Genomic DNA, 144,179 nt, shown 5'->3' on the forward strand with positions numbered 1-144,179 from the left:
TAGTGATCTGATGCAAAATCCAGACCTGCTCACTTGAATTCATTCCCTTTTGAATACATGTATGTGTCTGTCTAAAATCTTAAAAAGTGCTTGTCAGAACATGTTTTGTAAGAAAGACTTGATTGTACCTTCAGATGGCATTTTTGTTTGTTGTTATTTGTGACAAGTTTTAATAGTTATTAACCCGTGGGGGGGAAAAAGAAAGCTTGTAACAGAAACCTTGACAGACCCCTTAACTACTGCAGCATTGGTGGGCACCAGCCTAGTGTTTGTAAACCACCTCAGTAATTTTTAATCTAACTATAATCAGTAGGTATTGACTATTGTATTCAACATCAAGATTCATTTACCTGAGAGGTAAATATTGGTGAGAGCAAAGTTAGGGTCAATACATCCCTCAAGGGACTGTTAATCTTCTGTAGACTGAAAAGGAAGTCAATATTAGCATTATTTCATGATTCTAGTATAAAAGTTTGTTATATGTGCGCACACAAAGAGGAAAAAACTACTGAAAATAACTATTTCTCCAGGGGGGCCTCTATGTAGCGTTTAAGTCATGAAAGTGAATTATTTGTACAAAAAAAAAAAAAAAAAAAAAAAGATGCAGTCTAGGTTTGAGCGCACAGCCAAGGAAGGTCGTGAGATGTAGTAAAAGGAAATGGCAGTTCCCAAGGACTGTTTGTTCATGGTGGAAAATCCTGCTAAGTGCTCAACATCTTGTTTTTAATGCCTTAGAGCATGAGAGGCACTGTGCTTATCCATATCAGAATAACCAAGTGATTACTGCTTGGCAGGCTGATAGTCCACAGAGCTGAGAATGAGGCAGGACCCTGCTGTAAGTGTGGCTGGTGAACTGGTTATGCTGCGTCTCACTGTCTGCCTTCCTGGACAGTTACCTGAATTGGAGTTGAAATCTGAGTTTTGAACTGAATGTGTTCTTTGTATCAGCTTGCTCCCTGTTTGTCCCTCCAAAGGCCTCTGCTCAGTTCTTCTGCTCTTTTCCCATTGTGTCTGGTCTGGGTAGAAATCTTAGAAATGATCTTACTCTTGTGAGTATTTCCATCAAGATCTGCGAATGAAATGCTTTTTGAAAACCATAATGAACTTCCAGAGAATGTAATACGCCTATTTTGGATGTCCTCTTCTGATTTGCTATTTGCAGGGTAGAGCAGTAACAACATAGCGTTACAAGAAAGGTGAATACACAGTGATACCAAGTAACTGCTTAATGCATGTATGCAAAATATGAGGTCTTGCCATTGCCATATGGAGATGGTCTGAAAAGTTACTCTGGACTTGTGAAACAAGAGAACCATTTTGAGGGCCTTGCAATTTCTACTTTATTCCTTGGTGTTTCAGATGCATTTGAAATGGAGAGGTTTTTCACGCTGATGCTATAATACAGCATTGTTCTTGCTGTATGTGTCTTAAATGGCGTTTGCCTTTTGATGAAGCATACTGTAACCCTGTTGTTAGTAGTACTGTGGTTAGTGATTTTGGTCTCACTCCTTGATCTGCTTTTTGGGGAATATTGTCAAATTCTAAGCAGCTAAGCAAGGAGCAGGTTTCACTAGGAAACAAAATTGGCTTTCCCTGATTCATGATTTGTTATTCCTCTTGTATTGATACGGCAGCTTAAAGATTTGTTCATTCGCTCAGGGAGTAGAAATAATGTGTGACTTGGGAACCTGCTGAAACACATTGGATAATAGGTAGAGAACAGTAGAAGCAAACAAGCTTGCAGACAAACCCGTAGGGTAAATTTCCTTCGTATAAATTATTCAGTGAATAATTTGCAAACAAGGAGTACATTGGCAGAAAATGGGTTTGGTTTGTGAATGAATCACAAAGAGGAAATAGATTTGAAATCACCAGACCATTTTACTCACAACAAGTAATTGGACTGGCTCATATTCTCCCTTAGGATAATCTGTAACTTTAAAAATTCATGTATTTCACAGAGCTGTGTAATTTTTTTTTTTTTTTTTTTTTTTGCAAATAGAAGCATCTGTTTACCTACGTGCCAATCTACGTACTCTGTCATTGCTGTTGGCTGAAGAAATTTTAATTCAACCAATAAATTGGGAATTTAACATTTAAATGACAAGAATGTGGGTATATTTTACAGGAGATGATATTCAGAAATACACATGCGTAGAACACAAAATATTAAGAGATCACGGTCAGTTTTTACACTTCAGGCTTTACATTCTAGAAAGTAGTGCTTTGAAAAGTCAGGTCATCTTCAACTTTGAGTCTTATTTGGTATTATTTCAGGTTTATCATGATATATCAATAGAATTAGATCAGTATACGACTGGTTTAATATGGTGATGGTTGGATTTTAGTCATTTTAAATTTGAAGGGGAGAAAAAATGCCTAGTTCTGTGCTTCTAGATACCTGATTTTTAAGAGATACTTTTTAAATAGGAAAAACTTGGTTTTATTGGCTCTTTAAATGTCACATGAAAATTTCTTTTGCTATATCTTGTAAACACTCCACATTATATTCCAGAAAAAGTGAACTAGACCATCAAGAAGTAGTTTTCCTTGATTATTGGTAGTTTTGTCCACTTTAAAAAAATTTCCTTATTTGAAATTTTCATTGCCTTTTAGAGTGAAGTTGATTAGCCTCTCTTAAGGAACTGCAAAGTGCCACCTGTCAAATACTTCATTACAGCCATAGTGCTTCTGGAAAAGAAGAGCGTCCTGTTATATAATGGCTGTTTTAATCTTCTACATCTTACAATATGGGGATGTTCAGCTCCAGACTTGAAGCTAGTTTTTATCTGTGGAAGATTATCTTCAATTCAGCCTTCCTACCAGAACAAAAGAGAAGTGGTTTGGAGTTCAATCAGACAGTTCTACCTCCTTAATGCTGTCCCAACCTGGAGAGCTTCCTAGAATGAAATGTCGCATACAACATTGCAAAGTGCAAAGAGTGCTGCTATTTTTTTCTAGGTATATGTTAGAAATACCTACAGCTGATCAGAAAATAAACACCTTTCCCCCCCCTATCCAGAATAACTAATGCTGAAAAATAGAAATCTGCTAATTGTAACTAACTTTAGTCAACCTGGAGTTTCAACAAGTCAGTATTTTCCAGGATTTTTCCTCACTATTGCTGTAATACTTTCAAGATTTAAAATGGAAATATTTTGTGGAAATTCCAGTAAAATAATATTTCAGTGGAAATATTTTTACCTTGAGTGTTTTTGAGGGGAAGGAGCAGATTACTTGTTTTCATCTAGCTCTTTTGAGTAATTTCCTGACACTGGTCATGATTTTAGATTAGAAAAAAAATATAAAAAATAATCTGCATATGCATGATTGGTTATTGTGTCAAGGATGCTACAATCTGACCCTCCTATTAAACTGTAGTAACAGTAAGTTTTGTTACAATTTTACAGGATTGGAGCAATTCCTGTTTTCTAAGTTAATCACTTGTATTTTAGTGAGGAAAAGTTAGAGCACCATGGTGATCTACTGCAATCAATTCTATGTTAAGGAGATAGATGTTATGTTAGAGACAAGAAAATATTTAAAGAAGACTTTGTACAAAAGCTTCCTAGGCAGGAAATTTTACCCAAAGTGTTTATTGTTATGTATATATATATTTGCATATATCTTTCTATAAATTGAAAAATGTATGCCCTGTTAATCAGTCATGAGAGTATCAATTTGTCAAAAAATGATCAGCATTCCATTACAGATTCATGCATTTTCCTTTCACTGTGGAATGGTAGCACAGTTCTGTTTGAAGGATTATTGTACAATCTAGACTTCCTTCCTTTTAAATACAAATGAGACTGAGATACAAATAACCCAGTAAAAGGAAAGAAATGCTTTTTCTAAAAGCCTAATATTTCATTGCAAAGTGTTCATTTGTATCAGGAGTTACTAGCTAGAAATGTTGCAGTTAAGACTAAATGGATGTTGAATTTCTAGGCTCACAGCAGTGGATCCAAACAATGCTGCAACCAGTATGACCGTGGGAGCAAGCATGCAGCACTGGACTAACAATTTCTTGTGCTGAGCCCTATGTTAATCAGCTTCCACCCTGTGGATCTCTCAGATTTGTTTTTAAAGTGAGTTGTCTGTTTTGTCCAGAGCACAGATGTGCTTTTACAGAATATGGTGTATTCAGAAAAGTTCAGAAAACTTTAAGAGTAGACGTTGCCCATATTTTACTTTGGGTTTGCAGCATACTGGCAGCACACACAGCAACTCTCTCCACTTTTCAGTCTGTTACTCTGAAATATGCCCCTTTACTTTTGTACATTACAGGGAGCAAGCTCTACACAGCTCTACAGCTCCATTTTGCTTCCGTGTTGCTTCCATTTGTCAGACTCTCTTCATTTTTTACCTTCTCATGTTCTTCATGACACTTACTCAGGATATTTACATATCTCCCCTCCTGCCCATTGTTTTAACTTCTGAAAGTGCATAAGGTCTTCTCTAATCTTGTGTGAAAACCAGAAATACCTGCCCCGCTTTAAGATCTCTTGCAAGGAAGGACTTTCCTTACTGCCAAGCGAGCTGTAGAGAGCAAGAGCAGGTTAAGGGTAATGTCAGTCTCATCAGAGCCCTCTTGTGAATTCAGTTCTACTTTGGTAGAGCCGTCAGTACTGAAGCTGGTAAGATGCATTGCCAGAGTATTGGGCTTTGCTTGTATTGTTTATTAAATTTGAGTCTGGATCATTTGGCCTGAAATATCCTTCTGTTTGTCTATAGAAGCCACAGTCTCATGCTGAAATGCCATCCAAATCTTGGCTTTAGGACTTCTCAAGGGCTCAGAGCAGAGCTTGGCAGAGCAGTGTTAGGCTGAACAGAAGAGAAGCTGCATTGCAGCTACTTTTTGCTGTTCCCTAATTCTTCTCCTTTGTATGAAAAGCCCAAGGCTTCCCCTTCCCTTTCCCCCCTCCCTTCCCTTCTCCCTTGTCACGCCCAGCTCTAGTGCTGGCTTGGAATGGATGTAGGTGATAGAAGTAGTTGCAGCCTCTTAGGGCTGAGTATGCAGTAGGTGATTTCTGAGTGTGTTTTGAGCATTTTACCTGCTGGGAGCAAGGGGAACTGGTAAATGGGGGAAATCTGTGAGCTCTGAGCAGCCTGATAGAACATACATCACTGATAAAGCAGCCAGTAGCTGAGTTGGTTGTGTGTGGATGCTCTGTCCACGTGTCTTGAGAAGGAGACATCACACTCTGCTTTTTCATGAAAGACGAGAAAAGAGTATTTCTTATCCCTTTACTGTCATAGAAGTGTCTGATGTTTGTGCTGGAAGGAGCTTGCTTTCTTGCCTTGTTATGAGGTCTTTTCCTGTGCTTTCCTTAGAGATGTGGAGTTAGGAATGGAAAGCTTGTGAGCTACTTCGCTTTTATTTGCTTAGTGCTTTTGGGGGACCTAAGAGCATGCACTTGAAAATTACCAACCTCATTAATCATAATGCAGTGATCTTATGAAGCAAGCAGCATGCATTTGTAGGCCTTGAATGAACAGGGCCTTTGCTTGGTTTCAAAAATACTGGGTGCTACCTGCCTTTGCTTGGCAGGCTTTGGTTGTCAACTGAAAGTGGGGGAAGAGAGATGAGATTGCTCTGGCAGACTAACTTTTCCTTCTCTTGTTGGCAAAAGAAGGAATACTTGATTAGCATCAAGCTAAGATGATGTGACAAGGACATTCCCGTTGGAGTTGGGAAATGTCAGGTTCCCTATGTGGAAGTGAAATGTTTAAAAAATGAGGACAGTCTCCACATTTCCTCTAGACTCTTCATATAGCTTATATCAGCTCAGAGACTGATTAGGCTTCTGTCTCTGGTATGCTATCTTTGTGACTTCCTTCCATGCACCATCTGCCCTTGACGTTAAGAAAAGTAGCCTAGGTTTCTGTGCGTCTTAATAACATTTAACTGGGTACCCTTCCTTTTCCTGATCCAATATTTTGGAATAGGGTTTAAGAAGTCCTTATTGGGGCCTGGAGGTTGGAGAGAATTTTCATTGCAGAACTTTCTTATTCTTCAATAAGATAAAGTGGCCAGAAGTCAAAAGTTTAGTTAAACCTGAAAAGTCATTCTTATTTCTGTAGCATTTTAACTATGCCTTGTATCTGTTCTTCACAGATATCAAACATTCCAAATACTTTTGGCAAATGTCATTTTTAATGTCCTCTGACCAGGAAGCTCCTCAATAATGAGCCAGTGGCACTTGCACACACTGGGCAGAAAGATTATTTCCACAGGCTCACACTTAGGCAGCACTGAATGATGGAGTTAAATGGAAATCACTGGCTTCTGCAGGCAGCTCCTTCAGAAGGCTATGGACAGAGTTCCCAGAAGAGAGCAGAATCTGGCAGTGTCTGAAATCACCTTGCTGACTTGGGAAGTAGACCTGGCTGGGGTTAGCTTCTCTGCTTCTCTCCTACTTTGTTCTCATTTGCTTCCATGTATTAAGATGAGGGACCAGAGAATGCAAGCATCACGACTTCTTACTCTGTCTGTGTGACTACAGGAGGTACAGGTCAGACCCTCCAGAGAGCTGCTTCTGCAGTGTTTGCTCTTCACATTGCTATGTGCGCTTCTGTTCTCCTCTCTTGCAGGCAGCCAACTAGTTGGAACAGAGTGAAGAACAACTAGAGAAGGATCCAAGGAACAAGTAATTAAACTGCTATGCCTGGGGCTTTTACTCGTGGGAGATGGGAAAGGAAGGAGCGAGGGCAGAGACCCTTGGGTTCTAGTGCCTCCCCTTGAGTTTAGCGCATCATCTCTGAAACACTGGAAATGTTTGAAACATGCTTTTCTCTCCTGTCCATCACCCAGGTACTGCTATTACAGTGTGTTTCAGGTTTCTAATTTTTTTAAAATGCTCTTTTATCATAGGGTATTTTTGCCCGTCTCATCTTATAGATGTGTGGTGGGAACCAGCTAGTCTTTTGTTTGCTGCAGGCTAGTTTGGAATGTGACACCAATGTATTTTTCCTGGTTTGTTTCCAAATAACATTTCTGTCTTTCTGCATGCCTCTCGCACAGTGTTAGCAAAGTGGTGGGGTAATTTGCCTTGGTTCTTGAAATCTGCAGCAGGAGGCATCAGGGAGAAGTCTATAACTAAATGTTTGCAGTGGCACAGAGCTGAGAGAAAAGCTTCAAGGGTAATGTTCTGTTCTTAATCTAATGATGTTCCTTGTTCAGTATTAGTAGAAAATGACTTTCTGCATTTCTTCATATTGCTATATAATAAACAACAGCATAATACTCAAAATATGAAGTAATTTAATAAGTTTGGGCAGTGTTATAGATAATGGGTAACTATGCACAGGAGTATAGTAAATCTTGAATGTTAGTTTTATTTCATTACCAAGTTTGAATGCAATGTTCCGCAGCATTGCATTAGCGTAACAACTATCATGCTGTACGAGGGATGATTACTGTCAGATCTGACTAAGCAGTTTTACTTCTGTGGCCTCCAGTATCATCAGATTTAACGAACTATGCTTGGTCAACACCTGGATGGAAGACCTCCAGTGAAGATTTATGTACAGTAGGAAGCAGTCCTAGTATCTCAATTAAGCAGGCATTTCCCCACGCAGTCCAGACTAAACCAACGCCTCTGAGGTAGTGTTACGCCTGCTAAGGCTTGCAGATGGAGCTTCTGCTTTCAGATATAATGGACTACTGAGACACAGGCCAAATATTCAGTCTTCAAAATAGATTCTGTGGTTTCTTTTAATCTTTTTGCTAAAGCAAGCTTTTCAGTATGTATTATCACATTGTCCTGTGGCTGCCTTTTAATGACCAGTGAAATGTTCTCTAATGGATTATAAAGATGGTGAAGAACTCTGCTGTCTGACATATATTAATGATTAAAGGGAGTATAAGGAAATCAATTTTTATCAGCCACTGCAAGGCAGATGGAATTTGTTGCGTGTATTTCTTTTTTCTTCTGTGCCCATTTTCCCAGTCTGCCTCTACCCACCATGGTGCTTTTATAGTGCAAGTTAGAGCAAAACAGGAAGACATTTACTAGTTTTCCAGCTAAGCACTGACACTGCCCTTTAGTATTGCCCTGAGAAAAGTCGTGGCATTTTGCTCTTGCCTGACAGGAGACTGCCAAATGGTGTGGCATTTTGTGATATGCAGGAGCTGGGAGTAAGATTTGGTCCTTAGGCACTAAATCAGTTAACTCAGTTACATTTGTTTCATCCCCAATAAAGTTTGCTCCTCCTTTACTAAACTCTCAGAGTTTCATGTTTCTGCTTTGTTTTACTCCTTGCAGGCAACTCTGTGGGTGTGGAAGAAATTGCACTTCAGGCAGTTGGCAGTTTGAGGCAAATGTGGCGGTTGCCAATTTTAACAAAGATCATGCTGTGCTTTGTCACTGTGTTGGATTCGTGCATGTTTTACCAGTTTTCAATTTATGGAGGTTTCAGTAAACTGTTTTTCTGATTCCTGCATTTCCACGTGACTTTAACTGAGGAAGTAGAATACAGTTCTACGTTTTTGTAAGTTTTTTGTAAGAATTTTTTCCTTAGCTTGCATTTTAACAGAAGATCCCAGGAGAGGAGGAACAGGTGCTAATTCTCAATGAAAAGAAATTGCTGGACTGTATTAAGCTAGGGAGCTCGGAGAGCCAGAGAGCTAGCCACGTATTTCTCCTGTTGGGGGACTATGAGGGTGAAGAGCTTGCTCTTTACTAGTGATAGATTTAAGGCTACAAAACTCACTTGGATAGGCCTCTAAAACTACTGGTAAGTCACAAGACTGCAGGAAGTATTGCATCAGCACTAAGCCTTTCAAAGTGCTATAAATGATCAAAATAAGAGCTTCTCTATATTCTAGCCAGTGGTAATTTATTTTGACTTTCAAAAGAATTTTGATATACTCATTCATAAAAGGCTGCTGAGGGTTCTTGGGTAAATATTATGCCCTTTCAGAGAGGGAACAAAGGCTGAGAATAAATAGCTAATTCTCAGTGTGGAGGGAGGTTAATAGTGGGGCAGGCTAGGAAGGAACTTGAAAGAAGAGCCAGTAGGAGTGAGGGAGAATCAGAGATGCTATTTTAAAGAGTCCATCACCTACTCTTTAACAGCTTGTTCACCACTGAAACTAACTTAACAAACATCTAAGGGATTTTTTTCTGTCTCCCTAATTAAGACTGAAAGTCAAAAGCAGCTATAACTTGTGCAGCTAAACTGAGGTCAAGGTGATAACTACTGAAGGTCCTGTGAAGGAGTGTGGTGAGGATACTCTCGCTTTCTCCTCTTCTAACACTTGCAGAGAAGAATGCAAGTTTACTGGATTTGATTCTGTGCTGTATAGTCTTGGATAAGGCATTTTAAAGGGGAAAAATTGGCGAGACTTTTGTATTTCTCTTTGAAACACGTATTTCTGTACTTCCATTAGTGCTGATGATATCTCTGTTGACAGAGACCAGCAGAATTTCAAACAGCCACTGTTCCCCACCACTACTAGAACGTGTTCTACTAAGCTGATTTCTTTAGATTATCTCAGTACCTGGAGGAGGCAATGATTTATCTTGCAAATAGTTTCTTTGATTTCTTGTAGTGGCTACCCAGTAAATACTATTTTATATTAATAGATTGATCATAAGCCCAGTTCTGTTGGCATTTATGTGCTGCTTGAGCTGTGGAGATGGATTGTGAATAATTTTGTACAGATGCTTTGGCATTAAGAATTGTAAGGGGAACAGTTGTTTTTTGCTGAATGAACACCTTGGAAATTGTCTTTATTTTAAACATTGTCTCAGCATGACCTCATTGCCATGGAAAGTTAATGCAGAAGAGGCCCGTGTGGTCAAAGCAAATCTTGTGTATACCTTCAAGTGTAAAAAAATGTTTAGTATTCAGTCACATCTTCACTTGTCTGCCCTTTACTCAAGGGAGTTGCAGAAATGCTACCTCAATTAAAGCATGCTTTTAGAGATGGCGTATTACTAAAATGGCTAGAAATTGTATACAGACTGTAGCCAGTTAGTCTATGTGAGGGTTTTCCTGAGCGGTGATATCGGTTGCCTGGGGAGGAAGAGGGTGGAGTTCTGAGAGCTCTCTAGTGCACACATTTCATCACAGCTTTTAATCAACTCTTTCCCTTCACTCACTCCCAGCATCAAACCGGTTTTGGAAAGAGATGTTAAGCCAGCAAGACAGACCTATTTATTCTTGAGAGAATAGCAGTGAGCACAAACATCATAATCTTCTGTGCAAGTACGGGTAGATTTTTCTCCAACACAGCCAGATTTGTCTATACATAGTAATATGAAGAGGTAAGCCACGGCTAAATGCTGAACATTTCATTTCAAATAACTGAATTTTGCCCACTGAAATGAACAACACAGCTTTCCCAAAGGAGGCAGGATATGGCTGTTACTGATGGAATAGCTGCCATATTGTGCATGATGAGAATGTCAGAGGGTACCAGAGCTAAAAGAATTGATTTTTTTTTTGTTTTTATTTTTTCACAGGTAGAGCTAAAGAATTAAGCCTTGTGTCTAGGAGCTTGTAACAGATTTTCTTTTGTTTTTTTTATCTTGTCTATGTTGGGTGTGTAGGAGGGAAACGTGGTGTACACAGACTGTAGCTAGCATTCACACAGAAGGCAAAGATGGCAGGGTTTTATTAGTTCATGAAGCCCATTCTCATGCAAGTGGAAGAGAGAACTTACGAGATACTAAATCAGTGCTGAGTTTACTCTTAAGCAAAAGGTTGAGTTTTAAATTAATCTCCAAATTTCCTTAAGACTACAGCTTCAAGTCACAACTCTTCTGATATTTTCACTTGGATTTTTCTACTTCGATTGTATACTGATACAGTATTTTATATGATGGCTGAATCCTACAGTTCTTTAAGACAATCTGATGAGTATAGAGAGCTGAAATGCATCAGAATACTAAGTTGCATCTTCTTTTGGTGCCAGTAATCTACACAACCAAACGGCCTGTGACTGTATTAACTTGCCATGATTTTTGACAGAAGAGACCTTGTTTATGTAAATCCCTTGCATACTGATGGGAGCGTGATTACAGCTCTAACAAAAGGACAGGTTGAATAAAAATTTGGGAGGGCCAGAAAGTGTTTAGTATCTCTTATTGTTTTCATCAGAATTCTAAATCTTATTCATGCAGATGACTCTGATCTTTATATCAATGCACAAAAAGAAAAGAACAGAGAAGTAAAAAGACTATTCTCTTTTGACTGAAACGCTGATTTTGTTATCATATTACCAGTGAGGATCCATTTGGAGTATTATTCAAGCACAGAAATCAGTCCTGGCTTTTTGTAAGAGCTCTTAAATGTTTGGAATACATTTGCCCTTGAGGGAGATAATCTAATACAAAAAAAAAAAAAAAAAAAAAAAAAAAAAAAAAAAAAAAAAAAAAAAACCCTAGGAAGGTGGGATTGTGTTTAGCATACTGAAGCACTGAAGCTTGCTGGCAAAGCAGCTGCACCTTAAGCTTAATACTATCCACATTCTTTTATAATCTTCTATACTTAATAGCTGGATTCTCTTTTCCTGTGTCAGGTTTTGTTCATGAAACAAATTGGCAATTAGCCACTGGTGGAGGGAACAAAGGGTATTTATTCAAAGTAAATGCAGTGATCAGGATGCGTCTGATACTTGGTTTCTTCTGAGATCAAAAATACCAGCTGTGTGTTTTTGAACCAAATAAGTCAAATAGATGGCATACTATATTTAGCCTAGCCATACTTAGAATGCTTATTACACTTAGAATAGTTTTGTTTTGTTCTCTGTCACAATGACCAGTTGCATCTTCCATATTTTTGCTTGCTGCTTTGAGGGCTGCTTTGCTGCAAATGGACAGAGTTGCATTGGCTTCTGCGTGGACTTACATGGCAAGGGAAGAAATGATGAAGAGAGCCTCTCTGTCTTGTCTTGCGTGTAATTTTGGGACTGCCTTCCACTGGGAAGCACAGTTGCTCTTTCCTGATACCTTGGTCCATCTGCTTTTTGAAGGAAAGCGTGGGATTTGAGGCTCAAGCTAAAAGCCATCAAAGTTTCTTAAGACTGGCCGAGCTGCTGTGGGAGCATATGCAGCCCCATAGGATAGATGAAATGAAAACGTTAGCGTTTCGCCTGCAGAGCTTTGCTCTTTTGTTCGTGCAAAACGTAAGAGAAGGTGATCAGACTTTAAAATAGAAAACTTTTTCTGGGAATATGAGAGTCCAAGCTGGAGTAGGGCGATCCTTGCTCTGAGGGAATTTTGGACCCTCAGGCTCAAGCCTGCAATTAACTGGCCGCTACTTTAGTTCTACTCTGAACTTCTCAGATCTTTGTAATTGTGGATACCTGACTAATTCAGGATTGCTTTGATTTCAAGCTTATGCCAAAATGTGTCTCCTTTTAGACCTGAACATGAGTGACAGGCTGTTTGTTATGCTTTACTTTGGGACATGTGAAACCTGAGGTTTGGGTTAGGTTATACACACATATATGACAAGTTAAGTGATGACTCAGAAGGAGTATATTCTGCTCTTGCTGCTGAGTAACTGGAAGGCTAGCATCCTGTACAGCTTTGACCTTCTGGGCATCTCTGTTCCCACTGAAATTTGGAAGGGTTAGGAACTTCATTTTTAGACTTTTCTGAAAATCCCAACCTTAAACCTTGTCTTCCGACAGAATTTTCTGGTAGAACTGCATCAATGTAGTGTTACTATAGCTGTTCCTACTATTCCTGTGTAGATGCTGATGTTTGGGTTTTAGACTTCTGCTTCTAGTTCTCAGTGTTTCTCTTTAAAAGCACTTTTACAACCTTCAGCTCCCAGAAGCAGTCTGAATCTAGATTTACTCTCCATATAGGCAGTTTAATGGTGTACTAAATGGTATAGTTATACTGAGGTAGTTCTTTCCATAGGATTTCCACAGATGGACCAGGTCTCTTTTTTTCTTTTTCCCCATTTTCCACCCCCACCTTTCCAAGGCAGAATAGCCACCTTAAATCTGTGTGTTTCTTCTTCCAGAAATAGGACTAGAATAATTCAAATAACCTTTTTGAACATTAGCGTGTGTTATTACATAGCATTGTAGAGAAAATCCACTCCAAACTCTATTGTCAGTTTATGCTTCTATCCATACAAGCATAATAAGTTTATGCTTGTATATAATGCCTCAGAAGCAAGCACTTCAGGTCATCAGTTTTGACAATCCCAAAGAAACTGTGAATGTTCTTCATCAATAATTCAGAGTTTCTAGGAAAGCCTTTCAATTTTAGCAATGGCGTTTTTGGTGCTAAGTGGATGTGCCATCATAGGTAGCAGCAAAGGCAACTAATATACTGCAAAGGAAATTCAAATGTTATCTTACTTACTTAGTTCTTTCAGTGAACATGTTTCTGCTTTGTACCTTCATATTCTCTGGCATGATTATTCCAACCAGGGAATCGCAAGTACAGGAACAATTAATACTTATGAAGCCAATTTACAGTCTTACTACAAAGTGCGCTTACTTGTTATATAATCCAATGTTATTTTTGAGATAGCATTGGCAAAGATGGATCCTTTAGCAGAGCATCCGTAGGTGGAAACTGACATGCATGTGCCTACACAAATACAGACAGTGTAATAGATTGGAGAGAGAGAGAGAGAGAGTGTGTGTGTGTGTACTGCAATGACTGAAGGCCGTGTGAGTAGGTGAAGCTGAGAAGAAAAGCCATATATCTTGCCTTTCGTTAATACTCAGAATCCTGTGGCCTAAAATGTACTCTTATGACTCTGCAAGAAGTGGGGCTGTAGCGTTGTGCTGTGACTGCTTTTTGTAGTTTTAGGGTTTACAAGACTGTTACCTGTTAAGATCTGATACAAGAGCAATTGTTCTCACTGCTTGTCAGAGATGATAGATTGCTGTCTAAATATTTCATTGTACTTATTTGCCTAAATGTACTGCAAATGTTATGTGATCAATCAAATCTGAACAATTCTTGAAACATTTCTTTTGCTTCCTCTTTCCTTTGCAAACAGCCGGACATTCCTAACAAAAGTGTTGCTGATATTCTCAATTATATTAAAAATGAATAGTTAAAAAACACGGTAGATTAGGAATACTGAAGTAACTCGATCTCTTCTGCAGCTAGGTTAGTACTGTCTTTTGCCAGAGCGCTTTGGAATTAATAGGTGATGATGTTCCTAAATCATTTTCTGGCTTATCAGTTGGATTCCTTAGTGACACTGAAACCTAATGCCAGCTATTTGTAAGTTCCTAGTTGTGATTTTCTTGCTATACCACGATGCATGAAGAAAGCAGAAATACCTGGGGTTTATTCTTATTCACAATAGAGTGAATTTATTTTCTGACTTCTTATGTATTCAGAGCTGAGATTTTGTCTAGGGCACTCTAAGCAATAGATTAGGAACCATTTAGAAGAGACCCATGAGAACTTGCCATGCATCCTCTAACGCCATGTAGATCATCTTAAGTAATGTTCATTTGTTTACAAAGGGAATGCTCCTCCTCTTTATTACATGTTCTTTCTTTTCTTAAGCATTATAGCCATACATAGCACATCAAGCCTAGACCCTAGTACGATGAAAGAAATTAAGGCCCTTTCCACAGGCAGTGTCCAGTGCTCATCTCCCACCTTCTTCCATCTTTGGAGTTTGGTGATGTTGCACCTTTTGCACATTCAATTGATACCCTAATTTCAGAGGTACAGAGGTCTTGGAGCTCTTCCTGGCTCCTGAAATCAGCGTGTTGTGTTTGTGTTCTTGGTTTTTGCCCACGAGTAAAACAAATCACAAAATCAACATCAAAGCCTCTTCTGTCAAAAATATCAATTCCTCAGGATTTTTTAAAGTACTGGCTCTGCTTCTCGTGTGGTTGAAAGCCCTTGGTTTGAGGCTTGCCATTCCCCATGCATCTGGGGTTCCATTACTGATCCAGGTGCACCCCTTCTTCCCTGGCTTAATTAATTAAACCTTAAGTCTGCTGATGTCTAAGTAGTAAAGCTCTTGTTGACTTTAATAGAGGCATGCCTATATACACTCAAGGGCAGAATTTACCTCTTAATTAGCCTGCTCTGGCTTTTTCCATCCCTTTCCACAGCAGAACAAGTTCAGAGCAAATGAAGCATCTAGATACCCCAAAGCATTGCTCTCCATAGCCAAAAGTGATGAGCATCAGTATTTAGCTTTCTAAGGGAGACTGATATTGACTGTAGGCAGAATGTGATCAGTGATTAATCTATTTTTCTTCTGTAGAGAGTTTGGGACTGTCTGAACATATGGAAGCTAATCAGGGGAGATGTTCAAATCTGGGCTAGACAAAGAATAGCGTACAATCATCAGAGCTGCTTTGGGGAATGGAGAGGAGAAATGATGTGCTGGATTCTTCCAAATTCAAAATGGTTGATTATTATTATTAAGTTTAATGCATGAGAAGTGGAATGCCTCCTCCCCACCTACCTTGTAGCTAGATTTTAGTGGATTGTACTTTCTAATGGGGAATAAGCATGCAGCAGACATGCTACAACTTGAATTTGTCCAATTCTGCTTTGAAGTGTTGCCAGTTTCGGCCCTCGCTTGGTCAGGCATGAGGGCAGGTGCTTGTTTTTCGAGCATGTTGGAAGCAACAGACCTGAGGTAAGTGCTTCATGCTGAAGCTCAGTCATCGCATCCTGAGTGCCCAGCAGGGATGTGGATTGAAAATCAGCTGTGGGGTGAAAAATAATGTCCACATTTTTGTTTTTGCCTGCATGATTGTTAGTTGCTAGTACATTAATCTCGGAGACAGAACATTGCTCTTTTGTTTACTCCTTGTATTATGCGAGAGTTTGCACGGGGTCTCATCTTGCCAACCTGTTTCTTGCCAGAGCATTTACAGAGAGCCTCTGCGGATCTAAAGCCTGCATCTGGCTGAGAGCTCGCTAATGGAAAACTAGGCACAGGGACTGGTGTGGGAGCTGGGCCTGATGATTCAGGGCCTGAGAGCCTTGCTGAGATAGGGGCGAGCGCAGCAGTTAATACCAGTTTTTCTTCTTCATTGGGCTGGGATATTCCCATGAAAACAACACATTATCTGCATGTGTTTTGGCTTGCTCTGATCTTGCACTGGACTGTAATGAGGCTGGTAGGGATACTGGAATAGTCATGAAAATGTCATCTTTTTTCCTCAAGCATCTTTGCTGGAAAATAAGATCCAAAGGCCTTGGACAAGATGGCTTTAGTTTTCTGCATTTTGGAGTAGGGGGAAGAGGAAGGAAGCTATTTGTTACCCTAGACTGTATCGTTGGGGAAATGCGGCTTATAAATAGTGAAACATTAAGCACCCAAGTGAGGTGTTATATCAGTACCTTTTGCTGCTTAACATGCAGGCAAATACCATTGTGGATTTTTGTTCCCTTTTAACTCCTAAGGGAGTAGGATGGGAGAGGGGAAAGCTCTATCAGTGCAAATGCAGTAGTAGTAGCAGCCTTCACAGCTTGCAGCAGATAGTTAAAGCTGCAGGCATTTTAGATCGCATGAAGGCTGTGTCATTTCTTGCTGGCACATTTGCCTGCTTGGACAGGGCTGGCCTGTCATTCTCAGTAGCTGAGCTGCCTGTCCAGGCTGGAAGAAAGGTACCGTAATAGCAATAGTACTAGTAAAAAGCCCATTAGAGGAGTGGGATAGAGGTTCCTGTTGAGAATGTGTATTGACATATGGAAATGCACTTCAGCCCACTTAATGCTTTGTTTCCTTGAGTACATTTTGGTGATGATAAAGGATCGTCGTTTTTCCTGTGGGGTGGGCAGTTGCTTCTTGTTTTGTAGCTTTGTAATTATTAAGCAGGAATGGAATTTGGGGTTGTTTCTCACCTGGGATATTATGAATCCTCTGCTTGGTGCATCTGAGTGTGTGCGTGTTTTCAAAATGCCAGCAGCTACATTAGAAGAACATTAAAGCTGTGAAGTAAGTGTGGAGAGACGAAGATAAGGAGCGGACCTCTAGCCTTGTTGAGGTAGGGCTCCTGGGGAATGTCAGGTTAGGACACCCCGCTCTCTTCTGCTAGTCAGCAGAAGTTCAGTGTTTGGGTGTGCACTTCCATGCTTACTTCACTATTTTAATGGTCTCTTGCTTGTTCAGGTTACTTCAGGTCCTGTAGTCAACTGGTGCTGGCAAACTGATGCTTCTCTGGATATCCAGTATATTCCGATTGATTCACGGAAATAACTGAAAGCAATACCCTTATGAAGCGGCAAGCGTAGGCGAGCAGTGCCTTGTATGTGAGATCAACTATGTACTGTGTAAACATCTCCATATAGATTTCTACTTGACTGTTGTACATTTACATAGTGTAATTGTTGGTAACTACAATTGCAAGTTTACAGCTATTTTTACTACTGTAAGTCATTAAGAAATACACACACTTTATTGAGGATAATTTTGTTGATTTTTTTTTTCTAAATAATAAAGTGTATTGTTCAAGGAACTGACATACACAGGATTTGAATTTCAAAATATCTCAGCCATTTGAAACTAATGATTCCTGTACAAGGGATTTAACCTTAAAATAATAGTACCTTTCCAGCTAGAGCAAAAGTTAAAATTTTGGTATACAGAGTTGATGCTGTTTGTGGTACATGCAGTATTGTATTTGTGGCAGTAATGGCATTTGGAGATCCTATTTTTACTGATGTAGATTAAGTATCCACATTCTCTTGGGATGCTTCCAGTGTAAATCACTTTTTCTTCATATGCGAGTGTTTTAAACCTAGTTTTAGAGCTGGGCAAATGATACACCATCATAAATCGGCCATGTCTGCACAAATACTCTTAGCTTTGCAAAGCTAATTTTGAGGCTTAGAAGAGCTTTGTTTTGTTTGTGTTTTTAAGGTATTATTTTCTTGTAATTGTAGTTTGCCTGATTGGAAGCACAATTATTGCGTGAAGTTAATGGAGTTTAAACAGGAACAAATATAGGAAGTTTTTTTGTTTGTTTTTAAAATGCTTTTCCTAGATAAATGAAAGTGTACTGACGCTTAGAATACTTGTTCATAATGTATTAATTGGTATATTACAGAACACCAAACTACTTGGTATTCTATAATGAAGTAAAAAATTTTGCTAATTTTATTGGACTTCTTTATCCTTTCTTTATGTTGGCTTCTTAATTTTAAGCACTCTGAATTTGCTTTCCTTTCATATATGTGTCCTAACTCTTATTTCTTCTATGGAGCAGGAACTGTGTTACTTCCTCAACTGAAAGGTTCAATAGCTGGTGCTTGAAAAAAAAATGGAATTAGTGGGTGTTGGTGGTTCTACCAGATAATGTTTGCTAGATAATGCTCCCCATTTTGTTAAAGACCCTCAACTCTAATGTAAAGACCAATCAGTTTTGTAACCATTTATTCAACTGTTGAATTACGTGATAAATTTAAATTTAACTGTGGATTAAATGCTTTTTTAGTGCTTCTGGATTTTTGTCAGATTCTTAGGGCAAAACCAAAAACTGTAGAGAGGAGTTTCTGCTTAAACATTTCTGTTTTTTGAAGGAAAGCTGATCAAAACAAGACAGGGCATTTTTATAGTAGTATTTATTGCTAAACTCTGAGCTTTGCAGTAACTATTACAGTCTTGAAATCTAAAAAGGGTCCCACTGCTTTGTATTGTATTTTGCTGTCTCCCTTTTCCTTAATACCAACTCATTTTACTTATTTTTTTGGCCAGTGTGTTGTTCAGTCTCACCAAAATGCAGAGTTTTCCTAAGATCATATGTGCTGTTTTCTACCACTTTATCTTCTCGGCCACCCCCTGCTTCTCAGCTGTTCTTTCAATTGTCTGTTTCTCTGGTAATTTTACTAAAAACATATGACTAGGCATTGAGAGTCTGCAGTCAGTGTATATGTAACTACAAAAGTCCTGTGTTTTTGCAGATGAATGTTTGCATCATTATTATGCTGATTGGGACAGCTATTTTAGGAAATTATATTTCTTATTTAAAGACGACTATGAAAGATTATATATATGCGTATATGGACATTCGTTTTTGTATACATGCCATAAATGTCACACTAATAAATTCCCAAACAATACAGGAAACACAGATCGATGCTGCTTTTGACCGTTGCCCCAGGGCTCCGTTTGCCAAATCTCTAACAGCCCATCCTAAGAAACTTCTAATAGTTGCTCTTTAAAAACAACCTAATAGTTCTGAGGAAATATATATTTTTTTCCTCTTTGTTTTTTCACCTGCCTTCTACAGGTACTGTCTCCTCCAACAGCAGGCTTAACCAGAGCAGACAATATTCAGTTACTGACAAGTATGGTCTGGAATGATGGATCAAGGTTAGAAATAACATCATTTATAGCTTCCAAATCAACATGAGGTATCTCTCTAGAAAAGATGTTACTGCTCAAGCAGGAGTTATGGACCTGATACAGAAATAGCTGGGAAGGTTTTTTTGGCCTGTGTCCTACAAAAGGTCAGGCTAGAAGATTACAGAAGTCCCCTCTGGCCTTTAATACTGATTTTACGTTAGAAATAAGAAGATTTATGGAGTTCAGACTGAATCACATCCTAGAGATGGAATATACGAATGCTGTCTCTGATTGTGGCAGAGATACCAGTAATTGAATTTATGCTGTGAAGTATAAAGAATTTTGAATTTTGTTTATGATGTTAGTAAAAACTCATGGTGGTTATTTCCCCCCCCCCCACTGCCTCATCAGGCCTGGCTTTGATACTTTGTAGAGTTCTGAACAATATAAACTTTAATTTAAGAGAGTGGGTTTTTTCCTTTCTCCAGTGCCTTTGCTTCACCTGTGTTGACTCTCTTTCCTGGAGGCGTTTAGTGATTACTCTAGCAAAAAGATTTTTTGGCAGGAATGCTTGGCACGAACATAGCACTATGTCCCTTTTTAACTGGTTCATGTGAGGGCAATTGCATGTCTCCAGCACAAATGCCTAGCAGTTAGAAATGAGTGAGTGCTGGGGTGGGGAATTTATTTGAAGGCCAGTAACTGGTATAATTAATTGGTATGACAAGGGATTGCTGACATGTGACATGTTTATACCATTCTGTTATGAAATAATGACAAGTAAAGATATTTGTGATTATTAAACTATCTGGCTCAAGAAATCAAAACAGTCCAAGTTAAAAGTAGCTAATTCTTTCTTAAGCCAAACTTTTGAATAGCTGAAGAAATAAAACATCAATCACAATCTAAAAGCAGTGCATTTTACATATCTGCTTGCTGAGAACCTGTCAGCTTCTGTACTTTTGTCAATCAGTAGGGAGTTGTGCTCATAAATCTTGTATGCATCATTTGCAGGCTTTACATATCCAGATTGTGTGGTAAGCTGCTTTCAATCCAGGATTTTTGGGAGGCATGGGATAACAGCTGATACAAATGATACTAGGAAATCGGCTGTTAATTTCTTGGGTGCTGCTGGAAATGAGGTCCAGACCTGTGATTGACGGAAAGGAAGCTAATATCCTGTTCAGCTGCTGGTATCAGAGTTTCTCTGCAAGGAGAGCTTTGCACCCTTACTCTACTAGTAATCTTTGTGAGTACCATAGCCTCAGTGACTTGCTCAAAATAGATTTCCAGAAAAGAACTGATACAACAGAATTTGTTCTATAACAAATATTAACCTTTTAGTACAATACAAGGTAGAGTGCCAAGTGTCAGGGCTGTGAGGGCACTAATAGCCCCCCCTCACTTGAGGCCTCCATCCACCCCCCTGCCCATGGTTGTAGGAGCCTGTTTAAGCCCTAAGTCCTCAGTCCTTGGTTGAGCTGTGTGTCCCTGTTTCTGGTCTGTCTCCCAGATAGACCTCAGAACTCTGCTGTAGATATCTTGTCTACTAGATTGACCCCTTGGTCATGTGTTAGGGCTCAACTGTGGCCCTGTCTCCTGGATGGACTTTGGCCCGCTGTTGTAGGTTTGTCTCTGGTTCCCTCTCCAGGCATGTCTCCTTTTGCTCCTGACAGAAGTCCTGGGATGGCCCTGACTTGGGCTGATTGCTTGCCTTAGGAGGTGCTGTTCATGGGCCCCGTCGCCAGCACCCTGTTCTGCTTGCCCCGTTCAGACTCTGTGGGACAGTGCCCTGCTGGTGAGGGCAATGCCTGTGCCTAGGTCACCCTTGGCTGCCGATTAACCTTCCCTTGGGGAGCAGCTAGCCCTTGTTGCTCCCTGACACCAAGCTATTCAATATTAAAAACTATTGTGCATCTTTTGTCAGTGTTTTCCTGAGAAATCAGGACTTGAAAGAACAGCACTTGACTTACCTAGTTGTTTATCCAGGGGTCTAGTTCTACAGTGGAAATAATGTTAGTATTCATGGTAATTTGTGGTATAAAATTGCTCTTTGATATTTTCCTTTGCAGAGCATAATAGAGCAATGCCTTGATGGCGTAAGATATTTAGAGAGAAGATAAATGTGTTTTTCTGCTTGATGGGATCTGAAACCTAGGGTGCATCTGCCATTTTTTTAACAGATATGCAGAAAGTTTTTATGAGACAAGTCCTGCAAGACTGGCATTATGGAAAAAGCTGGGATTTCAATTACTGAACACTTTTTAACCTCAAGTATGCTGACAGTGCAGTAAGTTTTGCTATGACTCCTGATGAGATATGATGAATTTGGATGTCAGCAAGGCCAATCAGAAAGGCATCTAGAACAGTTCTAAATGTGAGAAACCCATGAAGCACATTAAATGCATGCCATTGCAATAGGATGAGAGATGGTGTTGTGAACAGTTGAACTCAAGAGGCAATAGAGCAGATAGTTTAGCTTGGATTATCATGTCATGAGAGTATTTCAGAGAACTGAAGAAAGGCTAGGGATGGCTGTTTTACGTTATGGCAGTTTTATGTTTGTGAAGGAATTGTAGGAATTAGTTTTCTTCATATTGCCCATATTAACCCAACATCTCAGACTTCACTGAAATCTGTATGCATCTCCTGAATGGAGAAGAGACATGCTTACATTAGATGTATTACTTAGGAAAGGAACACTCTGTTGATGGAAGTCAACTGGCATAAGCTTTTGTGTGTCAAGGAAAGCCAAATGGTGGCATACCGGCTATGGGAGTTTTGTGAACAATTCAACTCAATTTTTGGTTAGATATTCTTTAGACTCTGTGGATTTTGATTTTAGGGATTGGGAAGAGTTGAAAGAAGCTTATTGCAGAGGCAGTACAGGTAGTCAGCAGCAGCGAGGGCTACTGTCTTACATTTGAGCAGGTTAGCGTCTACCACCTCCTTTTAAGTTCTGTGTGAGACCCTCATAACTCCTTCGCTCCAGTTTCCATGGGATCATGCATTTTGCCACTGCAGAAGTTCATGCTTTTGGCTGAGGAGAGGGACCAAAAAGGCACCAAGAAGCAGAGGGGTGAGGATGTGGGGTGTTCAAAGGAAGGGGTGGAATAAGAGGACTTAAAATTGAGGTTTTAAGGGTATGGAACATCGCAGTAGTGACCTGGCTGGTCTTGGTTTGGTCAGGAGAGCAAGGGAGCTTGTGGTTATTGGTGTGTGAAAAACAAAGGAAGTCAGTCTGTCTGCCTTGGTTTACATATTTAAGTCAAATTGGCCACAGAGACGGGAACAGCAGTGAGAGTCACGCAAGTACAGTTGGGTGGCTGTGACAGAGGGTGACTAGCGAAAAAAGGGAAGATGATGCATGCATCAAGTGTGAAGGGCTATGTGTTGACCGTACATTGAAAAGGATTCTGAAAGTTGTCACTATGAGAAAGAAGAACACATTGATTTTACTTTGTTATATAAATTTAATGCAGATATTTGTTGGTAGATGTGTATTCTCTGACTTCCTTGACTTCCATTTATCAGCCAGACTACTTTGAGGTGCTTTTTCAAGTTGTTTGTAAAGTCTGTTTTTCCTAAGGGAAGTCTCAGGCTTCAAAACACGTGAACTGCGGATAGTGTTGAGAAGTAGTGATGCATATTTTGAGGAAAGAAATTGTGATGCTGTTAACTCCCTATATCCCATTTGCTTCCCACTACCCACTCTTCTAGGGTACTCGATTATGTTGCCAGTTCCCCTGCAACAGTGCTGCTTGTAAATATGAATTTCTTTGTCCCTCTTAAACTTGCTGGCAACCCTCCATCCTTCTGCCATGGTTTATGCAAGATGGGCATGTAGACATATCCAAGCTACTGTGTGCTTTCTACTCTAGTGCCTAAAAGGCCCTAGGCTAACAAGGAGAGAATTTTTGTCCCAGATAAACAGACTGAAGGTCAAAGATGGTGAAATATATTGTAAATATAAGGCACTTATTTCTAATAGAGCCACTGAATCATCTTCATCAACTAGTCACAGGAAGCAGTGACTATTAGGTATCCACTGACTGACTTGCAAGCAAAAAAAATACTGTTTTGACGAAGTCACATTTTGGGCATGCACAGTCTTTGTATATGTCTGTCCTTCTCTATTCAGCCCTGATGAGGCTATGTCTGGAGTGCTGTGTCCAAATCTAGGCTCTGTAGTAGGAGAGAGACATGGCCGCAGTGAAGAGCATCAGAGAAGATTAAGGAACTGGCACATCTCTCACATGAGAAGAGGCTGCGAGAGCTCGGCCTGTGCAGCCTGGAGAAGAGAAGGCTCAGGTGGATCTTACCAATGCCTGTAAATACCTGAAGGGAGGCTGTAGAGGAGATGGAGCCAGACTCCTCTCAGTGATATGCAGTGACAGAATAAGAGGCAAGGGGCACACTGAAAGGTAGGAAGTTCTGTCTGAATATAAGGAAAAATCTGTTTAACTGTGAGCGTGACTGAGTACTGGACTGGGTTGCCTGGAGATGCAACCACGCTTGGAGATATTATAAAGCCATCTAGTCATGGTCCTGGGCAGCCTGTTCTTGGTGACCCTGCTTGAGTGGAGGTGGTGAGGTAGTGGTTTGGACTAGGTGATCCCCAGAGGAGCTTGCCAACCCCAGCTATTTTGTGATTCTGTGGTGTATGGAGAATCTCGGGCATGTGATCCAAATTGAGAGGATTAGGCATCACTGCAGTGGAAATCTATGTATGCTGACGATCTTGACGCACTTTTTCTGTGTATGATGTGGCAGAACCCAACTCGAAGCTTCTGGCAGCTAAATATGTGGGTTTGCCAAGGAAATTGCAGCTGGGGTTTGAAAAACAAACAAATGGAGCCTCCATCCCTTATCTTTTAGCCAAATGGTACTTCCCAGCTGGTGGTGCAGCTGCCTACTGATCTTGGAGATCATGCTTACTGCTGGACTGTAGTCACAGTGCTGTTTAGTCAGTGTATTACTAGCACTCCATGCATTGAATCTTAGTACTGCAGCAGCATAGGTCACTACTGCGTGATGCCTGTTGCATTGGTTTGAAAAGCAAAGTACTTACTGGAAGGAGAAGTATACTTTATCATGCTAGAATTGGATGACAGAGCTGACTCGGTGCATTTGTGGTGGTGGTGGGGCATAGTAGCATACAACTATATATAGAGAAAGCCCAGATTAGAGGAAGATCTATTGTATTAATACTTAATCTGTTTCTGTGTATGTATGTATACCTCATCCCGCAGCTCCTTCTTAGGAGATGCTGTTCTTCTGTAATAGTATAAATGAAATAGAGTCACTTATTCTTATCATATGATTGGTCTTTTTCCTTATTTACTGGCCATGAAGGTGAATATCTTTTATTATCTGCACATTGTCAGTGTTGTATTTCGTTTCAGAACCTCTGTTCCAAGTCTGAGTACATCTGGCAATGGCATGCTGGAGGGATTTCTCAAGAGCTGATCTCCATGACTGTGGTAGAGTCCAGCCAGTTGCTAGATCAGTGTGTCAGAGAACACCTATTTCTGATGCTCATAAAACATTGCTGAAGTGAAATTTATATTTGCATTCAGAATGGGCTGGATTGTATCAAAAACCATTTTTTTTTCCTAAAAATTTCCCTGGGGTGGAAACCCCAAGATGCTCCTGCAAACTCTTTGAATTCAGTCCATTCCAAGTAGCACAGGCATAACCAGGCAGAGTACTTCTTAGCTTCTCAGTAGAATGAGGTCCCTGCCTGGTCACAATTACTTTATTTGCTTGGTTATATGTCTTTTAAGCAGATTGCTTGATTTTTGAGGGCCTGGCACAATGCCTGGGTGTTGCAATAGCGGGGAAGACTGTACTCTGTGTATGAGGTTAATTCTTTAATGGGACAACTTGCTGAGCTGCTTTCATGTTCCTTTGTGTCACATGAAGGTATCCTCAGACTAGCTCCCCAGGGCATCCCCTGTGGAGGTCTCTGAATAACACAATCCTAAATAACACTTAAGGCTTGCTCTATTAAAGCACGTGGTGTTATGCTGTGACTCAGTATAGATCCATGTTGGTGCCCAAGTCCAACAGAACAGTGCTCAAAGTTTGTGTTGCCACTTAAATCTTTGATGTGCTTAAATATTTACATTGGTGAAAACTTAGCCAGAGACTCAGGTAACATCAGCTGAAGTTGTTATTTATCATTGCTGATATTGCGTCTGCCTGTCATTTATTTTAAAACTTTGGTGAGTTGATAGTAAGTGCAATTAGTGTTGCTGTTGCTGGGTCAAACAGGAACAGACCTGCAGATTTGCTTCAGTGTCATTTTATGTTTTGAAATCTACACGGGTTGATATGCATTTTTCTTTGGGGCATGAGAAGACAATCTGGCCTAATCACTGCTCCTATAAATGTATTCGAGCTCCAATAGTTCTTAATAAAATAATAAATTTCCTATACTAAAGATGAGAAATGAGTTGACATGAAAGTATTATTTAAAGCTAGGTCTTTCTATATCATTAGTTGCATGTTCTTTCATATCCCTTCAACAAATATATTCAGCGTAGAAGAAGCTACCCACAAGGTCAGTTTTCCTTCTTGCAAGTAAGTTACGTTTCTTAAGTCAGTTTTGGATATTTATTCTAAAAGTCAGTTTTGTCCTTCTCTGGTTATGCATAGTTTCAAACATGAGAACCCTGAACTGAATCAGCACTGTAGGTTTCTTCTGAATTACTGCACTTAGGCAAGGTTCCATAATAATGTATGAACTATTATTGCTAGTTGAGAATCCTCTTCTGATACTAATTAATGTAAATTTTTGAGATAACAGTGATAAAACAATTTATGTATAAAAACAGCATGGGTATATGTAGAGATGAGAGAATATTGGGAGTTTCTACTTCCAAACGTTTTATGTACATACCCCGGTGTATTAGTCTCTGTTAGTATGATTATCGCAAGGTGACAGACGTCTTAAGTGTTGCAGATCCTTTCTGTGAAATACCTCTAAGCCTTTCCTAGCTATACAAGCAACTGAGACTGTTCTGGTCCTTTCTGTGTCTCGTTCCAGGGGCTGAAACGGCATCATTTTCTGAAGGCTTGCCAAATGCAGTCACGCTCTGCTTATGCACATCTGGGATGCTGCAAGCGTGGTCTAAGTGCCAGGCTGGGAGTAGAACATTACCTGTTCCTTCAGTGGCTGTACTGTAGCCTTTTGCATTTATTTTTGTTTGTTGTCTTTGCCAAAGTCCTTCACAGCCTTAGCTTTTCTAGCTTCCTTTCTCATTCCATACTGAGAATGTTGTCTTTTGCCTGTAACTAGTGATGTGTCCTGGTCAAATATTCAAACTGTATCTTTAACCTTTTGATTTCTCCCATGCTGACCTCCTACACCTGGAAAGAAATTCTGGCAAACATCTCTGAGGTTATTTCACTGTTTGCCCTCCCCCAACCCATTATTAAAACTCGCCTTTGCTCTAAGGCCTGTGCAAATCTTAGCTGAACTGCTCATGGTTTTAAGACATTTCTCTTGCCCTAATGCTGGTGTAGGCAGTCCTCTGTGTTCATGGAAAATTAATGGGGTTTAAAAATAACCCAGCAGAAAAAACTCCTTCACTCTATTGCTAAAAAAGGCACATGAGTGCAGGAGGGCTGGGAGCAAGGGGCTGGAGCTAGGGCAGGAGAAGAGTTGAAATCAGCTTTCCCCCCTTCCCTCAAAGAGAATAGTCCATAGAGCTGCAGCTAAAGACCACAACCACTCATTTTATCTAGAGGTATCTCATGGTTATAGTGGCTGTCCTGTCTGTAGCCTCATTCGTGTTTGCTTTCAGTATCCACGTTATAAAGTCTTTGGGGGAAATGCTCTCTTCTTTTTGTTTTTTTTGTGCAGTTACAAATGTAGTATTTACAGTAAGAGCAGTTTATAATAATTGATGGGTTTTATATATCGGGCTTTAGTTAAATTCTTTTAGCTGAAAGAAAATGTAAGTACAAAACAGAGAGAAAACTGGAAAGATTGGTGCCTATTTAAGAAAAATGATCTTAATATTTTTCATAAAACTTAGTCATGCATATTACTGCATATTTCTTTGATATATTATTTTTATCTTTGCTTGTATTGTCTGACACTAAACTAGATAGTAAACTCTTCAATACATGATTGTTTTCCCAGCTGTATTTATATGACTAGTAATATGCTTTGATCTAGAGAGAGAGAGAGAGAAGCTTCTGGCATATAATAATAAAAAGTAATAATAATTCCTCATTTTTGGAAGTCAAGTTGAAGCTGATTTGGACCACATGGAAAGTGTTGTTTTCTTACATGAAGTATAAAAACAGTAGGCTTTGTTTATGATCTATCTTACTGTGTGCTAGCATAAACTGGAAGGAAAGAATAGTTGCTGTAATTGATGGATATACTGTCTTAAAACAGACATGAGATGAAGATCTGACATGTTTGTTTGCAGAGATGATAATCACTAGTGATTAGTTTTACTGTATTTGAGTAAGAGTTTTCTTGTTGTTGTTGCATTCCCATTTTTTTTAATTATTGATAATATTGCCACCATGGGCTTATATCTATTTAGACATCAGAAGGGTGATTTTTTTTTAATCACTTATGTGACTCTCTTTCAGAGGTTTTACACAGGTTCTGTTGAGGAAAGAATAATATATTTTTATTTATAGAAGAGACTTCTTGCACAAGGCTAAAGTTTCATTTTAGAGGTTTTAGATGTTGGATGCATTTATAAAACACACAGTCTTTGATTTCCGTAGTTCTGGACTCTGATGGTATGAGCTCTCTAGCTGTTTCCAGTATTTCTTTAAATTTCATCATAGGTCCCTGGCTCTCCTGTGTTTCCTGGTTGCTCTTGAAACTGTCATTTGTATTTTATTCAAGAATAACATTGCTGAAGTTCTTACGGCTTCTGTTTTGTGGCCATTGTTGTTTTGCGTTCTCTTTTATCTCTTAATCTAATTTTAAATCTTTTTTTTTCTTTTGTATTTCGATTTAGCTGGAGTGTTCAGTGCAGTGCATTCCTTTTTACATTACTTAAATGTTTCTGTATCTTTTAGTGGCTTGATTTCAGAAAGATAGCTAATAGAGCCAGCTGGCTCAGATCGTTGAGAAATGAATTTCTCCATTTCACAGGAAAAATCTTATCTCAGAAATGTGATTTCTTTTTTCTTTTTATTTTTTCCCCTTCTCTGTCGCTTTCTATGGAATGCAGATTCTGAAATACCTGTTTCAGATGTATCGAGCTAAAACAATATCAGAAAAATTGAAACAGTTGGTGACATTTGAACATTTTATTTATGGTAATCTCATTGACCAAAATTTGAATGTTTCAGTTCCTTTTTAATCTCATTTTTGTTTCTGTTCAGTGTAGCGAAGGGAAAAGAATGGTTATCTCCAGATGTTGCAAAGTGCAGGAAACTCTTCAAACAAAATGTGAGAACTTGGAAAGAAAGAAATAAAAAATTTTTTGAGCGTGGCTTTACCAAAACTTTTGATGTTAACTTTCACTTTTGATTAATTCTTTTTACCATTTTCAATGTTTTGAAAATGCAACAAGAAACACTTAACTCAACCTGGCAATGTTTCTTTCAACAGGGAAATTTTAAAACAATCTTAGTGTTTCTTCCACATGAAGGAATAGCCTTTCAGTGACATAGAGAGTGTTTCAAACAACATGTAGTATAGTACTTCTGATATATTACTGAGTATATAACCTTTCTTGTGCACTTAGTGATAACATGCATAGTTTAACTCAGATTTTATAAGGTATATAATACTACTCTTCTCTTGTAGCATCCCGGCACCTCACAAATCACCAAGTTTACCTAAAAAGCCTTGTTTTGGAAGGAATTATATTGTCATACATCTGATATGAATACGAGGAGGAGTTTGAGGCTAGCCCTACGTCACGTAGGGCACGTCTGCTCTGTATTTGGAGGTGTGGAAGCAACTTGGGTAGATGTTCCTGTGCTAACTTTAACTAGACAGACTTAGTATTGCTGGTTGTGTAACCACAGCAAAGTGGCGTTCTGTGCGTGTTAACATGCAGAATATTTGCCTGATTCTTGATCAGGCCTTTCAGAATGCTTGGGGCGCCCGGCTGCTGTAGCTCTGCTCCCCAGAGCACCCAGGTAGGGTGGCACGCTTGGAGGCGTGCTGGACTTGGATCATACCTCGGCTGGCAAAACGGGCCTTCAGGCTAAGGTCGGCAGCGCAGCGTGGCTGGCAGGGGTCCTGGGGTGAGGCATGAGGGGGGAGTGTCCCACAGCAAGGTTTGTGGTGGTGCTCCCCGCTTTGCTTCCAGGCACCTGTGCTGTTCCTGTGGGCCCTAGTGACTGTGTGCGACCTGAGCTCTCCTTTCTGTCTCGTTCGCAGCAATGGAAGTACTGCCGGTGAATCCGCCTGCGGCTGGGACTTAAACTCCAGCTCTTCCAGTTCCTGGGTGTGTGTGGTATGTGTTTTATATATATGTGTGCATATATATGTATTTGTGGGTGTGTATACACACGCACATAAACGTAAAGCCCTTCCTTATGCCTCTTTCTCAGCTGCAACTGTATCACGGCTCCGCTGACTCGCTGATTTCCGATGTGGTTGTCCATCCCCGGGGGCTGTGAATTGCTGTGATCTGTTACCGCTACATTTAGCACTGTACCTTTTTAAATGAAGTGACTTCTGAGCAGCTATCTTGATTAAAGCACGTGTATGAATAAATAATGTAGTGGACTTAACAGTGAGGGAAGAAATAGATCAAGTGGAGATGTAATTCTTGAGAGGATACATTTTTCTCGCTCCTTGATTTTATAGATTATTTAGAAGAAGTGGCTCTAATCATAGTGGTTCATGTTTTCATTTAGTACAATAACATTTACTTTGATATGTAGCTGTGGCACTTAGCAGACAATCCTGATATTTAGCCTACAGTATTTTTCCATTATATACAGACTAATTAAGATTTGCAAGCATTCATTTCCTGCCCATTTCCTCCAGAAAATGAATGTGAAGTTCAGAACTTCAGCATTGTTGTAGTTCTTTTGATTTTCATTTTCTTCCATGCAAAACTAATGCAAAGATCTTTTTTATTGCTGTAACACCAGTACATTTTCATATTCAGTCTTGTGGTGTCGTTTTACAGATGCTCATAATGTAACAACAAAGAGAGATGACACAATCATTAGTATTTCTGAGCGTGGCAGTTCAAAGGGGGAAGTAGCAGTACTCATCCATGCACATGTCTGCTAAGGTCTGGGAATGAGGCCGTTCAGCTAATGATCAAGGAAAGACAGAAGCGAGCAACCACTTCTAGTTCTCTCACTACAGAACTTGCAGTAGGCTGCTTCTTTCAGTGTGTGGTGGTGGACTGTGCTATTAAAATACATGTTGAAACAATACCAAGAGCAAAGTGAGAAATAGGATTTATTGCAGCCAGTTCTCCTCCTGCCACTTGCATATGCAGTCCTGCGTATCTGGTGCTATTTTCCTACCTAAAAAGAGAAGGGAGCCCAGTATCATGCTCCCCTGGGACAAGCAAGTTAGAATATGTATGACTTCTGCAGAGATGTGGCAGAATGGATAAAAGAAAAGCAGTATGCAAGGAGCAGAATCCCCACTCCTATAAATCTTTTGCAAAAAAGTGGAGGTTTTAAAATGATAATCTACTTCTCAGTACAATGATAAATCCCTAAACTTAAGAAAAACCCTCCTACTTGTTCAGTGCCCTCCTCCCCACCACCTATAGCATTTCTTAATTCTGTTCCCTAAGAGGAAATAAATAACTCCTAAAGGCAAACAACACCTCTGAGTTTTGCCCAGATAAGTGGAATAGTTTGCTGTCTTGGCAGGAGGATAACTATTAAAAAGGAGAATAGGGAAAATTGTAGCTATTGCACCTAAATAAATGAGATAAAGGAACATCAGATAATTAGTACCAAATCAGCCCGACTCAGAGACAAGAGCAAAGTGCAAACAAATAAAATGAAAACACTACAAGACGAAACAAGTCAAGGTTAATACTAAATTTTGTACAATTCAGTGTTAATTGTAAATAAGATATGTAAAGGAACAAAAAGAAAAAAACGTGGATCTAGATATCAGATGAGAAGACTGTTTTATTCCAGTCTGTCTTCTGAAAAATGCAGTGTGTGCTTTCAGCTTGTGGGGTGGTGATACTGGGAGAAAGGAAGGAGGGAACAAGGCTAATTTGCTGTAGGAAGGACAGAGATACGTATGTGGCTCTTCCTTGGAGGCTGTAATAACAGAAGAAATCAAATGTGAACTTAACTGAAAAGATTTATTTTAAATAGAAAACTACAGTGATGTCACTCCAGCAATGCAGCATAGGACGAATTTTAGGCATTGATCTATTGCATATGCTAAGCTGGGTTGTTCTGTCTTGTTTGTCATAGCTGCTACATAGATGGTCTTTGTATAGTTAGTATGAGCTGGGGGGGGGGGCAAAAGCCGTTTTCACTGAACCAAGAGCAATTTTCTTTCTCTGACTTAATTGGTATAACAGAGCTGTCTCTGTGGGGAGATGTCCTAAATGGACATCTGGATACATGCTAAATGATGGGTAAATGCTCTAATGGTTATTGAGTGTGAAGGAGGGTGACTATGGGGTTGGTAGAGCAAAACAGAACAGGAGTTTGAAACACTTTGCTTCTGAGCTCTGACAAGAGCCAAGAAATGTCCATCTTGAGTGGCTCCGAATTCCTGATTTCTTTTTCCTCATGGAGCCATTAAATTGGTTACTCCCATAAGTATACATGGAGTCTGTTCTGGTGTGGGGCTCTGCTTGGTGAGGGCCCTGTGCAGAAAGGTGTTCTTGTGTCATGTGCTCACAGATGATCTGAAGACAAGTTAAATTGATGCACCCTTGGCAAATTATGATTTGGGAGCTCATTATCTCTTTGTAAAACTCATTTTCCAGCCTACTGCTTAAGCTTATAAAAGCACAGTTTTAATATACCTCCTGCTCTGTTTTTAATTCCCTAGTTGACAGTAAAGAAAATTCTAACCAACTCTCAGGACAATGCATATTATTCTTTTATCTTGATGGCATATTGATCCTGGTGAACATCCCTTCTGCAAAATAATGAACATGCATCTTAAATCCAGTATGTAGAGGTCATAGAGCGAGCTTTCTTCTTGCTTTCTTCTAGCCTGAGTACAACCTAAAAGGATCAGGTCAGGGCTCTTCTGCAAAAAATTCACTCATTTTTCTCTTTCTCAGTCTTGTCTTTCTCTCTCCTTGATTTAGAGTTTCCTGACGTCTAATGGTGTTTTTGTTTTGAAGATCTAATTTCACATTAAGTGATAGAAAATTGCCCTTGTAACCAAAACAGGGGCCATATTTACCTTGAAAAGGCCCCATGAAAGGTGATCTTAGAAATCTGTTTGTGACATGAAAAAACATGTGAGATTGCGTGTTGTAGTAGCTCTGCTCTTGCTTGCTCTCTTTGTTCTTGAATAAAAATAGCTCTAAAAAAAGAAAAAAGAAAAAAAAATGAAAAGAGACTTCTAGAGCAATGTAAACTAAGCTTTCAAGAAAAGTCCCCTTACACCAGAAAGTGGGCAATGTGTTTGGTTGGGGAGCTTTGCTGGTGTACTGAAATATGTTAAATTCACATCCTACCTTATGCTGAAATCGCGTTGCTCCTTAGAGAAGCCCAGGTGTGCGTGTTTGCACGCGCACTATCCACAGCAGCACTGACTGAGGCAGGCATCCCCACTTTTTTTCCGTTCAATTCGGGCTCTTACTGAGTATGAGCAGCAACTGGGACTATTTGCATGTAATTTTTCACCATTGTGAGCATGGTCTGAGTCTCTGAAAATTAAAATGAAGACTTCAGGATTTGTCCCTGAAATAATGGAAAATACAGGCATGTTTCTTTGCAATGCAAGCTAAACTACCCATACTTTTCAAATGAATAATTATTGCCTCACTCACCCTATACTCTGGAGGCTAACAGGCTCCCAATCATATGAATGAAGTTATCTTTCAGCAGCTTAACACTAAACTTGAGAACAGGTGAAATAAGGAAACCACTTAGAGGAAAATAACCTCTCTGTGATGGCCTTTTCTCAGAAATACAAGATACGCTGTTCAGCACCAGCAAGTGTGTAGGGAACCAGCTGAATGGGAGAATCTGTTCACTCCTCTAAGTACTTAATGGGACATGTATTTCCTTTTGCCAAAGAATGGCTGGTGATACCTGCCTTTAGTTGAAGAAGCTAATGGGAGACAAGGAAGGGCTCTGCTGTTAAGCAAGAGAACTAGATTAGTATTGCTTTCAGAATGAAAATCCCTTCTCTTTCTCATCTGATTGATCTCATTCTGCAGGCCTTGGTAGAAGAAAAATGCTCATATTAGTGAAAGATTACAAACTATGTCTTAAAGAAGAAGAACAGGGACTGTGGGTTAGAATAGCGGTTGTCAATGGGTTCAAAAAGGAGCCTGTTGCAGTTACAGGAGTTAAAAGACTAATGTTTAGAGTTAATCTAACTCTAATTAAAGTGTATGTATATTTGGAAGTGTTGTTGGAACCACCATGGTTTAAAAGCAAACTTTTTATAGTGTGTGTGTGTGTGTGTGTGGGGAGGGGGGCAATGTAATTTGCTGTATGTAAAGACGAGATGGCAAACATATGTTAAGAAAATCTTTTTTTTTTTTTTTTTTTTTTTGTTAGATTTGGAGAAGAAGGAAAATTCTGTGTAAGAATATCCCTAATTCAAGAAGAAGTTTAATTCCAGATTTGTTTTCACAGCTGACTGTCACAGCTGTTACGGTCAACATGAAAACCTTTTTTTCAAAACACCCTTCAGGTGAGCTTACGTGAAGCTGGATGTAGATTTTGTGGCTATGGGCCTGTAGGTCTAGAAACAAAAAGCAAACAATTTGTGAAATGAAGAGGAGTATTAATGTAGGAAACTTACTTTTTTAATGCTGTTCTAAAGCACCATGAGAACGTATTTGTTGCCTCTCACAGGCAAGTGTCCAGAGAAGCTGGGATTAGTATTGTGGGTTTTTTTGGTTTTATTTTAGTAGATATGATTCACAGTTTTTTACCACAACTGTTCCTGCTTTAAGTTTACTTCTGCTGATAATGAAACATGTTGGTCCTTTTATGTATGTTGGTGTTTGCTAGTATGACTAGCAGGGATTTATACACCCATGGTCTTTACTCAGATGAAACTGGGCAATGTCAGGATTATTTATAATCCATTCAGGTCATATTATTGCTTTTGGTAAAACTCTGCGTAAGTTGGATTTGGGTTTTCGGTGATACTGCAGTGTGAGTATAAGTTTGTGATAATTTTTCTCACATACTCTCCATGTTCTGCTAACAGTTTGCATTAGAGTGAGACTTAAATGACAGTTATTTTGGCAAGGTAAGTGGTGAACTGGTTGGCTCTGAGGTTGAATACTGTTCAGTTATTTAAAACTGATAGGCACTCTCTTGAGAAGTCAATAGTGTAAATATACGTTACAGTTTTAAGTCATACTTTTGTATGGCTATACCTGATCAGAGTAAGGTATTTCTCATGCAGTATGCTTATTTTTCTGCAGATACAGTATGCACCATTTGAATATAGAAAGAATAATGTAAGCTACTTGTCTGCATTTACTGGCGTCTGAATAAATCCGATAATTCAGAAAAGAAACCTGGGTAGTAGGACGAGTTGCTTGTACCGAAGGGCTTAATACTGAGAAATGAGTAGAAAAGCAAAAGTGTGTAGATTTTTAAGTGCAAACAAATACAAATACGAGAGACAAAAAGCAGCAAGAAATTTTTAGAGGCCTCCAAAATTTCATTATAAGGAGAACTGAAAGTGCAGGTTTAGGCCTAGCTGGAAAAGAAGCAGGTAGGAGGTGACATAATAGCTGTTTAATGATAATATCTAGAGAGGAAATCCATGAAACCACACCTGCTTAACATCTCTTCTAACATAAGAACTAATAGATAACAGAGAAAGTGGAATCTAAGTAGCCTTATGGGGACATTTTACTAATGATACTAAAATAATTTACTGTGATTTAAAGGAGATGGAATGACAATGTGTGAAGCTATTGCACTATGTAGTAAAAGGTGTAAGGTATATTGTTGTCCTCCAGTTCTAAATATAAGCCATTTTCTGTCAGTGTGTTTTGTGGGAAAGGTTTGTTAGTGCATTTTGTCAGGTGATGTAATTTCAGCATGCATTTTTCCTGAACGTTTTTTGACGCGTTTGGCATTGGGATATATTGTAGACGGGACACTGGACCAGATAAACTACTTGTCTAATCATGTATCAGAATTCCTCTGTTTCTAAACAATAGAAATATGTTTTGGTTGAATTGTTCACTTAAAAAGTTGTTTAAGTTCCAGAATTAATTTTGTGTAGCCTCTGGCAATCACTATGCACCTTCAGAACCCGTTCCCAACAAGGCAGAGCGCATCTTAAGAATGTTTCACTCTTAAACCAAGCAAGCAAGTTGTAGAATTAAAGAACATTTTGTTTTGAAATAGTCTTACTTCTCTTCTGTGCTTGGAAAGCTGACAGTCTAGCTGAGTTTTATGGAACTTCATATTTCATGGCAATGTTTTAATAGTGGCTTAAACCTAACACACTTCTTTTTGTCTTAAGAGAAATGTGGATGTGGCAAACTCTCAAACATCTTTGAAAGGTTGTGGAGAACTGGAGAGGTGCCTGAGGACTGGAGAAAGCTGGTGTCACCCTAGTCTTCAAAAAGGGCAAGAAGGAGAGTCCGGGCAACTACAGGCCAGTCAGCTTCACCTTCATCCCTGGAAAGGTGATGGAACAGCTCATTCTGGATGTCATCTCCAAGCATATGGAGGAAAAGAAGGTGATCAGGAGTAGCCAGCATGGCTTCACCAAGGGGAAATCCTGCTTAACCATGCCTTCTCTGATGGCATGACTGGCTGGGTAGATGGTGGGAGAGCAGTGGACATTGTGTACCTTGACTTCAGCAAGGCTTTTGATACTGTCTCCCATAACATCCTCCTAGATAAGCTCAGGAAGTCTGGGTTAGATGAGTGGACAGTGAGGTGGATTGAGAACTGGCTGAAAGGCAGAGCTCAGAGGATTGTGACCAGCAGCACAGAGTCTAGTTGGAGGCCTGTGGCTAGTGGTGTCCCTCAGGGCTCAGTCCTGGGTCCCATCCTGTTCAACTGTTTCATCAGTGACCTGGATGAAGGGACAGAGTGCCTCCTTAGCAAGTTGGCTGATGCTACCAAGCTGAGAGGAGAGGCTGATCCAGCTGAGGGCTGTGCTGCCATTCAGAGAGAGCTGGGCGGAGAGGAACCTGCTGAGGTTCAGCAAGGGCAAGTGAAGAGTCCTGCACCTAGGGAGGAATAACTCCATGTACCAGCACAAGCTGAGGGCTGACCTTCTGGAGAGCATCTCTGCAGAGAAGGAGCTGGGAGTGCTGGTGGATGACAAGCTGACCATGAGCCAGCAATGCGCCATTGTGGCCAAGAAAGCCGATGGTGTCCTGGGGTGCATTAGGAAGAGTGTTGCCAGCAGGTGGAAGGAGGTGATCCTGACACTCTGCTCAGCCCTGGTGACGCCTCATCTGGAGTACTGTGTCCAGTTCTGGACTCCCCAGGACAAGAGAGACATGGAGAGAGTCCAGTGTAGGGCTACGAGGATGATTAGCTGACTGGAGCATCTGCCCTCTGAGGAACGGCTGCGAGAGCTGGACCTGTTTAGCCTGTGGAAGAGAAGACTGAAGGGGGATCTTATCAATGTGTATAAGTACCTTAGGGGAGGGGGTGTCAAGTGGATGGGGCCAAACTCTTTTCAGTTGTCCCATGTGACAGGACAAGAGGCAATGGGCACCATCTGAAGCATAGGAGGTTCTGCCTGAATTTCTTCACCGTGAGAGTGACAGAGCACTGGCACAGGTTGCCCAGAGAGGTTGTGGAGTCTCCTTCTCTGGAAACCCACCTGGATGCAACCCTGTCTAACATGCTATAGGTGACCCTGTTCGGTCAGGGAGGTTGGACTAGATGATCTTCAGAGGTCCCTTCCAACCTCAACCATTCTGTGATTCTGTGAAACTGAAATTGTGTCATGGACAAATCATCATTAGAATTTAGCATGCATATGGATCACACAGAACTGGAATCACATAAAACTGGGAGGAGTGGCTGATAAACCATATGGTTGTGCTGCTGTTTAAAGGGACTTTGACAAACTGGAGAAAAGGGCAGAGAGAGAAAAGGTGGTGAAGTACACAAGTTTGTTTTACTCTTCCAGATTAATGAATACAAGGATTTCTTTTCATTTTAAATATTAAGAGTAGATACATAGCAGCTTATATAGCTATGGAATTACTGAATACCATTATTTATAGAGAACTTGAAACAGAAGCTTGGATTTTATGGTGCATGCAGCATGTTCTTTAGATCATTTATAGTAAAGTAGGATAGAGGTGAAGTGCCTGTTTCTGTGAAGTACAGCAGTTTGATTGCTTTGTGTAAGTAACGAGTGCGGTTAACTACTGTTGGAACATGTTGAGGCTGTTTTTCCCTTTTCTTATGAAATTTAATAGATTGAGGACTGAACTACTGCAGTTCCTAACTGTGTGGTCTGTTTGAGGATGGGAATACGCAGCTAATTGCACTTACCCTTTCTCAAAATATGCTTTTCCATAAATGTCAGCAGGAATTTTTGTAGGAGTGTATGATGGACTGTATAGCTGATAAGTCTTCACAGGGACATGGCCTTCCAAGATGAAGGCTGAGCTTGCTGGCTACAGAAGGCGGTGATGTAGCCATCTTAAGCTGCACTGATTGCCCAGCTAGCTTTTAACATGTTCTAAGTATGCAGATGCAAGTGTGTTCACCTAGCTAAGTTGCTCTCAAGCTGCTGCAGCCTGTAGCAAGAATTAGGCCTCTCAGAAGCATGAGGCCACCATTCCTCCATATATAGCTGCTGAGATGGCCAACTTCTTGGGTGCATCTCAGGCCAGGAGCACCTGGCCTGGAGCCTGGAGCATTGTCTCATTTCTTGAACAGCAGAGTTTGCAGCAAGAGAAGATGAGGTGATAGCTCTGAAACTGGGCTAGTATTTCATTGCCTTCACTCCCCTGTGAAGGGAAGCAGCCCAAATGTTTCAGAAGCTGGCCCTGCGGTCAGTGACAATGGAGAGAAGCTGCACACGGCATCTTAAGATGATTTGATGTTTTTTAATAATCTTGCCAAAAGGTAAAGGATGATTTTTTTTGATACTAAATGCATCTTAAATATGTTGGAAGGTTTGTGTTTTGGAAACCTATTCAAGGATAGACTGTACTTTAAATGCTCTTGTTTATGGAACTGAGGTACTTCATTGTGGATTTATGTGATGAGATATTAAATTTGCCTGAATACTTAATATGAAGTAAAAGCATGGAACCTTTCATAGCTACATTTCCCTTGGTTCATTTTTTTTTTGTTAGTCCAAGGCTGCCCTAGACAAGGCTGTATTGCATTATTCATATTGTAAGGTCAGATTTAGTTTTTGAGTCCTTACCCAGCCAAGGCAACGTTGACATTATAGAGTATGTGCCTGAATTAAGAAACTTGCAGAGAAAAAGAGCCCTTTGGTCCCTGACTTCTCTATGATATGTTCTTATGAACTGGATCTTCTCTGGAGCAAAACTCCTGCTGGAAACAACAAAAGCTCTGGCTGGCTGGCTAAGAGGACAGCATTGGGCTTTCCTGTGATTTGTCTGACTCTCAAATGCTCAGGTGTGACCTGGCATTCCCACAGCATGAAGTTTGTGAAGGGGCTATCCTCTTCAGGACTGGGAGGAAGATGGTAGAAATTGTTCTTACTCAGCTCCTCTGGAACTGCATAAAGTCCTACTGGGAGACAAGGCCACTGCTGTTCTGTGTGTTAGTGGGTGGAGGTGATGGGTGGGCAGGGGTGGAAGGAAGGGTATCTCAGGAAAGGGCATAGAAGCACTTTCACAGTGTCTAGAGAAACTGTGAGCAGGCAGAGGACATGCAGGCTTCCAAGTCTTTGAGGGTTCCTGTAGCACTTCTAAACCAAGACCAGTGCCTCTGTGGGACACATCAGTATTAAAGGGGAAATCTGATTTCTTGCTTCCATTAGTGCCGTGACATAGTAGGTTTATGAGAAGAGGATCAGTGATTTGTCACTGAACATTCTGTCATTGTTGCTCTTAAGGACTTGCCAGGGTTACCATGTATGTGCACGGTGCACTCAGTAGTGCTTTGATGTTTAAGAGGACCTAGCTTAAGTGCAAGCATGGCAGAAGCAGAGCTTTTCTATTCTAAAAAAAACCACTCTAAGCCCCAACAAATCTGGACACCTCAAAATTTTCTCTGTTGTGCCAAGGGCTATGAACTACCACTTCCCTGGCCAAAGCATAACTATTGCTTCCAGACATAGACAGCTGAAATAAAAACTGAAGGGAGGGGATGAGAGGAGGCAGAAAGAGGGGGGAAAAAAAACCTAATGCAACAAAAGGAAGTTAAACACCCCCCCTCTTTCCCTCTCCCCACCTCCCCCCCCCCCCAAATTCCAGAAATACAGGAGTAGATGTTATGAAGCAGGCTCAGTTTCTAGCAGCTTGATCTTTGCTTTTGTGTGCATTTGGCTTTGTGTGCACTGATGTCCTGTTAATAATTATCATTCTGTTGACACCTGTATTCATGATGACACCCCCATATCACATTTTCATCACAGCGTGAAATATTGCTCTCTTTGCTTTTGTTTTGTTTTGTGCTATGAATTTAACCCAGAACTGAAAAAGCTAGGCACTTCTCACAGCACACAACGGGACATTGATAACCTTGCAGACTAGTTACTGATCCTATCTCAGTGCATCTCTCTCTCTCTCTCTCTCTCTCTCTCTCTCCTTCCTCCTGCCCCTCTTTATAAGCAGACAAGGTTTTACCTCAACAAGCTGATGACAGAATAATTTCTCCAGGTTGATTGTTTGCCCCATGTGGACCTCTGGAGATCTTCATACAGTGGAAAGAAGGAGATCAAAAGACTGCAAGAAAAAAGAGGCAGAGGACTGAAAAAAGCCACCGCAAAGATCCTGCTCAGGTTTCAGTCTGGTGATGAACAGACTTGTAAAGTATTCTGAGACCTGTCAGATTTTCCCATCTAAAATCCAGACCTATTTTTAAAAGATTTTTCATAATGAGTCTCTCTTCTCCCGTCCTCAGGCTCAGAGTGTTTTCTGAAAAAGTTCTGCAAGGCAGAGAGGTTGAACACTTGATCACATGCAGGAGCACAGGATAGATGGAGTACAGCTGACTCAACAGCTACGGGGAATTTGGGTAAGTGTCCATCATGTCAGCCACCTAGAACTTACTAAAATAATGGCAAAAGTCAAATTATTCTTTATTTTTTTCCTCATCTTTTTATCACTTATCAGGCAAAGTTAAGCTTGCTGGGAAATCTCAAGGGAGTTGGTCAGGGAAGAAGTTTGCTGGGAACAGCTAATGAAAACAGCAAGGCAAATTAGCATCCAGCTGTGAAGAGAGGTGTTATTTCTTTCTCAACTTAGCTTTTATTTAAAACTACCCAGACCAGACCAGACCTGTGCTATTAATGTGAGGGGAGAATGGTTACAGACCCCTTGTAGTGCTGAGATTACCAGTGCATGTCAAACCCCCCTCACAGTGCTTTTAGGAGGGGAACAATTGCTTGAGGGAGACGATATTATCCAGCTTGTGGTGTCAGTCTGCCTGTTCTCACAATCATTGCATTGATGGAAAAAAATTTTGATAAGCGAGACTTCTTATCTGGCTCCCACTGCAATCGAATGACATAAGTTCGCTTATTGGAAATGACATTGTCTCTGGTCACAAAGGTGACTGGACATGATAATTGCTCCACCTTTGTGTATTTTTTTTAAGTAATAATAATGAATATATTCTTGAGTGAAGATACTGGGATTTGAAATCAAGTCTCTGTTTAAGCTGATGAACTGATACAGTCCAAATTGATGTAGTTACTGCAATTTGCTATGTGTACTGCAAAAGGAAATTTTATCGTGGTCTGTGAGCAGCAAAAGATGGGACTGCTGGCCCCCTTGTGTGCTCTTGATCGAAGAATACTTTATCAGTGCATGACATATTTTGTTTTCTTTCATCTAGGTCTTGAGCAGTATCCCTCAGGCTTGTTTTAGAGTTTGGCTTGAAAATTACTTCAAACTGTGTTTTGCCTCTTTGAGAGGGACTCAAAACATGGTGAAAGGAATATCCATAAATGAATTTTTTCTATTTCACAGTAGAAATTTTTGTCTTTTTAAATGTAACCTTGGAACTGTTGCGTGTATGCTCTGATTTTAAAGGTAAACTGTGGTATTAGATACTTTCTTAAAGTGAGAGATTAGCCCAAATTTGTTTAATTTTAAGGATTAGATAAAGCCAGACTGTACTGCAATAGTATTCTACAACTTCATTGCATAATTTCTATTCCTAAAGTAGGGAAATTGAAGTCATCCTGATGCCATAACTATTGCTACTTTTTGTCAGAGAAGTCTTTATTTTAATGGTAGCTTTCCAAGCTGCAAACAGATGGCTGCAGTATAATCTACTTGCTAGTGACATCAAGCATTATTTACTGAAGACTTATATCTGTATTGCTCTCTTTGAAAGCATAAAAAGAGTAATCAAGTAGAGTGATACTTATTTAGGTAGGTTTTTATCTGCCCATGTGACTGCAAGGCTCCTGGGACAGGCAATAGGATTAAGACTGTGTCATTACTACGTCAGTGGCTTTGAACCCAGACCATGGTTAAAGGCGACAGAAAGCCATTAGCATCTGATGACTCTTCAGTGGCCTCAATCTAATGATTTGATGGTCTCTGTAAATTTGCTAGCTAATAGGACCACCATAATGATCAGTGGCCTGAGCAGAAAATTGGTAGACTGACGTGCATACTTTGAGCATGTATTTTAGCTTAGAAGCAACCCGTTCACTCCACGATCTAGGGATGCTCTTGGTTTGCCCATACAGGGTTATTACTGCTTGTGCGTTTCAGTCTACAGATCCTGGATTTTAGTCTCCTACTGATTTTTAAATTGGAATGTCTGTGTTAAAACGGATAAAGCGACTGATAAAACAACAATGTAAAACAGGTGCAAGAGAGCAAAGTCAGCTCGCTTGTTTCTCTCAGTATGGGATTAATTAACCAAACTTTTAATTAACCAACTTTTAAAAACACTGTAGCCATCTTGTTCATTACAAGTGCTTCTGTATGTAATATGCAGTGTGTAGATGGGTGATGTATGATGGGTGGTTACAGGATGGTCCTTGTTTCATAGTTGGTTAACTTTAACTATTGACTATAGATTTTTTCCTTTCTTGTGTATGATATTCTGTGGTGACTGGAAAATCAAAACTGATTTTTAGTTTAGTTTAATGATGTATCAGTCAGGTATGCAGTAGCTTTAATGTGATATATGTTTAATTGCAGTAAGTTTATATTCTTGTCATTTCTTGTTGCATTGACCAAAGTTTTACTAATGAATCTACTCTTAACACACACAATTGGGGAGGGGGTCAGACCTAAGAACAGAAAGTCGATTCATGTGGGTTTTAGTGATTAAAAGAAAATGAGACTTTGCTTTGTCAAGAACCCTCAAGTGTGAACTGAAATGATATTTTCAGATCACTGCAACAATCTCCAAATGTTAAACTAAACTTTCTTTTTTCTTAAGTCTCCTGCTGATGCCCTTTTTTTTTTCTCCATGCAGTAGAGAATGTGGAGAGTGTGGAAGTGAGAGGAGATTTTTTTTTTCAGAGTTCTATAATTCAAGTCTAGTGCTTTGACTATAAATCATTTCCTTTAGCCCAGTTTTCCCTCTCAGATCTGCCCTCAGTGACAGTATTCTGCACTATCTGTGTGAATCTCCCCGGGGAAATAGTGGCTAATTCATGCAGGTTGGAAAACAGAATAGAATTCTGCCTTTCCAGTATAACTGAGGAAATTTGGATTTTTTTGTATTTTTTATCTCTGAAACTCTGAAATTGATCTATGTTTTTACATCTTGTTAAGGCAGCTATGAACCATAGAATGAGAAATATCTAGTTTCAAATGTAAATTTGAAATTTTTAGCTTATCTTTCAGATGCATAGTATCACTTAACCTACTTTTATTTTAGGATATGATTAATATGATTTGTAAAAGACTTGCATTTCCAGGGGCCTTAAGCTGTTTAAATGTCTGGGTGAGTTTTGGCAGTATTTCCTATGAAATGCAGAAAGAGAACCAAGTAAAGTATATTCAAGCAATCTTTGTGGGACAATAAAACAAGTATTCTGGCAGTATTTAAAGTAGAATTCAAGAAATAAAGTAGAATTGCTAAGCACAACTATAGTGGAATAATGGAATGGGATGAGGGAAAGGTAGTGGAAATGTCGTTTGAAGTGTATCAGTATTTCACTAATGGACATAAGAAATGGCTAGAATAATAACATAATATGGAGTAATAACATAATATGTTTAGCACACAGTAGCAGCCAAACAGTTTGTTTCTTCATTTCAAGCGTCTTAAATGCAGATGTAGTAAGTCAAAATGTCTGGCCTATTACACAAATAGTTGTGAGGTATTTTTATGCTTTAATTACTATATTTCACTACCAGCCTGATGTTAATGGCTTCTTAGAAAGTGTTGTACTACTTTGCGTAAATTTATTGGAAATATTTCATATCCTTCATCTGATCATTGTTTCTCTTCTTACTTTGTAAAAATGCAGTTATTTTATTTATTTATTTATTTTTCTTTCATGCCAGGCTAAAAAACCTCAGTGCCTCTAAAGATTTATGGTAGTAATGAACAGCGACACACATGCTGCTGAAGTATAATATCTGATTTTGTTTTGAACTGTGTGTGTATGTTGGCATCTGTTATCCACCCAACATGTAACTCCCATTGCCGTTAATAGACTTTACAAAAAGACCGTATCTTTTGGAACCAGATCTAGCTATTCAGCAAGGTTTAGAATGGATATTTCCTTTCAATTTGTGAAAAACTGTAAATTTCTTGCATATAAATCTGCTCATGGGCTTTTGAATTTCAGCCTCCCAGGGAGCACTCTGGTCAAGGTTTGAAGCCTTTCTAAACTGACCACATTTCAGATTAAAATCTAATAATTTTAGTGTGACTTTCATTTGCAGGGAGTTAAGTCTCTTTCTCTTCCCCTTACTTGTAAAGTAGCTGGAATGTAAACCAGATTTTTGTAAACTTTTTATAAACAAAAACTCTGTATATTATTTTAAGAAGTTATCCCAAAATTTGTTTCTCTATCTCCATAAGCACATGCTTCATTTAGAAAACCCTATTGGCATTTCAGATGTTAGTTATAATTTAGTCTCTGTTCAGGTAGAGCATCTATGTGGTTCTAGTGGAGGTTTGATTAAATAGGGGCGCCAAACTTTGACCCAAAGTTAGTTATAAACTGAAATAGTATAGAGCTAATACAGGACTGATCAAATCTCAAAAGTAGTGTAAAAACTGTTGTGTTTAAATAATATATCTCTTTACTACCTATTCAGCACCTAGCCAAAATCATTATGTGCTGAATAGGTAGTAAAGAGAGATTGGTTTACCTATTTAAAAAACCCTTAAAACGATGTATTTTCCCCTTTCTTTGGTGGTGGTGGTGGGGATGAAATGGAGAGTGGGAGAGGGAAACATCAGTCTGTTTGCAAGTTTAGCTGTGTTGCTGGTGAGATTTTGTAGCCTTCCATTCAGGAAAGTACTGATCTTCAGAATTTTTTTATATATGCATATTTATGTGTGTGTGTATGTATATGCACATACATATGCAATATATATAGTTAAATAAGCATGATATTTAATAGGTCGATACAACCATCGTATGTACAATACACCTATATATTATCTATATTAGATATAGGTATAGATATGTCTATATAATGCTATATAGAAATAGGTGGGGGTATGTGTGCGTTTTTCAAAGCCTTGGCCCCAAAGATGGCCCTCAAAGAGAGGGAAGTTTGTAGTTGAAACTCGCCCTAAAATTGTTTACATCTCAGGTGCAGGCATGCCCTTATTTCTGTAGTAATCCTTCTGAGAAGTGAAAGTATCACTGTTTGGTGATGGCGTTGTTCAAAGTGGGTACTGTAAATTTCCAAGTTCTGTTTTGTCAGAACCAGGAGAGCCCAAGGATGAACACAGGTAAAGGAATGGAAGACAGCAGTGAAAACACGGTTTGGATAATCGGTTATAATGGGATATACAAGTTACAGGCGGGAGTTAGCCTGTAATTAAAATGCGTCGCTGCTGAAGGACTTTGAGGTAGACAGTTACTCTTCTGTTTGTGTTCAGCAGTTATTTTAGATGATGGCAAATGATTCAGCACACGTCCAGAAGAGCAGCTGTTCCAGGAGACCTGACAAAGGTGCAGGTAGCATAGCTCCCACCTGAAGAGTGCGGGTGCAGGGACAAGTGGCCAAGTGTGGCAGCGAGACAGACAGAAACCAAAAAGACAAACTATTTCATCGTGAGATGCCTGTGAGAAACAGTACGCGCTGAACAATATAAATTATCATTTGACATATTTTTTATGAGTAACAGTAATATTTCTATTCCATTACTGTAGAGGCCTAATATATGCTGTTAGGGAGCATTTCGGCAGTTCCTAGATATGTATGAAAATGCTTATAAATGTTTCACCAAACTCGACCAGGAATTTATCACATCTACGACTTTCTTTCAGTAGGATTTTCATTATTCCTATTAACTATTCTCTTTTAGAAAGTCTTATCCAGTAAGGAGGCGTAAATATTACTGTTATTTGGTAGAACTGCTGTACTCTGTAAATGGAAGATGGAGCACAAGCCATAGGATTATAATTTTTTTCTCATAAAATACAGATGAATATGTGAAATAGATAATATTCAGAAATCAGACTGTCTCATAAATGAATTTCCATAAACATTTAGGGCTGAATCAGTAGTGAATGCTGCTCATAATGGAAAATTTTTGAAGATCCTTTTGGATCTTAATAAAGATAGAATGGGAGAAAAAGAGAATTGAATGTCAGGTGATATGAGAGGAGGAAGAGAGGGACTTCAGGCGGGTGAAAGCAACTGGTGTTCCAAAAAATTCAGTTACTAAATTGAATGCAAAATATGATTTTTAAAAAAATCATAAACATCTTTATTATGAAATTTTGGGCAGGTTTTTTTCACATGGCAAAATTTGTGAAAGCAGGAACAAAGCTTTGTAAAATTATAAAAATTAGATTGAGGGGAGTATGTTGTAACTGTTACCTCTTTATGCTGCACATCACTGAAGAGTACAGAAAAGTAAGACCTGCAGTATGACTCAGTGCTGAATATATAATAACTGATCAGTGGAGATTCATAGCTGGCTGTGTCAGCATTCTGAAAATTACAGTAATTTTATTGCAGTGCAACCTGAATATGTTGGACTGTTTTCTTTAATCAATTGTATTAGAAATCTAAATGAATCATGGTTCATGAAATTACTCAACCTGATTTGATTTACTCAACCTGATTTGATTGGTCTTTAAATTCCTGACTGTCTCTTTATCTGTACCCTGCCTTTAAAGATCTATTTTGTCATTAATGCTTGAATTAGTCATCAGGTGAACTTCTGTTGGTGTCAGTGGAAGTCCTACGCAAAATTCCTCACCTTCAGCTCCAAGTCTGTGGAAAAACAGTTCCCTTTCTAAATAGAAAATGCCAAACCTATTTTGGAAGAGATGATTTATGTGGGTGAGTGGATGTGGGAAACATCTGGAAGTAAAATGATTTAAGTGGCTATGAAAAGATACTGCACTGCAGTCAGTGTCACAAACAAATATGGTACATTATGAAAACATGAAAGGTCCTTGAAGATGCTTAGCATAGGAGAATGGGAGAAGAGGTCTGAAAAACACAAATGCGAGCGCTGTGTACATCAGTGCAAACTTGGAGTGGGTTTGTCTGTTAAGAGTTCCATAGCCTGAAAGGATCAAATTTCCCTTGCAGCGTTGTGTCAGCATCTTTAGAATCATGAAATTGTCTTTTTTGCTGTCTTTTTTTAACAGCCCCCCTCTCCCCCTCTCCCCCCTCTCCCCCCCTCTCCCCCCTCTCCCCCCTCTCCCCCCTCTCCCCCCTCTCCCCCCCTCTCCCCCCTCTCCCCCCTCTCCCCCCTCTCCCCCCTCTCCCCCCTCTCCCCCCTCTCCCCCCTCTCCCCCCTCTCCCCCCTCTCCCCCTCTCCCCCCCTCTCCCCCCCTCTCCCCCCCTCTCCCCCCTCTCCCCCCCTCTCCCCCCTCTCCCCCCTCTCCCCCCTCTCCCCCCTCTCCCCCCCTCTCCCCCCTCTCCCCCCTCTCCCCCCTCTCCCCCCTCTCCCCCCTCTCCCCCTCTCCCCCCTCTCCCCCCTCTCCCCCCTCTCCCCCCTCTCCCCCCCTCTCCCCCCTCTCCCCCCTCTCCCCCTCTCCCCCTCTCCCCCCTCTCCCCCTCTCCCCCCTCTCCCCCCTCTCCCCCCTCTCCCCCCTCTCCCCCCTCCTTTTTTTTCACTAAAAGGAACAGAAGTCATCCCAACTTGTGATGTGGATCTGCATATTGATCCATATGCAAGTGAATCAATAGCCAGAAAGCAAGCAGAACATTAATGGTTCTGTTAAAGTCTGACTCGCTCTGAGTATGGCTGGCGAACTAATGGTCTAAATACTTAATGTCTTAAGTCATTAATTCCTCAGCAGTGGTCTCTCTTTCCTCTGAAACCTTTGCTAATGTGTTAACTTTCAGTAGATTCTAAAATTTTAATTATTAAAGTTCTTTTTCATCTGGTTTTGAGAGTGTCATTAATTTTTTTTCAAAGTTTTTTTGGTAGTTAGAAAATACTGTGGTAGTTGGGAAACTGAAGATAGATTTATGTCTTGGTAAATTGCCCTTGATTTATTACCATTGTAGTGGACATCGGGGCTAGCCTGTATCCAACAGAACAACAATAGCTGCTTTATCCAAGTAACTGTTGTAAAGCAGAGGTGACGCTGTGGTACACTGGAGACATGTCAATTTTCCCAAGGAAAAGTATGTTTCTTTTGAAACAGAATACAAAACTTTATAATTAAAAAAAACCCAAACAAATAAACAAAAAGAACACCTGCAAAAATATACTTTTCTACCTGTGAGTAGTGGAAAGGGTTAGGAGATCACGAAAATGAAAAGGTTTCTTAGCAACTCACTTAGGAATTTTATTTTTTTGAACATGTTTCATAATTCTTTGTTAACACTACCCACAAACATTGTCAGTCTCCGCAGGAATATATTAGAAGAAAGAATAGAGGGTCAAAGGGGCTTTCATTTACTGCTCTGTATCCCTCTGGAAGTTCAGTGAGGTTGCATTATTGCCATGGATCACACTTTGATCTAGAAGTTGTGCAGATACTGCAAAGCAAAACTGCTTTTGGATAGGATAGCAGAACTATACCTGAGTGATGAATCCTTCATGCTTAGCAGGAGCCGGGTGTTTTTACTCCTTTTTTATTCCATGCACTTCCAAGCAGAATTACGTGGGAGTGAATGGCTGGACTTCCGCTGGTGACATCTGAACATCCTTTTGATGAGGATGTTCTACTACTTTAGTAGAGTCTGGCTCTGTGCTTTGTTCTAGCTGGGTTTTTTGCTGACAAGGAACATTTAGGAGAAATGTCCCATATGAGTCTCTCTCAACATAAGGCTTTAAATCTCAGGTTTGTGTTCTCTATGTTCCCAGCCTGAAATCTAGTGGAAGCCTTCCTATTAATTTCAATAAGCTTTAGCTCAGAGCCCTGGGTAGCCACAAACTATCCTGTTACAAGAGAGCAGGGTTAGCTCAAATACACTCTCCCAGTGCAGTTGCCAGTTCTTCTCGGCAATGATGAAAGCCACTTGCCATGCCAGGTATGACTGCCTTCAGGTGTTCTGTGTCTATGCAGTTTATGGGGAGTTTTGATCTCCACTTAGAGAGAGGTGATGGATCAACACCTCCGTATCTATAGCATTAGAGAAAGCAACCTCAGTTTCTGTCCAGGAAATCTGAAAGTTTTGCAGCTGCTGTATTTGGGTTTCAGGTCAGTAGAGAGGTTTTCTATGATTATAAAATACTCCAAATTAAAAAACAAAAAAAATCAATATACTTAAATTTGTGGACAAAACTCGTAATACTTTGGGCATGTTTGTGACAAATACATATGAATCAGACTTATTTTCAGTTGTACCAGGTACTACACCTTGGAAGTTTCTTCTCAGGAGGAGTAATTACTGAACACATTGACAACTCATTTGTTTTGATCTTCTAGTCTAGTTGCCAGATATGATTGAAGTAGATAAAAGTTTTTATGCTAGCTCTGTACATGAACTCAGTGCAATTGCTTGCATGCTTCAAAGACTTTTTTTTTTTTTTTTTTTTTTTTTTTTTTTTGCCATTAGACGTGGACTGATTTACTCTAGGTCCATGAGCCTGAGAATTAAACAACAAATGATTTATATAGTTTTAAAGGACCTGGATGAATTAACTGTTGTTCTGTCTAATTTAATGTTCTTTCTCAAGAGTTTTTTACACTAAAATGTCAAAAAAAGCTGTTGTAGAAATACTTAAATGCTTCCTTCCCTAACCTATCAATATATGTTAAGTTTTTTTATTATTTATTTTTATACCATCGTAGACTACCTCTTTTGCTGCAAGTTACAATTAAAAGTCATAGAAGTTAATAGAAATTACCAGTTACTCAGACGTAGAGACATGGGCCTTACTGCCTGTGGCCTCTTTCTCAAAAGTCTATGAGCTTTACTCCTAGCCCGTTTGGAGGCCATCACCTCCTGAGTGGTTAAATGTTTGCAGTAAGCATCTTTAATGCAGTGAACAGATGTATGTAATAACTGCCTAATGTTTTGCTAGGTTTTGCGATGGAACAGGTATGGTTACTGCTCCTGCTGACAGTTAAAGTGCTTTCAGTGACTGCTCAGTTCAATGGATACAACTGTGACGCTAACCTCCATAGCAGGTTCCCTGGTAAGTGTTTAATAGACTTCTTCATAATGGCCTCTTTATTGTCTTGGTTCAAAGTAGTGATTATTTTTAAATAGAGAGCTTTAAATTTATGTGGTGCCTAGGGGTAGGACTTCACATTAAATGAATGTTAACTGTCTCAGTGACAATGAAACTTTTCTGATGGTGCACTTTACATTTGTCTTAAGGCACAGTGGGCCAAATTCAGCTTAATATTAACAAATAGTTCTTCCTTGACACCAGCGGGGTTTGACCTGCTTTTGCCAGAGCTCTATTCTGTCCAAAAGATTCACCAGAAGTCACATTGCTGGAAATGTTCATTACGGACTTAAGAGTCTGACAGTTATAGCTGTTTTTTTTTTTTTCATGCTTTAACTGGATAAGGTAATAAAATCTCTATCCTTTTATTGAAATACATAAATACATAACTAATTTTGAGAAAGATGTAGTTGAAGGCGGAATTCAGTGACTCAGTTCATCATTAAGCCCATGGTTAGGGACAGGTGAAGCAGTGAAATGTGTGTTTATGTGATGGACACTCATACCTCTGAAAAAACAGGAGATAAGTTGTTCTGGGGACGTTAGATGCCAAGAGCTGTTCATACAGTGAGAATTGAAAATGAGCGATCTTAGCAATATGTATGTTGGAGTTTACTTGGCTCTGTTACATGGTTTATTCTTCTTCCTTCCTTTGTTTCTTGGACAGAATAATACCATGAATACTAGCTGGTTTTCATTTCCTATTTTTCTGAGGTAGCAGTTGAATCGAACGGTTTAGTGGTGACATTATTATGCTGTAATGCCTTTCACTGTTGTTTTCTGAATAATTGTAACTTTGATTTTTCAGGCAGGATCAGTTCTTTTGTTAAACCTAAGTCAGTCAAAAACCTACAGTTTGTATTGTTGCCTGTTTTTCCACCACACTGCTAGGTGCTTTGTGGAAGTAAAGACCAACAGTGGGTTTGATTATTCATACACTCAATTGGTGTGAATATGGAGAGTAGAGACATGCAAAAAAGGTCAAGTAGATTGTCTCCATCCCTGACAAAAATCACCGTTTAACTGATCTTTCACAAACGTGCCTGTAAGTTTCCCTCAGGTAAAGTTTTATGGGCTTGACTAGAAAAGAGAGTGAATTGTGCCCATCTGCGTCAGATCCATTTTTCATAGGTTTTCATGCAACTGTTTTCCTGTTTCAGGCTGCTTGAGAGCATTTCAGCAGCTGAAGGGAAGTTCAGATTCCTCTTTCTATGTTTTTTTTTTTTCATTTGCACTAATCATTTTTTGCAGTAGCTCTGTATCAAGGCTTAAAATCTGCTATGTGATACCTATGAATTGCAGACAGACATTATTGTGCGCAGTTAGGGGCTACTTGCAGTTGTTCTATTTAAAAAAAAAAGGGAGGGGGAGAAGTCTGATTCAATGTTAAACATTTCTGCCTTACTCTTTCCCGTTCCCATTCTTCTGCATAGGAGCTGAGAGTTGAGCCATGGTGTTTCTTGTACGTAATTCTCAAGCAGTAAAGATTCAAAGGCTGATATTTACCTAACTGTCCCAGTGCTGATTTTGTGAGCTAGGAAAGAGGAGTAATTGTCCTTAAGTTAGGCATGCAGTGTGAAGTTTAAAAAAAGACCCAACCAACCAATCAAACAAAAATCCCAGTAAACCTCTGTCCTGAAATTTAACAGCTGGTATTTTCAGTTTGCTGGAGGTATTGCTATGTAATACAGTGGGACTAGCAGAGCTTTGTGGGGTTCATGGAGCTTTATTTTATGGGTTCAAGATCCCCATCACCCAGAAGATGGGTGAGACAGCCTGTGCTGGATGACGAGGGCTATTTTTTCCACTATACTTTCATTATAACTAGCACTTAGTTCAAACCTTGAAGTCTGACTGCTTTCAGAGTTCAAAAATAACTGGAGTGGGGAATGAGAGGACAAAAAGGAGAATGCTTCAAGGAGGATCCTTGAGGTGTGAGGCTGCTCACAGAGCCTGACTATGCATATGACTCTCCTCCCCCCTATTCTTTATTTGTTCTGCTTAAGAAATCAATCATTTTAGTCAACATAAATTCCAAACATGGAGTTAGAGTGGACTTTTTAGCTGATGTCTGTGGTGGTGATAGCAGAGATGCTATTGCTTTTTAAAGTTGTTTTTTGTTGTTGTTGTTTTACTGTTTTTTTTTTTTCCTTCTTTAAATTAATTTCATGAAGAGCAGAAGATTAGGAAGCTTGTCTTCAGAAAGATTAGAAATTAAGCCTTCCTAAAGGAACCTTAGAGAAGGGACAAGGGCTTTATCCATTCTTAATTTGATTGTGTTTTTATCATTTATTGTTTGGTGACATCTTGCACAGGGATGGTACTGCATAAATAGGATGATAACTAATCAGGCAGGACTTTTGTCTCTGCTGTTTGCAGGTTTGTTTTAGAGTGTAGGTGTGAAATAGCTGGGCTGGAAAAAACCCATTATTTGTTAAATAGAAAATCCTGTGACTTTTTATACTACTAGCTAGGCGTTTTAGAGAGTACGCAGTAAGGTCAAATCTTGCCATCGTTTGGAGAGCTGTCTGGAGAAGAATGCGTTTGTTTCCTGACAACATTTGATGATTTGTAATTTAGCTTTAGCTCTGCGTTGCAGTAAAAGCATAACTCCTAGAATGCTTTCGACGAACAGAACCGTAGCAGCGTGAACATTTTCAGATGGGAAGGGAATTTTAGGGGGCTCTTGCTGTAAGTGTTGCAGCGTTTTCACGTATGCCACATTTTAATTTTCTACTAAAGCAGCGGTTGGATTAAAGAAGAGGCTTGCACAGAGCACAAAGCTGGTTTTGAGCTATAAATGACCAGATGATTTCACCAGAAGAGGTGAACTATGATCTGGCCAGCTATTGTATTGACTTCTCTTGTCTGTTCTGGAGCAGTTCTTGGCAAGGTGTGGAGGGGTGTCAGAGCAGAGGTGGGCAATGGACCTGTCTGTGTTTCGCTTACGTTTCTGTGAGTCCGTCCTTGATTCAGGATGGCTTCTGTCACCCCAGTGTCAAGGTACCTCATGAACTCTACTGTGTTTTGCATATGATGCCCCTGTGAGTACTGTAGCCCATGTGATTTGTTTCAGGAGGAGGCCAAGTGCTTTGTCCTTAAATAAAGTCTGTGACAAAGAGGCTGTTATATTCAAAGCTCTATGAGGTCTCACCTGGGTGACCTAACCATCAAACCATCTCTCCTCTCTGTTAAAGTGTTTACAGATGGAATCCAAGTGTTCTCATTTAAACTGCTGTAGGAGTAATTTTTAACAGTTCAAGAGAAATGAGCAAGACTTTCTTTTTTTAATATCTAAAGAGACATTGTATCTGTTTGCTTCTGGTTTCAGACACACTTCTGAACAAATGCCATGTATTTTTGAGCTGCAAAATTGGCAAATTTGACAACAGTACTCCTTGTAAAGTAGTGGAGGAAAAGGTACAATCTGGTACAGTGGCTTATCCTCCTGTATAGTGCAGAGGTCATTTTTACAGGGTGTGTGTGGACTCATTCCTCTTGGTGTCAAAGAAGAATTTTGCAAATAGTAATGGTATCTTAACAGTAAAGTAATATCCTGCTTTTTAAAGGGTTTGAAGTGAGTTATAAAATTAAGTGGGCTACTTTAATATATTACACTTGCTATTTGCAGTTTGTTACTATCTGTTTCTGCATTGATCCAAGTAAGAGTAAAGTCTCATTCCCTTACATCCCCACCTTAATACATCCATGAAGTTGTTACGACAGTCAATACCAAGGCATGTGGCTTCTTGACCTCTGTACATTACGTGAATGGCATTACATATGTGTACAAACCAGGAGAGTTTCATGCTGAATCACTTGAAGTCCTACTTTGCCTCCAGTACCTTTCTGCCCAAATTTATCTCCAAAGAGTAATGTTTAAAACAACATTAGCTCAGAACAGAGTTTAGCCAGTTATTTCCTGCCCTTGATTTGGCTATAAAGCCACTATTAAAGCTGTCTAAATTAAACTGCTTGTGTTCCTCTATTGGGGGGAAGAGCCAGTTCATTGTAATGGAGACCTCATTTCCTCTCTGTTGTGGCAATGCAGCAAAACAATTCATTTCAGCAGGCTTAATGGTGTGGTATTTGCCGAAGTTGTTCTGCCACTTTTAATAGCACTTAATCTTTTAAGCAGATGCAATAAATGAGTTGTTATATAAAGGAGTAATGCCTGTGTTTTACTTGATGAAATACGTCACTTCATAAAGCCCTAGGAAGAATGAAACTTAACAAAAAAAACCCACTCTCATCACCTAAAGGCAAAAAATAAGTTTGAAGTAAAGCTACTTTATCTTGTTCTGTAGTTAAACAAAGTATCAATTTGTTCATATATCCTAATATGATGCTTTCATTTTTCTATTCAAGTATGTAACAGTCTTCAAAATTTTCAAATAAAAGAACAACTTCTTCATCCAAGAAATGTTTACTGTTGTTCAAAAATCAACCAGTTGCAATAGTTGCTATTTTTTAGGACTTTTGTGCTATTGTAACGTACAGAATGAAAGATTGCAAGACACTTTGTAGTACTGATCATTGTCTTTCAAAAGCCAACTGATTTTTTGTCGAAGCTAAAGCTGATGGTTCTTGGAGGAAAAAAAGAAAGCGGCAACCTTTGAAGATGCCACAATAAAATGTTCTGATATGCTGTTGATTGTACTTCAAAGTCTCTATAGCCTGAGAGTGTAGTGGACTCTAGACAACCTCAGACAAGCATGCACACCTTCAATGCCAGGTGCTGGCGAGGGTATGCTGGAAGGCAGAGCTCAGCTTCCTGAGTTTCTCCAAGTCCCTGGGAATTAGTTTCAGAAGGGAGGCTATTCAGTCAGACCCCAAATATTTAATCCCTTGCTGTTTTCCACTCCCTTGCATTGCTTCAGCTTATGAATATACTGTTGAATGAGCTGGTGGGGAACTTTGGAGAAATAGTTTTGTTGCATGGTAGCTTGTTACCATATTTTAGTTCATTTTTTTTCTTTAGTGAAGTTGTTCAGTCAAATAAATCTGCTTTTCAGAATAATGTAGTTTTGACCTTTATGTTCAGATATTGCTCTCACTGGGATCTAAAAATTGATTTGATCACCAGTTACAAAAGCACTGCTACAGTAGTTCTGTGGTAATTAGATGACATACATCTTCTTACAATGTGTTCTCCTGTATTTTTCTTGCAGCTGAACGAGATATCAATGTTTTCTGTGGAGTGCAGACAATTACTATGAAGATAAATTTTTGCACAGTTCTTTTTTCTGGTTATTCTGAAACAGATTTGGCCCTGAATGGGAAACATGGGGATGCTCACTGCAGGGGGTTCATCAATAACAACACCTTTCCAGCAGTGGTCATTTTCATCATCAATCTGAGTACTTTGGAATCCTGCGGAAACACTTTAGTGGTAAGGCAAGATTCAAGCGAAATTGTAGCATTGCTATTAAGGCACTGGGTTGAGCGTATGCCCTGACAGCATTGTGTTTTAAAGATAAATAATGTTTACATGGTCTCCTTCAGTTAGCGATGTATTGCACATATCAAAGAAAAACAGGAAAAGTTGTTAATGTATAATCATGGATACTAATTAGAAGATATGGTAGGAGAAGAATTTGCCCTCTGATTAGAAAGTCTGTTTTCCATTGTAATAAATTTTTAGTAGAAAACAGAATTTCCCCCCAGAATCCAGACTTTTGCTGAACATGTTTTTAGATTCTGTCAGAATTTTTCAAATAACTATTTAGAAAATGAAAACAATATTTTTAAGAATGGTTTAGTTTAATTGGGTCAGAATTGTGGTCTGGCTACTTTCATGCTCTATGAGAGGACCTTGCCTGACAGATCTACATTCTATGGTAAGGCATTGATTTCAGGCTGAATGTCACAAGAGACATAGTCTGGCCAGATATCTAGCTCTACAGAGGAGAAGGCTAACAGCAGGCATCACCTATAGTGGTCCTGTAAGGTCACGCATCTACGTGAAGATCTCAGCTCAGTATGGCAGTATGGAACTGCTCATCAAAAAAAAAAAAAAAAAAAAAAAAAAAAAAAAAAAAAAAAAAAGAATCAAATTTTGAATATTGTTTGGCAAAAACATTAAGCATGATCTAAGCTATGCACTTGATTCATGACAAAAAGCTGAAGTTCAGATTTGTATATTCAGCTCTAATGCTTTACTCAGTGCACTGTCATCGTCTGTGTTGCGGTCTTTTGCCTGGTGGTATGACTTCAGTGTCTGCATTTATATTGCTACTTAGTGTGTGAGATCTCAACCCTTCTAAAATCAAGGGAGAAGGTTTGTACAATTTGTCTGCCTTGCACTGTACATACAGTTGGAGTACAAATGTACTCCATTTCTAGCTGGAGTTTGTAGTCATGCATAAAGATACTTGCCACTTTTCATAATAAACACCTTCTTTAAGGTTCCTTAAACTCTGAAATGTTCCATGTTCTTCTGTGACTTGTCTCAGACTGAATTTTATTTCAAAATTCCAATAAATACAGTTCAACAAAAAAGTTCAGGTAGTTCAGAAATTTTTTTCCAATTTATCTGAAAAGCTCTAGACCCTCCTATGACTTGGAATAGAAACATTTGACAAGTAGGAACTTTTTGCTGTCCTTTTGGAGCTGGCTGCATTGTAAACTCATGGAATTTCCCTTCCGATTATAATCATAAGAGATTGCTGTTAAAAAACAAAAACAAAAACAAAAAAACCCCTCTGATCAGTCCAAGTAATTGGAGTTCCCCATGGGATCCCCACAAGACTCCACAGCATACAAGGCAATGTAGCAACTGCTGAAAATGGAACTCCAGATTTCTCTCTCCTGCCTCAGTTTATGCATACTGTGCCATAAACGGAGAGGATGAAGTGTCAAGAATCCTCTCTTTGGTTTTGCCTGACTGGAGTAGTACAAACTCGTGCATTTTGGTTGTGTTTCATAGCAAAGACCGTTTACATTTCCTTTACTTTCACAGAAAGAGTTAGCATTTCGGAAAGAACTGAGGATAAAACCTAGATCTGTAATATGACAGACACAAGTTTTTTTTTTTTTTTTTTTTTTTTTTTTTTTTAAATGAGGGATGGAAAAGCTAAGTGGAGCTGTAGTCAGTTTTACTGTATGCTCTAGACTATATTCTCTAAACCAGGAAACAGATTCTCGGATTCTGTTTTTCATTGTCTTCCTGCCATTTTAGCCAATGGTTAAGTATAATATTGGAAAAGTGCATAAATGTATCAGTCTTCTACCAGGTGTTCCTGTAGCCAAAGAAATCAAAATACCTGTTATGCATCTCCTGCTATTTGGTTCCAAATGTTTTGACTCATTCACACCTCAGAGTGATTCTTCTGTGATAGAATATCTTCCAAATCTTAAGAAACCATATTTGAAAGCTATTAAAAATGCCATTTCTGCTTATACAGTTATACAAAAGAAATGTTAGAGTTGAAGTTCTGTGCCATCTCAATTTGGCCCTGTTGCATATGCACCTAATGAGAAAGTAATTTGTGACATGTTTATCTGCTGATTTCGCATGCCACCACGGTGCTGTTTTCAGAGCAGTAGCTGCAGATGGAGTGGGGCTGGAGGAAAGGGTGTTCTTCAGTTTTCTGCAAGCTCCAAAGATTCTGGTGAGCTGTGTCCTGTTACTGAATGACATAGAAAACCACAGGTATCCTGAGGTATACTTTTGAGTATACTACTGCTGAATTGAGCACAGGTGTCCTGAGGTACACTGAATACAGGTAACTGAATTAAGGTTTTGTTGACAACTTCAAATAAGGCATTATCTGGCTATATATTAAATGCTTGACTTTCAGCTCTTGAATTTCTGGCAGCATTTCTTTGCAAGTTATTTCTTAGACATGTATAAAATAGACACATGTACCTGAAGTTCAACTGTTTGCCTTGTGTCCGCTTATAAAATACAACGGTTTTAATGTGTCAAAACCAAAAATATCAAGAGTGGCCAAGTATTGTTTCTGTGAATAAAATTGTTAGTGTAACAACAATTAGTTAGTGCAGCAAATGTTAGTGCCATGGAAGCCTGTTTTAAGCTATTATCTTTTAACCCTAATAGAAGTGTTCGTTAAGATTTTTCTAGGAGGTCTTGGGAATTGATTGGGAATGCTCAGAAGAGAAGTACCTACCAAAAGAAAGAGTAGTTCCAGGGTTCATCGCAGCCCTTTTCAATGGCACTTAAGAGTCTTAGTGTTTAAAAACAGCAGCATCCACTGTGCGCTGTGTATTCCTGACCCTGGGGAGGGCAGAGGGAATTTGATGTTAACAGATTAATTTCCGAAGGATTTCCTAAACTTATCTCTGAGTGAATTATGAATTAAGCATCAGTGTTCTTAGCGATCTCTTATTCCATGTTAACCTTCTGGTAATACTTCTTTTCTCCCTCCCTCAATAGGTATCCTCAGCTCGAGGTGTCAATGCCTATGGGAATACCTCGGTGGTACAGATAGGTAATGTTTCAGGCTATATAGATACGCCAGACCCACCAACGATTATCAGCTATTTACCTGGGCTTCTGTACAAATTTAGCTGTAGCTATCCACTGGAGTACTTGGTTAACAATACCCAGCTCGCTTCGTAAGTGTGCTTTTCATTCCTATGTGTTTATTTCTCTTATGAACATAAGCCCATATACACATATACACCTAAATATATGGATGCCAATGCAGTACAATCAATATACTGATTCTTTAGCCTTGTAACAGTGGGAGGCGGGAAAGCACTGAACGAATCTGTTGCCAAAGTTAATGTAAAACTTGCCTTAAAATTCTAGTGTTTTGAGGACAGAATGGTAGCAGCAAACAGGTGGAAATTCTTCTTGAAATAGTTTGGAAACATATGAATATGGAGTGCAAAAGAGAATATTTTTAATGAGTAGTTGCTGTACCTCATGGAAAGTGGATTCCTTTTTGTCACTTTGCTTCTCTGCTAATTATTTTCCTGATTCATGTTTCCAGCAGTATACATTTCTTTCCCCATATTTAAGGTTCTGTCAGCGTTTCCACTATAAATTCCTATTTTTGGGTTTTATAACCCAAACACAAAAATTAACTGCTTGTGGTGTGGCTTGTGGAATTTTTATTGTTAAAACCCACTGTAGTTATGTAAACACAAAATACTTTTTAATCTTTACGGTAGCTTGTTTTCTAATTCTGTTTTAGGTCATCAGCTGCTATTTCCGTGAGAGAGAACAATGGCACGTTTATCAGCACTTTGAATTTGTTGCTTTACAATGTGAGTATAAAACGTAGTAGTATGGAAATGGGATTAGCATAACAGAATGTAGACTCTTCTCCATTATGTGCTAGTCCCTTCCACTCCTTCCATGAAGACCCAGGTCTTTCATCTCGGTAGCTCTCTGATGCCCTTTTTGCTTGCCTGTGCCTGTTGTCTTGTATTCTTATGGCTGGCCTTTGAGGACACGTGCACTGACTTTTTGTTCTGAATTGATACAGTTCCTCAGTTTAAAGCTCTGTTTTTTCAGGTTCCAGTGCCATGTAAATAATCAGTTGTAGTAATAATATTCAAGCTTCGGAGTTCACATTTGTGGTGTTTGTTTTTATTATATATGTGAGTGTGCCTTTGCTCACATTTCTGTATATGTATACAAGTACACTGTACTGATTTTGAGACTGCTCTCTGCAGAATTCTGTAAAAAAAAATTTCTAGATCTATTCTCTCAGCAATAAACTATAGCACTTTTGCTGATTTCATTCCAAAGCTATAGCACATTGTACATGCTACCTCATTGCATGATTTTTCAGTCTTAAAGGTCAAAAATTTTAATAATGGCTTTCAAACAACACTTCTTTCTTACCTTTCTAGATAATTTAACTTGAATATGCATTATTGTATAAACTTTTATTATATGAATATGGATGGTGACAGTAAAACATGAAAAATGCACGGACCTCTACTTAACAGCAACATTAATCCCTGAAATGATATTTTGATGTTGATTAAAATTTTTATTCATACATTTTAAAACCGTGATTTAAATATCAATTTTTCAATCTGTCAAGCAACATTTTTGTAAATTATGAATCTGATTTTTTGCATTATTATTCATGCCATCATGATGTCGAGTTATAATTCATGCAACTGATTTAAAAGTCAATGCTTTATACTTTGAATATAATGAGCTATAAATATTGTAACAGGACATTTTCCAAAGGTATGTTTTTTTAAAAAATCATGTTTGTTTGACAGAACAGAGCTGAATAACAAGCTATAATGTGATAAAATGAAGATTATATTTCTCTCATTCTTAAATAAACTTATAAGCAAAACGATGGGGTGGAGGAGGGGCTACAAAATTTCTCTGCAAATGTGAGAATTGCCCACTGCTTGCATGTTGGTACTCTTCAGGACCTAGTTCTGCAAACATTGGGCTAACAACGTTAATATTTTTACTGAAAAAGTGCATTTGTTTCTCCCATACCAGCTGAAAAGATAAGTTTTCACTCTATCCCAATGAATTTACAAGTTGACAATGATTAATGGTGTTTCATTCTTCTGATTTCAGTCATATTATCTACTCAAGTAGTAGGTATTTTCCTAGTAGAAATAATATTGCCAAGGCTGGCAGATTCAAGAGCTGGATGTGCTCTTTTAAAGAGATGACCTGCTCTGACAGGTCGCAGAGTTGGTCTGTGTGTGCAAATATGGCTCCCCAGGCCTCCAGGACTGAGGAGGCTGAATATGGGGCTAGCTGTAAATTTTGGCTTGATTCCCTCTGAAAAATCATGTCTTCTACATAACTTATTCTTTCTTTGTACTGTCTACTGCTCTACTTGGTTTTGCCTGTGGCACTGAACCGATTTTTATTGTGGCACTTTCAAAATCCCGCTTTGCAAATTTTTATCATGTCTTGAGTGCTTTGACCTCCTATAGGAGACCTTTCTCAACATGTGGATTCCCTATACTTCCTGGAATAGCAATCTATCTAAGTGACATTACCTGTAAGTGCATTTTGATATGCTGAATTACGTCTGTCGCTCCAGACTTGTTTCATGGCATCTGTTGGTCATTGCGAAGAGCGACATTAATGATTCAGCCTATTACTGAAAAACTGACATTCTGTGACAGAGCATAATAAAACAACAGAATTTATTTGTGTGGGGGAAATACCCAACTTCCTTTTTTTGTTGTGTGTAGTTTTCTTGGAACTGCCTTTTTGAAATGTTAGCATATAAATGAGAATGTTTTGTTACTTAAAACCTTCAACAAGCGAATTTTCATGAAAGCTACATTTCAGCTGTCAGAATATGGGTATTCTACAGGTTGAGATATATGAAACTGCAGAGGCATTGCAGTCTTCACTAAACCAAAGGACTATAACAGTCTTTTCTGGCAAAGGGCTCAATGTGTCAGCCCAGTCAAGCCACTCCTTTAGAAAATGCATCAGCTGCTGTGTTAGGCAGTGAGGGACATACTGAGGTACTACCTTGTAATGACCTCTTTGTGAAGGGTACTTTTTCTTAATCGGTGATGAAACCACTTCATGAAATCGTAAATAGACAGATTCTCCAAAGTAGTTGTGTAGGATAAGGCCAGTCAGATGATAATGATCTTTACAGACAAACTTGCAAGGAAATGCCCTCACTGTTCTTTGCTTCTTCGCATTAAAGAGGACAAATTAAGTGACAGTCCTATAAAGAAAAAATCAAAAAAAAAAAAAAAAAAAGGGGGGGGGGTTCAGTTTATAAATAAGGAACGGTACCTCTCAGTTGTCACAGTAGGATTTCTGGTACACTGAGGCAATGTTTGTTTTTCAGGATTCAACCTACAGCCAGCAGCTCCATATCCCAAGTACAGGTTTACCTTTGAAAACCAAAATATATGCAGCTGTGAGAGCAACCAACCTTGATGGCAGGTACCATAAAGGATGTTATTTCTTGCCTTGCCAGATTTTAAGCTCTTGAGATTGTAAATTTATTCTCCAATTTATAAGCAACTGTTTTTCCTCATAGCCTTTTGTAGATTAAAAGGGTGGTTTGCATTTTGATAATTGTTCCTCTTGGCCAAAGGAAATCTTGTACTTCAAGCTGAATGCATGACTTGCTGCTGTCCTCATATCCTCCACACGTTTTCCTGAACTGTGCTTTAAACCTCATATTCCTGTTCTTTAAGAGAGATTCTCCTTGAGATCAAATAAGAAACTCATGAGCTTTTCAAAGCAGGTTATTTCTGGTGCTATGCGGTCGTGACTTCTGTAAGGAGGTAGATAACAAATAGATTGGTAGGAAGTTCTGTATAATGTTTGGCTTGCATGAAACTAGATTACTTGATTTATATCATTCTGCTACTGTAGTATATGCTGCTTAGTTTTGTAAGTCAGAGATAAAAACAGATGATATAGTGGGAATGCAGGATGACTTGTTAAATATAATAACTTGGCTTCAGTGTAACAGACTGCATTATCAGTTTGTATACCTGCCTCTACTGTGTTTTAGTCTTTTCTCTCTGACTCTCTGTCCCTTCTCTTACAATTATCTGTTCCCTGATTATTTATCACTTTGCTTCTTGTGCAGGTGGAATGTTTTGATGGACTACTGTTACACCACACCATCTGGTAATCCTAGTGACGATCTTCGATACGATCTTTTTTTCAGGTAGATCTTGTGCAAACACACTTTAAAATCACAGTTGCGGATCTCTTTGTTGTTCTAAACTATTTGGAAATCTAAGCAATATTAATTGAGAGATTGTGCTTACAGATAACATGTCAGAACTTACCCTGTTTGTGAACATACACATCAGAAACAAGTGCACAGTCATGAGAATTATGAAAGTGGTGAAGCATACCTCTAAAATAGATCTAGTAGAGTCCCTAGGAACCTCCAAACTAAATGGCTAAATTTAACATTTATTTTGCTAAAGGCAGGTAGGTAGGTACCCTTGCAGTGAATGACAATGATATAAAACATCGTAGAACCCAATTCAGGAAAACATATAAGTAAATGTTTAAAGATAAATGTATGCTGTTGCTGCTACTTTCAGTAATAACATATTTCCTTGAATTGGAATTGAAAGCATAAATAGCATGTTGACGTTATCTCAGTTTAAATCTCATCAGTGACAATTGCTGCAGGTACCACTTCATTTGGGATTACCTCTCTATACCAGTTAGCATATTGATTACTTTTTGCTTCAGGTCTCAGATTACTTTAGTCACTGGAATTAAATGGTTCCTTGGTAATGTCTGTGATGTTGCAAAACAAAACTGGACTGTTCTGTTGCAATGCATTTCAGCAGGTATTGTACAACCTAAACCGTATGATCCATGACTGCCCGTATAGAGTGTTATGGCTCTCTGTTCTTTTTTGTGGGGCTAAGACGTTGAATTTACTGTGTAAGTTACCTTACTCTCAGCTACTGGCTTCAAAAAGTGACGATACAAGTGCTCATCCTAGTTTTAATCTTCTCTACAAAAATTAGCTGTGACAAGGACCCACAGACAACTATAATTGAAAATGGCAAGAGCCAAATGGGCCGGTTTTCCTTTGAGGTGTTCCGCTTTGTGAAGCACAAGAACCAGAAGATGTCTACAGTCTTCCTTCACTGTGTGACAAAGCTTTGCAGAGCAGATGACTGTCCCTTTCTTGTGCCAGTAAGTTGAGTGGTTGGAAGTTCCTGTTAGTTATCTGGATATGAAATAGACACACTTTGGAATTATTTTACAACCAAATGCAGAGGCTGCTTGGTTGAACAAAAGGAAGATGACTTTTGGAGTCTGAAGTAGGGATGTCTGTCTTGTGTCTGAAAGCATGTAAAACAACTGATGAAGATTATGGCAATGCATATTATTATCCACAGGTAGAATAATACCAGACCTGCAAAGCACAAGTCATTGAGCATGGGAGAAAAGATATTTTCACATTTTGGTCCTTAATTTGTTATTAAAAGTAATCACTCTGAGGTAGCTCAAGAGCTGATATTCTTAGCGTAGCATCTGAAAAACAAGGTATCCACAATCACTGCATTTGAATATAAATGTTAGAATAATGGAAATTACTAATTATGGAAAAAATAAAGGTGTCCTAAGTGTTATAATGCTGACAAGGAGAATTTGAAAATACTTCTGATAGTGAAGAAAATTTTTCATCAGCTTCCCTATAGTTCATTACAGTCTTCCTTATAGTTTAGAAATAGTTCTTTTGTTGAACTTAAAAGTTCACGAGGCTGTGTCAGTTCAAAGATTACTTCATTTTAGGAACATTGGGATCAACAAATATATTTGGGAAATCAAAACTTTTGAATAAATATGGAATAGTCAGAGTTGATGTCGTCAGAATGTAGTATCATTTCCTACTGAATGACTTTTCATTTAGAATTTTAAGATATTATCACTGTTATGCTTTTGGCATTTTGTATGTTATTTTATACTTTTATGTTTAAGTAATTGTTTCTATTGAACTTATGTTCTGAAGATTTTGAAATTAGATAAATGCTCTTATTTCAGTGTCCAAGATTAAGATAGATGAAAAAGTTAGAAATGTTAATTAAAGATGGGTTCAAGATGATACAGTGCTGGGGATCATTTTGATATGAGCCATTGCTTTGTTGCTATTTAGAACTTCCTGGAAAATATGTGAACTTTAACTTGAAAAGTTTATTAGAATAGGGATAATAGCATCTTCTCTATCCCTAGTCAAGCAAAAAACATTTACTGGGAAAACAGACTATAAACAAAGCTTTGGGAAATTAGCTGCTGAAAATTTAGTGTACTATAAGATGGATCTTGTACATGACAGCAGTGCAAATCTGTAAATGAAATGAGGCAAAATACAACTGGAAGCCAGACATTTACAAAATGCACTTCTAGGGAATGTTGCAGCTGTTTTTGTTGTAAAGTAATTTAATGCATACTAAGAAATAAAATCGAAGTTGTAGTATTGCTTATAAAAGAACTTACATTAAAACTAGAAGCACAGAAGGGCAATAATTCCATTCTACTCTGAAACTGTGATTGTTTTGATTCATTGCTCAGATTTGCAGTAATAGAGAAAGAAGAGATGCTGGCAGGAGAACAACTGGGAGCCCTCAGAGCACCTCTGGCAATGCTGTAATCTCTGCTGGCCCCATCATTACAAGGAGTGGTAGGAATAAGTGAACTTTTTCAATATACTGCAGGAATTTCAAAAACCTGAAAAAATGCTTGGCAGTTTAATGAGAATTTGCAGTGATTCAGAGGCTGGATTCTCCATGAGTTTGCTGGGTATTTTGCAGCTGGTGGAGGCTGTTTTAAGGGAGGAGGGTGGGGAGGGACTGGGTACTTTTTTAATACTATTGGAGTCTTTGGTAGAACTTCTTAGCTAGTATTTGTGTTTGGCCCTCACATAGTTCCTCCCTACTCCTAGTAGAATCACTGCGGGATACAGTTAAGCATGTAAGGCGGTTATAAAAATCTGAACTCAGTGAGCTGACATCCTTCTTGTCAGATTTCACTGAAGAATACGGAATTTAAGGTACCATGTACACATCTCAATTTAAATTCTGAGATCAGATTGGAGATGTGAAAAAAATAAATGATTTGGCAGGTAATGAATATTCACTGTCACTTTCTGTTTGCTGTCTCTTCCAGTGTCATTTTAGGGGTTTTCAGTGCTGCATAAAGCTAATACATACTATGGGTAGGCTTCAGCTATAGAGAAAGAAATAGGACAAATGCTCTCTATTTTTAAACAAAGCAGGTCAAAATCTGATTTCTTATAGATTTAGGGTGAAATCCATGGGTTTATATTTTTATTCCTAGAGATATAAGAAAAGAAATTCTGAAAGTAGCCTGCAGTCTCTGAAAAATAGTTGTGACCACTGTTGACAACATAATGAAGATAAAGCATAAAAAAAAGTTTACTTAAAGATAAGCGTATCTTTCAGCAGTTTCAGATTTAGAGAGACCAGAACTGAATCTCATGTAGGAAAAATAACTGAAACACCTTGAGAATAAAATCCTTCCTCTTTTACATGCAATGTGGTTGCCCCCACATATACAAAGACAAAAATGACCTGTCAGAGTAAGGAACCATCTAGTGGGAGACCATTTAAAAAACCTGAATACACTGAATAATAATCAGCATTTCTGCAATTGGAACATATTTTTTTTTTTTTTTTTTTTGCTTTATACATGGCCCCAATTGAGTGCTCTTGCTCTTGTCATCTGATTAGTCAGCAAAAAAGTAAAAAACTTCAAAGTTGCATGCGTGAGTACTTATGGGAAATGAATGACAAATTTGCCCAGGCAAACATTTATGTTAGAGAAATGCTGCCTTAGTCAAGGAATGGAAACAAGATAAAGCTTGTTATCTAAGCAGTCCCTATTAAGTAATACAACTTATGGTTCAAATGCTGTAAGTTCTATTTTTACAAATAAAAAAAAAAAGGTCAATAACCTTTTAACACTGCATAATTTCAAACAAACCAAGATCTGTCCAGGAATTTGTAGTGATCCCAAAGTAAGAGTAGACTATTTTGTACATAAATTTGTTGACAACTGTTGTGTGATTTTTACTGAAACATGAATAGGGCTGAAAAGGGAAGGTAATCATTTTTCAAGTGTCTCTTATTTGAGATATGTAGCTAATGTTTTTATAGACTTAGAGAGACTTCTAAATGGGATGTTTTTGGAGCATCTCACTCCTGCTAATAGAAGCATGACTTGACAGGCAGGGCTTCAAAAAGCTGAGATTCAATTCTGAACTCCACTGCAAGTTTCCTGAGTGGAATTGGGCAAGTCACTTAATCTGACTTGTATTTCACTTCTCTTTCTAGAGCAAAAAGAAGGAATTAGTATTTCCTCCCACTGTCCCGTCACATTTTGAAAACACATTCATTAATAGTGTGAAGTGCGTGTGTACTATTGTCAAGCATAGAAAAGGATGCAGATTATGAGAACTTCAGGTTGATTGGAGCTAACAGGTTTGTGGATGATGTATGCCGTGGATGATGTATGCCATGGATACAGTGCTGGCTTGCTCTGGGAGGACTCGCCATCTCTGGGGCAGTGCTGCGTGGAGGTAGTTATGCTATTTTCAAGGCCAACAGTGGTCCAGTTTTAGTACAGCTACATTTGTGCAGAGCTGATAAGGCCTGCTCCACCTGAGTGACCAAGTTATGTGGCTGCATTTGCATGAATGTGTGGTCCTTCACTTGCCACATTTAGATTGGTGTTGCATCACTCACAGGTCTGGTCCCATGCATTTCAATGCCTCTGCAGAGGCAACTTGAGTTAGGCAGCTTTGCCCGTTATTCTGGTCTCCAGTTGTTCTGGTAACAAAGCTGTTTATGTAATTACCTTGATAGGAACTGAGAAGTGCTCAGTGCACTACTACAGATGACACTGTCCTTCAACTGTGTATTTCTGAGCTCTGGTTTCTAACACTGAGTTCTTTTCAGAGAAATATTATTCTTGTTGCTTAATCTAAAATAAGTCATTGCAGGAGAAATACACAGAAGAAAATGTTCTAGTGTCTGGGTATGGAAACAAAGCAAGTACCTGCTTGTGAAGGTGAAATTGTGTAGCTTTTGATGGATATCTCACTTAAAAATATAAGACAGGTGCTCAAAATAAATGCATATGTGAGCTGTACTTAGGAGTTGAACACACACAAAAAGCAAAAACAATGACAAGAAGTATAGTTTTGAGATGGACAGTGGTAAGTAAGCAAAAACTGAGGATGAAATAAAAGTGTGTCCCTGAATATAATGTCACTGTATTACTGTCAAGGAAAAAGTATGCGTGGTGAGAGGGCATTTTTGTAAACATTTTTTTTTTTTGTCAGTAATGCATTTTTATTTGAAAAACTCAGGTTAAAATATTTTGTCTATACAGATTATCCTGTAATACAGTTATCGGGAACTTACTTTCCTTATAAAGGAACTTACATGTAATATCATACTTATGATTGTATTTTTATTAAAAGGGACAGAATAGAATTGGGAACCTTTTCAAGTAAGTGGTTCCTGTGCTAAGTGTGCGTGCGTGCGTGGTGGGGTGGGAGGGGAAGAGTTACCTCAGAATACTACATGGCTTTATATTGGTGTGCTCACATTAAAAATTAAGAAGCTTCTTGTAATTAATGTTGCTGTCCTGTTTCTGCCGGACATTTTAACAGCTACTGGTCAGTGTTGTAAATATAGCTGATGTGCTTTGAAAATAAAGCTAGGACTACTGACTTTAGAGTTCAAGGTGGGGAGGAGATAGGCACAGGTGTTTGTAAAATATAATTTACCCATTTTTGTGTTTTAAACAGATGAGACACCAACCAACAATTCACAGCTTGGTAAGTTAATCAGAATTCCAAGAAATACAAAAGAGAGGGTTTATGTGAGTGCAATAGAACTGGGTAGGTAAACCATTTAGGCTCAGTATGCACTGAGCTGGAATGCTTTTTCTTTTTGGCTTGTTTTAGTCATTTAAATGAGTACATGCTGACATGATATAAAGAAAGCAATTGGTGAATCTGGAATGCTCAATTTAGTTTGTGTACCTGGCCCAACCAACTTCTAATCCATACAATGGAATTGAAATGAAAATCCACTACTCTGACATATGAGTGTGAGGGAACGTTGCAGCTGCCAGGAGCAAAATCACAAGTATAAGCAGTAAAATCTGTTCATACAACAGAAGAGTTGAACAGCAAAATGGTAATTATGGTGCTGTCCAGCTTGATTCACAGCTCAAAGTGAAAAAAGCCTGCTTCAGCTGCTATTTTCTTGGCATTTAACCACATGAACAGTCTATGGAGGAGCTTGGATAGAAATCATTATCTCTGCTAGGGTGATGAAGAAGACAGCCTGCAAAGGGAATTAGGTCTCTGAAGTTTAGGGCGATTCTCCTTTGGTCACCTGGAGGAATTGTTTCAGTCCCTCTGTTACTGTTCTCTGCTATTAAAGATTAGTAGCTAATGGCTAGGAAAGGACGATCAAATTTAAGTAAGCAGGGGTGAGGTCCATTGGGCCATCTCACTTTCTTGCTCAAAGTGGGACCCACTGGCATAAGCAACCTACCCTGTCCTTGGAGTCAAGTAGCTATCTGTTCTGCTCAGTCAACTGTGCAGGCTCCATAGAAGCAGCTACCTCTCCTTTCTGCCAGGGACCTTCTGTGAAGGGGCCCAGAAAAGCCTAGAGTAGCTTAGATGTCTGATACTAGAAACACCTGCTAAGGATCTTTATATGCTTTAGACTGAATTGTGGCTAAGCAGGATATCAGGGGAGAAATTCTTCCATTAACTTGTAGGCTGCAAGTCCTTACATGTCTGCCTTAATATTTTTTGAACAGTAATAGTCTTGCCTTAAATAGCACGTGGCAAGGTCAGTCACCAAGTATGAGGGATTATGCCTTATTAGTACCTTTACTGTGTTTATCCCCAGCATGATGGGTATTGAAAGAACAAACAGCTATTCTCTATGCTTACTTATACTTAGATAATACTACAGATACTCATTTTGCAGTTCAGCTTTCGTTCCTACTTGTAATTATTCTGTATATAACATTCTGTAATGGGCAGACAGTAGTATTTGGCACTGCTGAAAGATTCTAACCAGACTTACCTGTGCATTTTTGTTCTTCATGCAGCTCATCCAAATGGACCTCCTTTCCAGCTGAATGCAGTCACCAGCACACTGATTTCAGGTGTGGTCATCCTAGGAATCACAAGCATTTTTTTTTTCATATGTTCCTTAACTCTTCTGCGCAGAAAATGGCCCAACACCTCAGTTTTGAGTGGCATCCGAAACCCAGTTTTCAACTGAAAGTGGTGATTTACTTGCACTTTTTCTCTGGGGTTGCCTTTCTTGTCTGTGAAATATACTTCCATTAAAAAATAACAACAAGGCAAGATTCTGGCTGTATCCAGCTTCTATTCCACATACTTTTTATTTGTAGACTTGCTAGACATAGTTGTATAGATAAGCAGCAATGATATTGGTAACAATTCTAGGATATTATGAAAATCTCAATTGTTTGTAATCAGACTATATGACATTATGCCCATGGGTGTGCTGACAATAAAACTTGCATCTCCAGCTACTCAGTAAGGTATTAAAGCTGAAGATGGTTAAGATGAGAACTTCTCGAAGTATGCCATTCTTAAGCAAAACCTGATGCATTTGGAAGCGTTTGTAAGTTCATACATGCTTAGTAAGATAAGGTGCACTTTTATTTTGTCACGATTTGCACCGCAAATCTGAAAAACAACTGTGGGCTCAGGAGGAACTTTTCTCCTTGATATTGACTAAAAAGAACCAGAGGGAGGCTTAGAATAATGAATGACTTTTGCTTATTACTTATTTGGAATTTTTTTCTTATGATATGTCTTCCACTGAATTTTGGTTATAGCCCATGAAGTAAGCCAGGGCAGAATTTGGCTGAGTATCCTTCTTGAATCAAGTGTTTTAGGATAAATTGCACTTGGTCCCAGGGAACCATGCTGCAGTTTTTATTGAGATGGAAAAACTTTTCTACTAAAATCATTGAGAATATGAGTGACGGCTTTAAACCTAACTAAGGTTCAGCAGAAAGTTAGTTCTGCACACAGTCAAAACTGCTGTATCTTCCAGTTAAATTCTACCCCTATGAATTGTTCCAAGTGGAAGAAAAGAGAGAGTGACCCATTTTTCTTCCCCTCCTTGAATAAATAAATCAAACAAATAATGCCAAAACCTTCCTCATTCAAAATTATTTTTGGAGCCCAATTTGGCAGTTATTTTGAGTAAAACTCTCTGACATTCTCATTTGTAAGGGACAATTTTCTGCATGAATTTCAAAGTTCTCAAATTAGGCTTTCCATTATTTACTTGAAGAGTTGTAGATGAACACTTCAGCAGATACTTCCCATTGGAATATCTCCATTGCATGGATGAGGGAAAGTGGGGCAACTAGAAGAGTAACAGGCTTACAAGCAGTACCAGTCTGTTGACTCTAGCTAATCAGAGAAACCTCAGACTTATCTGAATTGTGTATGAGTGATCATGTGAAGTTGCTTGGAATAGACAAAAAAAGGCTGGTACTAGGGAAGCCACAGTAGGCACAACATATAGTAAGCTGGACTGGATAGGCAGTTGGGATTTTGGTCACAAATTCTGCAGTTAATTCAGAATTCCATTTTCATGTACTGTACCTATTGGTCTAGAAACACCTCATTAATATTTATCATTACCCTGTGTTAATCATGTCTGTTTTTGTTCATGTGATACAACTGGCTAATGATCAGGGCACTTTGGCTTTCAAGACTAAAGATGAATACAAACTTGTTCTTAGTTTTCTCTGATCCTGAAAATGCTATATAAAGGCCTGTTGTTCGCAGAACATCCACTGTGCTATAGTCTGGTACCCCTAACAACCAATACTGTGCCTGTTTTTCTCCAGTCTTAATACCTCAGAAACATTTTTTGCACTTCAGGGTTTAGGTCTGATGACATGTAAAACCTGATTGTTTAATAAAAATTATTTGAAACACTTCAGAATGAATGTTTTGTCTGATTATTTTCCCTTTCAAACTGCTGCAGTTTTATATTTGCTTTCAGTGACCTCCTCCTGCGAAGATGAAAACTAGACATGCTTATTTAAATTACAATTTGGTAAGAGCTTTCAGCATCCAGGATAAATTAATGCAGGTGTGGCTTTACTGGTCTGGTCCTCAAAGGGTGATGAAAAACTCTAGAGACTTGCGTCAAGGTCTGGATATACATAAAGTCAGATAATCTCTAACTTACTCATAAAGACAACTCACAGAAATTCCATAAATGTAATTTCCACTTCATAACTAGTAGCATTAGTTGAAAGTTTCCAGTGATGGAGATGCCACTGCTATCCTTAGTAAGCTGTTCCAGCAGTTGATTACTGTCTTTAGTACTTTGCTAGTCTGTTTCTAACCCTGAAGATGCTTAGCTTTGTTTTGCAGTCATTAGAAACTGTTGTGTCTTTGTCTGTGAGACTAAAGAGACTCCTTTTCTAAAAGAAATCTCTGATTTGTTTCCACCTAAAGATGCTTAGACTGTGCTAATTCATGTGTTGTCCTCTGATAATCTAAGCAGTTCATCTTCTACAGAGCATGTTTTCTAATCTTCTAAACAGCCTTATATTTTGGTTAAGATCACAGGGAAAAAAAAATGAATGCTGCTGCTGCTGCAAAAAAAAAAGAAAAATAAAAGCTATCATATAGCATCATACTTGTCCTACTGCAAGCTCTACTTCAGCTTGATTTTCTGGAAAAAGAGTCTGTTGCCTTTGTATAGAAAGAAGTAGTTTCCAGTAATTAACAAAGACTTGCCTGTCAAATTTTTAAGTCTTGAATGGCCTGTTATTATTGGATAACAATTTTTTAAAGTAATATTCAAAATGTTTTTCCTGTGTTAGTTAAAATTTCAAAAGTGGTCTGTTGTGTTAAGAGCTAGAATGTTATCCTGTGTTGCTTGTGTAACTTTCCCTCAGGCAAAAATTGTGTTAGGTGCAAAAGGGTGGTCCCACAGCAGTTAAATTAGTGAACAAGGTTCCTACAGTCAGCTGTAGGAGCCATGACTGAGCTTGTTATGGATAGAATATCTTTGTCTTGATCATTCATTAAATGAGATAAATATTTGTTGTGGATTCACAGGTGCAAAGTGCTATGTAAAAACAGGCTTAATCATTCACAAATTTGGCATGGGGATGCTTTAGGAATGTTTTTTATGGGAAGTAGTTATATTTGTGGAAACATCTCTACCCTGGTTTGTTTGAAAGAAGTTTACAGGCATTAGGGAACTCATGGAGGCCACAGCTTGTGGCCTCACCACTGTGACCAGTTTCCAGAAATAGGTTAAGTTAGGTGTGGAGTGAAAGTGCATAAAGGCTGCATGCTACTTTTTGAAGGGCAGAACCTTAGGTCAGAAGGCAAGGGGGCATGACTTGAAACCATAAGCTACATACAGCAAGAAGAGACTCCTGGCACCCGAGATGCCAAATTTTTAACAGATTTGTGAAGAAACTCTAGTCAAGTATGTAATGGGAATCTGATAGATTTCAAGTGAAATTAAAGTACTAAAAGAATACTGGCTCTGCTAATAAAACCAATTGTATTGAGTTGGCCATTAGCTATGTTTAAAAGCTGTGTTTGTGTGGAGGTTAGATGTGCCAGGTGCTAGTAAGCACAGCGTGCTTAAAGGCTCTCAGGTCGGTGAACCAAAATGCAGAAAAAAAACCAAACCAGACTCTAAGCTTAGGTCTAAATCCAAAAGAACTTAAAAAATCTATAGAGAGATGAAAACACTTCCTTGTCTTTTGTCTGTGGAGGAAATAAATAGCATATCCAGTTGGAGCTACACACACCACTGTTTCGGATAAATTGAGCTGATGTTTGACAAATAGGCCTTGGCAAGGGGAGCTGAAAGTAAATCATGTTTCCCACTTCATTTGGCAGATGATGTTTCTTACTCTTAGTTTTTTGATATCTCTTAGGCTTCACAAATACTCAGTAAGAAGCAGCCTTGGCTAGTTAAGCTACTCTTCATCTGGAGGAGGGACAGACAGGAGTATCGTGATAAACTGGGAAGTGTTCCAACTGTGGCAGATAAATCCTTCCTCAGGTTACACCCAATCTTTATTTCAATGCTATTTGGACCTTTCAGATGCTTTTCAGGCAGAAACACATTTTTTTTTTTTCCTAGTAATGTGATGGATGAGGAAGGGAGAGCAGAGAACAGCTCTACAGATTCATTAGTGACTGGACTGGCCCATTTAACACACTGGTAGTTTCCGAGTTGTATCATCACTCTTTGCCACGGCGTCTGTTTTGAAAAGTTTGCATAACTCTTCCATTATTTACTAGTTAGTAAGTAACTCTTTTCTAGACATTAACTTGTTTGTACAGTTAGGAAGCATGTTCCTCAGACAGATGAACAACACTTCTCAATTACACTTTCCGTTTTTGCCAAGTGATTTACCTTGTGAGAGAGTAAACTAGTTACTGCTGGCAAACCGAAGAGAGCTGCCAGCCAGCGAGATTGGAAATGCTGATAGTATATTTGTAGCCCACACTTTTGGGCTTCATGGCATAGTGTGGAAAGTGCTCTGTGCTAAACCAGGGCCAACACCAGTCCTTTTGACCAGGGAATACCACTTAATAATAACTCCAATGTTTTGCAAGTTAACTTGCAGTCTCCTGATAAAAGAAGAAGTCTTGAGTGGTTGACAAGATTTTTGGTATTCTAGAAATACAGTATCCTAGCGTGAGCAGACATCAAACTCTGTATACATCCTGAACTGGCTTATTTATGTTTAAAACCTAGGTCTCTGAGGTGCATTTATCAAATATGCTTATTTTGCATAAACATGAAAAAGGTTTGCTTCAGCATGTTTTCAACCAATTTCCCTGGAATGGAGAATGAATCAGGAGAGGCTGTGTGTTCCTGACAGCAACGTACTAAATAATCTCCTGTCAACATGAAGAGGCTGAATGATGTCCATTGCAGCTACACTTCAGAATGGGTAAGGCAAAATCTGCTCGCTTTTGTGACTGTTTTCCCCTGAGCACTTTTATCCTCTGTCTCCTAATTCAAATTGAGGTCTGCCTCCATTTAGTCAGTTTTATTATTCCTAGCAGGTGGTAACATCTGTCTGCTCAGCAGCTGCTTTGAGGGACAGGCATAAATAGTTCTTTGCTTGTTTGTTTTTTTTAAGCTGTTCAGAAAACTAAGAATTTTTACATTAATCAGGGGAATTCAGTGAATTGTACTCAGTATTATCACACGTTACTTTATATAGCAGGTATACCTGATTTTTTTCCCCCCTCCAAATAGTAGTGAATAAAAATAATAATTCTGTTAATTAGAATGTTAATGGCAAATGAACAGAAAGGCAAAAATTCAGTGTGGGCTCTGGACTGGATGATGCGTTTGGAGCATCAGTGACCGTGACTTAGTTCAGACTTGGAATTAGAGCAGACGTGGAATTATATTGGGTATTACAGCAAAATGCATGTGCATACATTCACCATGTATGTATCGTATGTGGGCTTGTATTGTTTCTGGAGGGAGTGACTTGTCACAGCAGCTCATTCACGGAGTCAAGCCTTGCTTACGGATGTCAGGGGCTACACAGCTGAGTCAGTGTTGTGTGGTGGAGTAATGTCTACAGAGATTCATCTCCCCTCCAAACATGTACCAGTAGATTGCACATGGCCATTGCAACACTGTAACTAATAGGAGGTTTGGGTAGAAGTACAGCCAGAAGCACTAAATGGGCATTCCCTGTTTGGACATCTGCTTCCAATCAAACTCATTTTTGTTTCTTGGGGCCCTTCTAGGACCTTTCCTGAGCCCTCCTAGGCTGTGGGTCCCACTGTGGTAGCACTCTGTATGTGCTTTATAATTTGACAAAGCAAGAACATAGCCTGGATGATGCTTTTGCTGCTTATTTGTGTTCCTGCCTATTGGTATTGCTGAGCAGTTTATTCCAGTATGTGCAAACTCCATATAGACTTGCCCTAGTGGGAACGCTGATTAAATATATTAATGGAGTTGAATGAGTTGATAGGAGATCACCGAGTCATACCCTCTTTGGAGAATTTTCTGCTGCTTTCCATAAACAAAAGCAGATCAGCAAGAGGGGCAAGTGGCAGAGCTATGGACTTGGGCAGTGGGGAAGGCAGCCCCTGTAGAATGGACTGTCTCAGCAGCTGATAAAACCAGTGACTTGTCAGGTTGCAGGGAAGAGAAACTTTATTCCCTGCCTGCAGTCACCTAGCATCAAAGGCTAGTAGCCACGTTGTATAACAGGACTGGATAACATTTTAGGACATTTGGCCCGTAGCTGCATGTCTGTTCTTGGCTGAGTATACCTCTTAGGGCATTTTGTGTGTATGGTAAACTCCATAGGATAAACTAGGTAGGTCTATATAATCCTTCAGTAATCTACTTTGCTACTGAGCTTGCAATATTGGACAAAGTTAGTTTCCCCTTGTACAGATCACTTATTCACCAAGAACAGGATTTTTTTTGGCTTTGACTTTTTGACATTCTCAGCACAGTTAACTGGGAAAATCTTTTATCAGTACTCACAGACAACTGCACTGGTACACTGATTGGAGAAGAACTTAAGTGTGGAAGCCTTTATTAAATTAATGACATTTATTAAAAGATGCTTGAGTCCATCAGGCTAAATTTGTGGGTGTGGTTTGAATCAGAAAGCTCTTAACTTAGATAATGTTAAACATCTCAGACATGCTTTTAGGATGGTCCTGTTTCAGCCATTACTCTTTTTACTCCTTTAGAAGTAAAAAATTAGGGAAAAAATAAATTAGGAAAAATATGAAAAAAAGGAGAAAAATTATTTTGTTGAACTTGAAACTGGTATGACTTCACAATGGTACTCTTTCTTCAGCATTTTTCAGTTGGGGATCTGCAAATTCTTTAGGTGTGTTAAGTCCCCAAAGCCTTCTACTCTCCAGTCTGAATTTCTTTCCCTCACAGGACAAGTGATCCAGCCTCAGACAATCTTCGTTACCCTGTGCTGGACTTGCTCCAGTTTACCCAGGCCTTCCTTGTACTGGAAGGCCCCAAACCGGATAGTATTCTAGAAGTGGTCTAACAAGGTCTGAGTAGAGGGAGATAATCACTTCCCTTGAAATACTGACTGTGCTCCTTTCAATACAGCCTAGGTCACGGGTGACATTCTTTGTTGCCAGGGCCCGCTACTGGCCTCTGGGCACCGTACTGTCTACCAAGATGCTCAGGTCTTTTTCAGCAGAACTGCTCCCCAGACAGTCAGTCCCCAGCTTGTATTGTTGCGAGGGGTTATTCCCACCCAGATGTAGGACTTTGTCCTTGTTGAATTTCATAAAGTTACTACTGGCCCATTCCACCAGCCTCTTTAGATCCTTCTAAATGATAGTGCTTCCATTCAGAAGCATATTGACCCATCCCACGAATCTGGTTTCACTTGCAAGCTTGATGAGAGTGTGCTTTGTCACAGCCTCCAGGTCATTGATGAAGACATTAAACAGAACAGGTCTCGAGACAGACTTCTGTGGCACTCCACTTGTTGTCAGCAGCCAGGCAGAGTGTAACCCATTAATTACTGCTCTCTAAGCCTGATCATCCAACCAAATTATTGGTGACCTAATTGTCTGTCTGACAGATAGACAATTGTCTATCTATCCAGACTGTAACATTTTAATTTGGGTAGAAGAATACTGTGGGAGGCAGTGTTTGAAAACCTTACTGAAGTGGAGGTAAGTGACATCTGCTTTGCACTTAACCACAAATCTAGTCATTTTATCATAAAAAACAGGTTAGTTTTACCCTAGGTAAATCCATGCTGACTTTTGACAGTCAACTTCTCCTTTATGTACCCAGGAATGTGTTCCAAGAGGACCTGCTTCATGATTTTACTCCATGATTGCTCCAAGTGCTAAAGAGCCCTTGAGATTTAACCCATGAGGCCTTAGTGTTGTCACCTGCAAGTAACTGTGAAATTCACTATTGAAATCTGTTTCCCATCCACCAGTGGCAACAGTGGCCTACAGTTGCTACCAATTCCTCTGTTTGTTCAACTGGACGAGATTGTTGCAGTGCCCTTCAAGGTGCGTGTCTTGCTGAACTAGGATAGTTTCAAAGCAATGCATGAGAAGCAGGATATTGCCTTGTGGACCCTTGTTTCTTTTACTGAAGAAGTTGTAATATGTAATGAATGAGGCAAGGAAGTGCTTTAAGAGAGGATAGTCATGTAATTAAGGTAGCTGCTTCCTGGTCTGCCAATTTAGACCATGCTTCTGGATCAGTCCATGGTTAGACATAACAAGATTGTATTGTCAGATTGAACAGACTCCAGGCTGTGTGCCTTGGTTGTTCACCTTGCCCATGAATCCAGTCTACTCGAGCTGATGTCTTGACGATATTCCTTGCTGCCCTTTTTTTTGGGGGGGGAGGGGAGAGGTGGTGGATGGATGCATGCCTTCTCTGGTTCCTGACCTAGGCCTGCCTTGACTGCAGCCTTTCTGCCGTTTCTAGCCAGCCTGGCTTAAGCACAACCATCGTCAGAGCTGTGACAGTGCAGCCCCTGCTGAGTTTGTCCGATTCTGAGTATTGCTGCCCTCCCTGCTTTGGTAGGGAACACTTGAGCCACGCTTCTCAGGTGGATGCCACTTTCTCAGTTTCTCTTTACCTGGGATAGATCACAAGGGCTCAGAGTTACAGTAAAAAGAGTACATAATGAGAAACAGTGTAGAAAATGAGTTCTTGTTTTGGTAAATGTCAAACCTGTTGATTCTCTAGGTAAGTCTTAGGCAAATAAATCTTGATGCTCAATACATTGAGCATGCACTGCTTGTATCATTATATTGGGGAGCATAAATTCTAGCAAGAAATGCTAAACAACAACAAAACCTTATGGTCATACATTTGCATTTACTTCATAATTAAAGACTAAAAAATTTGTCTTAATAGCTTTTTTATAGTTTGGGAGTGGAGTTGCGCAAAAAGTTGCCAGTCCACTTTGATTTACATGGATGTGAAACCAATATGAAGGCATTTAATAAAATAAGGCAAGCAGTGTGCTTATGTATTTCCTCAGCTGTTTATTCATACGATTTGTACCAGTTTGCTCTGATGCTGCAGAGGCTATTTACCTTTCTTATTATTTTATAAGCTTTGCCCAGGAAGAAATCTGGAGGGAGACTCTTACACCCTGTTTCTTGTTTCTGTTTCTGTGTCTGATTTAGTTAGTTCTGCTTATAGGTGTGTTGGGGTTGCCAATCATCTCTTCTAAGGTAGGTTTGGAGACTGCATGTCTTTGCCTGGCTGCAGACAAAGAAGCTGAGCTTTGCTGCTGTTTATATTGTCATAAAACAACATCCCCCTGCGAGAAATGTGTCTGTATGATCATAAGGGTGTGAATATACAGCAGAACAGATTATGGTATCTATGTATGCTGATTCAATGCGGTAAAAACAGTCCAGCCTCTCAAGCAGTTGCCTCACAAATGGTTCCCATTTGAATTGCTGAATGAAACATTGAAGCGGGCTTATTTTATAGCAAAGTGTGAATTCTGTGATGTAAGTTGCATGCTTCCTTTTTTTCCCTCTCTTTTCATTCTTTTAATGGTTCTGTTTCCTCTGAAATTTTAGTTTCCCACCTCAGAAGCTCTCTGAAGCGTCTTTCCTTCTATATTCTCACTTTTTGAAGGTCTTCCTCAGTATTACTAAAAGAGTCCTTCACCTTCTAATTTCTGCTGTAACTCACTGGTGTCTGTATAGATCTTCTATAGTGCTTCTGTTTCTCTGCTCTTTCAAAAATGCTAGGGACAGTAGGAAAGGTATTTAAAGAGGAAAATAATAAATAGCAAGGTGATTTTTTCTCAGTGTGATTTTTGTGGGATGCACTTGGCTCTGTATTTGCTAAGATCTAGCAATGAAAAACAGGATCTGCTTATAATAGCAAAGTAGTCTTTGGAAAGTTTTTTCTGTGAAAATTATCTATATATCCTCCTGTCTTGGCTGAAACATCTTTTATCTTCCTAGACTTTAAGAAATGTTTTAGAACTTAATCAGTCTGTGTTTCACTGTAATTTGGTGACTTAGCTGGTCATGGTTTGCTCCAATGAAATGTAAAACTAGAGTATTAGCGTACAGAGAACACATGAACTATGGAGATTATAAGAAGAGCTTAGAAAAGCATTGCTTGTTCTAATTTTATTCATTCTGTCATTTGAAGATCTGCGATACTTTAAAATCAGAGAGAGAGAAAGAGGTTTCGGTGGGAATGGATGTAGTCTAGGGAAATAGGAAGAAAGTCTCATGTAAAAAAAATATATTCTTCCTCCTGATAGCTGACCACCTGGCAGACTTTGGGAGGGTTTTGAATGCTGTCCTTCCATAGAAGTGAAGCCATGCTGGGGAGCCAGTTCCTTGTAGTGCTGTTATGTGTCTATGAAATAAAACACACATCTTAAAATTGTGTGTTATTTTAAGGTAATTCTATCTCATTTTAAGATAAGTGTATTTAGAGGTGGTAGAAGGTGGGAGAAGATGCTTGGGTTTGGTACTGTTTGGGTTTGGTTAGTACCTAAACGTGAAGATTGGGAAGATGAGTTGTTAGCTAGGACTTGCATGTCTCCTTGATAACAGGATAAGGGTACTAGTTACATGCTGTGTCCTATTCCCTTGAAACAAGCCTTTACAATCCTCAAGTGAAAGCTTATTTACTTAGGGGGCAGCATATCACTGCTTGAGTAAGCGACTGTGAGACCAGCTAAAGTATGAAGTTGCAGTTGTGAGCGACACTGTGATAATTGCCCACATTCACTAGCTTTCACTGTTGGGTAATTTGTTTGGGTATCCAATGTTGGATAATTACCCCACATTAGGTGGGGTAATTAGATACATAATGTGGGGTAATTATCAGAAGATAATTACCAAAAGTACTATAAATCCATGCCCTACTTTACAGTCTAAGTTGTTCATGAGGACAACTGTGTGCTTTTTGGAGCGCATGCTGCCTGCCTCCTCCTACGCTGGATTAGTACTAGTGGTGATCCCCCAAAGGGAGTAAATATTTAATAGTGTGAGCCAGGTAATGACATAAAAGCAGGAAGGAGTCAGAATTAAGACCAATGAGCAAGAGTGAAAAGAGGTTTTGCAAGGAAAAGTTGAAAATAAATCAAGCCTAGAATCTTTTTCTTAATTCAGACTGGAATTGTTTTAAACATGTATTGTAGCACCTTCCTGAATGGACGCGTCAACAAGCTAAATTGTAGATAGGGACAGCAGTGCTCTGAAGGATATATATATATATATATATTTTAATGATTAGGGAATAAAGTATAACAGCAGTAAACTAGCAAATATTACGAGTGGTATACAGCTCCAAGCAGCTTGTTAGTGGTTGTACTATTTTGTTTCTGAACCAGCATGTTTCCAGATCAATTTAAGTCAGCATGAGGGAATTCTAAGTTGCTGCTATTGTAAGTTAATGTTAGTAAATTTACTGAGGCATCGTATAACGGGAATCATTAAGGATAGCATACTTAATGTCCTGGTGTCAGCAATGTAGATGTAAGCTCAGAGGCTGTTCATATTAGCACTGCTTATAGCATTGTTTATATCAGATTGTTGCTCATAACAGTGTGGGGAAAATACTTGTTTTGCAGTTGTCACTGTTATATCTGGTAGTAGGGAGAAGAAACCATAGTGATATTAAAGATCAGCATAAAAAAGATAAAATGTATGACATATTTATGTATCTGTGCGTAAAAAGATGACCTATAATTCTTGATCTTATCTCTTGCCTTCTGTTGCAAGATATAAAGCTGTTGTCCTGCAGTTTTCTGATGACAGCTCAATACCTCTTTCCTACTGGGACCAGTACATCCCACAAATAGCAGGAGGATTCAGAGCCCTGCAGCCAGTATTATCCATCTTGGTATTTTATATCATGTCTGTCAATCAGAGTATTAAGCAAGGCCATTTTGCATCACCCAGATGAGTTCTGAGAAAATGACTTTGTGCTGCAAAGTACGATTGTACGTTGTACTGCAATATGATGAGATTCTTTATTCTTATGATATGGCCACATTGTTTGTTTGTTTTCCACGGACAAAGGACAAGCAGATGCATTTTGTTAGCTGTGTAGTAAACTCCTTGGTGATAGCAAGGAGCAATAAGTTGCTTTTTCAGAGATACTAATAGAATATTTAAAAGGTAGCACCAAATGCAAAAATAGCATATTTCCTATTATATTACATATTTTTATCCTCTGTAGAAAAAAGGCAAACAAATTTAGGAAACAGCTTGAACTTTTGAAGTGAACAGCACCTTTTTTGACTTAAAAGATCTTAAGAGTCTATATACCCAGCTCAGACCTGTCCTTCCAAAATTAGCCCTGGAGTAAACTGCTTCAAGGTGGGGAATCCCTCTGGCTTGGAGGAAAGGCAGGAAAGCCACTGGTGGAGGTGGAGCCCTTAAGAGCAACTGTCAAAGAAGTACCAAGAAGCAAAAAAGAAAGAAAAAAATTACTTTAGCTTCAGTGATCTCATAATCTAGGATCCTCAGGATACGGCTCCCTTTTGCTTGCAGGCAAGATGGGTAATAAATAAATCATACATTGCAGTGAATGCTAATATGGTACTGAGGATGTTACTAGGCAATCAAGCACAAGCAATCTTCTGCGCTGTCATATGGAAGAATGATATATTTAAAGGCTGTAATTTTAGACTTTATAATATCCCTATCTTAGCTAAGGCACGTATGTATTCCTTGATAGATGTCAATCAATTAATATGGATTTATGATTAAGTAGATTTCTGGATGTGTGTTTTGACTATCTTCTATCAATGTGTGTCAAGTATGTGCTTTGTACCTTCATTAATGGGGAAACTTGATTTGCTGACGTGCTTATGTGCAGAGTGCTCTGAGGCCTGTCTGAGCTCGTTTTGTTCTCTTGATGGCAGGCTTTGCCTTGCTATGTTTTTTTCACAGCTAAGCAGTTAGGTCTGGAAGTAGCCTTAGATCTGTCTTGCAGAACTCAGGCCTGACGGTGGTTTTTCAGGTCAGATATCCCACTTCAGAGCAGGTAGGATAGCATCATCATTACGTTAGTGTTGTTTTGGCCTTACTGCCATACTTTAAGTTAACAGCAAAACTGCCAAAAATCTAGAAGTTACAGTAGTGCTTGACAGTTCTGTTTGTGACTGGATTCCGATATCTATCCTTTGTTTTTGCTGTTTTTTCCCTGCTTTAAGCTGTTATGGGAATGAGACTCAGGACCTGAAGAGTTTTCAAAAGAAGCAAAGAAAGCTGCTTCATTCTTGGAAGGCACCTCTGTACTCACTATGAAGATCAGTTAACTGCTTATATAGGAGATTTAAGCAGCTGTACTTTGCACTGCCTGATTTTTTTCAAATGATTTACTAAGCACTCTAACTTTTAAGGAAGCTGAGAGGGATTCACCTCTGAATTGTCAGTTCAGTAATGCCCTAGTCCTCAAATTAAAGGAATGGTCACTAAGGGTGATGTTTGCGTGCCTAAACATAGGTAACAGACACTTTAAAAATAAAGTGACACTTTAGACATGTTAGAGTATTCTGCCTGGTCTCTGGTTGTCTCTCAAAGATGTCTCCTGTAGGTCTTGGTTGCACTAGTGTACTAGGTGTCCACATTTATGAGCCTGAACTGCTCCTCTGCTTTTCATCCCTCTGATTTTGGTTCAGTTGCTAAAGAGCAGCATAAGAAGATACTGGAAAGACTGAGTTTCAGGTCAGTGGAGGATGCTGACACAATACTTATTCATTCCTGAAAGATCAAGAAGACAGGTTGTATAGGAAAGACTATTTATAGTAATGTCAGAAGAGACAGAAAATACTCATTATTTCCCTTGGAATAGAGAATGGGAGATAATTCCATGTCAATAATGAAAGGCATTCCAACACTCCTCTTTTTCTAGCCTATCATATTTATTAATTTCAGTGAGAATTATGAGGCTTTTGGCCTCTTCATTCTGCAAGTCTACAGTTGTGTTATGGTGCAAATTTAGGAATAAGGAGTCATTTAACAAAACAGAATGGCAAGGAGATTTCGGTCAACGAAGAATAGTATTACTGTATATACTCCAGCACTCACAGCAAAATCACAGACTTTTCTCCTGTTATCCAGATACAGCTGTAGCGAAAAAGCTCACTAGATTAATCATTGGACTGCATAGGGCAAATAATGGCTAACCTTGGAATATAAGCATAGAGCCTCAGTGACTTCAGATAATAACCTGTGGGTTGATTTTTATTTTTACATTTATTAAGTCAACTATGAAGGGAGTAGATGAGATATATGGGAACTTATTTTTCTCATATTCTTGATGTCCTCTGAGAGAATGGCAGAGGGAAAACAGTGCACTCAGAGACCTATTAATATCTTCAGACATACTGTGCAAACCTTGAAACAACCTCTCTCTCCATACGAGAAGACAGGGATATTATTTTATTTGTAAGGTGGCAGGAGGTGAGGTGTAGGAGAACCAAAAACACCAGAATGATAGCATAGACTTAACCCATGCTTAGGAATGAAAGTGAAGGTATCACAGAAAGAAGAAGAGAATAATTTTAGAGGTTAGTTAAACCAACTAACCTCCCTAAACATTAGATGACATAGGAGTAACTCAGAAGTGTTATTTGAAGAAAGATATCTTCCAAGTTGTGCTCCTTCTATTTCTTATAGCAATTATCTATCAGCAGATACTAGAAAGTCAGTATTACTTTTGTGAGAAGCCATTGATGTTTTAGGAAATTGCTGCTGCTTCTTTTTTTTTCTTTCTTTTTCTTTTTTTTCTCCCCCTCCTGTGCTAGAGGCTTTTATTAGCCAAGACCTAGTGGTGATTGATTCTTGGAAGGAAGGAATGACATTTGAATAGTCAGAGCTGCAGTGACCTACTTCTCATAATAGCTTGATAAGAAGCTTCACAATGGATTGTTCTTCCAAAGAGCTCTATCTTTCAAAAGCATTTGCTTCATGGGAATTTTAATCTCATGTCTGTCCTTTGGTAGCTAATTAAACATGTGAAAATATAAAGATTACCCTATGAGTGAATTTGCAAAACTGTGTTTGAAATGAGTTAAATGTAGCAGTAAGTGGATCTTGACTAATATGTCAAAACACGAGAAGTACTACATGTCACAGTAAGTAAACTCGCATTTGGAGCAGAGCGTAGGGGTGATGGTGTGTGTCTGGGACTTGATACATTGTTCTTGCTTGGATTGCTTGTTTACCTCCATCTTCTGCCTCTGGTTTGGAAAAGCTCCTTAGCTGCCAGCACACTCTTTCTGCCCTCCATGTTACTCATTATCTTCTCTCTTGTTTTTGTATCCTTGTCTCCAGTCCACAGTTTTCTTCCTTTTCCTTCTCTATTATTTATTGTGCCTTCATGACTTCTGCAGTTTTAGCATAAAGATGATGTGTATACCTCTGCTGCTAGCTTTAAATCATGGCTTAATTTTGAGATGAATAATTCATTCTAGCATTTGCTTTGATTACCAAATAAACACACAACATAAAGTGCAATACAACAATGTATTAAATAGTTTACAAGGAAATTAAAGAAAAGAACATCAATGTGTATAAAATCTTCACTTTCCCAACTTCATGATGTGGGGGGAGGATGTTAAATAATGGTAAATAGATCTTCTTAAAGTTAACTTTTTTGTAGTTTAATTTTGAGGCTTTTTATGTCAATAACTCACTACCATGTAACAAATTCATGAACGATTTAAGACAATGATCTTTTGGCTGCTTTTCAAATCAATAGGAATAAATGAGGCATTTCCACAGTTATTTTTTCATTGAAATAAAGCTACATTTCTCTTAGGATGGTTTCATGGAAATAGGCTTCCACAATTAGAAATAACTTAGCAATGATCCATGTCACAAAAAAGAAAAACTTTTCCCTCAAACCAGACAAAAGACCAGACAAAATCCCTCTCCCCAATAGAAATGCCCCCACAGAAGATCATCTTTCTGTTCTTGTTTTTTCATTTGAATAGAGCAAAAATCAATTTGAAGTTAAAGCTTTTTTGTTTACAAAAAAAGCTACTCTCAATGGAATAAAGTTAACTAATAGAAAAGCTATTTTTCTGCCAAGAGGCTGCATCATTAAACTGAGAATTAGACAAATGAGATCCTAATGTGTTTTAATAAAAACAATATATTCCCAACACCATTCTAAAACCATGTGGTCATGCATTTTTTTGGTATTCTGGCTGCTAGCTATGTGGATGTTGGTTTTAATTTCTCACCTTACAGCTCCTTATGACACTTATACCTAAAGCAGACTGCATTATTAGAATGTAGATATATTCTGAGTGCATGAAATATTTTGCACAAATTATGGAACTGTGTTCAGGGAACATGAAAATAATTTTGAATGGTTTTTCAACTATTTGAAAACATGTATCTGTTATGTACTTTATGCATATTATGTGTACTTTGCTGTTCTGCATTTTTCCATAAAAAATGTGCAGTTCTATTTTGAAAATAAATGGCAATATGTAAAATCAGCAATTCTATACTTAACTGTTTTGTTCCTTGAGTGTACTTAGCCATGCCTATTTTCTTTCATGAATAAAAATGTTATATTACTTTTATTTCTTTTACTTACTGCTAACATTGCAGGAAAAAACACTGAATGCTGAGCCAGTTTCTTTTCTCACTCTTGCACCACTGGTTCAAGTAATTTTATTGAATTCAGTTTTCAGAATGCATGGTGACAATGCATTAACTAAGAAGAACTTGCTTGGCATTTCAGTACAGAATTGGATTTGTGAAAGGGGATCTCTCCTGTCATGTAATATGTCATATTTAATTTTTGAATCATATTTAAATGTGAATGCCTCCTACATCACTTTCACAAAGGTCGCTTCTCAGTTTTCCTGTCTGCATGAGTGAGGTGACAATCCACACTTTCTTGCTGCGCTAATTCTCTTACATGATCCTTTTTACCTTTTTGAAATTTCTTACAATTTGATTTTTCACTGCTTAATCAAGTCAGTTGTTCAATGTTCCTGTTGGATTTTTGCTTTCCTTTTCAACACTTTTTTTCCTTCCCCCCCCTCCCCCAATACACACAGCTCAAATAAACTGCTAGGGATTTGCTTATTTCTATGACTTTATTTGTTTCATGCAGAATTTTGAAACTGGAAAGCTTTCAAGTAGAAAAACAATCTACACACTGGTAGGGTAACATGGGTATTGGCCCCATTAAACACAGTACAAGAAATGACAGTGGATTTTTAATTCCTTTTGCAAATCTGAGTGCAGTTGGCTTTCCACCAAAAGGAAGGTTTTTAAACATTTGCTGAATGTAAAGTGAGCAAATATTGTACAGTGGAGGTTTTGCTACTATTGTTTCTAATTTTTCGTTCCCTGTTTTCTGGCCTTTGGATCATGCTGTAATGTGGGCCTTAGGAGTGCATTGTGCACGCTAGATGAGCACACCGCAAATTCCTTGTCCAATAACCCTCCATTTTCATTCCCGTCATCGGCAGCTCCTGAGAAGAAACAGCAACTGTGAGCGCTTGGCCGTCAGCCTGCTCCTCTGGGCTGTGGCAGGGAGGTACCGACGTAGCTGGCAGCTCCTTTCCTGAGCAAGCTTGTTCTTCTCTGCTAGCTGCTGTGAGGGAAAGCAGTCAGACTGCACCTTCCAAAACCCCTGCTCGTCCCCAGTAGAAAGGGCTGCTACAGAAGCCTGAGCTTCTTGGAGGTCCATGTCCATGCTCTTCGTTGCCAACATGGCTAGGATTTGGGCAACGAACAAGCAAAGCACGCTAGTTGAGAGGATGTTAATTAGTCGTGTTGACAGGATTGGTCATGTAAGGGCAGGTGGTGAATGTAATGCTGATCTCAAATATTTGTCTCAGCTTCTATTTTTTTAATGTAGACAGTTGTAGTATTCTATATGATGATGGTGAGAAGAAGTGATGAATAAAAGCTGAGCAGGATTTTAGGTTTTAGAAAGAAAAAGGAGAAACCCTAATGTTTTGCCTATAGTCCTACTGCTGATATGTGTGGACTTGAGTTCAGGTAGTATTGGCAGGCAAGTGTATATATGAACTCCACCAAAGAGAAGTATTTCCCTTTATTCATTGTGAAGCGAAAATCAAAGATCCAACATGCATATGTGTATTCAAATCACTGCTTGTAAATGTAATTGAAACACTGAGCATAGCCTTCACCTGGGCCCAGGGTGCATAGGTGAATAGAGGCAAAACGCAAAGATGAATTTTAAACCTTTGACCTCCCATTTTGTCCTCCTGCTCATGGGGACCATGAAGGTCAAAAGCAGTTCGAGACTTAAGCTAGAGCTGTGGCAGGGCTGCGCGTACTTCTCCCCCTCGTTGGGGCTACACGTGCTGCAGATTCTCTTATGTTATCCCTAAAGCGGGTAAGGTTTTGTGACTTCTGTGTACAGCCAAGAGGCTGGCGGACTCCTTTGAGTATTATTTGAAGTTCTTGTGCTTTTTTTTAGGCTCTTATTCCCCCAACACTGTTGAGCTGTTTAAACTACATTAGTATACTTTTGTTGAATTTTAGAGCTTTTCCTTTTGTCTCTTTTTTGCAGTGAGTCCCAAATGAAACTCTTGGCTTGCTTTGTCATGCTTTGTCTATCACAGAAGGAACAGAAAATATTTCATGGTTTTAATTCAAACTAAATATAAGCCTGGAAAATGCCAGCTAATTACCATCAATATCAAGTCATTTTCTCCTAAACAGTTGTTTTATTTATTAGATATGTTTATTGTACTCTTCTGGCCAATGCTCATGATCAGTATTCCTAATGGAAGAGGATGAAGAAAAGTCAGAGCCTGACTAGCAAAGCCCAGTCAGAATTGTTCAGTCTAAGAAATACGATATGATGGTTTTGTCAGCTTTGCTATCCTGACCTAGGTTCTCTCATACAAAACTACCTGAGTATCTCAAAGACTTTAACTTGTGAAATAGTGTAAGTATTTAAAATTGGTATAGTTCTCAAGGTAGTGTTGTAATTCCTGTTAGATTTGCTGTCTTCTTGTATAACGCTGAAGAGGAGGCTCTCTGTTCACTCCTAATCTTTATCTATGAAGAATTTTGCAGCTTGCTCTGTGTTGCTACATGTCCATTAATACTTGTTACTGTTAAAACCTCATTTTCTGCAGATGTTTGATTAGGTGAGATTCTCAAACTTTGTTTAGAAAATTCCCAGTCTTCTCAGAGGTAGAGAGAATTTTGCAAATGTGATCTCTAAAGGCTCCAGGACTGAAAGAAAGAATTTCAGAAAGATAATTTTCAAAGTTTATGAAGCCTGATATCTTATGTGACTTTTTTTTCCTGGCTTGAGGCAGACGTTACTGCCTTGAAGTGCCTGTCTCAATCCCACTATGATGAAATGACTGTTATTTTGCTGTACTAGCAAAAACTGAATCTGTATTTTTGATGCAGCATGGTTGTCTGCTGCTGTCATGGAACTCCATGATCACGTATCATTTTGGTACCCTCTCTGCTGGTTACTTTTCGCTGATCGTGCCAGTTTGGAGAAACAATACCTTCATAAGGGTAGACTTTGCAACCGAGCCGAGATGTGTTCTGGTCTACTTGAGATTTATACTGTAATAAATATTATGAGATACATCCATTTAATCATTGATTTGGTGAATCTTGACACTTTTGCTTGTCTCAATAGTCCAACAAATTCTTTTTTTCACTATAATTTCTGGCAACATGACTCATGAACTAGAACAGATTTTGTGAGAAAACAAAGTGAACTTCATTCACTGAGTTCATAAGCAGCTTTTGTAGTAATTAATTGGTCTCAGCAGAAATTATTCAGGGTCCTGTCTGACTGTTCAGTAGAAGGCTTGATTTGGAAGGGAGGTCAGATGCGGGCTTTCCTTTGGTTTAACCGCATGCATAATGGAGACTACAACATTCCCCTATGTTTTGATATGTGGCTCATACTCTTTTCTGTGAGGCTGGTCTTCTGTGCCTGGAGTCTAGTTCATTTAAGAAGGTTTCATGTGTAAAGCAAATGGAAGCCTAAATTGTTTTAACCTAAGATGTTCAGAAGAACTTTACTGAAGTATGTACCCAGAAATTTATCTGATGCTTGGTGAGATCTAGGTACTTAAGGCATGTCCATACAGCTACTGAGAGCATGTCTAAACTTGCCCCCTGGAGTCGTAATGGGAGGGCCAGCCCAGGAGCCATTTAGTTTCAGCAGCATAGCAAATAAATTCTGCTTAAAGATGTCTCCCACTCAGGCATAGCTCCGTAGCAAAGTGTCTAAATGGTTTTCAGAGCATGGCTGGGTCCCACAGCCTTGGAGTCCTGGTAAAGCCATCCCTGAGCACTGTGCAGCTGCTGATACAGTCATGTCTAGCTCCTTTGAAATCCCAAGCTTCAACTTTAAAAATCCCTTGGCAATCCTCCTAAGAAAATGCCTGTGTCAGAGCAAATTAATATTATTATTACTGACATGATAATAAAGGTGAAATCAAACATTGCTTAGAAAATTGAATGCCTGCTACCAAATGCCACTGTCAGGGCTGCACATTACACAGTACCTGCATTTGCTCATTTCAAGGAGTATGTCATCTTCAGCCCTACAGCTGGTTTTCAACTTTTCTTTTTCCCACCTCTAATAATTGGCAAATGACAGGGTATGATTACATGGCCATTTACAGTACTTATTAGCATTTCATTTATAACATTATCATATAAAACTGACTTAATTGCCCTCTGGGTGTAAACATTTAAATTTCCTAAATGGCAGCTCCATTCATTTCTCTGCCACTGAGGAATACAGTATATTACTTCTCAGAAAAGAAAACAGATTTGTCACGGATGGCTTCATCCACTGTATATAAAGAAGAAAGAGTTTAAAGGATGCTATGGCTTCTTGGGAATATAGACAAGGAGAACAACATAATTTGCATTCAGCTATTTGCATATACTGTAGAGTAATCTGGCATGGATTCTTTGATTTTTTAACTCATAAGAGTTAACTCATAGGACTGTCATTCTTCTAGCTAGTGTCCTATAATCACAGTGCATAGCACTGAAAAAAGGCCTAGTTAGAGCATCCATAACTTTGTTGCCTATAGAGTTTTTACTAGTGCTTTGACAAATCGAAAGCTTGGCATTCATTTCTGTTGGAGAGTATTCCAGAAGCTAAGCAATTCTATGTTTTGAGATTTTTTTTTCCCCCTGGTATTTAGTTCTAAATTTCATTCTGGTTGTTCAGCCTCTATTCTTACCTCCTCTGTCACCTTTGCTGTTATTTAGCCAAGTGCTATGTATTTTTAGCCACACTGTCCGTATTTAAGTTTCTTTGCAAGAGACTTTGAAAGCACTTTAGGGAGCTATTGCCTCCTGCTTCAAGGTGCTTTTAAAATTCCCCACTCAGTCTTTTCCATAGCATTTTTGCCCCTACCCTCCAATGGCTTTGACTGGTTTCTTTTGAACTCCCTTTTGATAATAGCATGCTCAAAGCACCAAATAATGTTCCAGATGATGTTGCACCAGGACCACACAGGTCTAATCTATAATATATTGAAGCCAAAAGAGGGACTCTGTTGGTTTTAATGTGCTTTGAATAATGAAGAACTGGAGAATAAGATAATGGTTCATAACTTAGAATATAGAAATGATCAAAGCTTACAAATGCAGAGAAATTGAAGGCTAAGTATCTTGCATAGCAATAACCAACAGGCAACAACAGTGAGCTAATATTATAAAAAAATGACCAAGCATTTTGCTATTCTACATGCTGTGGTCCTGAGGAGACTGGGAACTGCCTGCTTTTTAAGCTTCTGGTGCCCAGAGCCTTTTTTATGGACAGAGGAGGCTCCAGGCTTTTTGGCAATGTAGGCAGGGCTCAGCTTTGCAGTGGTGGCCAAGGGGCTGGGGGCAGTGCAACGTGTGAGGGGAAAGCTGGGACAGTTGGTGGGCAGGGTGGAGAGCTGGGGTGGGCCTACCTAGGGGCCTGGGAACAGCACGTGGCATGACAACAGTCTGCTTTGTGGAGCTTGGTGGGCTCAGGAGGAGAAAAGACTTGGAGGGTGGATGGGATTTTGGAGACTTTAGAAGGGCTGGGACTGTGCCTGGGAGGTCAGCGTCAGTTTTTCTCCTCTCCTGAGCCTAGCCTCATCCCTTTCTGTGAGCATGGGGAAATGGCAGGGAGAAAATGCCGTGTCTAGAAATGGGAATGGTCAGAGCTAGGGCAAAACCAAGGATACACCTGAAAAACATTTTTTTTTTCCTCCTGTGTTGTTGGTGGCAAGGGTCACAGGGATATGTCAGATATGTAGGCGTCCTGTGGCAAAAGACTGTACAAGAAAGAAATGGCAGGGAGATTGCTGAGGGTAGAGGAGCCATGGCCTTTCTCTTTGGCCACAGGCAGAGGTCAGGAGTTGGCCCTGCCGCCCCTTCCCTGTCACTCTGCTGTCTCGAGCAGCTGCCTGCTATGTTGGCTCTTCTGTCTGGTGGCTCATCAGCTGGTTGGAAATGGGGTGGTTTCCTTCCCAGGGGCTGTGGACTTGTCTTCTGGTCTCATGTCTCCATCTGGACACCCTTCTGCTTTTGCAACACGTTCACGTACCATTTCTTCTCACATTGTGGCATGCTTGGTTGGAGCAACTTCCCATTCGTATACCATCTCTCTGACTTCTTGTCTGAAGTAAGACAATGTACAAATGGTATCAGCATCATGTTTCTCCCTTCCCACCATGTATTCAGTCTCATCTGGGCTTCCTACGGAAGAGAGACAAGTTTTTACCCTTTTAGCTCTTTGATTAAAAAAAAAAAAATTAGTGAGTATTTGCATGGCAGACTGAGCTAGCTGGCTGATCTGGTTTGCATCAGCAAGCTTGTTAATTCAGATTTCCCTTTCCTTTCAGCTTTTGTCTGAAATAGCTTGCTTTATTTTAGTGTCTTTTTATTGACCTTGCAGGCAAACTTTTTCAAATGACTATGAGGAAAGAGCACCTTTAGGAATCAACTAGAAATGTCACTATGCCCAAATATGCAGTGTCAGGCTCTGCAATGTGATTTTTGTTGTTTTCCCTTCCCTAACTGAATGAAAGAACATGAAAAAAAATTCTTTGATCATAAGAAGGAAAATGTAAGAAAAGAAAATTGTCAAGGAAAAGGAAACGTGAGAAGAGAAAAAAGAAAAAGGACCCCCACCCACCACCAAGAAGAGATGCATAGCAGAAAGGCAGCAAAGTTTTGATGATTCATTCCTAAGGATACACTGCCATCTGCCAGCTTTTAAGCAAAATGCATCCCATGAATAAGTGGATTTTATTCCTAATTGTAATGTTAACTGCCTGATTCATCATGTGGCCTATATATACATTTAAAAATAAACCTTCAGTCAAGAATTTGCATGTGTATTTATACCTTTGCATTTGCACATTATGCAAAGAAGTGGAATACATTTGATAGGTGAATACATTTCTGACCCCAGCCTAAGATTGCCTTTGCTCAAAAGACAAGGCTCAGTTAGCTTTTAAAGCGTGGCATGGCTGCAAAAGGGAAACCTGAATCAGTGCTCCTGAGACCTGTTCCTCACTCTACAGTAGGTACTCATTACTTGGCAACAAGTTATGAACAATATAGGCAAAAGGCACAATTAATGATAGTGTGGAGAGAAATCAATTTATATTACTACAACAGATTAAAATTGCTAAATAGTAAAGAATTATTAAATAGGAACAGGAGGAATGGGTAGCTGAAATTTGAGGGTGACAAATAGCTGAAGGGAAAGAAGTATTGATTAGGGTGCCTGCCCAGGGCTACCCAGGAGTAACACGATGAGATTTCAAAAGGAAACATGAGTGTTATGTATTAGGAAATGCTTCCTCATACTGAGATCTATCAAGCTGTGAATAATATCTCAGCAAAGCTCCTTCACCTCAGGCATTTTTAAACCAGACTAGAATAAATGATATGAAATTATTATAGAGCAAAATCTTATCCTGGTAAGAAGGGAAGGAAAGGGATAATCTAGTAAGTTTATTTTGTCTCAGACTTCTTACCATCTATTATTTTTCATTATGCAGCATACACCAGCTGTTCTGGTTCACATATCAATCAAAGTACTGCTGTAACTGTGTATGCTAGTGTCTGCAAAATGTTAAGCGTCCATCACACAACCCCTGACAAAGTATGTGGGTAATACAGTTTGGTCTTGTACTTCATGCAAATGGCGATGTAAATGGCATTTTCTATCTCTCAGGCTTTTAGTTCTGTTTCTTATTTAGTTTTGCTTTAGCATTGTGTAGGAAGTTACTACAAAGAACCTCATATATACTGTGTTTAGTGTATTTTTTAGGAAAAAGATGCCTGCCGTTTGAGGGAGTACATCACCTGAAACCTTATGGAGCATAGTGAGTATAATCCAGTTACCTGCTTCTAAAGCGTCATTGTCTTTTCTTGGTAGAGTTGTATGAGTATGAGATGTAAAAATTCAAAAATACTTCTCGAAATTAAGCAAGTCTTACATCTCCCTGTTAAACATTGAATGTTCTCCTCCAGGTTGGGATTGAGATTGAAATAACTGTCTTTCATTCGTGATTGACTGAATAGCTGTCATGCTTAATATTAACAGAGACCTTGTGACGAATGGCAAACAATTAAATAAGTGATTAATTTCTTGAGAGCTTGATTGTCCTTTTGTATACAAAGGTGAAAATTAGTGAAGATAATGGAAGCACACAGATGTAAAAACATACCAAGAGCAGAATTACTCCCAGGATTTTGAACACATGATGCACTGAGTTCACTCAAAAACATTGTCAAAAAAAGTAATCTTTTTTTTTATCCTCACTCATGTATTCTGAAATACAGTTTAAAGAGAACTTCTCCAACTGTTTAGTCAAAAATGATCTGAGTTTGCTATTGGTAAGCAGCCAACACTGAGCAGCCTAAATTCATACAATAGGTATTGTATGAACGTATAACAGCTATTTAATAATGCCTCTCCTATTTACACTACATCAGCTGAGTGGTGTGTTATGAGCCACATGCATTAGCTACCATCATTCTATTGTGAGTTCAACTCTTCTTTCCTTGTGAGGTTGACTGAAAATATGTATATATATATATACATATATACATATATACATATATATACACACACATATATATATATATTCTCTCTGGGAATCATTTCCAAACAGATTGCGCTTAGAGATGACAAGAAAGCCTTAGTTTAGGAAGGCAGTTACTATATGCTTAAATCTAGGCATGTACCAAGCCTGGTTTACTTAAAAGAGAATTAAGAATATGGTGACTGTTCTAAAAAGCGTTGCTTCTTTGGGCTTGAATTTTGGGAACTGAGTTGGTAGATATGCTTTGTAAATGTGATTTTCTCCAGTCTTGAGCCATAAAAATAGTTGCTGTTATCTACATAGCAATATTTAGGGCTATGTCTCTCTGAAAACCAGTATGTCAACCACCTGCATTTGGCAGAGCCAGCACTAAGATGTTGTTTTATCTCTAACAAGTAAGACCAGAAAAATAGTTGGTACTTTAGCTCTTATTCCACTAATTGGATCAGAGAGAGAGAGGTGGAGACGAGCAGGTGACAGTCTTTTCCATGGATGTTCTCCTGAGCTTGAGTTTTTTTAAGCACAGTGTGGGCACTTACGCCCAGGGTTGGGTCCCCTAAAGAAGCATACAGATTGAACCATACAGGGCTTGAAAGTCATCTGTGGGAGTCAGAAGGGTACCCAGCCGCCTGCGCTCGACGTATGGGAGTTCATGCTTCACTCTGCAGTTTAGGCATAACCAGTGACCCATTCAGAGAACAGCTTAAAGGTACAACACAAAAGCATGGTCTTCTGAACTAGTGAGTCATAGAAAGCATAGTGTTGTAGCAGAGCACATAAATCATAAACATTTAAGCTGGGCCTGAGAAATAATTCTTGACAGTTTATCTTAAAAAGTTGTTCTGACAATGAAGAAGGGAAACAAGATAGTTCTCACTGCAAAAACAGTTTTTGTTTACTTCCCTTTAGGATGGAGTACATGGACATGGAGCAGTTTGGCAGGGGAGGGCCAAGTTAGTGTCTTGTGGAAGAGGCACTAAAGGTACTGTAACGTGGCCGGGGAGAAGGAGTTGTGTGAAAAGCAAACCACCTTTGAATGAATTTTTAGAAAACAGAACAAGTCGTATGGATTGATATGTCATTGTATTTTGCCTTCTGGGCAGAGTATGGCATGGATCTGAATGCCAGGTGCTTGATGAATGTAAAGCATTTGGTAGAACTTTCTCCTAGCTTCGTTATGCTAGTGTCAGCTTATGCAGGAGATAGATAGGTTCATTTATATCCTCTCCATGAGGGCAGCAAAAACAAATGCACACCTCATTAATCCCCCTTAAAGTAAGCTATGGATGGACTAAACAAACTTGTACTATTCTGTTTCTTAATTAGCTAGGAAACTGTTATGAAAAGTTTGAGCTTTATGTTAGTTAATCATCCTATTGTTTCACTCCTATTGCATAGTCTGTAAGAACAAATTAGACTAAATAAGCCATTGCAAAAATTCTTTTTAACAATGCTTTTGTTTAGAATTTTCCCACCAACTCTATAAAGCTCTGTAAATTTTCAGGTTTTCAGAATGATCCTCTAGAATCTATGATGTTTGCCTAATTATACTGATTTGACTAGACTAGCAGTTAGAGCTGAATTATAGTCCTGAATAAGTTAGATCTTAAAGTCATTTTGGGGTGCAAAATGCAATGTCATAGATGCAAAGAAGATGCTTTGCAATATGTGAGAATTAATGTTAATAATTTGTGTATGAGATTTAGTTTTCAATTTATTCTTCTGGCCATTTATCTATATAATAGCACATCCTGCTCCTGTTTCCATATTTGAGTACCTCTGAGGTAATAATAAAAGTTTGCTAAACCCCCCTCTCCCCCCCCCCCCCCCCCAAAAAAAAAACTTTTCAGTGGTGCCATTGCCCACGAGGCAATGGGCACAAACTGAAACACAAGAAGTTCTGCCTGAATATGAGGAGGAATTTCTTCACTGTGGGAGTTACAGAGCGCTGGCACAGATTGCCCAGAGAGGTTGTGGAGTCTCCTTCTCTGGAGATACTCAAAACCCACAGGGATGTGATCCTGCCTAACGTGCTCTAGGTGACCCTGATTGAGCAGGGGAGTTGGACTAGATGACCTCCAGAGGTCTCTTCCAACCTTCCAACTTTCTCCAATTCTGTAATTCAAATCAATGTTTAAGGAACTCTTTAAGTGTGAAGGCCTTATCAGGTGTTTGACAGTGTCTTACCTGTATTTGGAATATGCTGAAACATTAACAATATTTCAGTGTAATATGATTATTTTCTTCTAAATTCTCTTACAATTTCCCATAAAGGCAGCCTAGTCTCACATTTTTTTTCCTGCTCTAGTCTGCATTGATCTTTCCTATAACCTTAGCAATAACCCGTAGGTATATATGTATATATAAATAGTAATAAAGCATGCTTTTAAACACTGTATTAGCATGAGGGAAACCATAAACTCTTGATTTATGACTGTGAATCTAGCTGTTCTTTCAACGATGGTAAAGTTTTTCAAGATTTCAGTACAAAGAGATCTGAATGGAGGAAGGTGTGTTTGCCCCAGTGAGCTAGTTAAGAACAAACAGTTTTTGATTTCAGTGACTTAAGTCTCTTTATTATTTGGGAAGAGATATGAAGATGTTACAATGTGTTTCACAAGTCACATCAGTATAGTACCAAGCTATCATCTTCTATTTTAACATTTATCTCAGGGAAAGACCTACTCTATGCTGAAGATAAAATTGTAAAGCATCGGGCTAGGAAAAGAGGCCAATTGACTACACAGGATTGAAAGATCTATGGATAAAAGAAGCCATCTAGACCATAGAGTGTCTGTGTGGAGTAACCAAAGGTCTCTAGCGTAACAGCTGCTATGACTGAGAAGTCATCTTATTGCTTTGTTCTCAACTGTTCTTGCTGCCTGCTGGTCTAGGACTTGAAGGACAGTGCTACTCCTGTGCATGCATATGACCTGAGCCACAAAATGGAAGTCTGCCAAATATTTTTTTAATGTGAAATGTTTTCTATCAAGTGCTGTATCTGAACACATTTGGTGACAAGGAATCTTTTAAATTTTTGTATCTATTTTGTCATTCTTTTTTTTTTTTTTATGTTTAAAAGAAATATTCTGAGAAATCTGAAGTACTTTCCTTTGATACTCTCTAAAGAACATGCTATTTCTTGAACTGAGATACTGTCTTTTCCTAATTCCAAGGAACTTTATTTTGATGCTTTCTTCAATTTATTTGAAAAATCAGGGGGGGCTGAGGAAGAAAAGTTGAAATGAAAACAAAGTTTGCTGGCTTTATGTTGAATGAACTATTCTTCTTAATTCTTCTTAAAAATGCCCCCCCCCCCTTTTTGGCTCTTTGCATTAGATACCATATGCATGATGAAAACAATCTGGGCAGTCAGGATGTACTTGGTCACAGATGAGTACTAAAACGTATAATGAAATTTGGATCTGATTCACTGCTCAGCTTAATGACTGAGTCTGGCTTTCCTCTGAATGACATTGAAACTCTTGGAATGTGGCCCTTGGAAATAAAGTGACCATAGGGTGGGCATCTCAGGAGAGCATTTTGGAAGGTGATCTGGTTCACAGGTAGCTTTCAGCTCTGGGGCTAGCTTGGAATTTAAATGGTAAGGGCTATTTCACAGCCTGAGTTGTCTGTAACACCATCCCAACTTGTTTGTAACACCATCCCAAGACAGCTTATGGAATGCTATTTCAAATGTACACTATGTCCTATTTCTTTTTTTTTAAAAACATGTGGTTTAACACTTATGTCCATTTTATTCCTGAGAAAGTTAACACTGAAATGCCATTAAATAGAAACAGCCAGAACCCTTCAGATATTTACAGCACTTGAAATCCATTTATCAGCAATTGTTGACTTAGATGAGGTAATGGAACGTTATTAAGTGTAGTCCTTGCATCAGGTGCATATGCTATGCTTACCGACATAGCAACTGTTCCATGTGGAAATCACTTTGTATTGTGCAGTGTGCTTTTAGTGGTCATTTGAAGCCACTCATAGGCCAAAATATTCAGGGCATGGGTGTGTAAGACAATTGGTTTTAGGAGTGCAAACTGGAATTTGCACTAGCAGTACATGTGAACAGGGCAAAACATGATGGGTTTTAATTGTTAAGGGAAATGTAAGTTAAGTGTTAAGACAAACTTTCCAACAGTAAGGACAGTTAAATGCTGGAGTTCTTTATCCATAGATGTCCTGAAATTTTATTTCTTAAAAGTTTTAAGAACAGGTAAGACAAGGAGTGATTTTGGTTAAGCTGATCTTGTGTTTACCTAGAAGGTAGATTAGAGAATTTCCTGAGGTCCCGATGCTAAGTTAAATCATTCAAGGAAGTTACCCACAAGACACCCATGGTAGCTCTTTATACAGGTTTGGATTTGAGAGCAAGATTCTATATATTTTAGGAAAGCAGTAGAGAACAACAGGGAGAGACAAGATATTGGTCATAATGGACTTCTTGCTTGATTCAGGTCAGCAGTGCTTTGTAGGAATTATCCAGTAAGATGCAGAGCAGAGCCAAGTCCTACTGTTTTTCTTTTCCAAAGAAGCTTTTTTCTTAGGCATTGCTGCTTCTAAGAGAAATGCAATGATTGCGAAGGAGAAATTGGATTCCAAATACAAATAACATTCCTCTAAGTGACTGACTTATTTATTAGAGTGATTGTCTAAGAACTGCTTAAACTTTTAAATTTTTCCTAATGTAGAAATTAATTACAGAGTATGTGGTGCTCTAAGGTGTGAAAGAAGTCCTGATACTAGGAGCCTTTGATGGGGTGCATCACACTGTGAGGGTAGAACTGACCCCATTTGCTATCATTGTATGTGATAATGTTTACATGAGTTAGTCCAATTCATCTCATGTTTTCCTTTCATCCTTATCTCTGGATTGTCACGTATTCCCTGCATGCAGTTAGTACCAATACCATATTTACTCTTGTTTAGCTAGATATATCCATATCTAGTGCAAGGTTCTTTGTTCTGTTGGCACAGGCAGGAGCACTATTCATGTGAATAAACCAAAAATACAGATCTGCAGCTGATGATCCGCTCATCTTCCAGCCTTGGTGGGATAAACAGCAATTAATTTGAAAGATGAGTCCTTTGCCTGATTTTTTTTTTATTTCTTTCTTTTCCAGCATTCCCTTTATTCAGCCATGGGCTTGCCACAGCAGGTTGGAGGGAGTTAAGAAGTACACAGCACATTGCATATTTCTCAGTGAAATGAAAAAGAATATGACGTACTTGATATAATAATCTTCAAGTATATAAACATGGCTGTGAAGAATAAGAGCCTTGGCTGGAAAATTGTCCTTAGAAAGTAATGGTAGAAATAATGGGCTTATATTTCAATATGGGAACTTGAGATTAGATATTAGAAAAACTCGTACATTTAGTATAGGATAGCACTTATTTCTTGAGGAAGATGTGGGCTTTCATCACTGAAAGTTAGACTAATTGATCAAAAAAATGCTTACCAGTACTTGAACCCTGCTTGGTGCTTAGCACCAAACAAGACAGCCTCTCAAAGTCTCTTCCACTCTTCGTTACTTGATGCATACTTTTGTTGTATTGTATTTCAGATGAACCATATAGCACGTGACTCTTAAAATGTAGTTATGGATACAAGAGTGATGGAAACTACATAAGTATATACCATGATGATACAATTGTTCCTATAGAAATACCTGATCTTACTAAATGCTGTCTAACAGCAGAGCTTGCAGTAAAGTCAGAGATAGCTCTTAACTAATTACAACAGTGATGACTATAGAGTTCACATAAAAACAAGCATATCACATGCCATCTGCTTCACTGAAAAAAGTATAAATGCTTCATGCTGATATACAACTTTCATCTGAGGATCTCAAAGTAATTTACAAAGTGGAAATAGACAGTGACATTATCCTAATTGCACAGTGATGTGAGCAGGATTGCCACCCTCCGTAATTGCATGCTGCTACTGTATCCTGGCATCTTCTTGAAAATGCATTCCTTACTTAGGGTTTGTCCATGCATGAAGGTTATTTTGCTTAACCCTTCCTGAGATACTTAAATTCTTCTATTATGCTATGGGTCATATATATGTACATATATATGTATATGTATATGTATATGTGTAAGCAGATATTTTATTAGCAGAAATTCTTTACATGTGAAGTGATATAATTTTGCTTTTGCAAAGTATCTGTAGAATAATATGTGCATCCAATATAGCTGTTTTCTTATGGTCACACCACTAGCTATGACATTGCTTAACCCTTGATACAAGGTAGTTTACACCTTCAAGAATGAATTTTGCTCCCAGCTAATAATACCTTTCCTATAGATACTTGTGCGAATAGTTTTGCGTAAAGCACCACCATCTCTGAGCTAGTGTATTTTACACTCATTTTGCATCAAAGCAAATTACTGAAGATGCTAGAAATAGAGAAATACGCCTTCTCATTTGCATTCTGATTTTTACCTGCACAGATAAAGTATACTTGCGAATATGTATGTGCACCCTCCTCCCTCATACTTATAAATATAATTTCTTAGTAATATTACTGTGCATTTAGGAGCCTAACTTTGTGTGAAGGTACTATTTTGCCAAGCACTAAATAAATATGTAGCAGAAACATCACAGCTGAATATGTATTGGCAATGAACTCCTATCCATTCCAGCTCCTCTTCAGAAATCTGCTTAAGCCAATGTGCACATAAGATGTCAGGGTATTGCATGAAGGCCATATAACTCTGTATCTGGAGCATAATAACATCCTCCAAAACTTCCTTTCAGCAAGGATGAGTCATTCTTTTTCTGCTCTCCTTTTTTACATTCACTCTGCAGGTGAGATAAGAGGATTCTTTTTGCCCTTAAATTATGGCAGTTATGAGTAATCTTTGCTGTCTCTGTACATGTGGGGATTTTTGTCTTTTTGGAGTTTTCCCCAAGCAAAGCAAATATTTTGTGCTCATGGAAAAACAGGAGATTTTCTAGCTGCACCAGAACATGAAGTACTAATTAACCTGAGGCAAAGCACAGCTGAACAGCAGCAATACAAAGTTCCCCCTGGCTCCAGTGCCAAATGTCCAAAATGATAAACCTTTGGGGAACGTTAAATAGAAACAAAGTGTCCTTTTTAAAGTTTCTTTTTTTTTCATTAAAAACAGTAAACATATCTGAACATCTAACAGTAAATAATCTCCTCCTTACTCCTCCCCCCAAAAGGAAGATTTTTTTTTTGAAGGGCAACAGGTACTTACTTTTGGAAGAAACAATTTTAAGACAGTGTGAGGTAGCAGCTGCACTTGTGATCAGACAGGTCAGTGACATTTATATTGTTTCAATGCATATTTAAAGAATATCTGACCTACACACAAATATTTTCAGGACACACATTCTTATTCTAGCTTGCAACTTTTGTGTGAGTAGTGTGACACATGCCTTTCTCCACAGATAAAGGCACTACCTGCTCTGTTTTTGACTGTAGAAAGGATTTGGAAGAAGATTAGAGCAAATTATTTTGGGGTGAATTTGAAGTGGGAAATAACAATATAGTTATCTTGAAGATAGCCTCAAATTTGAGTTAAGTTCATCAAATATCTGTATAAAACAAAGAGGTTGTCTTAGGAGACACGTTACTCAGAGAGGAGCAAAAACAGTGGCAGCATGTAGGCATGGAGACACGGCAGAGAGATGGTCAAATCATCTGTGATTTAGATCAGAAGCTATAAGGTAGTCCAGGGCAAGTGTACCTGTTGCAGCTGTTCTGCTTGTACAAATGTCAGAGTAGTGACCTTATATGAGTGAGAATTAAGCTGTTCAATAGGACACCTTCATTATAGCCCATGTCCTGTATTGAAAAGAGAAAAGTTGCTGAGACATATCGAGGAGGTGTCAGTTACTAAAGTTATGTGGTCTGGGCCGTATGGTCTTCTCCTTGGGGTGGGGAGTAGGGTGTCGATTAACTCTCTATCATGTTAAACAGGCAGGAAAACCATGGTGACTTTATAAAATACTAGAAAAAATGTTCTTGCATTCAAGAGGGTTACTTTTCTCTCCTTCAGGCGAGTGCTCTTTTGGCTGCTGTGGGAGGATTTGAGTTTGTGTCTCAAGCTCGTAAGTTGGCAGGAATGGGTAAAGGAGCATGCCTACCTCCAGGGCTAAGCAGCAGTGCGTGTAATGCTCTGAAGAGCATCCTTCTCTGGGTACCTGGAAGCTCAGGGATTTATAGTAGGGATGCACAAGCTGGTTCAGATGAAATGGAAAGTTTTGTTGGCAGCTTTTCTCAAAACTGCACCAGTGTCACTGCTTTTCCTGAGTGGGGCCGTAGCAGGGAAATTGTAGTTCTGCTATGGGATTATTACAGATTTCAAATTTGAACAAGGTCTGTTGAAGCTGACATGTCTGAAAATGTCCCATTTGTGTGTTGATCATAACAATCTGAGGAAAAGCAGAGTGGATATTTTGATTGCTTTCCAGGACAGGTGGGTAGGAGGCTTTTTGACTTGGCCTAGCAGTTGTCTTGCCAATAATGAGGAAGAGAGGTGACCAGTATAAGAGATACGGAGTGCAAAAGCGTTGTCCATTACTGTTAGAGCTAGGTGGGAAAGAGAGTGGTCACAGAATCACTTCAGAAGAAAGCTGGAGACAAGGATGGGATAACAAGAAGAATGATGAATGGGGCGGGGGCCCTGGTGACAAGGGATACAGAGAAGACAGAATTACTGAATGCCTTCTTCGCTTCAGTCTTCACTGCTAAGGGCAGCCCTCATGAATCCTGTAGCCTGGATGTGAAGGAGAAAGTCCAGAGAAGGGAAGACTTTTGTTTGGTTGAGGAGGAAAGGATTAGAGACCTTCTAATGTCTAGAGGCTAGACATCCACAAATCCATGGGCCCTGATGGGATGCACCCACGGGTACTGAGGGAGCTGGCAGATGTTGTTGCCAGGCTGCTCTCCATCATCTTTGAAAGGTCTTGCAGAACAGGAGAGGTGCCTGAGGACTGGAAGAAAGCCAATGTCACTCCAGTCTTCGAAAAGGGCAAGAAGGAGGACCCAGGCAACTATAGGCTGGTCAGCCTCACTTCCATCCCTGGAAAGGTGATGGAACACCTCATTCTGGATGTCATCTCCAGACATATGGAGGAAAAGGAGGTGATCAGGAGTAGCCAGCATGGGTTCACCAAAGGGAAATCCTGCTTAACCAATCTGATAGCCTTCTCTGATGGAATGACTGGCTGGGTAGATGGTGGGAGAGCAGTGGATGTCGTGTACCTTGACTTCAGCAAGGCTTTTGACACTGTCTCCCAAAACATCCTCCTAGAGAAGCTCAGGAAGTGTGGGTTAGACGAGTGGACAGTGAGGTGGATTGAGAAGTGGCTGAAAGGCAGAGCTCAGAGGGTCACCATGAGTGGCGTGGAGTCCAGCTGGAGGCCTGTGGCTAGTGGTGTCCCCCAGGGCTCAGTACTGGGTCCCATCCTGTTCAACTTCTTCATCAGTGACCTGGATGAAGGGACAGAGTGCCTCCTCAGCAAGTTGGCAGATGATACCAAGTTGGGAGGAGTGGCTGACACACCTGAGGGCTGTGCTGCCATTCAAGAGACCTGGGCAGGCTGGAGAACCGGGCGGAGAGGAATCTCCTGAGGTTCAACAAGGGCAAGTGCAGAGTCCTGCACTTGGGGAAAAAGAACCCTAGGCACCAGTACAAGCTGGAGGCTGACCTGCTAGAGAGCAGCTCTGCAGAGAAGGACCTGGGAGTGCTGGTGGATGACAGGTTGACCATGAGCCAGCAACGTGCCCTTGTGACCAAGAAGGCCAATGGTCTCCTGGGGTGCATTAGGAAGAGTGTTGCCAGCAGGTGGAGGGAGGTGATCCTGCCCCTCTGCTCAGCCCTGGTGAGGCCTCATCTGGAGTACTGTGTCCAGTTCTGGACTCCCCAGGACAAGAGAGACATGGATCTACTGGAGAGAGTCCATAGCGTAGGGCTATGAGGATGATCAGAGGGCTGGAGCACCTGCCCTAGGAGGAACAGCTGTGAGAGCTGGGCCTGTTTAGCCTGGGGAAGAGAGGACTGAAGGGGGATCTTATCAATGTATACAAATACCTGAAGGGAGGGTGTCAAGGGGACAGGGACAAACTTTTTTCAGTTGTCCCGTGTGACAGGACAAGAGGCAATGGGCAGAAACTGGAGCACAGGCAGTTCCGCCTGACTGTGAGGGGGAATTTCTTCCCTGTGAGAGTGACGGAGCACTGGCACAGGTTGCCCAGAGAGGTTGTGGAGTCTCCTTCTGTGGAGATCTTCAAGGCCTGCCTGGCTGCCACCCTGTCTAACACGCTCTAGGTGACCCTGCTGAGCAGGGCGGTTGGACTTGATGATCTCCAGAGGTCCCTTCCAACCTTACTGATCCTATGATTCTATGAAGTGACAATAAGGAGTGTCTTCAAATGGTATGGAATAGCAGCTTTTCTTAAGCGAATACAAAGTGGTTTCCTACCTTTGGTTGTTTGATATTGGATATCCTGAAGACCTGAGGGGATATGGTCCGGGGCAACCTGCTCTAGCTGACCCTGCTCTGAGCAGGAGGATAGGACTAGATGATGTCGAGAGGTCCTTTCTAACATCAGTGATTCTGTGATTCCAGGGGGAATTTTACATGCCTTCGATTTATCGGGCAGTTGATAGAGACAGGGCAGGAAACGAGAAGTCTCTGTGTTTCTCTTCCTTGAAAGAAATGAAATACTCGCACAGTTATTCATGCTAAAAGCAAAGCAAGAGTTGTGCTTCTGATACCCCTATAAGGGAAGTTGGCAGTTAAAAAAAAAATGTGTTTCCACATTGCTCAGGAGCAGGTCACTTTGCAAAATAGTCATGAAAATGTTAATATACGTGCTGTGTTATGGGAAGAACGAGTGGGAAATAAGGATATATGAACAGCACCAAGCAAATGTCGGTGTATGCTGTGATTATCAAGGGCTCAGAAAGACATTCTTACTGCTTAGGGGAAGTTCCTCTGTTTCATACAGCCACATGAGAGTTACCCTGCTTAGGCAAAAAAAATACTGCAGGAAGTTGTGAAGTGTTCATTAGTTACGGGAAATGCAGGTGTAAGGCTAAGATGGAACTTTATTAGTGATTGTCACTTTGGATATACTATGGTAGGTTATGTTCAATAAATCCTTATGATAGATGTTTGCATTGTCATTCAGAATGAATTATTATTCCTAGCTAAAGAGATAATGAGAATCTAAGAAATATCTACGCAGTGTATATTGTCGTGTTCTGGGTTACTGGGGAAACGTAACTGATGCCCTATGAGCTAGTATGGAGACAGCAAGCTTATTGGATCCTCATAGGGCTGGAAATGAATGAAACTTAGTGGAGGTGCTCTCCCTGCATGCAGGGTCCAGAGGGATAGCCTGGGACAGACCCTTGGGAGCAGATAGACCTCTGGGAGCGGTGTCTGATTTAAGGGTTCCAAAGTTCTCAGAGGATATTTTCTAGGCAAATATTCAGTCATTTTAATACATGAAAATGAAAGAAAGAACCAACATTTTTTTTGTAAAAATGAAGGATTGAAAAGACACAAGATTAAAGCACAGCCTGGTTCATATTTGTAAAATTCACTTGTCTTTCACTATATTAAAGCTTAGGCACAATTAAAAAGGACTTTGAAGAAATGGAAGAGTCTTTAGCAGATATGAAATGGTAGGAGGATAACAAGGCGACAGACCTTGTGTAATCGTTTGTGAGTTGAACTGAACCTTGTTAGCTTGGTGATGTCTGATAACAAAGATAACTTTATTCAGCTTTTGACCAAGAAATAGGGAATCATGTGTTATCTCATTTAAACTTCATCATTAGATTTCAAATCTTGCCAGTACTCTTAGACGTGGCTAGGCTACCAGAGGCTTACACATTTACTAATTGTTTTCATTGGACCATGGATGGAAGGACAGACTTGAATATAATGTTCCAGGGCCAGAAAGAGATGTTTGATCATGTTACTGTATGATATCCCAATGTTTAAAGTCATACAGTACTGCGTATTAGTACTTTCCTAGCCAACTGATTTTCTGGAATCAGTACTAATTAAAAAGAAAATTGGAATGTGGAGCAGCTGAGTTAAATCCAACTAATTCTATGATTGTAACTCCTTGCAGTAAAAGACAGATGAGTAAATGTTGTATTTGAATTGGCAAACATTCAGCATACAGCTCCAAGGCTACTGAAAAAAATGAATTCAACATTTTTTAATAAGGATGCATTCATTATCCTTTGTGCTATTTAACACACAGTTGCTTCAATAGATGCACTACAATAATAAGGCTGCTGGATCAGGTCCAAAATAAAGCTACTACAACCACTAGCTGCTGTAACTCACATCCTTGAGCACAACACTTTAGCCTGTAGTATTGTCCTCATTACTCCATTTTTGTTTGTAGGCAGTGGCCCTGCAAAGCGCCCATGTTCAGATCAGAGGCAGCACAGAGTGGGAGAGGAGAGCTCTCAGCTAAGGAGAGGTGCTGGTGGTACAACAAATTTGTGGAGGAGTGGAATTGGACGTTCTGGATTAGAAGCAATGTGCAGATATTGGAATAGACTTTCTGTGAAATCTGTGCTTTTGTGACATCACCAGCTGCTTTGATAGATGCTAAAACTATGTGAAAAAGTATTACCTAGCTCTTAATACATACTCTGTGCTTCAGAGAATGGAACAGTGATGGAAGGTGTGTGCTAGAATAGCTATTTAACCTGGATATTTGACTATGGCTCTACAGAACTGGTATTATTGTCCTCTGTAATCAGTTTCCTGCTATTTTTAGGTTGCAACTGTGAAAAGCTAGCAGTTTACTGGAGTCAATTTTTAGGAAAGGCCAGTGACAGAGTAAGAATTTCTGCCAATCTTAACTTGCACTGAAAACCTACAATTTCTCAGGTGGCAAGAACATGATATTGGCAAAAAGCTTGTATCAATTCTTGGTTGTGATGGCAGCCATCCTTGGATGATGTGCTGCCTGTGCCGCCTCTGATCTGAATATATGCTGTTAATGGAAACATTCTGCTGGCTTTTGTGATTGCTTGTTGCACACAGAAAAATGCCCCAATTTAGATCATTCTACATCGCTGATCTTTCTGCTCCTCCCTTTGCCCTCATTACTCGTCCCAGTGTTCCCAGACTTTGTGAAAAATATTCTTCCTTTGACCAGTGGATCTCGGATGGGGCCAAACTCTTTCCTGTAGTGCTGTGCGACAGGACAAGAGGCAACAGGCACAAACTGAGTCACAGGAAGTTTTGCCTGAATATGAGGAGGAATTTCTTTCCTGTGAGAGTGACAGGCACAGGTTGCCCAGAGAGGTTGTGGAGTCTCCTTCTCTGGAGATATTCAAGGCCCGCCTGGATACAACCCGGTCTAACATGCTCTAGGTGACCCTGCTTGAGCAGGGAGGTTGGATTAGATGATCTCCAGAGGTCCCTTCCAACCTTACCCATTCTGTGATCTCTTGACATAGTTCTTCATCTGTTACTGCTCCTTATTACTGAAGAGGTAGGAAACAGAAGTGACTGGTCAACATGTTTGGGTTCCTTGATAAAGAACAATCCTTCTAGCTTTAACAAATAGGCAGAAGAAATTGAAGGAGGAATATGTCCCTGGTTTTTGGTAGCTTTATCCAAATAGAGGATGAGGGGCTCTAGACTTCTTTCCTGAAAAGTTTGTCTACTTATAACCCTCTTAAGAAGTAAGCAGAAAAGAATGTGAAAGGCATTGGCCCTATGTCTATGGAAAAGTTTCCTCAAGAAACACAATTTTTCTATATTTCCAAATGTACTTTTTCACATTCCTACCTCACTAGGGGGTCAGTCTTGCCTTCTCTCTCACCGACAAATCTTGTATTGAATTCAGAACAGGCATTGTTGATGCTGGGAATTGGCCTTGGATAGTTAGGAGGCTACAGTTACTACCATGCACTGCTGCCATGGCATAGATATTCAGCCCTTTGCAGTAGCAGTACATGGTAGTGGTGCTTGCGTTATGAGGATTCCTAACTAGCTGACAGGCTGCTCTTGGAAAAGCTTGCTAGATAACTCAGGGCCCTCTGCTCAAATTGCTATATATCATACAAGAATTCACCTCAAAGTGCACAGGCTTCATGAGTAAAACATAAAAGTTGGGTGCCATTTTGTTTAATTCCATTTCTTTCCTGTGCTTTAAAAATGAGATAGTTAGAATTAGATAAGCTGACCATTAGTGCTGTTTTTTCTTTTGTTTTAATGACTTGGACTAATTACCTCATCCCTGTTCTGTTTCACTTAAGTTGGAGTGACATGGACACAAAGACCACGGGATGGCATTTACATTACTCTGTTTCATTAAACAGAAAAAGATCAGTTTAGCAAGAGACTCCGCCAAAGAAAACAATGCCAGAGGAAATAAAACTGTTTTTGTGCTCACTGAGAACAGAGCTTCAATACAGTAGTCTAATTAAGATGGTTATCTGCTGGTAAACAAACATAGCTGACTTCTGTACAGTGGGCAGGGGAATTTAAGGAGAAAATGTATTGATTGAGTCTGGAAGAAGAGCTAACACTCAACAATGCAACAGATGAACACACATACTTTCTCTCTCTCTCTCCCTCCCTTTTACATTGAGCAGATCCGATTGTGTTAGGATTTTTTTTTCTTAGTTGCATTCTTTGTTTCCTATCAGGCTTTTCTGTGAAAGACTTCAGAGTCGTGGATTGACTACATATATCAGCCAATTCAGCTCTTCAGTGAATTATTTTGTTTAATTCCTTATCTTTTGATTCTTTTAGCTCTAAAGACACAGTGTTGGTTTTTTCGTGGTTGAAATTTGTCTGTAAATCCCCACTGCATGAGTTGAAGCTTGTGCAGGTGGTGGCAGTGCTGATCAAAATGACACTAAAGGTTGTTTTCTCTTTTCTAAAGCCAAGCAAGAGCATTTAAAAAAGGAAGCAGACAGCTATTGTGATTTCAGTGGCTTTTATTGCTGCTTTGTAAGAAGATATAAAAGCCCTTTGGCTGCCTTTGCCACTCATCTAGTTTGAAGAAATAGTAAGTAAAACCTCCCCATAAAGTGACAGATATAACTGTTGCTTCAAAATCTCTTAAAGTCCAAACTTTCTTTTACAAAGCGACAGAGGTTTTGATTTTGACCAGAAGACCTTTTGGGGCCTAAATCACTCAGTATTTCGAGCACTGGTGGAACTTCACTGGACACTGCCAGAGTTTGAACTAGTAGCTTCTAGGCGGTCCTAAGGAAAGTCTAGAGAAGAGTGATGCAGAGGCCATCTGTTCAAACTAGCTTGGTGCTGTGCACCAGGAAACTGGCTCTGGTGGCTTCAGTTCTCTTGGGTAAGTCTATTGCCTGTTCTCTCGTAAGTGAGCAAACATCCTACCTTTCTTTTTCTCATTTTTGAAATAAAGTGGGCAAATATCTGTATCATTCATGCAGAGATTTCCAAGCTAGCTCTAAACAGGTGAACTCAGGCACTAGACTAGCTGTACAGGCATGAAGGCCTTCTTTTTGGTGGGATAAATTTGGTGGGATAAAAGGGAGCTCTCGGTACTGTGCTTCTGGCACAGCAAGTATCAGTTCACTATAGTGTTTGTTACCTCCATGACTAAAAAGAAGCAAGACAGTAGGGTAAAAAGGAATAAACCTTTGTTTATTCTGGCTGTCCTCTTATCATAGTTTATATTCTTGACCTGTAAGTTATTGAATAAGTCATCTGAGAAGTAAATGGAAATGTCTGTGAACATAGGTGAGGTAGGGAATCAGCTTAAGCTGAAGTCATGAAGAGAGGCTCATTAACTAGCTCTTGGAAGGAGAGAGCATTGCTGAGATGATTAAAGCTGCTTTGTTTATTCTGACTGATTCTGGAAGTCATGAGATTTTCTCCCCTGCCCCTCTGCCCTTTTTTTTTTTTTTTTTTTTATTTCCATGAGTTTTTTGTCATTGATACCTCAAACCTGGAAACCTGGAACTGATTCAGACAGAAAGCTGAATGTATTTCTATGAGAGAAAAGGTCTCATCTGTTTGGCCCAAACATCTATAATCATCTATAATCCAACTAAGGTGTGAGGATTGCCACATTATCTAGATGACCACTCATAGATCATAAATAACAGGTAGTCAAAGATTTAGCTGAAATGACTAGCCAACAGACAGAATCCATATGCTGAATTATATTCACATTAATCTCTGGCTGAGGAGCTTTGAATAATGAACAAATTAGTAAAAATCAAACTCCTTTGTGGATAATTTATGAACAAGAACAAAATGAGGTAAGTTATGAACTGCAAACAATTCTCTTTGCTGTATTCATTGGCTTGTGGAGTTCAATCAATGCCTAATATTATAGAGCTTTTTCTTTTTTTTTTTTTTTTCCTTTTAAAAAAAAGTAATTTAAATGAATTTGGCTCATCTGGCAAAGAGACGACACAATCAAAAAGAACAGGTGACTAAGGAAATGCTGTGTAATAGCTAGACAGATGGATATACTTGATATGCTTAGTGGTCTCTGATTACGCCTGTTTGTGTATGTGGTATCTCATTTCTCTAGAGGCTTTTGGACAACAGCCATCAAGCACAGTGGAACGCTCTAGGGACCAGAGCTGTCCATAATCTGGACTGCAGTGGCAGATCAGATTCTATGAGCAAGACAAATGTGATCACATCTGGCAGAGAAACCTAAAGCGCCAAAAGCTTAAAGAAAGCTGTTTAAAAACCTGACTGAGAGTTGTCAGTGGGGAGGGAACGCAGGACCATCAGCTAGTAAGCACCAGAGCTGAAAAGATGAGATTTTGAGTGCACTTGTCAGATGCGTGCTTTTTCTCCAAGCATCTATTGCAGCGAACTGAAGAAAGGCAACTGCTAAAGTAATGTCCTTTGGTACCTACAACAGGAAAGGAATTACCCTTCTGCTTTTCTTTTAGAGCCTCCTCTAGCATCTTTTTCTCCTTTCAGCTGCTTCAACTCAGAGTATACATGACTTCAGTCTATGTGGCAAATGACCTGCCAGCTTTACTTTGACTTTTATTCTGCTTGTCAGAGCACTTGCGTTAAAGAAACCTCTAGCACCTGCATTAAAGAAACTTGTCCTGCAGCTGGTAGGAGCATTAGATTGCTTTAAACATGAAGCAGGAACCTTGTGGAGCACAGGGTGATTGGTAAGCATGTTACAAATGCAGGGAATATTCATTCTGAGTTTCTAAGGGCCAGCAGTTTTTAAAAGGCTTATAAACGAGCTTTTGTGAAGGACTCCAAGCATTTTCTCAGCAGATAAAGTCATCTCTAATGTACTGCAATCTACTGTGTGAAAGAAAAGAGCAATTCACTAATGCTGCTTCGCAAACTTGTATGAATCTGTCTTGGCTTTCTAGGCTTCAACATACTGAGCTTTTGCTAAAGTATTTTCTATTCTCACTGCAAAGTTTGAGGGTCTGAATTATCCTTCCCAATTAAGCTATTCCATAGAAGAGTGCTCTCATGCTGGATGCTGCTGAGTTCAGCATGAATGTCAGTAGGCCCTTTCTGTAGATGACGCAGCATTGTTTTCAGAGCAAATGTGCAGAATTTTGTGCAAGCAATGTCATCAGGCATTTTATTGTTATGGTTCTTGATAATAATTTCAGGTATGATCTCAACACCATCTAGCCAGATTTTATTTATTTATTTTTTAATTCAAACAGCAGGCATTCAGTATTATATGTTCTAAAATTTCTTGCTCACTTTGGAGTATGAAGGCCTGGAAAGCCCATTTTCCATTAGCATTTAGTCAGGCAAGCCCAACATCCCAGTCCATCTCATAGACAGAGCCGGGCTGTGAGTTAACTCATGTAATGGCGTGGGTGGGTAAACTGGACCAGTCTGCCTCTCAGTGAAAGCGCAGTTGATGAACACCTTTTCCAGTCATTGGCAGGAGGTCAGAGCTGTGTATAGGTCACAACACTAAAATCTCATTTCAACTAAAGAATATGATGTGATTTCAATACAAGAATATGATGTGATAAAAGACCTACTTTCAACAATAAAATTAAAGTCTTTCTTAACTTCAGCTTAAGCAACAACACACAATTCCATGGCTGCTAAACCACACAGAAAATTTAAGAAAAGCTTGTTTTAAAATGTGAGTATTCCCTTTCAAGTTTTGGAAAAAATCATATTGTAAATGTTGTTTCTCTTCTCATGTTTTCACATAGATTTAACTTTAAGCCATTGTCAGAAGTTGAACTTCCAACACTACCTTCTTATTGATGGTGAGCTGCCACCATAATATACTGATTTGGCTCTTCACTTATCATGGATGAACTGTTCAGTTAATCTACAGTGGCACAGTAACTCTGGCATAGAGAAGACTGCAATCTCACTCTAAGGCAAATCCTCCAAACTTGATATAGTAAATACAGTAAATATAGCTCCAGGAGAGTTGCTCTGTCTAGAAGAGTCATGAATTATCTTTAACATTTTGCAAACTTCTGTATTGTGTATATATCTTTCTTTGAGGAAATCGCCTTTTTCATTAAGCCTCTAAGAGAGTAAGAGTTTTATAAAGGAAGAGAAGATGCTAAAAACATTCAACACTCCTTTTAATATTTCACTAAAGAATGCAAATATTTTTCAAGTCTCTGATGCTCTAGGCTGTATCACTCCAGCACTGTGATGAAAAGCAGTTCCTTTGATTCATTTTCAGCTTCCTTTTCAATAATATCTGAGTAAAGCTAATTCATAGTAGAACAAATCAGCATGAATCCATGTCCTCCTGAATGGCTTAAAAATCTAGACTTACCAAGAAGTCTAGAGATCTTATCTCTTAACTCAGTGCGAATTATTCTGACAGTGTTGGCAGAGTTTGGTTGCTTTGGGAACAGGCGTTGTGAATTCGAAAGCTGTTAATATACTTTGGCCTCCTTCACTGATCTTTTCCCAGTGATTCCTCATATCAGGGACAGACGAGTATTCATTGCCCATCTTGGTCTGAAAGAAAAACACGCAGAGATTCAACACAGTGTTGCCTACCTGTGTGCCTGTCTTCACTGCATTACCTTGTCATCCTTAAAAGGGGGGAGAAACAGAGCTGTGACAGAACAGCATTTACACATGCTGACTTGCTAAAGTAAATATAGATATTGCCTCTTTTCCTGAAGCATACCAGTTTTGGTCTTCCATGAATGACATGTGCTGTGTGACAGTATTAGAGGCAATCTGAAAAAGGAATATAGGAATGCATGTAAAAAGTGCATTCTGGCGAAAAAGTAATTTTGAATGTTGTGCTCTTGAAACCATATTGGTATCGTCTGCCTTTGAATGCCAGTGCCTGGAGCAGTGTGAATGGTGCTGGGGGCCTGAAGAGGCACTTTCATCAGGTTTGGAGTGTGATGGCTGAAACAACGCAAGAGCTGCTGTGTGTCTTGTTCTCAGCTATGTGACTAAAATGACCTCAGATTTAATCAAATGGATGTCTGCTAGTCACAGATGCTGCGTACATGAAATGAAACTGTTTTTACTGTAGCACTGAACAAAGGCTAAATTAGGCTCAGACTGCATCCTCTGCTCTATCCCATAGAGTTGTTCTAGTTCAGAATGATTCTGCTGTGGCAGCTGTGGAAGTTGGATCTCAGTTTTGGGATTTCCCTGGTCTGAGATGGAGGCAGAAGGGGGCTCTTGTCTCTCCTGCAGTACATGGGAAAAAAAGTGCAGCATAGGAAACCCAGCCCAGAAATGGTTTGAGTGACAGCTTGCTGGACTCTTCGATGTGAGGTATCACAGGCTATGGTAGTTGTTGGCTTCAGTAGAAGCCTATACTGCTGGTACTGCAGGGGCTAGTAGAGAGAGCATGCTATAGAGAGATAGGTGAAGAAAGATAGGACAGGTGGAGACAGGAGTCAGAGATACAGGGCTGATTGTAGGGGACTGGAGTAACTCCAAGCCTTGCTGAAATCTACAGTCTCCATGTGAATGGCACTGGTAAATCAGACTAAAAACAAAGAACTAGTGAATGGATCACTTCCCCCTAAAGATCTGATATCTTAAAAGAAAGAAAGGAACTTTTTTTTTTCTTCTGCTCCTTCCTTGTCCTTGGATGCTTTATGAAAATTTCAGAATCAATCTGAGTAGTATAGTGTGGGAGAGAATATTCTGATCTTTTTTTCAGCTATATGAAGACATAGTGTGTATTTGTGTATATGTATGTGTTGCCTGGGGAAACGGACAAGAACCCCAGTGTATGCAGGGGGAGAGCTAGATATAACTATCTGCTTCAGTATATTTTACAGAAAAATGTTATCGGTAGCTTTTCTTCTTTGTTTCTGATCTTGTCTCTAGTTAGAGGCTTTCTGGGGCTGGCCACTGTTTCATTCGTATATTTAGCTCTAGTGCAACAAAAATCTGATCTCTGACCAGAGACTGTAGTCATTGGCCTAAAAATACTAATATTTTCCTCGTGAATGAAGCTAAAGGTCTGCCTGTACTCTAATAGAAAGAGAAGATAGTGGGCTCACAAGTGGTTTGCTAAGCATGAACAAGGAATCAGTGTCTATCCTATTTACCCACTTCATAGGTGCAAAGAGTTTTTCATGGCTAAATAACTCCATAGAATTTCCTCTAGCTTTTTTCTGAGAGCATCATTTTGTCAAACTGGCCTTAGAAATTAATGGTAGAACCAGCTAAACAATTCATCATTTTCTTTTCCAGGATAGAGTCTCAGTGAGAAGTCTGGTGCTAGGGTCTGCACTGCTATGAATCATCTTCAAGTTCTTGCAATCTTCTGCCCAGCTCTTTTTCCTGGACATAAGTAACATGAGCAGCAGCAGTTTGACTTATTTGCTCAATTCAATGTTTTCCTTTCCATGCTCTTACAGCTTTGATACAGATTGTGCTGTGGTCCTGAGTGTGTATTTTAGGGATCAAAGTTGCAAGTTTTTGATTTCCTTGATACTCTGTTTTAATGCTAAAATAAGTTTGGAATAAATCAGAGAGACCTCATTTTTAAGGCCAAAGTGTAATAAAATAGCTGACAGTCTGGCTGACACAATTCTTGATCAGATATCTCAAGAATAGTTGCTTGTGATGTAGATGCTTAGGAGTAATCCTCTTTCTTACATTAGTCAGGAAAAAAACAATGGGATAAGTTAAAATGAGATAGTCTTAACACCAGCTTCCGTGAGAGAAGGGAAGAAACAAACAAATCTGAACTGGAATGACAGCCTCTGAGAAGAACCATAATCAAGAACTCAGGAATTTAATCAGTAGCTGCTTAAATTTCCCTGCAGCTCAAAAAATGTTCTTTCATCAGCTGCCACTTTCTTTTTTTGTGATAAAGTCTTTTCTTCTAAAGAACTGAATAAAAGGAGACCAGCTTTTCTCGAAATTCTGCTACAACCTGTGGACAAAGATAAATTTCTGCTATTTCAAAGCAGTATGAACTCTGAAGAAGATGTGATAAAGATAAGCAATAGGCAGAAAGGTTTAAGAGTGGTCAGGGATAGGACTGGCCTGAAATGCAAAATCAGAAGGTAGATGAAAATGTAGATGGCATTACTGAATGTAGAAGGTCTCAATAGAAAGGCTAACTAGAGCGCATGCTTGGAATGAGATTTCTACAACCAAACTATACACATTAGAGTTCTTAAGTCAGAACATCTATCTATCTCAAATAACAACTCTTGGACATAACCTCTGTTATCACTTCTTCTTTTCGTTCACCCTGTTCAACATGATAGCTGTTTTTGCTTCTAAAGTCTAGCATATTAAAGCCCGTATTTTCTTCCTCCTTTTGTGCTCCTAAGAAAATGTTACATCATTATGAAAAAAGGAAACTTTACTGATACCTAATATTGCTGCAGTCTTCCATGAGCAAAAAATCTCTGATTTGGGTGCCTCAGGGGAACAGCTAGCTCAGTCTGGGCTGAGGGACTTCTCCTTGCATCAGTTTTACCTACGTTCCTTTTTTTGCAAATGACAGCTAGATTATTCTAAATTAAACACTGTCGAAAAAGCACATACTCTAGTTAGAAAAGAAAACCTGTAAATGATGTGAATGTTCTATTTTTATAATGTGTTCCATTAACGTACTTTATCATAGATAGCTCAATTATTTTTGAGTAAGTAAATGAAGAGAGATCTTAGTATGATAAATGCATTGCACTCTTTCTGTGCTACAACAGACTGACATGTTACATGCAAGAAAAGGACCGACAGCTTCATAGTAAAAGTGGATTGTCTGCAACCATTAGACTCGGTTTATGAAAGACGGAGAGGGAAAAAAGCAGGAAAAGCTTCTATTAAGTACAGGATGATCATTAAACTAATGAGAGGAGCATTATTTCTCCATTAGCTTAAAGACTAGAAATTTATAGTAAACTAATGTTAGAATCGCATTGACTTGTGTTTCCATTTCCTACTAAAGAAAGAAAGAAAAAAAAAAACCTGCAGGAGCTGGTATGTTTTTGCATGCTCTGCTGTTCGTGTGGGTGCATGTCAGCTTACAGGTAGAATATATACTTGGGAAGGATGCTTGAATTTCCTTGCCTGTTCTTAATTATGTAAACGTGACTGAAGGTAGTATTCAGCTGATATAGTGCTTAATGTTGGTGTCTCCACCTAAACTCACCACGTCGTGTTCCCTCCATATGCACTGAAAAAAATAGGAGCTTTTAGGACATGGCCAATATGATCTTATTTATTCACCTATAGATTGAAAGAGACCCTACAAGTACCAATTTCTTCATTACAGTTTCTTCATTAACTACAAATAATGTCCAGATTGGCTACCTTAGATATGAATGTAAAATATGTTTAGTCATGAGGGCTGGAATTCTGTTTATAGATAAGTACACTTCAATGTCAGTATCTATGTGTAAACTAGATGATGAAGTATCTAGTCAATGCAATCAAGAAGTTTAAGAGCTGTTCAGCAGACTGTTACGTGTCTACAAAAGCAGAACTGAGGCTGAATATGGAAAGATTTGCTCGGTATAAAAATGTCAGTTGAATTGACTGGACTAAAGGATAATAGCAACAGCAAGGCATTTGAAAATGTGAGGATGTGTGTTTACTTGATATATTTAGCCTAAACCAATAACTCTGGGGTGGTCAGGAGATGAAGAAGAAAATTCTTACCTTTTTTACTAAAAATGAAAGTTCAAGCATCAAACGTGATAATCAAGATGGGCAAAGTTACCCTTTTACATCCCCCTAAAGGAGTGACCAATTTCCCTGGTGATGTGTCCTGACTCCTGACTATCAGTTAGAAATACCGTGTAAATAGTCACTCAAGGACTTTCTCTTCTGAATTTGACTAACCTATTTGTGAAGCCGTTTGGACTTCTAAACACTACAAGATCCTACTGTGCTGAGTTCCACCATATAATAATGCATTCCTCAAAACATTAAGAAATTCCTCTTTGTGTTAAACTGGTAGCTTGGGAAAACTTGATATTGTGAATAACTATTCCTTATACATCTTCTCAGTACCACTCAAAATTTATTTTCTAGCCTTCTGCCATATTCCCTCTAACACACGTCTTGTCCCAGCTGAGGTTTAATCCGTGTAGGTTCCTTCCTAGCAGAAACCATTTTACTTCTTAGATCATCTTTGTCATCCTGCACTCTCTACAGTTTTTAGCTCCTCCCAGTTTTTGGTTTGACATGGTCTGATTGCAGCTAGTTTGCCTCAGGTCCTTTTGCAATGACTGCTCACATTCTGTTTTCCCCGTGTCCACCCAGAGCACTCCACTGGCATTTTCTCAGAAGCATCCATGATGACTCCAAAATTTCTTTCCTGTTGCTCACAGCTAATGTACGCTAATGCAAAAGCCATTTATTATGCATGTGCAGTTGAGGTAGCTTTTTTTCTCATGTACATTACTTTACTTTTAAGAACATTGAACTTCATCTGCTGTTTTATTTTGGGGTCACTGGCAGTGTTGCAAGATCTTCTGCAACTCTTCACAGACAGTTTTAAATATTCACATCCTGAGTTACTTGTTATTGGCAAGTATCGACTTCGTTACACATCTTTTCTGGATTCTTTCTGGGTGTGCTGAGTGATACAGACCCTGCTCTGGGATTCTGTGGGCTCTCACTTAGTGCCACCTTAGTGAAGACAACCCTGGCTCTTGCGTGTTTGCCTCTGTGTGATCTAACGAAACGTGCTCATTTTCGATGGACATTCCTTTCTGCATTGCTCTTTCTCCCTCTTTGCTTTCCCCAATCTATCTGTGTGTCTGTCTCCTCAGACAGACAGACACCTTTCTGACACCTCATCCTACGGCCATAAAAATGTGGAAAGCTTCTTTCTAACTTTGTACAGTGGGAGGCCTGGCTTGGACTCACCTGCTTTACTAGGCGATATAATAAATATCATGCAAGATTTGAAGAAAAGCACTATAAGCAGAGAAGATATTCCAGAATCTTAGCAATGCTTTCCATAAAAACATTAGTCCCTAGACTGTTACATAATATAAGTAACTGTGTATGTTAAAGGAGACTGTTCTCCTGAGGCCCTCGTTCAGTTATGCTTAAACCAGGGAAGGATCTGCAACAACATTTCAGGTTCTGCCAACCTAAATAGCTCATCAAAATGTTGGATATGAGATCAAATAAAATAAGAGGTGGTATTTTCCATCCTAATAAGGCAAAGTTAATAAATAAATGACCAAGCATTGATAGTACAAGATTACTGACTGAATTAATGACTGCCTGTCAATACGCAAGTAAATCCTTGGCAGCGGTGCCTCCGATGCAGAAAATGCATTTGACAAATTGCATTTGACATAATTAGGTTGATCTGGTGCTTTATGTGGGTTTGGCTTGTGTGAGCACTTCTCATCTGGATTTTGTTGCTTTATTATAGTGTGCAATCACACTGATTTAAAAGAGGCTAATCATTTAATTCTTAAAATGTGTACAGAAGAATGGACAGTCTCTGTCACTCCTTTTATTTAACACTGCCCTTGAACTGTTGGTAGTACAGATTAGAGCTAATCATAAAATACAAGGTATGAAGTCAGGAACATGTGAGGTTAAGCTATTACTTTATGCTGACAATATGCTTTTATTTATATCAGATCGACAAAATTCTCTTCCTAATATATTGGACATGGCAGGCAACTTTGGGAAATATTCTGGCTTTAAAATCAGTCGGACTAAATCTAGGGTGATGGCAATCTCCCAAAGTATAAGAGCGAGAAAATTGATCAATAGCCCTTTTCAATGGCAATAGAGTAATTTGAAGAATTTGGATATTCAATTTCCCAGGAAAAGTAATGAAATTGTTAGAGCTAATCTTAATCCTTTAATTATGAGACTGACTAATGACTTAAACAGATGGTAGGCTTTCCCCCTCTTGTTGTGGGGGAAGGTTAATACAATTAGAATGAATATATTACCAAGACTACTTTCCATCCTGAGTACATTACCAGTTTGTGTTGCCTCTCTCTTACTTTTCTGGAAAGTTAATATGTTTGAAGTTCTTAGGAACTGGGAAACAAACAAACAAACAAAAAAATCATTAATGGCTACTGTTAAGTTATGAACTTTTATTACCTGGTGTTATATTGCATTATATCCCTGCTCTCTTGGGGATAGATGGCTTGATTAATAATCTTTATTTTTAGGGTCCTCAGCATGAGAATAGACAGAATTAATATATTCCTTGTCTTTACAGGGTGTTTTGAATTCTGATAACTTGTCTCTTTTGGGACGCTCACAGTGGTTGGAGACAACCAGAAACATCCTTTTTGGTGGACACAATATTCAACTTGAGGAAGCTGCAAAATACTTGCAGTGTGTCCTGTGCTGTGGAAGGACTGGAATAGTAGTGGCATATTAACTCCAAGAAATCTTGTGGAAAATGATGAATGTATACCTTTTTGTAAGTCTCAAGGAGAAACATGCATTAGAGCATGGGAGAGAAGTGGTATATACGAGAGAGCAAAACTTAAACATGCAATTACAGAACAATTTGGGATCCACTGCTGTCACTGTGTTGAATCCTGCAGCGCCCTTTCTCGTTAGAATGCTGTGAGCCTTTTTATATGATTAGCAATGCTATCCTAGAGCAGAGGAGCTTATGTAAAAATCTAGCTACTGGTATAACTACCACGCACTGATGTGTAGCGTTATTCAATCTAAAACCATATACGACACAGCTCTTCTAACTTAGGCATCTGATTGCCTTCATGGAAATTTACTAGGAATATGTATCGGAGCAATGTAAATTGTTTTAATCTGGTTCAGTATGTAGTACTAATCACGGGTGCTGTCTGCTAAAAGACAGTTTAGTACCTGTGTTTTGTCCTACTATTCAGTTCTTCTTTAAGAAGGTCTAAAATAAAATTTATTTTAATGTCACCAGCTGTTTTGCTTGAAAGATGACATGTTATCATTCAAACAAATATTAGCTGTATATTTACTGAAGGAAGGTTAAAAGGGTGGTAGCCTGACCGTGGTCACTGCTGGTTATAGTGTATGCTGTGCTAGTTACTTGTTGTACAAATGCCCGTGCTTCGGCACAGACGCCTGGTGTGTTTTGGAGCTGTGCCTCGCTGTAGGGGATGTTGTATGGACTCTTGCAGGGTCCAAGAAGCAGGGGCTGCACAGAGCCCTGGGGATGGCCAGGAGACAGCTTCTGCTGCAGAGACTGAAAAGCAGAATACGGCTAGGGCAGTGCTGGTGCAGTGGGGGGAGTTAATACAAAAACGTTAACTGCCTATGGGCAGCCATCCCAGGCCTTGGCAGAGCCAGGCTGGTGTCCAGCTTGCCATGTCCAGATGAAGGCCAGTGCTCCTACTGCTTCTGTAATTTTTGCGGTGTTGTGCTGAGGCCTTTCTGTTGCAGGAATACCTTGTGAGACTGTGTTCTGAACCCTCTTCTCAGTGTCTCCTCTTCCTCTTTGTATCCTAGTTGTTTATCTTCCTCTGTTTTACCTCCTTTCTATTTTGATTACTCTTTCTGCCAGTTAAATTTTATGTGACATGTTTAAGTTAATATGATTGCTAGTTTCATTCATTGTATGGTAATTTCTGTTACCATATAAAAATTTGATTAAAAAAGCAGAGGAATTAAAAAATAATATTGGCCCTGTTTCTGAAAATACTTGCTTGATGTGGAGAAGAATTTGGTGAAAACGACACCAGTGTCAAGAAACTGCCATAACTCAATGATGGCCTTCGACAAAGCCCCCTTCCAGGTGTGTGTTATGTATTAGTACTGTATATATTCCATAACAATCTATCAGGAAGATCTTATACTGTGAAGTGTTTAGGATTTGTGAAGTGCATTTGTACACATTTGCATGGCAGCTAGCCATGGTACTCATAGGAATAATGCCCTATTGCTAATCCAGCTTCCTGATGTAGATGCGTACAGAAGTGTTTTGTTGGATGGACATAATATTTGGCATGAATCTTATCTCTGGAATGCCTTAGCACCTAGGTTACTGTGTTTCTTGGTGTGTGTTTGTTTCTTCTGGAATTAATTTATTATTGGTTTTGAGAAAACATGTCTATTCTGTCCTTGTGTTATGAGAACTAGGGTGACCCTTTTCTTCCCTAAATCTGATTATACAGTCTGTGGAGACAGAGATTAAAGAAGAAGTAACAAAAGATAAGAAAGAACTTGTGAGTAGGAAATACTGTTTTTTTTTTTCAATGTGGGCTAATACAGGGGAAATTTTTCAAGACAGAACGAAATTCTAGAGTAAGAGAATTCGATAAATAAAATGAGACAGAATGACTATTTGAAATATGCTTGTTTTTTCATAGTTCTGAGAAGATGGACCATTTCAGGCCCACAGAAAGCCACTGGTTTCAGCAGTTCTCCTCTCTCAGAGCACTCTGCCATGATCTTCTCAGAATTGAGATTTTAACCCTGGTCTGTTTTCCAATTTCAGTCTGTGCTCTAGATATATTTTTAAAATGCAATAAATAATAATAAAAGCAGGTAAGAAGGCATTGCCAGGCTGAATGTAAAAAAAAAAAAGACATTTGGAATAGAGAGTATGTCTTCCAAAGATGATCTACATGTTTTTGTTGAAAAATACACATGGAAAAGCAATGAAGGTTCATAGTTCAATGGGCAGAGTCACTGAGTATTGATAGGAAATAGTTCTCTAGCACACTGGGATAAGACTAGCAAAATACTGTGTGGGAGTCAGGTAGTTATAGATAAAACTTGTATGTTACTCTTTTTTAGTGAATTTTTATGCAATTGAAGGCTACATTGACAATGTAATCTGGGGGAAGTAAACACGATTTTGCAAGTTTGGGTCATGTTCAGGTCATACAGAGAAGAAGAATCATTTGAAATAGTTACAACTTCTTTTGTAATAATTTTCATCTTTTAATGATGTAAGAAATTAACTCAAGAATTCAGCTGCAAAATACTATTTTTTTTGAGTTAAGCACCCAAATATCTTTCTCCTGTGTACATAAGTACATATTTTAATTCAGATACAACTAAGAAGTACTGTTATATCTGCAGTGTTATAGCAAATGAATACCAGCTTGAATTGGTACAAAGAATGGCAAAACTGGGCATTCTGATAGACTAGCTATCGAGGCCAGACATTCAAGAAAAGGCAGACAAGCTCTGAAACTCTTATAGAGGAACGTGTTCCCCATAGCCAGTGCTCTGTAGAACTCCACGGCAAACATAGAGAAGACAGTCCTACATTGGTGGGAAATGATGCTGCTGTTCTGACAGTAGTAAAAATAAATGGAATTTTTCATGATTTGGATTACCGTTGCTGGATTACCTTGGCCATTTTTTCCCCCAAGAAAGCAGCACAAGTAGGTGGGCTTGACTCTATAATCCTCACAATCTCACATTTTCTCAAGAGAAGAATGTGAGGTGCCATCTGTGTTCAGTGCTTGCTTTTTCCTTCAGGTGTGCAAGCTTTAACTAGAGGAAAAGGGAATTATCCTCTTTTTGGCACCAGATGTTTCATGATGAGAGGCAAGGTCTGGGAACTCATGGAATGACTTGCTGGTAAGAAGAGTTTCTTCCTGTACTAGTTAAGAGATTGTTTATGCTTTGATACCTAAGGGTTTATATCTTTTTCCAGACTTCTGCATTTTATCGTGTTCATATGTGATGTTTATCCAATGAAGAAAGAATTGGGCCATAAAATTGTAGGTGACAAGATTGAAAGGAACCTCTTAGATTATCGTGTCTAGCCGCCTTCTTTTAGCTAGATGATATGATGGAGGCATATTTCTGAGGTGATTTTGCATTTTCCTTTCTTAACTGAGCATGTCTGCCTCTGTCTATCTGAGTCTGTCCTAAATATTACAGTATAGGTTTGTTCTTATAGCCAACTTCCATCCTTGGGAATTTAGCAATATTTTTAAATGCCTGAACTATTTATTTGAAGTCTATAAAATGTGTATATTTGTAGAGCATTTTATAAATGATGCTAAAACAATGACAGAGATTCTATGAGCTTGTACAGGCTAATTTATTGTAGGACAGCATTAATTCAGTGTTCTGAGCCAAGCATCTCTAATTTGTTTTTGCTCACACTTTTCAATTTTAAAATGTATTAAGTAGTGTGCTATATTACATGCCTATCTCAAGCACAATGAAGAGTTTTGCATGTGACTAGTCTTCCCTCAAGTTTATTTTTGTCACCTAGTCCATCCTTTAAATCAAAACTGAAACTAGTCTCCTGATTTTAAGGCTGTGGGACTATTTTGACTATTTTCTGTATCTTTAGGTGCCAGGAGTCAACTGCCATTTTGTATTTTGTTCAGATGCTGCTACTCCTAAGCCTCTTTATAAGAATGGTGACTGATATTTTTTTCTTTTACAATTTTTTAATGAGTATTTCTTTAAAAAAAAATAGATATGTGGAATTCTCCTTTCTTGATATCACTGTGTTCTTTTCTGTGTCTTGCATTTAGACTCTTAAATCCAAAAGTAAACTTTTCACAACTAAAAATATACTCCTCAAATATGAAAACAGAGGACTTCAATAAAACATTGAACTTGGCCATTCTTTTTTTTTTTTTTTTTTTTTTTTTTTTTAAAAAAAAGCTATGAATGGAAACAAAATGCTGGGAAAGAGGCAGTTAGGCAACTTTCAAAATTTTAGGGTGAGATGCTCCGAGCTGATAATTTTATAGCTGCTTATTGAAAATCTTTTTAATTGTGTTTATCTTGCAGACTAGAAAAGCAGTTCTTATTTGGGGTTGAAAAACCTTAAAGATGGGCCCATAAAAGCTGTTCTTGTCAAGGACATTGGTAACGTCCACAAAAAGGGTTGTGCCACAACAAGAACTGAAAAAATCTTTTGCATTCTGTCAAAGGAGGAAGAGGGCTGTTGGTCTTTTTGTAATCTCCATAAACTACTTTTGCATCTCATTGTCCTTCTCCATAGGCTTTCTAAGTCTTAGAGGATCTTTTTTGCCACAAGAATGAACTGAAGACTGTATAAGTAGACTGGCATGCTCCTTCTCTTTATGCCCTCAGAAGCATCTTCTAGTTTAACAATCCTGCTTAACCCTGGAGGATATTTTCTGCTCTTCTCAGATTTTCACGATAGGAAGCAGATAGTAATGATAGCATCCTGAAAAAAAAATGGACTTTTTTTCAAAGACGGATCCTGTTGAGAAACAGGGTAGTAAGAACTGTTGTTTGGTTTTATGGCACCGAAGGGAATTTTCTGCTCTTTCTCCCATTGTACTAGTCCCAGTTCTGGGATTAGCCTTTTCATAATCTCTTTTCCATACTGGACACACAGTAACTCATGACAGATTTTATGGCCCTTGTGAGTGGGGGCCTTATGTCGGGGTCCTTGAACAGAAAATAGATGGTGTAGTCTACTGGAGAGGACTGACTCTTATGCAGTTAGTGTGCAAGTCATGTATATGGGATGTGAAGAGAGAGACCAGGCAGGAGAGATTAGTTGTTCTGAAGGAATAAGATTTGAAGATGCACCTTCCACCAGGTACACTGTCCTTGTAATGTAAGTTTTGCTGCTGAGTACTGGGGCCATGATATATAAAAGGATTTCAGGAAGGCTGAAGGATAACTCCAGCAAAATGTGTACTGAAGCACTATACAGAGTCAGCCAGTCATGCGTTTGTTGCGCATGTCTAGAAAGAGCATCATTATCTTTTCTGAAATAAGAGACAAACTTCTCTGTATAGAACTGAAATAGAGTTTTAGCCAATACATAGACTAACTGATGCAATGTAAATTTAAAGCACCAGACCTTGGAATGAAGATTTTTTTTTGTCTCCCATACAAGCTGATGCTTGAGCCAAAGGGATAGATTTACATTCTCTCCCAACTTTATTCTCACTTAAGTTATTTTATTTTAGTACCTTTCTCTATTTTCTGTCTTTGTTGAAGATGAACAGATTTCTGCTAGGCCTCCAAAAAAAGAAAAGTAATGTTATATTAAAGAGCCAACAGTCAGACAGAAGAGAGTTGTAGTTGGGAGGCTAACCAATTTAGATGGAACTTGTTTCTTGAGCAAGGGGAAAACATTTGTTGGGAAGAATTCTAGATCGAACTGAATGAGCAAGTACTTCAGTGGAGATATCTGCGGTATGCAGAAAGTCTATATAGAATGGAAAAGCACATGAGAAGTGTAGGAATGCCTTGAGAGTTGTCCAAAGTCAAGTTGAGCTTGCGTAGTGCAAAAAACAGGAAGCAAATTATTCTTCAGATGCTTTAAAAAGAAAAGGAAAAAAGAAAAGGACAGACATATCATACGTCCTACGCGAAATGCTGGGGATGGAATAGAGATTAAATAAAATATTAGAAAGGTTCTTCTCCATCTTTCCTCTCTTCACCTTAAATACATTTCTGTGTTTTTTTAAGGAGGGTAGTGTTAGAGTATAAGGGCAAAGGACAACAGTTCATGGTCTTGAGCAAACTTTCCCTTGTAATTCTGAAAGAACAGCATGCAAAATTACAGCTCTGCAGGATGTGTTATGTGTAATACCTCTGTTTAAAAGAAGGATTAAGAGAAATCTGACCAAATAGTCATCCTATAGTCTGACCTCAAATACTGGCAAGATTTTCAGGCTGTGTTTGGAAAGAAATTAAGTAGAAGAGGGGAGGAAAAAAAGGCAGCTCGTGTTCACCCATTGGTAATTGCACCAGTTGGTGAACCTGGCATCTCACTACGATGTCCAGAAAGTGAGTAGAAAGAATGCAGCAGATCCAGTCTTTCTAGACATCAAAAAAACTTTGCTACACTTCAGTTGTGGTGAAAAACACTCGCCTTTCTGTTTGTGTTGATTATTCCAAGAACTATACAGCTAAAAGAAGAATGACAGTGGTTAAATTTAGAATTCTTCTAGCCTCAGCACTTCCCTTTCAATGAAGGACTTCTCTTGGAAGAAACACATTCTAGGCCTCTGAACCAAAAAGGTACCATTAAAGTTGATGCCACTGTACAAGGACCTAGTAGTATTTAGGATCACCTGAATATTATTTGCTTATGTTTGAAAGAGTGACTCAGGCTGGAGCACATCCAGCGAAAGGCCACCAGCATGATCAGAGGAAAAGAAACGGGTCACTAACATGAAATGGGGGGTCCTGGAACAAGCCAAGTAGTAAAGGCAAGATAACCTGCTTGTTTTTTAGATAAATCTTGAAAAAATTTGAATGTGACTATGGCACAACTGTCTGCAATAGCAGAGGACTGACTTGATTTTCAAAGTCCACTTTAGCGCTATGTTTTTAAGCAATTCAGCCAGTAGGGATGGGAGAGACCACTGTTTATTGTTATTGATGCCCAAGAAAAGACAGTGCCTAAATCCACCCTTATTTCACTGAAAAATGTTCCAAAGATATTAAAGCTCACAAACTTATAGCAACAGGAAAAGGTCATCACTGCACACTAGACATCATAGACAGTGAAGCTGTAGGCATCTGACACTGTGTGATTTAATCTGAGGTTGAAGGCTAGAGAGTTGTCAGTGTCTTCTCCTTTTATGTTCCAGTTTCTGATGCTTCAACATAAAAAGTTCAGACAGACTAGTATCTTAGCCAGAAAAAAAGCCCTAAGAGAAACCTCCTCTGAGGATGTGTCAGAACTTTGAATGATAAACCAAAGAGGAACAAGTGCTTAAATACTTAAAATAAGTTTGAACTTCAGCCAAGTAATATTCTCCTGTAGGTAAGCACATGCAATACTGCACTAGGACTTCAGCATCTTGTATTCAGTAACTGTCAGTACCGTAGAGTCTTTTAAATCATAATGAAGATTTCAGAAAGTGACTCTGTGAATGAGTGTAATTGCAGAATGGTAAATACTGCATTTCCCTGTGCTCTTAGAGGTTAGTTTTTTATTGTTAGTGCCCTAGCTTATGGGTATTAAAGACCAGGCTTCGTGGAGGTTACGACCATTCAGTTGAAAAGTTCTAAGGGATTACTAGTACAAAAGGTGTGAACTAAGAGCCTTTTTACTGCAGGAGTCTGACTTCCAGCAGTAACGCAGGTGGCAATTGCTACATAAAGCAGGAGACAAACTTTATCTATATCTTTAGGTTACCTCTTTAGATTACCTCATTTTCCAGACAAAGAGGCACAGCTGTGACTCTTTTTTTCCTACGCTCTGATCTGGGGACTCCAAACTTCATTGTGGGATTAAATGACCATAGAAAGAAGCAGAAATCTGTTCCTGAAGTAACCATAACTAAACCATGTGTGAAACTAAAGGGACTGGAATATAAAAGGCAAGGAAATGGGCAATCCTTACTCTCTCATTTGGAGATCAGATTTCTTATTGATGACGTTGACATTATTCACTGCCTGATATTCTTCGCTGGATACTGCAACATCTTTCCTTCCAATAATACCCAGCCAACAAGTGCTATTGACTTAGCTATAGTCATTGTTAAATCCCTAGATTTCCTTTATCATTGGCAAAAAAAAAAAAAAAAAAAAATCCTTTATACTACAGATGATCGGTGTTATATCTTCCTCTCAAGCAAAATCCCCTTAAAAGTTACTCCTCTTTTGGAGTCATAAGATGTAAGCTTTTCCTTGGCGTGTCTTAAAAGTACTCAATAACCTACTTCCTCCTACCTCAAGTATTACTAGTGAATTTCTAGTTAAACACTGTGCTTTTCTTGGGCTCCCTTTGTGCGCTTTTTTTCTTTAGCGATGATGTTAACTCACAGGTCTGCTTCTCCTATGGCTTTTCTATCCTTTTCCACTTCTCTCCCAGACAAACTTTCCCATATCTTTTGGGGGGATGTCCTTTCTAGTAAGTCTGTTACTACATTGCTTGCTCCTTTGTGCTATCTGAATATTCAGATTTCTAATATTTCTTTGCCAACATGATGTTGACCAAACCAGTCACAACACTTCAAGATACCTGAACAAGAGCTGCCACTCTTCTGTTTATTACTGCTACAGGGTTGGCAGACTTAATGAGAAGTGTGAGTCCTTCCCCCTAGCATTTCTGCTTCTTCATGGTAGTGCTTTTCATCAAAAATGAAGACTTGCTGGCACTGTTATTCTACTCCTTTATGTTTTCCTGCTTGCCTCTTGCTCATGACCACAAATGTGTGTCAGAGGCTAACTCTGTCATTAGGATGTTTTTCAAGTCTACATAATTTCAAAGTGTGTTTAACAAATACATCCTGCACATGCACTCCAGATTCCAAAATGGTTTCCTTCCCACCATAGTATTATCTGTAACTCATTCCACATCCTCAGTGTGATACCATGGAGAGAAACTTAACATTGGTAGTATATTACTTACTTTTATGGTGAACTCTCTTCAGGTAAAGAGACAGAACTCAGCTCACCGACAGAATTCAGTGTTTACTGTGGGCAGTCTTGGGGCCCAGGTGAGCAAAAAAGCTAATGAATTAATGACAAACCTGCATGCTGCGGAGTCATAAAATCAGGTATGTGATTATGTCTTTGCTTGGTCTAAACACTGCTAAAAGTGGGATTGAGTACAACACACGAGTTCAGTTAGTATATTCTGAGCCCAGATCAACAAAGACAAGCAAGTAGATGGCCAAGACCCATTACCAAAGTAGGCTTAGTGTTTACTCCTTTGATGGAGTTCTTTTTGAATGTAGCAAGCCTTTCCTGAATCTCTTCCCTTCCTTCCCAAAATATTAGATCTAAAGCATTTAAGCCTTTAGGAAGTATGCAAACTTTGCTTTACAAGTCATCCTTTTTATTTTCCCCCCTGTAGAAATCTTCAATTTCCATGAGCTTATAAAAGGTCTTTGATAAGAAGATAATTGCTTCCAAAAACTTGGTCAAAATTGATGAAAAGGATAACTGTATAGTACAAGGGCATGAGATGTGTTAATGTTGAAAAGGTATTTACATATTTTAACTGACACAGCAAAGTTATCTGAAACACAAGTCAGAGATCAGACTCTACAGATTGAAGTCACAAATATTACTCAATAAATGCCAATTATCATCTTACATTAGACCCCCAGGAGCAGATGTCACCTTTGATATTAGGCAGTGCTTGCAGTGACAAAGTCCAAATATTTCCTTACGTTTTAAATAGCACATAATGCAACCAGCTCACATTTATGACAATTATTATCTGATGAGCTCTCATTTCTATTCAGAGAGGCAAAGGGCAAGGTTGTGAGAATGGTTAAAATATGGAGGAGACACAAAAGTCTTTCACTATCATCTTCAGGGCTGTTTGATGCCAGGTGGAGAGCCAGGGTTTAACCTAACACTGCTGAACCCCAGACCTAGCACAGTTTTCAGCAGTTACTTTGTTTTGTGGGCAAGGTCTATGTGAATGTGTTTGTCCTAGGTCACATTTAAGAAAAAGAGAACAGCTCCAGCAAAAGTAACAGCCTCTGAAAACCAAGCATCATTGCATTGCAAGAAATGTAGCTGATACCCTGGATTGACTGCAATAAAAAGATGAAATGGGTAGCACCTGATGGATGCCAGAGTAGTGGCTGTAGTCACTGAGTGGATCTTCAAGCTGTGACTACAGAGATCAATGGCATCAGGTTCAGTCTTTGTACCTGCAGAACAGACACAGACTCTGCCTGTTCCCTGCAGGATATGGTTGTTTTCTTGTATGTCTTTCAATCCTTCTACATCTTCTGAAAGAACTTGAGACTGATTCACAAGGACTTTTCAAGTTAAAATATCTCTCAAGTGTTTTTCTTCTTCTTCTTTCTTTTTTTTCTTTCTTCTTCTTTTTTTTCTTTTTTTCTTTTTTTCTTTTTTTTTTTTTTTTCCCCTCAGATTAAAAACAGAGTCTCTGATAGCTTGGAAGAATCTAGATAAGAGGGGATTATCTTTTATTGGTTGATGAATTCTGAGACCTTATAGATGAAGCTGAAAGGGAACCCAGCACTTCTGTCAGCAGTCTCTGATTCCATATGAATGATTCCATATGAAGGGCACCTTCATGACAGAGACTGAAAAGATATGGTTAATGTTAAACCTTGCGCTTAGAGCTGCAATTTTATTTGCCTATTCTTGTGACTTGTAGTGTCTTGGAGTAGAGGCAAACATCATTTGTCCTCTGTTTGACAACAATTTATGTAAAGACAGTTTCCCTCAGTGTTTGTGCAGACCTTTAACTCAACAGTAGAGAAGATAATTTATTGCAAAACAAAAAAGGAACAAAGTAGAAGGTGATTGTAAAACCAAAAATATTTGCAGGGGACAGGCTTACACCTGAAAGTGCTCAGATTTTTTAATGTATAGAATTTCAAGCTGATAGTATCTGTATCAGTATCTCTCCAGTCAAACAAAACCATATGATAATTTTGTTGTGAAAAAAAATAGGCAAAAAGAACTTTCATCCAATAGTGTCCTTACAGAGTGGGAATGAAGAAACTTCTGGAGAGCTTTGTATAAAACACAAGCTCTCTGAATGAGCAAGATGTCAGTGAGGTTAGATGGATCTGAACCTTGCATGGACGCAGAGGATACAGAACTGCAGAAAATGAACTGTGTCCTATAGCAAGTGAACTAAGCTCATTTTCTCCCTCTCCAGCTTTTCATCCTGATGATTCAGGGAGACCTCTTAGGCTGCATATAGCAGCACAAGGAATTCTACTCTGCAGAAGTTTCAAATACTGCCTTGGGAATGGCTAAAAGTAGGTCTATGCAGTCAGTTTAATGTGACCTTAAGATGGCATAAACATCTAAACATGCTGTGCAGTCACATACACGCAACCATGTTGCACCCAAAGAGTGATACCAAGCAATCCAACACATTTAAAGAGTAGGCTAGGGTCTCAGTCCCACACCTGAGCAATCACCTTTAAATCAAGTTGGTGTGAAATAGTGGACTAGAGACTTGTGTAATATAGGTGCTCAGGTGCAGTTAGTCATTGCATTTGCATGTGGCCACAAGTAGCTAACAGAGGAGAGAGAGCAGCTTTCCAAACTTATTCCTGCCTGTAACTGCATCTGTGAGCTCCATTAGCCTCTTGCAGTGCAAAGGCAAAGAGGTTAGCTTTTATTTTTCCTGTGTCTCCCTCTCAGTGGTGGTGAAGAGCACCTCTGGTGAAGGTGGCTTGCACTATCGTTTGGCAGAAACAAGCTGGGAATGTGTGTAGTCATTTATAGTGGGGTTGTGCTTTAGGAAGCTACTGATTTTTCAGGCTTTTTGCCTCTCAGCTGAAAATTGGTACCTGACTAAGCGTGAACCAATTGTTATGAACTAACCCATCAGATGTAAATGCTCATTAAGAACATTGGCAGGATTTGTTGTGAGTATACTCAGGGTTCAGAGCTCAGTTGTATAGATGCGTTGTTTCAGAAACCTGAGATGCTGTCAATGAGGGTCTAACAAAAACTTTTGGGAGATATGCTTGTAAAACCTTCAAAAGCCTATGAAGCTATGTTGCCGATGGGGAGAATTTTTCATGTGATGTGATAAGCTAAACTTTGAGGAGAAGATTGCAGACAGTTCTTAATTTTCTCTTTAAGAATTGGGATTGATAAAAAATTTTGTTTATTTTTTATATATAACTGGTGGCATGGCAGACTGCAGTCTGGTGTTTTACCTTGAGCACTGATAACAGAAAGCATGTTACATAGGAGATGAACATTATCTTCTTAGTTCCAGGAAAAAGTAGTAATAGCTTTCTCTTGTGTTTAGAGTCTGCACTAACAGCAATATCTATGGGAGACAGGCTGCCAAATGTACTGTTTAACAATTTACAGTTTTCACAGCACAGTGTCCAAAAAGACAGAGTCAAAGATTGTAGGTCTTCTCTCACTTAAGAAACTTTGTATCTCATGCTTCTGGCAATTAAATCACAATTTTATTAATTATTTAGTTGTTTGGTTTTCTACTGTGTAAGAGGTTATGGGAAGGGAAGCTAACTACTGTAATCTGTACATCAAAGTCTAACTGAAGACAAAACACTGCTGTGTGTGTCTGTTCAGAGTAATTTTAAATTCAGAAGCTCCTAATGTTGACTGCTTCTCAGGTGGAAAACTGTATTAGATAGGCTTTAATATCTATTAGTCTAGATATTAGTCAAAACCTTTAAACTGAAAAATGCCTGGTATTTAATAAATCAAATAATGAAAATACCATAGATGCTTCATGGGGTCATGACTTAACTGTTCAAATTTAATACTATCGGGCTGCAGCTAGTGCCTGTATGCTTAACAAAATGTCAAAAAAAAAAAATAATTATGATAGTAAGCATGGACAGCTATACAGAAGCATTTTAGGCTTGATGAGGAATGTGCTTCTGAAGTAAAGATGTCTGTCCTCACTTACTGTGAGGTAAGGTCAGCCTTGACATGCACAAAGCAGGCACCTTTTGGATGAATTTAAACTAGACTGAACTAGACACTCCTGCAGTGCCGCAGAAGCCATCGGCATTCAGACCAGGGGGACCAGAGTTTGACTAGTTTGAAGAAAACCCGTCATCCATCCATGCCATGTATAAAGCATTAGCACCTGTTCTTCTCTGCAGATCTGCTTCTGTTGGTCCTTGAGGTAATTGCTAATGTGGACACAGCCTATACACCACTGTTCTGCATCCAAGTACATTCAAGTCATTACAAGTCTTTTTGACTTCACTAGGGTCTGGACAGACTTCCTTTCCCTCTTTTCTCTAGATCAGCTGGTTTAGGAGGCTTTCAAATATATACAATGGGCCAAGAAGGTGAGGACAGATTTGCTGAAACCTGAAAGACTAGATTCACCTATTTTTTGAAAGTTTTCTTTTTCTGAAGATCAGCTATCAGCTGAAATAATTTACCTGAAATCTTCTGAATGAGAACAATCAAATCAGATGTCAGAAGAAAACTTCTTCCTGATTGCTGATCTGCTGTGCCTTGGAGTGTAAGTATTAAAAGGCTGCTGACATGTATCTTTGCCTGTATAACTTGGTGGTTCCATGCTGAGATGCTTCCAGAGAAAAGACTGCCATTTTAACTGCAACCAGTTTAGACTGATACACAGCAAATAAATACGTTTACCTGGTGTAACTGGCACAAAGGTACACTTTTTATTATGTGCACTTGATATAATTATAATGTCATCTAACCTGCAGTATCATTGACTTATGGAAAGTAATCCTAGTTCTAATTTGTGTCCTTAGAAATAGTATGTTGTTGTAACGATAAAGCCGAAGATATCTGGGGTGTTCCTTCCATGTTGTGCGTGTGTGATGAAAATTCTAAGAGCCTCAGAAACTGAATGTTGGCAGCTGTGAGATTTTTCATTTTACTCACTGAGGATTGGATGCGAGTGTGAGCCAAAGCAACTGACATAGTGTTGCTCATTTCTCACATGCCATAGCTGAAAAAGGGTGTCATAAAAATGAATCACCTCTGCCCTGACATTATTTGTGTTGTCTATAACCTCAATGCATACAAAAAATAAAATCAAAATATAGAAAAAATAAAACTAAGGGAAAAGGCAAAATTTAGCTGCTCTGGACTGCTTAGCTCCCACAGTGGTGTGCAAGGAACTCCTAATAAATGTGATAGGGGTTACCTAAGCCCCAGGGGAAGCTTTTATGAAGATGTTCCTTTAGTTGAACTCATGTTAATGTTCCATGTCATTTTCATCCTGTTCTGCAGATGTGTGTCTTTGGTGACCTTCATTTCAAACTAACACCTCTACATTTTGAATTTTACTATATGCCCTTGGCTTCTTCCTTGACAGGAATTTTCTCGCACCAGAGAAGGGAAGTAGAGAGGAAGAATAGCACCTATGGAGAACTGAAGTTAAAATATTTCACTTGAACCAAGGTACTGTTCTATCCTGCAGTCAGACTGGCAAGATTTAAAATATACATTGGGGCCTGACAAAGGATAATTTTAGGAAGAAGGCTACGTTTCCTTAGGATCCCCTGTCTCTTCTATGCTAGTGAAGAAAGACTTTTTCAAGGGTGACTGTGGTCACTTGTGTTGGGTTCCTACTGCAAATCACCCTTAGGAGGACTCTGTTTGAGTCCTCCATGATTACAGTGGGCGCATAAAGAGGTAACATCCCTGGAGCAAAGCTGCTGTTAGTGAACACTCACAACGGTGTTCATTCCAAAATGACATGGTTTAGAAACTGTGAAGTTCTCAGAAAAGAAAAAGCACATGAGGCGAAAGATGCTTCGGTGACGGACTCGCCCAGCCCTTATGCGGTGGCACCGTCATTCTGGATCATGAGAAACTCCTCACAAAGCAGACCTCCAAGAGACAGAAGATCTTGTTTGTCTTATTCTTCAATAAAATTATTGTATGATACATTCAGTATGGATACTATGCTTTTTATTCGGGAGATTAGCTCATGCCTAGGGCTATAATGCTACTCTGTGTGCTTGTTTAAGCCCTCAGAGAAAGTACTTCCGAACTGCCAGCTATGCCACGGTTGCAGAACTGTCTTCCACAGCTGGAAGCAACTCAATGGGCTGCAGAGGGATGCGGTAACGGAGAGATTTGCTTCTGAAACCAGAACTGACTGTTCAATTATCTTTTTTCTTTTTGTCTTTCTGTGTTTAAATGTCCCATAGTTTGCTTAGCACTGCTTGGAGCCTGGGTGTTTCAGGCCTTTGGCCCATGTCGTGTCTTTCCAAGTTTTGATAAAATCATGTTACTACGTCAAGCTTTCTGTCGAGGACTTTCCTCAGTTCTAGAGGATACTATTCAGTATGCTGAAATAACTGCACAAATCTTACTGTTCGTTTCACTGCTGATAGTTTCAATACATATTTTTTTTTGTTATTTATCATGTCATTCCATACAAAATCCACTGTAATGCAACAAGAAATGGTTGACATTTTCTATTTTGAAGATTCATTCATCCTTTCCTCAAGTGCATGTACTCTAAATACAAAGGACAACCCATCTGTAGTATCTTTACAATGACAGAACCCCATCTTCTCTCTTGTATAGTATTTTGACTTCTTGAGCATGCTGGCAATTTTACTGTTGCAAATTCTGAGTTTGCTGCAGCTGGTCCATATGCTATTAGTGCATTATAACATGCAATCTAATGCACCTTCTCTGTAGAAAAACCTCCTGCACCATTATTGATTTCAACCTTTGGCTGCCTAATCATTTCCTCTACTAAATGATCAGCAATTTCTTTTCAGAGTGATTATGCATTGGTATCCATTCAAATATTACATCAGAGTTGTTAACCGTTGGTTTCAACACTAAGTGAACAACCTTGTCATGCCCAAACTCTTGTGTGTAACTTGACCTTCCTGAGGTAATCTTCCACTAAATACTGAAAAGTCTATTCAGGCATGCACTGTTAATTCATTAAAGAAATATAACATTTTAAATTATTTAAAATCCTATTTTAAAGCTCTGAATCTGATGTTTCTCTGCAAATAATGTCACGCTGGAGACTTTCTTCTAATGTTTAGGATTTTAATCACAAAATTTCTTCTCTCGTTAACAGTCATCAAATTGTAATGGGCTCAAGCTTTTTAAATGCTTAACAGTAATGATAATTGTGGTGAATATAGTCCATCTTCATCTAAATTTTAATGCCAGTAGAGTAGATTTCTCTGCGATAATAGAAATTATTATAACGCTGGCTGAATATGAATGTATTTTCTCCATAGTATGTGTGCTAATATGTTCCTAAAATTAAATTGCAAGCATTTCAGTCTTTAAAAACTTTTCAAAGATTGAAATGTACTGGATAATACAATATTTCCTATGCATTACAGTGCACCAAAAGTGCTCAGGCAGTCATATTGCTCAATAAACTGAATTTACTAGCCTTGTAGAAAAGCACTGTAGAGTTTAATAGAAAATGGTAACCTTTTTGCTTGCTTTTGAACTTTTCTGTACGGTGTAGCAAAGAATGAATGCTTGTGGGAGGAGGGTTCACAGCTAGCGATAGGATGGGCTGGTGCTTGCAGTTTTACTCTGCAAAGCGTTTAAGCATGTGCTTGTACTGGAGCAAGAGTCATCCTGCTGCGCTTGAGTGGGAGATGCTGATGTGTGCATTTCCTGCTGATTTTCAGGGGCGCCTGGTCATGATTGGCGGCAGAGCTGTTTTACCGCTCTGCACACAGCAAACCTGAGAGAATAGAATATTCTAGTGGTGCTGAAATTCTGACTTCTGTACTAAGATCGGGACTTCAGAGGTTGTAGATGCTCTGCTGTTCCATTCAATGCACTGTAATTTTCTAGCAGTTTGAAGTTAGGCTAGTCCTTTCCTCCCACCAGCTGCTGAGTGAGAAAGCCTGACTCAGGTCTTCTGTGACTACTTGCAATTCCAGTCCATTTGAATCTTAGTCTTGCAACAGTTTAGGTTGGAAGAAATTCTCTTGCTCAAAGCAGGGTCAATCCAAAGCTAGATCAGCTTGCTCAGGACTCTAAAAGAATCAATACCAAATGCAAAGTCAAGAACACAGCTTTTTTAGTTTGCAGTAGTTTGTACAAATGGAAAGTTGTTCCTGGTACTAGTTCTCAGTCAACTGGAAACTTGCATGAAGGCTGAAAATGATGTATCTAACAATTTTCTGGTTACTGAAGTGGGTTAGTGAAGTCTAAGCTTCATAGCCTATCTCACGCTATTTCAAAGGGAGGTTTTTGTTCTAATGGAAGGTTACAGCTCTGGCCAAATGTGGTATTTGAGGGAAGGCTTTTGCCAAAATTAATTGCTAGTGACATGCGCTTCAGCAAAGGCCTTCTCCCTCTGAGATGACCAAATCTTTGGTGTAAAATGCTCTATGTGTGTGAAAATTTGTTCCAGGGTGCTCTCTTCAGCCTCTCCGGTCACAGGCCTGTCCGTCCTAAAACTGTTTTCAAGCGATGAATAGAAATTAATGTGTTCAAGATGAAGATTGGAGAAGACGACAAAGTGTCTCTGCTCAGCTCTTTCTCTGGCCTCTCACAGCTCATCGCACATGCAGAACAGCAAAGGGCACAGAGCGTGCATGGTGCTAGGCATCCAGCCTTCCCGAAATTTGGCCTTGGTTAGGAGAGCCCTTTGTGGGAGCTTCTTTGCTGCTTGGAGCCATGGAGGCTGTACTGTGGGAGTGGACTAGCAGGCCCAGTGAAGATATGAAAGCAGCCAAACGTTGTGAATGCAGCATCATGGAATATATTGCACACAAATCTGCTTCTAGAGGTCAGCGATTGCTTGTGTGAGTAAAGTGGGAACTGGCCTTACCACTTGATCATGGGATCTAGTCTTGAGAGAAAATATATTCTGCGCAAAATAAAAACTCATGGAAAGTGCTGGACAATTAATTTTTGCATAGGTATTTATACATTGGATATTTTCTTTCTTCACGGCTGCTCAAGTGTAGAAGACTGCAGTCTTCTATAGAGGCTATATTGACAAATTCATTTAAATGCTGGTTTAGCAATACTTATAAAGCACAATGTTATTGCTTGCTTTATGGAAAAAATACAGAAACTTTTCAGGTCTCTTCTGCAGCTCACTGGAACTCTATAGTCAGATGGAAAAAAAGAAAAGAAAAGAAAAAGAATGTTAGCTCCCATGACTCTAATGGGATAGCAACAGTTAGGGAGAGAGGAGCAGCTCAGGAGCAGTGGAAGGATTTTCAAAACAGTCACCACAATGGAAATCCTGCTCTTTTGTCTCCCTAATTCCATGAATGCTTTTGCTTGCTATTTCTGTTTACAACTTTGTGATTAGATCAGCACTTAAGCAGGTGTCTACTTCTGTCCCTCTGGAATTTAGCCTCAGGCTTAAAGTTAAATGCAGGTGCTTAAGTACTTCCCTGAAACTACCTCAGTAGAAGGCCTGATCCATCCATGCTCCATCCATGTCAACAGAAAGATGTCACCTTAACCCTGAAGAAATAGAGCAGAGAACATTAACTGTCTTAATGGGTGCTAATTTCTCAGCATGCAAGGTTTCATCCTTGTAGCCTCACTCATAATGCTGAAAATGTGTCTTCAAATGTACAATTACTCCTGATGGGGAAAGAAGGAAATACAGATGCCCAGCTTACATTAGTTACTGATAAAGATCATGCATTCTGATATACATTCTTCAGAACATTTTTTTAAAGACGCTAAGTGTGTTCTTATCCGGCTGCATACTGTGTGTGCTGAAGCAAAAAATAGTTGTACTGACTTTTCCTGACTTTCCTTTCGAAACAAAAAGCAGCAGCCCGTCATGTGTACTTTCTCAGAAGGCAGTATGAAAAGTTTTCAAAGTGAGGAACAAGGTATGTACCAGTACATTGTAACTCATGGCAAATAAATGACAGGTTTCCTGCTTTTCAATTTTAATTTCAGGAGCAATCTCTTTCAGAAGTACCTTATTTAAATGGGCTCATAGTGATAAATACAGCGTAGAAAGCAAGATCTCAAAATATTTTAGATTCTCAAACCCTGCAATAATAGTAGTGTAGATAATATCTAGGATCGTATGAGTTGCCATTCTAGCAAAGCAAGTGCATCTCTTAGAGTAATTTTATTGTATCATGGTTTCAATTATTTTTAGAGCAAGCAGGGTTTTTTTTGTGTGTGTGTTCTCCTTCCTAGCTAGTACCTTTATAGTAAATAGGAAAACAGAGGCTTCTCTGGCAGAGCCTTTCTAAAATGCCAAATATTTGCAGTATTTGTAAATAAACTTACTGTATAAGTATATATGAATGTGTGTGTGTGTGTGTGAATGGAGATGGCTCTTAAATAGTAGCCGGACCATGGAGGTACATCAGCACAAAAACCCATTTCTAATTTCCCCACTGGCAAAGAGGGAAGCCCATCAATCAGGCAGAGTGCAATAGAGCTGCACAAAAATATCCCTGTAAATGTAAGCTGTTGCTAATTGCTGAACTGGCTTCAGAAAAAGATTTTTTTACAAGTTCAGAATCCATAAAGAAAAAATGTTCCTGCTTTCCAGTTCTCCCCTTATCCGTCTTCGCTACACTTCAAAATAGCATGGAAAATGATAGTATTCTCTTGGTGCTGGAGCTCAGCATGAAATTCCCACCAGCATGTTTATTGTTGGAACATTTCATTGAGCTTAGGGACATTGGCTGGTAGGAGATTTCCACTATTAACAGAATTTTTAATTTTGTTTCAATGCAGAACTATGCAAATGAGAAGCCCTCCCTTCTGGTGCTTGGGTGGAGAAGAAGCCTGTCTCAAACTCCAGGTCAGCTCTGCTCCTGTCACAACGAACTTTTCAAAAAATGTTTGCTTGTTGGAAGAAGGGAGGAGGGGTGGAGAAGGACAGAGAGGAGGAAAGCATACTTGATTTCCAAAATTGCTGCTGCTGCAACTGAAACCACTCATTGAGTGGCTGCTTGTTGACATCTCATGGTTTGTAGGAACTGCTGTACCTCTGCTTTTGTTTTTCCTACCTTTTGTATGAGTGTTAGCTTCCCCTTGTTGTGCTTATCAGTATTTCTGAAGAGTTAGCCCAGGGGTATCATTTAATAGAGAATCCTTTATGCAGCTGGTTTCCAGTGTGCTCAGTAACAGCACCCTGCAATAGGCATCTGGGACAGGGATTCTCATTTGTTTTTATTACATGAAAGCTTTTCTTCATCATATCATGCTGTCTTTCAGGGATGCATAAACAAATGTAGCACTTATTCTTCCTCAATTAAAGGAATAGCTTTGAATTTGCAGTCAGGCTTTCAGGCTGGGTTTTGTGAACAGTGCTCAGATGCTTTCACTCATCCTTGGAGACCTCTCCCTCCATTACACTGGTATAACACCAGTACTTGGTATTGTGCCGGCAGACTGTGAGGCTATGCTCTTCAGCACATGCACAGTGTGAACTTCTTTTCAGACTCAGACTCTTGCAGAGTCTGAAAATAAGATCATTTGATGCAATTTCTAGTGATTTTACCCAGCATGGGAGGAGAAAGTCCTGGGCTCTGCCTCTCTTCCTGGTCTCCAAAGAATGAGTCAATCAAACACTTGGAAGCAGAAATGGTAGCCGTTTGTGTATTGACAGTTCGTATCAGTTACTTGAAACAAGCACACGGGTATTATTTTTTTTCTTTTTTTTTCCTTCTCTGAACAGTCTCAGATCTTCCCATACTAATAAACGTGAGTTATATATCCATCTAGGATTGAGAGAATATCAAAAGCACCTGGTTCCTTATTTGTTATATCTGGCTGTGTTCCAAGCTGCTGATTAATTCTGATGATTCAGAATCTTTGGCATTAGAGCAGTGAAAATGTGAAAAAACACACAATAAAATATATTGAAAGCAACTTGAAATGTCAGGTAGAATTCGGTGGAAATAATGTACCCATCGAGGGAGATTAATGGCACTTCTACACAACACTTCGCTTTCTTATGCAGCATCAGGCATTCTAGATGGGCAAATAACCCATTACTCTCACAATTAATCTTGTCTTTAGATGTGGATATTTTTTTGCATCTGACATTCTCTGCTCTGGCACTTTCTGCACCAGGTGTGTGCAACTCCTATCCCTTTTCAGTATTTCGTGGCATCTTCCAAACTACCCTCCTGCCTTTTAGCATCTTTAAGGTACTGTTGTCAGCTCCAATTTACTGTATCTCTTTAGCAAGTGACCACTCATTTTCTTTAGTCCTTTTTTTTTTTGTGGTGTGGAACTTTAACTTATTTCTGAAAGGATTTCTTGGTCAGGCAGTGAGGATAGTTTCTTTTGCTAGGCTATGAAAGAAATAGTTCTCTTTCACAGTTACAGTTTTCAGTGGTGTTTATGAGAGAGACTACAGGGAAATGCCCTTTGCTAGCGGAAAAGGAATCCAAGATTTCTTCTCCCTTGCGTGGGTAGGATATTAGGTATGGGTGTATCATGTATTCACTTGGTCATTAAAATTATCCAAATTAGCAGTAGGAAGACAGGAAATTATCTCCTCCTTGTTTGTGAATTTTGTTAAAGAAACTTCTCATGCCAGACATGGATGTTTCTTCTTCTCATGGCCAAGAAGAGCTGGAGACCTTCAGGTCAGCGTTGAAATAAACTGTAGGTGAATGTTACTGTGAATATGCTTGAAAAGTGCTAAGGTTACTGATAGCAGGTGGTTGCATTAGAAAATGCTTAAAGAATTTTCTGTTTTCTCCACAGAGATGTGGAAAAGGACCATGAAAGTGTTTCAGGCCTGCCATAATGCAAGGAAAATGATCTTCAGTGTAAGGTGTGATTGTATTTGAAATGGCTCTGACATAGCTGCTGGTAATAATTTGACCTTATTAGGAAAATGAAAATCGCGAATAAGAGCTGAGTTTGTAGCCTTAAAATAGAAAAATAGGATTTTAGGGCAGAAGATGAAACAGCTTTGCATTTGCTTCATCAGCTCCCAGATGAGCTAGCTGAGATGCACTAGGAAGCTCATATGTGACCTGGGCAAAAAGAGGCAGAGCCAGTGTTGCATTGCAGTGGTACCTGGTATTGCGCCTGTGGACTGTGAGGCCGTGCTCTTCAGCACGTGCACAGGGTGAACTTTGTCTTTTCAGACTCTTGCAACCTGCATGGCTCACCAGGGCCCCAAATGAGATGGCAAATCCCAAAGATGAGATTTTCACCCTTTATATACCATTTTGTGGTGAAATAGACTCCTCTCTTTCATTCAGTGTACTGTTATTCACAGAGATTTAACAGAGCTCTGACCTCCTTATATGTTACCTTTTTTACTATCTCTTTCCTCATGTATTTTGGCTCACATTTGCCTCGGTTTCCTATGTTTTCCCTTCCCTCACGTTAAAGTTAAGCCTTTTGCTCATTTTATTGTTCCTTTTCTTTACTATATATGTTTTGATGCATTTGTTTTTCATGTTTTTTTTTCATTCGTATATATTATTTCTGACTTGCTCTGAGGCTTTTTTTGGCTTAGCGCTCTTCTGCTCCTTTCTTTCATGCCTTTTTTTACTTGTCCCTTCTGTTATCTGGAACATTCATGCTATCCCCTTTCCATATTTTTTGATTTTTCTCTCTTCTCAGTCTCCCCAGTTTCCCTCAGCCTTTTACCTCTTCTTCCTCTCCCATTTGCTGTTACTGAAAACTTCACATGAATATTCCAGAGCCTCTTTTAATATTTAATTTCCAGGGAAATTCCAGGATCATGAAACGTCTCAGGACTGACCGCAAGTTTGAAAATTTTCAAAGAGCAATATTGCTGGATTATAGCCAAAGCATTAAACCCTTCATTGCATTATGCAGTCTGGATGGATGAGGAGATGCGCATGATAACCCCCTCTGTCTCTGTCATGCAGCTTGAGGCTAGACTTTCCAAAAGCCCCTGTGAAAGATTTCTGGCTCAAACGCAGCCTAAGAGATGCACTAGAGCTTAGTAAAGCTGAGACTATAGGGAACACGTCAGGTTTCAGTTCCTCATCTGCCTCTGCATGAAACATTGAGGGCAAGCAGCTGTTGAGGACCTGCTGTGACGGGTCGCTTCGTGGTGTGCTGCTGGTTTATCTGACTCCCAGGGGCTGGACTGCAGGACAGATATATCCCAGTAAGGAAGTACCTTAGCCAGGCTCTGCAAGTGTCCTCCAGAGGAGAACCTTTGTGCTCTGTGGGTAGGTGTTGTACCAGGGAGGAATAGGGAGCTGCCTTTTCTCCCCTTCCCTGTGTGAGCAGTCTGTAATGTTACACTCTCATGTGGGTGTCTTGCTTGGAGAGTCAAGAAGGGTTCCTATAGGCACTGGTGATTTGCAAACAGATTTTGCAAGAGGAGAGCTCTGCCTGCAGGGAGCCAGAGAGGTGACAAGATGAAAGTTGTGTACTGCCGTCCAGTGTGGTGTTTCATTAAGTACCTGTTTGCCTGTGCACCCAAGTGGAGAAAGGAGGGGTGACTTCTCCCCGATCCCACTCTGGATGCCAGGGAAACAAGGACAGAGAGGACAGCAAGCTACTGAGATA

General features: G+C 39.2%; 1 protein-coding gene and 1 long non-coding RNA gene across 4 annotated transcripts; both read left to right on the plus strand.

Moving 5' to 3' along the window:
- The first annotated feature begins 26,958 nt into the window (after positions 1–26,958).
- LOC134138550 (uncharacterized) lies at positions 26,959–33,982 on the plus strand. Its single transcript, XR_009957930.1, has 3 exons — positions 26,959–27,011; positions 29,633–29,708; positions 33,946–33,982. It is a non-coding gene; the product is annotated as an uncharacterized LOC134138550 (long non-coding RNA).
- A 10-nt stretch (positions 33,983–33,992) lies between these two features.
- ZPLD1 (zona pellucida like domain containing 1) lies at positions 33,993–70,059 on the plus strand. Of its 3 annotated transcripts, none has more exons than XM_062572393.1 (13): positions 33,993–34,081; positions 40,203–40,355; positions 40,447–40,560; positions 50,152–50,265; positions 55,473–55,693; positions 58,700–58,881; positions 59,466–59,538; positions 62,082–62,179; positions 62,838–62,918; positions 63,745–63,916; positions 65,297–65,405; positions 68,559–68,588; positions 69,884–70,059. In XM_062572393.1, exons 4-13 carry the CDS (start codon positions 50,160–50,162, stop codon positions 70,057–70,059), a joined length of 1,248 nt encoding a protein of 415 aa, XP_062428377.1. In that variant the 5' UTR covers positions 33,993–34,081; positions 40,203–40,355; positions 40,447–40,560; positions 50,152–50,159. The 3 variants fall into 3 exon arrangements, with proteins under 3 accessions (XP_062428377.1, XP_062428367.1, XP_062428386.1); XM_062572383.1 differs by having other exon boundaries at positions 40,203–40,350; XM_062572402.1 differs by lacking the exons at positions 33,993–34,081; positions 40,203–40,355 and adding an exon at positions 36,025–36,104.
- The last annotated feature ends 74,120 nt before the right edge of the window (positions 70,060–144,179 follow it).

The sequence above is a fragment of the Rhea pennata genome, chromosome 1 (assembly GCF_028389875.1).
Source record: "Rhea pennata isolate bPtePen1 chromosome 1, bPtePen1.pri, whole genome shotgun sequence".
In the NCBI taxonomy this organism is placed as follows: domain Eukaryota; kingdom Metazoa; phylum Chordata; class Aves; order Rheiformes; family Rheidae; genus Rhea; species Rhea pennata.

Bases quoted from the DNA above. Each gene is read 5' to 3' on its own strand.
- ZPLD1 (XM_062572393.1), top strand. From the start codon at position 50,160: ATGGAACAGGTATGGTTACTGCTCCTGCTGACAGTTAAAGTGCTTTCA. The intron at 59,539-62,081 runs GTGAGTATAAAA...TTTGTTTTTCAG, and splicing joins TGAATTTGTTGCTTTACAAT to GATTCAACCTACAGCCAGCA. The intron at 62,180-62,837 runs GTACCATAAAGG...CTTCTTGTGCAG, and splicing joins GCAACCAACCTTGATGGCAG to GTGGAATGTTTTGATGGACT.